The sequence below is a fragment of the Salvelinus fontinalis genome, chromosome 3 (assembly GCF_029448725.1).
Source record: "Salvelinus fontinalis isolate EN_2023a chromosome 3, ASM2944872v1, whole genome shotgun sequence".
In the NCBI taxonomy this organism is placed as follows: domain Eukaryota; kingdom Metazoa; phylum Chordata; class Actinopteri; order Salmoniformes; family Salmonidae; genus Salvelinus; species Salvelinus fontinalis.
In genome coordinates, this window is record NC_074667.1 from 54,359,963 (window position 1) to 54,482,788 (window position 122,826).

The 122,826-nt window shown below is 42.1% G+C and overlaps 1 protein-coding gene and 1 pseudogene across 2 annotated transcripts; both read right to left on the reverse strand.

The window, feature by feature from the left end:
• Positions 1 to 11,100: 11,100 nt before the first annotated feature.
• LOC129851131 (RING1 and YY1-binding protein-like) lies at positions 11,101 to 42,494 on the reverse strand. 2 transcript variants are annotated; one of them, XM_055917433.1, is made up of 5 exons: positions 42,312 to 42,490; positions 41,544 to 41,669; positions 14,958 to 15,623; positions 14,749 to 14,844; positions 11,101 to 14,412 (listed from the first exon to the last, which is right to left on the reverse strand). In XM_055917433.1, exons 1-5 carry the CDS (start codon positions 42,452 to 42,454, stop codon positions 14,163 to 14,165), a joined length of 1,281 nt encoding a protein of 426 aa, XP_055773408.1. In that variant the 5' UTR covers positions 42,455 to 42,490; the 3' UTR covers positions 11,101 to 14,162. The 2 variants fall into 2 exon arrangements, with proteins under 2 accessions (XP_055773408.1, XP_055773409.1); XM_055917434.1 differs by lacking the exon at positions 14,749 to 14,844 and having other exon boundaries at positions 42,312 to 42,494.
• Positions 42,495 to 44,526: 2,032 nt separating this feature from the next.
• On the reverse strand, positions 44,527 to 112,155 carry LOC129851562 (protein SHQ1 homolog; annotated as a pseudogene).
• Between the last annotated feature and the right edge of the window lie 10,671 nt (positions 112,156 to 122,826).

The window sequence follows — 122,826 nt, forward strand, 5'->3', positions numbered from 1 at the left end:
GCGCACCTCTCTCTTAGGCTCCACTCCCACATTTGCCCGGTACGAGCGAAGCGTAGGCATAGGACGCACTGCACCCTCCCAGCGCCCCGGAGACACAGCACGCAGAGCCGGCGCAGGATACCCTGGACCGAAACTGTGTACCGGAGACCAGACACGCTGAGCAGGCACAATACGCTCCGGCTGGATGCCCACACTCACACGACACTTTCGGGGGGCTGCCCTATAGCGCACCGGGCTATGGGCACGCACTGGCGACACCGTGCGCTTAACCGCATAACACGCGTTGCTTATAATAAGCACGAGGAGTGCGCTCAGGTCTGCTACCTGGCTTAGCCACACTCCTCTCTAGCCCCCTCCCCCCAAAAAAATTATGGGGCTGCCTCTCGTACCTGTCGCGCTGCCTTGCTGCCTCCTCATATCGCCGCCGCTCAGCTTTCGCTTCCTCCAGCTCAGCTTTGGGGCGGCGATACTCCCCAGCCTGTGCCCAGGGTCCTTCTCCGTTCAAGATCTCCTCCCATGTCCAGGAGTCCTGGGATTTCTGCTGTTGCTGTCGCTGCTCTTTTCCCCGCTGCTTGATCCTTGTTTGGTGGGTGGTTCTGTAACGGTCGTCGTAATCCTCCTCCTCGGACGAGGAGGAGAGGCGAGAAGGATCAGACCAATATGCGGAGTGGTTTGTGTCCATGATTATTTATTAACAAAATAAACGGAACACGCACGAAACAAAATGACCAAAGAGAAACGAACCGACAAACAGTCCCGTGTGGCACGAATACAGACACGAGATACAACCACCCACAAACACACACGTGAACCCCGACTGCCTAAGTATGATTCTCAATCAGGGACAACGATTTACAGCTGCCTCTGATTGAGAATCATACCCGGCCGAACACAAACAACCCGACATAGAAAAATAACACATGGACAACCTACCCCAACTCACGCCCTGACCAACCAAATAAATACAAGAAAAAGGAAAAACAGGTCAGGAACGTGACACTACCTCATAGGTAGTACCTAAGGTTCAATTTGTAAAGGGTTTGTAATTACCTTATTAACAGTTATTTAATCATTTGTAAATGTATTATAAATCATTCATAAATGGGTTATAACAAATTGGTCCAAATAGTGCGATAGCCAGTCAGTCCTTGCCGAATAGTGAGCCACTATTTACCTATTTCCTACATATTGCAGCTTTAAAAGTATCTTTTCAGCAGTTAAAAATGTTGATAACCCATTTATTAATGGTCAGTGTATTGCCACTTTAAAATAAGGTATCATTTTAGCAGTTATAAATGTTTATAGGTCTGTCACTTTAAAATCAGGAATACTTTTAAAAGTTATTCATGTGGGTAATCATTTCTAGGTGATTTGAGAGTTCACTCAGAGCTTATACTTACAGGTAGTATTGGGTACTCATCACTTCATACATGAGAGAAGATTCAACACTTCACTCAATGAATGGTTCACTCAATGAACACTTCACTCAAAACATTCAATGTTGTGAGAGGATACCTCCTCCTCACCAACGTGATTATGGTTACCATTTCACAACAGAGCGTTCACCATACTTAGACTATCACAGAGAAGTGGTAAGTGTGTGTTGATATAATCTGGTAAGGAGAAATGATGATTGAATAATGTTCTGGATGTAAATTTGTCCAGAGCATCAGGGTTTCAAAGAGACATCATGAAAACCAACCTCTTCTGTTCCTGGGACAGAGCAACAATGCATCACACCCAAAAGTGAGAAAATAACTATTGTGTAACTGTGCAACTATTGCAAACAAGGTTGCATTATGATACATAAGGGTTCGTCTTATAAGTGTTTGTAAGTGCATTTATAAATGGTTAATAACTGGAGGTAAATATTGTCTCATAGACCAATAATTTCACTATTTTGACCAATGCGATATAACCGTTTATGAATGGTTGGTTTATAATGCATTTTCAAATTATTAAATAACCATTAATAACGTAATTATAACTCCTTTATAAACCCTTTACAAATGGAACCTTATTGTAAAGTGCTACATAAGCAGACACTTATGTACCAAATGGCAACCAGAGTAAAAATAAAGGTAAAAGGAAACTCATCCTTATCTGTACATTACTGAGCTTTTAACATCATCACCATCATGTCAACAGCTGCAGCTGATGCAGCATTATCACTGTCATCATGATTATCATCATCCATCCTCATCTCTATAAAAATCAAACACATTATCAAATGTAAAAAGTGGATAAATAATCATACTACTCAGGGTGTCATATTGAAAGCTTTTATAAACAATCTCCCAGGCAGGAAGACAAAGAAACACTCATAAATCCCTATGGAAACAGAGGAGTCCATTATCAGTGAGTTGATAAAACAGCACTTCAGTAGCAGCGTTGCCATACGGCGGAGACGTGGAGTAGACAGCTCATCACCATCACAGAGCCCTCACTCTGCCTCTCTCTTGCTCTCTCTCTCTTGCTCTCTCTCTCTTGCTCTCTCTCTCTCTCTCTCTCTTTCTGCCTCGCTCTCTCCTCCATCTTTGCCTCTCTCCTCCATCTATGTTTCTCTCTCTGTCTCCTCTCTCTCTGCCTCCTCTTTCTCTCTGCCTCCTCTCTTTCTCTCTGCCTATCTCTCTCTCTTTTTCTTTCATTGTATCAGTTGGCATGCTGATGAAATAGAAACTCTCCTCTCTTGAGAGATAATGTGTACGGTCTCTTTCATAATTCAGTCTTGGTGAATGAATAAGGGGTCTACAGTAGAAATTAATCACATCAGTGACTCGTCACCAAACATTTGTCAACGTGCAGAGAATACTATTTAATCGGTGGAGGAAAACACTGAGGCTGCATTGTCGAGAGCTATTGAGAGGTGGAAAATATATGTTGTCTAGTCCTCAGTGGGGATGAGAGGATCATTTGACAACCAAATAGAACAGCAATACAGATTAGGTTGCGTGTGTGCACTAGCCATGCAACCTCTTGTGTAACTAAATACGGGCAAAATATCATTGATTGGAAAACTTAATCGATTATTTTGAATACTTTTAAAACCAGCCTTCAAAGTCTTCTACATTCTTGTAGATCTGAAGAATATGTAAATAACACAAAAGTACCCTCGCTACCCTGGCCTTTTGCCTTTCCTCTGCTGTGATGTGTTGATTCCAGAGGGAATTCTCTTAAGCCTTTGCCCCCCCCCTCTCCTCATCCCCCCTCCTCCCCCTCCTCATCCCCCCTCTTTCTCCTCATACTCCCCTCCCCCTCTCCCTCCCACTTCTCCTCCTCCTCCTCCTCCTCCCCTCCCTAGATCGCTCATTAGGATTGCTTGGCCGAGCACTCAGAGTTTTGTTTGGATGGCTCCCAAATGGAAACACACATTTGGAGTAGTGCCAGGCTTTCAGCTTCTTACATGATTTGCAGTGTGAATAATGGCTGATTGTTGGCGAGAGAGGCCCGACATACAGTACAGGGCTGTCACTGGAACCCATCAAAATCCTCCAACAGTGTAACAGAGAAAGTTCTGAGTCAACTCAGGCAGAGTTTAAACATTTTCCTGGTGATGAATACTGTGAAGAAGAATTCCTGATTCTAAGACAAGGCTTTAAAACAGACAATTCATCGCCACCTCCCTAAATGTACACTATCATACATCCAGTAAGAGCGCATTAGCAGTAATACTGAAAAACACCCTGATCACACATGAAGCATGACCTAGTCCATCCAGCAGTAAGGCAGCTTGGAGAACACAACACAAATCCAAGGCCTGCACAGACGCTTTCTCTCCAGAATGAACCAAGCTTTGTGTGACTACAGTGATTAAGGCTTAAGACTAAATGGATGGTGCATCCACTGCAATTAAGTCCTATTAATTACTAAGTCGGCGATGTTGAGTATTATGCAGGTCACATACATGTATAAGTGAGGTTCAGTGAGTAGGTCAACAATGATTATACACTGCATCAAACAGGCGCTGAGCAGTCATTTGTTCAGTAGTAATTAGCCCCAATGATAGAGCAATGCACTACATTAAGCGAAAGAGGATATAACATGTTCAACCACTTTAACACTGTGAAATTAAGACGATAATAGACAATAAAGGCAAGACAATCTGAATGAAGACAACACAATCTTTTACTCCCTCTGATCACGGTAAGACAACAGCAGTTTTCAGAGAATTGCACTGGGTAATCATTAATCCAGATTTGGTTCGTAACGAATTAATTTCCACATGACATCAATCAAAAAGGATTCTGTTAAAAAGAGACTGTGTGTAGTAAAGCCTTTAGGCTAGCGTTGTGTGAGACTGCTTAGACAGTGACAGAGCCAGGTATCAGGTTGTCGGGCTGTGTAAATGGTCCCAGAGAGCAGGCGAAGCCGAAGCCATGCCCTGAGGTGCAGACAGATGGAGAAGTGACTACTATCAGAGGCTGGCTTTCTGACTTCCAGCTACGTCTGCTTTACAAGCCTCTCAAGGCGCCAGAGCTCATCAATAATTTACCGCACGGCCGCTCGTGTTAACACTATCCTTAAACACAGTCATTATGTATAAGAAACACACAGACGCACACATGAGCATGGACGGACACGCACACACACACACACAGAGATAATGTGAATGCTATGAAATTATCCTCATTATCTCATGTCATCATGATAAGATAGGTATAATAGGACAATAATGGCAGGCAAAGACGATACAATATGGCCAGTGTACAAATGAGGGCAAAAGAGGATTCAAGGCAGAGTCCAGTATCCTAGAAAGTATGGATTGTCTGAAATAAACTCTATACTCCATATCAGTTCAGTTCCTGGCACAAATATGAAGAAAACACAGACATGTTCTTGAACAGAGATTCACAGTCACAGTTTTGCTCAATAAATGCTTTATCATTGGGCTTTTAATGGGTGTTTTGATCTCAGCAGACAGATGGGAGACAGCGTTAAAATCGTTCTGACTTAACCAATCCATGGAGACGGGCACTATAAGACAATAGCAAAAACTGCAATATAGTTAGTAGTTACGCATCTATCACAAATCAGGTCTGCTCTTAATGTGCTACTTGTGTTTTTGTCAACTCATGAGGAACGGGTTGCAATCCATTTTTTCTCACCAGCTCAGCTGTTGCTGCTGGCAAAATAAGGGAAAAGTGTTGAAAAGATAATTGGCAACAGTTATTAGCATCGTTCATCATCATCAACATTCATACGCCTAATGTAAGCTGCAGAGACTTTCTGTCTGGAAATAAGACCACGAAACAAACCACCATCCCTGCCAGTCATGATTAGTCTTGGTCATTAGAGGGGAATTCCTGTCCTCAGACTAGAGATCAGTGTCATATTGACTCCAACCCATCAAACTAAATGGCTATCTTTGCTGATTGCAGTAGATGAATGAGATTTGTGTGTGGTGTGTGTGGCGTGTATTCATAATAAGAAATGCAAAGCTTTTCAGCTGAATATCTCAGTAACTACATTAGGGCCAGCAGAATGTAGCATGTTTGCTGGAGTCTTCTGTTGGATGGAGAAAACCTAATAATGTTCAAGGAAGCAGTGGAGCAAAATTTACTTTGTAAGCATGCGCTCAGTTCAATTTTCTTAAGTGATTTGTCTGTGCACCAAACAACAACATGTATCAAATGGACTATAATCATCTTTTCTGTCAGCTGTTAGAGTTCGAAGGGCATGTCCCACTGGTTGAATCAACTGGTTGAATCAACATTGTTTCCATGTCATTTCAACCAAACAATTCAATGTGATGACGTTGAATCAACATGGAAAACTGATTGGATTTGAAAAAAAGTCATCAACGTCAGGAAATTGCGGCCTTTTTTCACCCAACTTTTTACTTAAATCCAAGGACATGGTGACATGTTTTGTTGATTTCACATTGAATTCACGTTAGTTGACAACTCAACCAAATGTAAATCAAAACTAGACGTTGATCAGTGCCCAGTGGGGTGGGGCTTGTAGAGCTGGGCAGAGTCAACAACCTCTAATGCACTCCAAGCCACTGCAGTTATGAAGGTGTTAACACTCTGCGGTAAAAATAATCCACCAGGAACTGAAAGAAATGCAGCAGAGATTGCACTCAAGAGATTCCGAGGCATGAAGAAACTGTTTATCTCAGCGGGGGTGCTTAACAAGAAGAGTGCTTTGATTTCAGCTCCTGGCTGGTATACGGAGAGGCTCTCAGAGGGGTCTGACTTGTGAGGAGGGAGGGAGTGTGTTGAGTGGGTTGAGAGCTGCAGCTCAGTACAGGGCCTGGCTGTCTGAGGAGATGCAGGTGGCTGTCAGTCATACCCCCGGACCTCCAGGTGGTCCCCTCTCCTGCTACATTACCTGCTTAATACACACTGGTAACCATACTTCCAACCTGCCATACATACACATAGATAACACATGCATTCTGCAAAATGTCAACATCTAGTGGATGAGAATGCTAGAATCATGGGGCAACCTGGGAAACAAACATGAGAAAAATCGCTTCACATTTTCGCTGAACTAATTGCCTTGAGACAAATGCAATCTTGAAGTAAGATCTGCATAGAGAGTGACAAAGAGGATGGCCTTGCTCAGGGGCAGACTAGGTCAGAAATTCAGCCCAGGCATTTCAGCCACACCAGCCCACATCACCGCTACTTACACGCACAGGCAGTAATGCTACTGACAATGCCTTATAAATGGTTTATTACCTTTAAAATAAAGTGTTACCCTGTTTTATTCTATTTAATTATATGTAGCCTAATATTTAAACACTTATCAAATCAAAGTTTATTTGTCACATGCGCCGAATTAAACAGGTGTAGTAGACCTTACAGTGAAATGCTTACTTACAGGCTCTAACCAATAGTGCAAAAAGGTATTAGGTGAGCAAAAGGTAAGTAAAGACATAAAAACAACAGTAAAAAGACAGTGAAAAAAAAACAGTAGCGAGGCTATAAAAGTAGCGAGGCTATATACAGTAGAGAGGCTATAAAAGTAGCGAGGCTATATACAGCAGAGAGGCTATAAAAGTAGCGAGGCTATATACAGTAGAGAGGCTATAAAAGTAGCGAGGCTATATACAGTAGAGAGGCTATAAAAGTAGCGAGGCTATATACAGTAGAGAGCCTATAAAAGTAGCGAGGCTACATACAGTAGAGAGGCTATAAAAGTAGCGAGGCTATATACAGTATAGAGGCTATAAAAGTAGCGAGGCTATATACAGTAGAGAGGCTATAAAAGTAGCGAGGCTACATACAGACACCATTTAGTCAGGCTGATTGAGGTAGTATGTACATGTAGGTATGGTTAAAGTGACTATGCATATATGATGAACAGAGAGTTGCAGTAGCGTAAAAGAGGGGTTGGCGGGTAGTGGGTGGCGGGACACAATATAGGGTGGCGGGACACAATATAGCCCGGTTAGCTAATGTGCAGGGGCAGTGGTTGGTCGGGCCAATTGAGGTAGTATGTACATGAATGTATAGTTAAAGTGACTATGCATATATGATAAACACAGAGTAGCAGCAGTGTAAAAGAGGGGTTGGGGGGGGCACACAGTGCAAATAGTCTGGGTAGCCATTTGATTACCTGTTCAGGAGTCTTATGGCTTGGGGGTGAAAACAATTGAGATGCCCTTTTGTCCTAGACTTGGCACTCTGTTACCGCTTGTCATGCGGTAGTAGAGAGAACAGTCTATGACTGGGGTGGCTGGGGTCTTTGACAATTTTTAGGGCCTTCCTCCGACACCGCCTGGTGTAGAGGTCCTGGATGGCAGGCAGCTTAGCCCCAGTGATGTACTGGGCCGTACACACTACCCTCTGTAGTGCCTTGCGGTCGGAGGCCGAGCAATTGTCGTACTAGGCAGTGATGCAATCAGTCAGGATGCTCTCGAAGTTGCAGCTGTAGAACCTTCTGAGGATCTCAGGACTCATGCCAAATCTTTTTAGTTTCCTGAGATGGAATTGGCTTTGTCGTGCCCTCTTCACGATTGTCTTGGTGTGTTTGGACCATTCTAGTTTGTTGTTGATGTGGACACCAAGGAACTTGAAGCTCTCAACCTGCTCCACTACAGCCCCGTCGATGAGAATGGCGGCGTGCTCGGTCCTCCTTTTCCTTTTCCTGTAGTCCACAATCATCTCCTTAGTCTTGGTTACGTTGAGGGATCAAAGTGGGCAGGAGGTAACACTTGAAATGCACTATTTGAAATAGGTAGTTAGGCTGTTATAAGGTATTATATACAGTAAGCCATAGGTCATCTATAAGGCATTTATTCCGTGACTTTCTTCTTTTGCGTAATATATGTGTTTATTCATTCACCACAGCTACATTAAGGAATCGGCCATTTCTCTCTTTCCCTCTCTCTCTGTTTTCTTCTATTGAATTCAATATACAACGTTCTATGTTGGTCAAAAAAACAGTGACGGGCCTTTCAGCGAATGAAATAAGCGGAAGATAGGCGGGACTTTCCAGCCTTCAGTTTAGTGGCTATGTAATGTAATTCGACACTAGAGTTACTACAGCTCATAAACTCACTTGCTGGGCTGAAGAGACTGAGATACAAAAGCTAATAAATATTGATAAAACAATGAAAATACACAGTCCCCAAATGGACTTTTATTGTAATCAGTGGTGGGAAAAGTACCCAAACATCTTACTTGATTAAAAAAACTAGATACCTTAATAGAAAATGACTCCAAGAAAAATGAAAGTCACCCAGTAAAATACTATTTGAGTAAAAGTCTAAAAGTATTTGGTTTTAAATATACTGAAGTATCAAAAGTAAATGTAATTGCTAAAATATACTTCAGATTTAAAAGTATAAATAATTTCACATTCCTTATATTATGGAATGATTTTCTTGTCCTACTAAGCATTTGAAATGTAACAGGTACTTTTGGGTGTCAGGGAAAATGTATGGAGTAAAAAGTACATTATTTCCTTTAGGAATACAGTGGAGTAAAATGAAAAGTTGTCAAAAATATAAATAGTAAAGTACAGATACTTAAGTAGTTCTTTAAAGTATTTTTACTTAAGTACTTTCATCACTGATTGTAATACATGATGACTTGTGTTTAGTAAAAAGCACTGTATAGATGTCTAGTAGATACTATTGTCTTACCTATGTGTAATAAAAGCCAATCTAAAGACTTGTTAAGCTGTATTGCAATGTTCCCCTGAATGCCACTTCCCTAATTAGCATATTCAGCCAAAATATTAGGCCTAACAGGCAGTAGTACGCTACATGATCTGTGTCAGTGTGTGTGAGTATGTCTTTCTCTGTTTTATTCCTACTTTGACTGCATCACAGCAGATGATCTATCATTTCTCACAGACACAGACACAGTACTCGGACCAACAGAATCAGAACTTTTAGCAAATAAGTTGGTTAATTTCACACATTTAGCAGCGTCGGCCTCAAGAGAACCTTTTTGGTATCTCCAACTTTTTCGGCAACACTCAATTTTTGGGGGGGACTGAGCGACTGACAATCAGAGCGGGTTTCACTCTCTTTGATGATATGCGTTTGACTTTGAATGTGAATTTGCACCACCTTATCTCAGCCAATCAGAATACTGGGGCAGGCGATCTTGGCGGGGGGCCGGCCGTTGCCAACTGGTCAGCCATGTACTTAATATAGATTATTGTGACAATAGAGAAATAGCACAAAAGTTGTTTTTTTAAACAGGCTCATGGGCCGCCAGCCGTGTCAATTATCCTTTTCTACATCTAATTTTTGGGGTACATTTTGACCAGCCCACCCTACTAAAAGATGGTCCAGCCATTCTAGCATTTGCCAGAATTGCCAGACAGCCAATCCGCCCATGGCCTTGCTTTAAGACTAGGCTACCATTGATTATGTTTGGAAGCAGATTAGTGTTTCCACATTTTGCAGATCATGTACAATACTTTGTCTCATATCCACTTAATCAAACTGGTGTTCTACCAATGCTCTGGATTCCCCGTTTAGCTAACACGCTAAACAGACTACACTTTATGTCTTGAGAATCATTAAAATACAATATATTTTCTGCCTAATCTCTACATGTTAAATTAGCCATTACCGTACCATCAAAATATTTGGGATTGGAGAACCACCCTGTCACTGGATAGCCCAAAGACTTTACAAGGACTGTACTGAACCACAATAACTACTGCACAATCTGAGACTAGAGCCACAACAGGTGGAATAGGAGAAAGGGCAGCAAGGTTTTATGATTTATGTGTAAAATTCTACTTAGTTGCTCTTTATATTTAGTTGAGAAGCCTGGTCTCAGAGTAGACATAACATAGTAAACTTGAACACGGGACACTCAAATTAGTATGATATGTTATGGTTGGTATGGTTACATAATACAGATGGTTACTTAAGGCAAAAACTAAAGTAGGTTGGTTGGTCGGAGTGGATGGTTGGGTGTATAACATGAACGTCTAGCAACCAAAAGGTTGCACGTTTGATTCTCGTCAAGGACAACTTTAGCATTTCAGCTAATGAGCAACTTTTCAACTGCTTACTTACTTATTTTTAGCTATTTTGCAACTACTTAGCATGTTAACTAAACCTAATCCTAACCCTTGCCTAAACTTAACCCTTTTAGCTAACCCTTCCCCTAACCTTAACCCTTTAACCTAACTCCAAAACGTAACCCTAACCACTAGCCTAGCAAACGTTAACCAGGTAGCTAACGTTAGTCATCTAGCTAGAATTCCTAACACGTTTTGCAAATTCGTAACATATTGTCATCCAGGTTATGAGACAGCAGAGGGCTGCTGCTTCTGCTCTGAGCTCAGCCTCATCCCACTGTCTGAAAGAGCTCCACTGACCTGCTGCTCTGCGAAACAGCCTCTAGGGAGGAAGGTGCTCCCTAGCAGACTTGCCTGGGAGCGTCTACGTGTAAGGATCCCCGTGTCTCGTGTCACTGCACTGTCCCCCTCAAACAGCCCCACTCTCACCTCCCTCCCTCATACACTTAGACATCTCAATCAGTGACAGTGTGGGAGACGGTCGTGATGGCTGATCTGTGAATGCAGCCAGATATGACTGATAAAAAATGGAAGCTACAGCTCAGGTCACCTTGCTCAATCTGAGGAAGAAACATTTTACAAAAACACCCAAGGAATAGATAACTTTAACAATTTTATTTGTGAAAAACTACACTTAAAATGCATAAATAGACATTTCTATTTGAAGCAGAGGAAATTATAAGATAGCCAATAAGCGTAAAGTCGTGCACATGCCAGGTAACATGTATTATTCAACATTGTATAAGCTAGTAGACAAGAAGCGGTGATCCTGTGAAATTCGCTCCATACATATCCACATTATGGAAGTAATGGCACCATCTCACAGGGTGACCAATGACACATCAGCTAGTAGTAAGGAAACAGAAAGCAAAAAAAGGTATAAATATACTGACCCTACATACTTTTACTGAGCATTACCTTTAAAAGCATTGTACAAGACATTGTAATAGAGGAAAATGAAAAGAGCTTGTATAATACATTTAAATTGGAAATTCACGAGATTAATGTTATAGTCAGTAAACAAGCATTCTATATTTGGGTCTCTGACAAACAAAGCTAAAAAATGTAACCATCTTTACACAGTAAATTAAGGTTACTGGTCGCACACAAGAACATAACTGCTTGCGCGTAAAAGAAACAAAGAAAACTGTTCAGCTTCAATGCCATTATTCTCACGATGGCTCTTGCACAATTATAAATTATACATACAAGCAAAGTTTACAAAATGCCCATTTTTCAATAATTTAACATACAATTAATCAATTATATAATAATGTCACAGAAGTCAGTCAAGTGAATATGGTTGCGGGTAAGGCATGTGAAAGATAGCTTTTTAGGCCAATTTCTTCTAGATTGCATTACAAAGCAAAGAGTTAATATTCTCATTAAAAATGATTGATAACATAATTTTCTTTATATCTCAGCCAGACACCTCAATAATCCTGTTCACATTGCATTTTGCATATCTTCCCTCGTTCAGTCTAGACTCCATATCTTTGCAAAAAATGTAAGTTTAAATACATATTACATATAATCATACGGCTGAACAGCAAAATGAAACTCATGGAGGAGTCTGAAGTTACAACGTATGCTTATTGGACAACAAACATTGCTTATTCACACTACACAAATATGATTATATTCTCTACAACTGAAAATAGACAGTAAAGCCTTTACCTCAACACTTGCCCTATAGACTCATGGTCATAGTAAATTGGAAGGGCATGCCCAACTTGCCTGACCTGCTTTAGAGGTCTGTAGGGAGAGATTAAACTAGCCTGCTCAGGCCAATTGGGTCTCTGCAGGGGCAGATACTATACTGAGGACAGTGGAGCGGAGCAGAGGCTCAGATCACAGGGTTTTCCATGTCTGGAAACACTGCAGAGTTCAATACAGCTCACTGCTTAATGACTGGTTCTCATTGCCTCTAGTCTAGTGTTCACTGAGCAACTAACTTGTGTTCTCCGAGTAGACACTTGTGATTGAAATAATGGTTAGGTGTTCAATATAGCTCAGAAAACATGTCAAGTTTTGCTGATCCTCAGGTTTATGAAAAAGTTGAGTTGGTAAAAAAGTGGAAAATAATTACACCATTAAAATGGATTATATTAGTCTTTATTTAAAATGTATTTCATTTCACACATTTTATAATTGCATCTCAAATTGTTATTCATTTGTCTATGTATCATGTCATTATGAAATTCCTTTGGTCCTTCAATAAATAAAACTAAGATATCATATACACATTTATTCTTTATACAATTTATTACAGTTAAGAGGAAATTGTTTGTCTATATTTGTCTAAAGGAGAATTAGAACCATTTAATTGGTTATTTAGGTAAGCTGTAACTGCTTTGAAAATTCAAAACAAAATGCAATATTCTATTATATCATCTACTTGCAATGTTTCTGCCTTCATTTGCCTACATATTGGAGTCTTAAATATATCTTATCAGAATAAGTCACTCAAATCAATTCTCAATCTGTCCAGGCATTTGCACAAAATGGACTGGAAAATGACAACTTTGTAAACAGAATTCGAAAAGAAGATTAGTAGGCTAAACGTTAGCTAGGACTTATTACAAGCTGAAGTCCCTTAGCGTCAGCTGGATATTAGAAACGGTACAGGGAATCACTATATTACAGTTCAAACTCTGGTCTTAACAGGTGGATCTAAACTTTACCTTTCCTTCAGTCATTACAGAAACAAACCTGTCTCAAAGCAGAGGGTACCAATCAATCCCTTAAATGGCTAACCAATATTGAAGCGACGGAATGCAAAAAACATCAACAACAGTAGTGTTTTTCACAATAGCCTACACTATACAGTTAAGGACAGGAGACACTGACTGTATAAAGATCAATTCTATATCAAACTAAATCATAGACAAAGAAAGCTAGAAGAAAAGGTTTTGGGTGTGTTGAGTTTACATCGTAGGATTTTCAAATCAAACAGGTTACCTTTTTATGCTGCACATTGACCTCTACATATCAACCTGAAAGACCAGACAACACAGAGGTCCACACTCTCACTGTAGGAGAGTGATAGTGTGAGAAAGAGTGGACGAGAGAAAGAGCGAGAGAATTTCCGGGTTATTAGTACTTTGTTGTATTGTGTGAACGACAGTCCCACGTTGGAAACTGTTTCACAGTCTGTCTCTATCTAGCACCATTGTGTGGGTGTATCAAGCCTTGTCCTATCCTACCAGTACAACCATCAAAACTAGTGTCAAAGGGAGCGATAGGTAGCACTACAAAGCGAAGCCTCAACAAAAGAAGTCTAAAAGTATACAGGTGAAACAAGTAATAAATAAGGGTAATAATATTTCAGAGTTGTTAAAATGGTGGTTATTGTGCAGATATTCTTTATACAAAAACAAAAATGTTGAATCAGCCGCACATCCACATACAGATATAAAACAATACATTATTCCTGTCAGCCCCACTCTCCCGCATGGGCCATGCACAACGTGTACCCATGGTTAGACGTTAACCATCAGGCACACGCTGGGGCTGCTCCAATCAGCGAGCTCTCTCAGCATCCAGGGATGGTGATGGAATGGAGGTGGATGCAGGGGGTAGGGCAGCAGTAGGATGGTGAAATATCTCCCCCTAAGGGATCCCATCCACAGAGTCCTCTCAGAGCACCTGGACTGGAGGGCTCAGAAGGACTCATCGTGCCCCACAGAAAGCTCTCCTTTGGGAGTGGAGGTGCGAGTCGAGCTTTTGTCCATGCTCTCGGAGCCGGAACTCTGATGCTGCTGCTCAGAGCCTGCGCTGGATGTCACGGTGGACGAGGATGTGGAGGAGGAGCGGGTCTTCTCCTTAAAGTCTGTTATGATGACCGTCACGTTCCCCACCGTTATCGCTAGCTGCTGGGCAGTGCTCCGGTCAATATTCTTCAGTTTGGGCCTAGTCAGCAGGGGGAAACACAGGGTTAGAATTACATTGATAAAACTGCCTTACTAAGATACAACAATAGACGTGGCCAGCCCAGTGTGAGTGATTAGACCCAACTGCTCATTCCAACAACAACGTGAGCAATAACAAGATCAACCAGAAGTAAGAGGCAGAAAGTGAGAGTGGGTGTAGAACATACAAATATAATTTATGAATAACTAGATTTTTCCCAAAATTGGCATTTAAGAATAGCTTGTACGAGTGGCAATTTAAATGCCATGACAGATTTTCACAATGTCCAATGGCAAGATACTCTCAGTACTAGTAGCAGAGAGAAGTATGACCCACCTGGAGATGTGCGAGTTGTTGGTCTTGGTTGTTGACTTTCCAGATTGTACACTGTGTTTATCACTAGGTGGACTCTGGTGAATATCTGTCTTGGGTCTGCACAGGCAAGCACAGGAGTTACATTAGTAAAGTTCATGTCTATAGAGAGATGATGCTTAAACAAACACTGACTCTGTACAGACATGTTATTTCTTTAACTACACACTGACCTGATCTTTTTGATGTTGGGTTTCTTGGTGATGGGCCTGGCTAGGCTGATCTCTTTGTTGGGTTTCTTGGTGATGGGCCTGGCTAGGCTGATCTCTTTGATGTTGGGTTTCTTGGTGATGGGCCTGGTTGGGCTGATCTCCTTGAGGCTGGGTTTCTTGGTGATGGGCCTGGTTGGGCTGATCTCCTTGAGGCTCGGTTTCTTGGTGATGGGCCTGGTTGGGCTGATCTCCTTGAGGCTGTGTTTCTTGGTGATGGGCCTGGTTGGGCTGATCTCCTTGAGGCTGGGTTTCTTGGTGATGGGCCTGGTTGGGCTGATCTCCTTGAGGTTGAGTTTCTTGGTGATGGGCCTGGTTGGGCTGATCTCTTTCTCCTCTTTCACTTTCTCCTCCTCTTTCTCCTCCTCTGCTTTCACCTCTTTCACTTTCTCTGCTTTGTCATTGTCCGGTGTCTCCTTCCTGCCCTTATCCAGAGGAGGTTCTCCTTCATCTGGCCTCACTCTCTCCGGACGCACTCCCTCATGGTGCTCCCCCTCCCCATCCACCAGATCCCCGTCTGGGTCGTGCTCCCTCTCAGGCCTCTCCTTCCTCTCCTTCTTGGGTGGGGGAGGCGTGGCGTACTGCTGAGCCACCTGCTGGGCCACCAGCTGTGAGTTGATCCTGGGTTTCCTGTAGAAAACAGGGAACAAACAGGGATTAGCAGGCAGCAGCGTCTCTAGGCTGGGCTCACTCAGGGCCAGTCAGGGGCTGACATGACGACAGCCCCTGACTGACCGCATAGCAACACACACACACACACACACACACACACACACACACACACACACAATCATCTTATAAGGAGTTGGTGGATTGAGCCACAGGCTGGCTGGCTGGCTGTAAGTGACAGCTCTTGGTCGGCTGGTCTGGTTGAAGGGTAATCTCATTAGCTCAGTGCTGTAATAAAATGAATGTGGGGGATCACAAGGTGGGACATTTGCAGCCCGTCATTTACGTCCTCTAATCTGATTACTGCAGCGTTGGCCCCATTTGTTAGACTGGGATCCACAGGGACGTGCAGCCGCTCACTCAAGCTGACTGAAGGACCTCGGCGTTACTCTTGACCCTGATCTCTCTTTTGACGAACATATCAAGACTGTTTCAAGGACAGCTTTTTTCCATCTACATAACATTGCAAAAATCTGAAATTTTCTGTCCAAAAATGATGCAGAAAAATTAATCCATGCATTTGTTACTTCTAGGTTAGACTACTGCAATGCTCTACTTTCCGGCTACCCGGATAAAGCACTAAATAAACTTCAGTTAGTGCTAAATACGGCTGCTAGAATCCTGACTAGAACCAAGAAATTTGATCATATTACTCCAGTGCTAGCTTCCCTACACTGGCTTCCCGTTAAGGCAAGGGCTGATTTCAAGGTTTTACTGTTAACCTATAAAGCGTTACATGGGCTTGCTCCTACCTATCTTTCCGAGTTGGTCCTGCCGTACATACCAATACGTAGGCTACGGTCACAAGACGCAGGCCTCCTAATTGTCCCTAGAATTTCTAAGCAAACAGCGGGAGGCAGGGCTTTCTCCTATAGATCTCCATTTTTATGGAACAGTCTGCCTACCCATGTGAGAGACGCAGACTCGGTCTCAACCTTTAAGTCTTTACTGAAGACTTATCTCTTCAGTAGGTCATATGATTGAGTGTAGTCTGGCCCAGGAGTGTGAAGGTGAACGGAAAGGCTCTGGAGCAACGAACCGCCCTTGCTGTCTCTGCCTGGCCGGTTCCCCTCTCTCCACTGGGATTCTCTGCCTCTAACCCTGTTCAGGGTCTGAGTCACTGGCTTACTGGTGCTCTTTCATGCCGTCCCTGGGAGGGGTGCGTCACTTGAGTGGGTTGAGTTACTGACGTGATCTTCCTGTCTGGGTTGGCGCCCCCCCTTGGTTTGTGCTGTGGTGGAGATCTTTGTTGGCTATACTCAGCCTTGTCTCAGGATTATAAGTTGGTGGTTGAAGATATCCCTCCAGTGGTGCGGGGGCTGTGCTTTGGCAAAGTGGGTGGGGTTATATCCTTCCTATTTGGCCCTGTCCGGGGGTATCATCAGATGGGGCCACAGTGTCTCCTGACCGCTCCTGTCTCAGCCTCCAGTATTTATGCTGCAGTAGTTTGTGTCGGGGGGCTAGGGTCAGTTGGTTATACCTGGAGTACTTCTCCTGTCTTATCCAGTGTCCTGTGTGAATTTAAGTATGCTCTCTCTAATTCTCTCTTTCTCTCTTTCTTTCTTTCTCTCTCTCGGAGGACCTGAGCCCTAGGACCATACGTCAGGACTACCGGGCATGACGACTCCCTGCTGCCCCCAGTCCGCCTGGCCTTGCTGCTATTCCAGTTTCAACGGTTCTGCCTGCGGTTACGGAACCCCTACCTGTCCCAGACCTGCTGTTTTCAACTCTTAATGATCGGCTATGAAAAGCCAACAGATTTATTCCTGATTATTATTTGACCATGCTTGTCATTTATGAACATTTTGAAAATCTTGGCTCTCTGTAATTTTCTCCTTCTCTCTTTCTTTCTCTCGGAGGACCTGAGCCCTGGGACCATACGTCGGGACTGCCGGGCGTGGTGGCTCCTTGCTGTCCCCAGTCCACCTGGCCTTGCTGCTGTTCTGCCTGCGGTTATGGTACCGCCACCTGTCCCAGACATGTTGTTTTTCAACTCTTAAATCGGCTATGAAAAGCCAACTGAATATTATTCATGATTATTATTTGACCATGCTTGTCACTTATGAACATTTTTGAACATCTTGGCATAGTTCTGTTATAATCTCCACCCGGCACAGCCAGAAGAGGACTGGCCACCCCTCATAGCCTGGTTCCTCTCTAGGTTTCGGCCTTTCTAGGGAGTTTTTCCTAGCCACCGTGCTTCTACACCTGCATTCTAGCTGTTTGGGGTTTTAGGCTGGGTCTCTGTACAGCACTTCGAGACATTAGCTGATGTACGAAGGGCTATATAAAATAAACTTGATTGATTGACTAGCTGGTGCACCAACCAGAGCAAGCAGAATGAAGTCACTGTTGCTCTCTGTGGTCTCTCTCACACCCACACCTATCCTATTCTTTTTGAGCCAAACCATTCACATTCAGCAGGCAAATGCGTCGTAAATCAGAGGGAGACAATTAGTGTCTCCGTGGATGAATACAAAGCTCTAGGATGAAAGGCTCAGTGGAAGCTCATCACTCTTCCACCTGAGAGGTTACAACGGGTGTTATGAAAAACAGTTTATTCTCCTAAAACACGAGTCAACTGTAAGGACAGCATATTTTAAGTCCGTACTTAAAATCAGAGCAGGGTCTCAGGGGGCAGAGACAGAAGACCAGAGAGTGAGACACAGGCTCAAAGACCTGACTCTCGACAGGCCAGAGAATCACAGCTCCGTGAGAAATACCAGCGTAAACCAGACACGTACGCACCGACCCACCCACCCCAGAATGGTGCATGGTTTGCCAGTTACTCGGGAGGCACATCCACCCATGGCAAAGATGGTATTGCCTCCCCCATCGCATCTACTGCATTGGCAGGAAGTCCTCTTTATTGCCTAGCTGTTCAGGGAGTCACGATTAAAGGAACTCTGAAGGTCTGAGGACAGATGGGGACTTCCATAATTTCTGATGCTCCTCTCTAAGCCTCAGACTGAACTGATAAACAAGCTTTGTCTGGCTCATAGAAAATTTAGCCTACCTGTTGACTGCAATACAGATGAGGTACTGACTGAGGCTCTCTCTCAGAGTCTTATCTTTAAGTTAGGTCAGTACCTAGTCACAGAAAAACACAGCCATTTTTCCAGTCAAAGAGAGGAGTCACAAAAAGCAGAAAGAGATTAAATTAATCACTAATCTTTGATGATCTTAATCAGATGACACTCATAGGACTTCATGTTGCACAATACATGTATGTTTTGTTCGATAAAGTTCATATTTATATCCAAAAATCATAGTTTACATTGGTGCGTTATGTTCAGTAATGTTTTGCCTCCAAAACATCCGGGGATTTTGCAGAGAGCCACATCAATTTACAGAAATACTAATAATATACATTGATAGAAGATACAATTGTTATGCATGGAACTTTAGATAAACTTCTCCTTAATGCAACCGCTGTGTCAAATAAAAAATAAAAAATAACTTTAAACAGGAAGTGGAAATTCTGAGACTGGTCGAGTTTCAACCAAGATCCCATTGAAATCACAGAGAGATATGAATGAGTTCACTTCCTACGGCTTCCACTAGATGTCAACAATCGGTAGAACTTTGTCTGATCACTCTACCGTGAAGGGGGGCCGAAGGAGACAGGAATGAGTCACCACTGCCATGAGGTGAACATTCTTTCACCATGCGCCTTCACATAAAAGGCAGCTCCGTTCCGTCGCTCATCTGAAGTCAATGTAATTCTCCGGTTGGAACATTATTCAAGATTTATTTGAACAACATTCTAAAGATTGATTCAATACATCGTTTGACATGTTTCTGACTGTTACTGAACTTTTGGACATTTCGTCACGTTTTAGTGAACGCGCTTTGTGACTTTGGAATTGTTTACCAAACGCGCTAACTGGACATAAATAACGGACATTATCGGGGGAAAAGAAATCAAGCATTTATTGTGGACCTGGGATTCCTGGGAGTGCATTCTGATGAAGATCATCGAAGGGAATATTTATCATGTCATTTCTGGTTTCTGTTGGCTAATTTGACTCTTGTTCTGACCTCCGTCTCAGATTATTGCATGGTTTGCTTTTTCCGTAAAGTTTTTTTTATTTTTTATCTGACAGCGGTTGCATTAAGGAGAGGTATATCTATATTTCCATGTTTATAACTTGTATTATCATCTACATTTATGATGAGTATTTCTGTTGAAACGATGTGGCTACGCAAAATCACTTGGTGGTTTTGGAACTAGTGAATGTAACGCGCCAATGTAAACGCCGATTTTTTTTATATAAATATGAACTTTATCAAACAAAACATGCATGTATTGTGTAACATGAAGTCCTATGAGTGTCATCTGATGAAGATCAAAGGTTAGTGATTCATTTTAGCTATATTTCGGCTTTTTGAGACTGCTATCTTTCGCTGGAAAAATGGCTGTGCTTATTGTGGTTTGGTGTGACCTAACAATCGTTTGTAGTGCTTTCGCTGAAAAGCATATTTGAAATCAGACACTTTGGTGGGATTAACCTCTCTGGGGTAGGTGGGACGCAATCGTCCCACCTGGCCAATAGCCAGGGAAAATACAGAGCGCCATATTCAAATAAAATGATATAAAAATCAAACTTCCATTAAATCACACATGTAAGATACCAAATTAAAGCTACACTTGTTGTGAATCCAGCCTACATGTCAGATTTAAAAAAGGCTTTTCGCTGAAAGCATAAGATGTTATTGTCTGATGATAGCACAACAGTAAACAAAGAGTGTAGCATATTTCACCACTGCAGGCACAACACAAAACGCAGAAATAAAAATATAATTCATGCCTTACCTTTGACGAAATTATTTTGTTGGCACTCCAATATGTCCCATAAACATCACAAATGGTCCTTTTGTTCGATTAATTCCGTCGATATATATCCAAAATTTTAATTTATTTGGCGCGTTTCATCCAGAAAAACCTGCGCAGTCACTACAAAATATATCAATTTACATGTAAACTTGACCAAAACATTTCAAACTACTTTTGTAATACAACGTTAGGTATTTTTAAACGTTAATAATCGATCAATTTGAAGACGGGGTGATCTGTGTTCAATACAAAAAGAAAACAAACTGACGCAACTTTTTTGGTAATGTGCCTCTCTCAAACAATTTACTTTAAGTGACCCTCCTTTACCATGGCCGTACTTCTTCATTACACAAAGGAATAACCTCAACCAATTTCCAAAGACTGGTGACATCCAGTGGAAGCGGTAGGAACTGCAAACAAGTCCCTTAGAAATCTGGTGTCCCAATGAAAACTCATTGAAAGACAGTGACCTCAAAAATAAAAATTCTGAATGGTTTGTCCTCTGGGTTTTGCCTGCTACATAAGTTCTGTTATGCTCACAGACATGATTCAAACAGTTTTAGAAACTTCAGTGTTTTCTATCCAAATCTACTAATAATATGCATATCTTATATTCTGGGGATGAGTAGAAGGAAGTTGAAATTGGGCACGCTATTTATCCAAAAGTGAAAATGCTGCCCCCTACCCCGAAGAAGTTAACAAGATTACCTTTAAAATGGTATAAGAAACATGTATGTCTGAGGAATTTTAATTATGAGATTTGTTGTTTTGCATTTGGCGCCCTGCACTTTCACTGGCTGTTGTCATATCATCCCGTTACCGGGATTGTAGCCATAAGAAGATAATCTGAGTACAGCGCTCAGAGCCCAAACAAGCCATACAGATATCCGCCATGTTGCGGAGTCAACAGAAGTCAGAATAGCATTATAAATATTCACTTACCTTTGATGATCTTCATCAGAATGCACTCCCAGGAATCCCATTTCCACAATAAATGTTTGATTTGTTCCATAAAGTCCATCATTTATGTCCAAATAACTCCTTTTTGTTCGCTCATTCAGTACACAATCCAAACTCACGACGCGCGGGCAAGTCCATGCGAAAGTTCAGACGAAAAGTCATATTACAGTTCGTAGAAACATGTCAAATGAAGTATAGAATCAATTTTTAGGATGTTTAACATAAATCTTTAATAATGTTCCAACCGGAGAATTCCTTTGTCTGTAGAAATGCGATGGTACACAGGTCTAACTCTCACGTGAACGCGCGTGGTCAGCTCATGGCACTCTGCCAGACCCATGGCTCAAAGAGCCCTCATTCCCCCGCCTTCACAGTAGAAGCATCAAACAAGGTCCTAAAGACTGTTGACATCTAGTGGAAGCCTTGGGAAGTGCAATATGACCAATATCCCACTGTATATTCGATAGGCGATGAGTTGAAAAACTACAAACCTCAGATTTCCCACTTCCTGGTTGGATTTTCTCTCAGGTTTTCGCCTGCCATATGAGTTCTGTTATACTCACAGACATCATTCAAACAGTTTTAGAAACTTCAGAGTGTTTTCTATCCAAATATACCAATAATATGCATATATTAGCTTCTGGGCCTGAGTAGCAGGCAGTTTACTCTGGGCACCTTATTCATCCAAGCTACTCAATACTGCCCCCAGCCATAAGAAGTTAAGTGGATCAGGTTCAGGGGCGGCAGGTAGCCTAGTGGTTAGAGTATTGGGCCAGTAACCGAAAGGTTGCTAGATCGAATCCCCAAGCTGACAAAGTAAAAATCTGTCCTTCTGCCCCTAACCCACTGTTCCTAGGCCCTCATTGTAAATAAGAATTTGTTCTTAACCGACTTGCCTAGTTTAAGGTTCAATTAAAAAAAGTAAAACATGAGCAGAAACTTGATAACTGAGTGAGGCTGTTCCAGCTGGCGCTGGCCAAGACATATTTTAGACAACATGGCCCTCAGGTTTGAGATGGTTCATTTTCTGTCTAATTTGGTTGGGTACATTGTTAATGATGCATGGCTGAAGAGGTCTGTCTGTGGAAAGGAGAGTGGTTTTCACAAGGCTGCTGGAGTGGTTTAACCTGTTTGGGCTGCAGGGGCAGTATTGCGTAGCCGGATAAAAGGTGCCCATTTCAAACGGCCTCGTACTCAATTCTTGCTCGTACAATATGCATATTATTATTACTATTGGATAGAAAACACTCTAGTTTCTAAAACCGTTTGAATTATATCTGAGTAAAACAGAACTCCTTTTGCAGCAAACTTCCTGACAGGAAGTGGAAAATCTGAATTCGATGCTCTGTTCTAGGGCCTGCCTATAAAGGTCCTTGATATTTATTAGAATACATGCACTTTATACGTCTTCCACTAGATGTCGACAAGCAGTGAGAGAAGAAATGGAGTGTGTAACTTGATCTGGGCTCGAATAAATGCTCTTTGTATGACGTGTCACCAGTTTCCTGTTTTCTGGAGAGTGCGTGAAGGGACCTGGATTTGCCTTCTGATAAGCTGTCGTTATGGACGACTAATATCTCCAGCTTTGATTTTATTTGATACATGTGACAATATCATTGTAAAGTATGTTTTTTCAATATAGTTTTATTAGATTATTGAAATTTTTTCGGGACGTCAGGCGTGTTGCGTTGTGTGCCTTTGTTCAGGAAGGAGAGCTTCGAGCCACTTTGCTAGCTTTCCGTGCTAATTGACTGGAGAAGAGGACATTCTAAATCCAAACAACGATTGTTCCCGACAAAGGACCCCTTGTACAACATTCTGATGAAAGATCGTCAAAAGTAGGACCCATTTTATGATGCTATTTCATATATCTGTCGAACATGTGAAATAGTCGTTTGCGCCCAGATTTTGGGAACTCTTGCTATACCTAAGCTGCATGTCGTAATGAAGTTATTTTTAGAATTCTAACACGGCGATTGCATTAAGAACTAGTGTATCTATCATTTCCTATACAACATGTATTTTTTAGTAACGTTTATGTATTTGGTCAGAATAGTTTCTGGTGTCATAAAAATATCCACACATTCTGGGAAAAAGATGCTACGTTAGCACAATGTATAACCACTGATTTCAGCTCTAAATATGCAAATTTTCTAACAAAACATAAGTGTATGTATAACCTGATGTTATAGGACTGTCATCTGATGAAGCTTATCAAGGTTAGTCAAAAATTATATATCTTTTGCTGGTTTATTCGCTATCGCTAACGTGCCTATTGCTATCGCTAACGTGCCTTGATGAATGAATGCGGTAGTGTGGTAGGCTATTGTAGTAAGCTAATATAATGCTATATTGTGTTTTCGCTGTAAAACACTTTAAAAAAAATCGGAAATATTGGCTGGATTCACAAGATGTTTGTCTTTAATTTGCTATACACCATCGATTTTTCAGAAATGTTTTATGATGAGTATTTAGGTATTTGACGTTGGTGTCTGTAATTACTCTGGCTGCTTCGGTCCTATTTGTGACGGTAGCTGTGATGGTAGCTGCAATGTAAAACTGATTTATACCTCAAATATGCACATTTTTCGAACAAAACAGATTTATTGTATAACATGTTATAAGACTGTCATCTGATGAAGTTGTTTCTTGGTTAGTTTGGTTGGTTCTTGGTTAGTTAGGTTGGCTTTGTGCATGCTACCTGTGCTGTGAAAAATGTCTGTCCTTTTTTGTATTTGGTGGTGAGCTAACATAAATATGTGGTGTTTTCGCTGTAAAACATTTTAAAAATCGGACATATTGGCTGGATTCACAAGATGTTTATCTTTCATATGCTGTATTGGACTTGTTAATGTGTGAAAGTTAAATATTTCAAAAAAATATATTTTGAATTTCGCGCCCTGCACTTGAAGTGGCTGTTGTCATATTGTGCCCGGCTTCGGGCTTGCAGCCCAAAGAAGTTAACTCAGAGTTCACACGTCCCAGATATCATCTCACATCTCTCTCCACCTCTCTAATTCCCAGTGCTCCCACCATATCCCCACAAACTGTCTATCCCCGTTCTGCAACAGACAGAGAACCCACCCTCTATCCCTCATGGGGGACCAGCCAATAAAAAGGCTACCAATCGCTTATGGCGTCATGACGTAGCGCACCGACACGCTCCAATCAACATGTAGACGGTGATGAATGCTGATGAGCAGGGCCCAGTGGCACCACCCACCACAGCTGCAACGGCTCTGGAACTACAACATGTAGCTAGCCTACTCACTCCAGAGAAGAGGGGGATCGACGTCTCCCCCCCCCCCCCAAAGGTCACTTTGCAACACGCACTCAAGCACACAAAACAATGTGTCTATCTAACTGCAGTACTAACCCCATGAAGTGTCACTGATCAATCACAGGATTTGGCAGGATGCATGCAGCCCAAACACTCGTAAACATGTTCTCAGGTTCCCGTGTCCGACGGGCTCAGAAATCATTTCCTGTGGCAGGCTAAGCTGTTAGCAGAAAGCTGGAGGTAGAAAGTGAGTGTGATTGATTGATAATCTCACGCCTCCTCAGCCCGTCACCCCAGTCCCAGACCCAGAAATTTGTGTCAGAGGCAGCAGCAGAGCTCAGCTCAGAGAGAGGCAGTAGAAACAGCCCCAATAGTTAAGCTATGATTTAGTGCCAGCTGTAACTCAGCCATGGAGTTGTTGCTGGCATGATAGGAGCGCTGCTCCCAGTTGGCCTGCCACGTGGTGCTGTACAGTATATTATTTATTTACCAGCTACGTCACCGCTGCTCTGAACACCACCACTCTGTGTCCCATTAACACTGCTTGCTGGCTCCAGATCATGGGCCGGCCACACTCACCTTGCCAACAGATTTAAATACGCACTCCAGCTATATTTACTCTTCCTGTTGAAAAACAATATCCCACGTATAAATAAATCTACAGACATAAATGTTTTTTTTAAACAAGTTGAAACTTCATGGTGTAGGCCATTCAAGGATTTGATCTGATGGTTCCCTCTGATGTCATCAGCCTCCCCCCTTGCTTGCGGGAACAATAGAGCACAAAAGAGATAATATGACACAAGTGGGGGGTTTATGAGGACACCTTGAGCACCTATTAAGATGTGCCTATGTTAAGTAAAACAGGTGATAAATGAGGTGAAAAGGAGACTGGAGTGTGACTAATACATTTAAATATGCAGGACATCATAGCCAAGGAGTCTGTACCAAGCCACTTCACTGAGAAACACCAGATAAGCCTAGATCGAAAACCTTCCTCCTTTTCACACCTCCATAGATAATGATTGACATCGTCTCCTCTCTGACTGACACTTAAATTCTTCTTGATACATGGGTGTGGAGTCTAACTAACACAACACTAAATCCAGGCAGACAGAACTATGGTTACACTGCCAGCCACACCCACTATATTGTCCCAATCATAAGAGTTCTGGACTTCCCAAGAACTAGTACTGCATGTCAATATTAGCCTCCTACCTAAAGAGCACAGAGAGAGTGGAAGATAGAGACAAATAATATACGGTTGAACAGTGTGACAGATTGACAGAAACAGATGACCACAGGAAAGCCCTCATTAACACGGCTCTTTATTTCGAGTGCTGCGTGTAGGACAGGCAATAACTCCCAGCCAGCAACAGACCAGGAGCATGCAGCAGTGGCAGCTCAAAGAGGGAGGAGACAGACAAAAATGTTTCCTCTACCAAGGACAGCCAACTGCAGTCATAAGACATCAGAATCGAAAACTACTAATTTTCTTATTTAATGTCAGGCTATGTAATAGCCTTTTTCTTAGTCAAGAGTGCTCCATCTGCAAGTTGAATTCTCTTGGTATAAAAAGTCGCATTTCCTTCCTCGGTGTAGACCTAATCATGACTGGATTGTCTACTGTCAAAGCCACATTGTGCGCAGGCTTCAGATTCAACATGGTGTGATCCATTGGGCTTCTGTTTGATCAGAACACTTCCCTACACCATGGTAACAGAGCATCAACATCTTGTTCCGCACCAACGTTTACAAGCTGCTGCAGTCGGTGTCAAAAATGTGTAGCATGCCTTGATCACTATGAATAAATAACCCCTCAGCACAGAGATGGACTGGTGGAGCGGAGAGGCAAAGCTGGCTGTTCTGTAATACGTTAAACAAGCTGTGGGACCCAGCTCCCATAAGCCGGTCTATGAACTGCTTAGTGGGGTGGAGCCTGTTGGCTCCAGCCGGTGGTGAATACAGTCCAGTACTATACTGTGTACGAGCCTGCAGAGAGAACCTGGAGTGGAGAGAAGCTCCCGGCTGCAGCACTGCCTGCCTGCTAGAGACAAGGACATTAAACATTAATCCATCACCTCAAGACACAGGATACTGCTCCCCCCCAAGGGGGATGCCTCCGCTTGTCCCCCATGCCCCAGGTACTCAGTGAACAAAGTGGGCCCCAGCAGAAACCCCTCCACTACCACAGCCCTCCGTTATGTTCCCTCAGAGAAGAGCACAACACAAGGCATCTGAGCGTGACATTTTAGTTCCCACGGTGATGTGGGGAGACAACACTATTCGGGACAGCTGACGAGGGGGGGGGGGGGTCCATAAATATCATTTACTTTAGGGAAAAAATTATGCAATTTTTCAATGAAGAACGCATTCATGTGTCTAACCTCCCACTGAAAGACATTCCCTCCCATGTCTGACCTTCAGGCTACAAACTGCCTCTCATCAGGGTGATTTGACAGCCAGTCGTGAAAGCACTAAGCATGTATGAGCTCCCTTCATCAGCGGCTCCATAGCGCATTCCTGTTTATAACTCTCTCTCCCCCTCTGTGGTATCATTCTCTCTCCTTCTCTTTACCTCCATGGTATCACCCACTTCCTCTTCAATCCCATTTTTCTATATGCATCCATTTCTTCCCTGCTATACCTTTTCGGTGCGGTTTCTCTCGCTGCGTTTCACTCTTCCGTCCATTGTTATTCCTCATTCGGTTGCTCTCACCTGCAGAATCTCTCCTCTGTGTTTGTCTCTGTCTGCCAGAGTCTGCTGGACCCAGTAACCCTGCTGCTGCTGTCCTTGGTTGGCCTGATTCAAATTAGTTCAACAAGTTATCAAGCAACACTGCTCAGGAATATCTTAGTGTTTCATGTAGTAGACTAAACAACGGGACCCAAACAAAAACAATGCATGCAATTACAGAAACCTAACAGTGCTTAATACTAGTCAAACACTACGAATTCGCTTTCATGGAAATAACACTGCTCTAGTCTCCTAGTGACTAATTATTCTACACACAGATTGACATGTAACCTATTCAATGTCAATCTTGCCTGAATAAACACAATCCAATATATTTCCTAGATGACACTACTCCTGAGCTGTTCCTCTCCCCTGTCTCGTGTTAAGTGACTGACACCCACAGAGTTGTGATCCAGAGAGATAGTTGTGGTGGTAAGAAGCATGTGTGAGGGCCTGCCCAGCGCTTCCCTTCCTGGGTAATGATGTGCTCCAGTCTGTCATCCCCCAGGACTCTTGGCTGAGTGAACACATCCCCCATACCCACCCCCACCCATCACACCCAGCAGAACTCACGTCCCTCCTTCCCTTCCTACAGCCTGGACACACACATTCACTCTCTTAATGTATACAGTGCATTCGGAAAGTATTCAGACATCTTGACCTTTTCCACATTTTGTTACGTTACATCCTTATTCTACAATTTATTAAATTAAGTTGTTTCTCATCAATCCACACACAATAGCCCATAATGACAAAGCAAAAACAGGTTTAGACATTTTTGCAAATGTATTAAAAAATAAAAATGACATTTACATAAGTATTGAGACCATTTACTTAGTACTTTGTTGAAGCAACTTTGCCAGTGATTACAGCCTCGAGTCTTCTTTGGTAGCACGCTACAAAGCTTGGCACACCTATATTTGGAGAGTTTCTCCCATTCTTCTCTGCAGATCCTATCAAGCTCTGTCAGGTTGGATGGGGAGTGTTGCTGCATAGCTATGTTCAGGTCTCTGCAGAAATGTTTGATCGGGTTAAAGTCCGGGCTCTGTCTGGGCCACTCAAGGAAACTTCTGAGACGTGCCCCGATGCCACTCCTGCGTTGTCTTGGCTGTGTGGTTAGGGTCAGTGTCTTTTAGCTGCCTTTTGGCAACTCCAAGTGTGCTGTCATGTGCCTTTTACTGAGGAGTGGCTTATGTCTGGCCACTACCATAAAGGTCTGATTGGTGGAGTGCTGGAAGGTTCTCCCATCTCCACAGAGGAACTCTGTCAGAGTGACCATCGGGTTCTTGGTCAAATCCCCAACCAAGACCCTTCTCCCCCCATTGAGGAGTATGGCTTGGCAGAAGAGTCTAGGAAGAGTCTTGGTGGTTCCAAACTTCTTCAATTTAAGAATGGAGGCCACTGTGTTCTTGGGTACCTTCAATGCTGCAGAAATGTTTTGATCTCATGGCTTGGTTTTTGCTCTGACATGCACTGTTAACTGTTGAACATTATATAGACAGGTGTGTGCGCCTTAGCTCAATTTCAAGTCTCATAGCAAAGGGTCTGAATACATACGTAAATAAGATATGTTTTTATTTTAAATAAAGGTTAAATAAATAGCCAACTTATTGTCAGACATTGTGTATTAATTAACTCACATTATCTCAAAGCCCATGAAGTAATTAAGTACTTTTAAATGTGCCAATTAACACATTAAGACTAGGACCTACCCACTCATGCTTAAGGTTTAGTGCAGATGTTGATAATGCTGGATAAGCTAAAGCATTACCTCTGAGCGAGTGGGGCTGGTGGTGTGGCGGGGATTGGAGATACAAATGGAGTCCGTGCCAGCATGTCCCACTCATGTAATTCCATTATCCCTGACAATGTTTTAATGTGACAGTAGTAAAATCCAGAGATTATAATGACCTTATTGCGTCATTTTAACATACAGGCAGGCAGACAAGTGTGTACACACACAGTGTACAAAACATGAACCTTCCTAATATTGAGTTGCACACCTCTTTCGCCATCAGAACAGCCTCAATTTATCGGGACATGGACTCTACAAGGTGTCGAAAGCGTTCCACAGGGATGTTGGACCATGTTGATTCCAATGCTTCCCACAGTTGTATCAAATTGGCTGGATGTCCTCTGGTTGGTGGACCATTCTTGATACACACAGGAAACTGTTGAGTGTGAAAAACACAAACCAGTGCGCCTGGTACCTACTACCATACCCTATTCAAAAATGCACATAAATATTTTGTCTAGCCCATTTATCCTCTGAATGGCACACATACACAATCCATGTCTCAAGGCTTAAAAATCCTTCTTTAACCTGTCTCCTCCCCTTTAATTTAATAAGGGATCATAGCTGTCACCTGGATTCAACTGGTCAGTCTGCCAGGGAAAGAGCATGTGTTCTTACACTCAGTGTACAAAACAGTAGATATAGACTGTAAGCTATTATTGCTTTCAAGATGCCCCTACCAAATGGTCAAAGAGGAAAAGTATAAATATTGAAGTAGGCCTAACAGTCTTGTAATGAAATTACCATCAATTCCTTCTCCATTGTGCGGCTACACTAGTGAGTAAAACATGCATCCCATTCCCTCCACTTAGGTGAAGCCTAATCTTGCAGCGCATTTGTGAACGTGCAAGTTCAGTCTCAGTGCTACTGCAAACCTCACATTAACACTGTCACAGTAAACTTACAAAGACTCACTTACACATATGAACATCACAATGTCGATATGACACATCAACAGGTTGCACTCTGTACATATCTTACAGCTGAGTTAATACAATACCAATCATTTGGTTTGGAATAGAAGAATCACCAGCTTGATGCACAACAGCACTGAGCTAAAATTCCTACCTCCTCCTAAACATGTCTGGAATAAAGTGGCAAGCACCAAGCCACAGGGAACGTCCTATCCCCAAAACCACAGACAGCCAAACAGCACGGGTCCCTGATACCAACCATTAATCAAGTTAAAAAGGCCCTGATTGATTCTCCCTGGAGCAGCTCAACCTGCAGCATACACACAGCACAGTCATAAGGAAAACTGATCAAGCAGCAAGGTGTCAAATTCTAGCAGCAGGGTGATTGGTTTCAGGTGCTGGCTACATCTGAATATGACAGCCGGAGTATAATAAATTAGAATTTAGTCAGTGCAAATATTTTTTATATTTCGCGTGTATTAATACACACTTGTATGTGTGTGAAATAGGAAAAAATAAACACACAAATTTTTTATTATGCTGCAGTCATATTCAAATGTAGACAAATGTACACAAATGTTTTACTATTTCACACATGTAAAAATGTGTACTAATACACGTGTGAATTGGAAATGTGTATTTTCGCATATCCCAACCCCCCCTGAGACACCTTCAGAGTGGGGTCACAGCCAGTGCCTGCCATTATCAACAGCAACCCTGGAGCAATTAGGGTTAAGTGCCTTGCTCAAGGGCACCGACAGATGTTTCACCTTGTCGACTCGGGGATTCAAACAAGCAACTTTTCGGTTATTGGCCCAACACTAACAACTGTGCTACCTGACTCCTTACTGCAGTGTTCACCAACGTAAACCTTTCTCAAATTACTCAAGGTGTACCTCCTCTGGTATAAGAATGTTTGAAACACGTATTCTAACTTCATTAACTTCTTATGGCTGGGGATAGTATTGAGTAGCTTGGATGAATAAGGTGCCCAGAGTAAACTGCCTGCTACTCAGGCCCAGAAGCTAAGATATGCATATTATTAGTAGATTTGGATAGAAAACACTCTGAAGTTTCTAAAACTGTTTGAATGATGTCTGAGTATAACAGAACTCATATGGCAGGCAAAAACCTGAGAAAAAATCCAGCCAGGAAGTGGGAAATCTGAGGTTTGTAGGTTTGCCTATCCAATATACAGTGTCTATGGGGTCATATTGGAATTCCTAAGGCTTCCACTAGATGTCAACAGTCTTTAGAACCTTGTTTCAGGCTTCTACTGTGAAGGATGAGGGAATGAGAGCCGTGTCTGGCAGAGTGCCATGAGCTCACTCAGGCGCGCCCCCGTGAGAGGTAGCTTTCTAAAGACAAAGGAATTCCCCGGTTGAAACATTATTGAAGATTTGTTAAAAACATCCTAAAGATTGATTCTATACGTCGCTTGAAATTTTTCTACGAGCCGTACTGGATTTTTTTTACTTCGTCTGGCCTGCGCGTCGTGAGTTTGGATTTTTTAACTAAACGCGCAAACAAAAGGGAGGTATTTGGACATAAATGATGGACATTATCGAACAAAACAAACATTTATTGTGGAACTGGGATTCCTGGGAGTGCATTCTGATGAAGTTCAACGGTAAGTGAATATTTATAATGCTATTTCTGACTTCTGTTGACTCCACAACATGCGGGTACCTGTATGGCTTGTTTTCGTGTCAGCGCCGTACTCAGATTATTGCATGGTGTGCTTTTTCCGTAAAGTTTTATTTTATTTTTTATTTGACACAGCGGTTGCATTAAGGAGAAGTTTATCTAAAGTTCCATGCATAACAATTGTATCCTCTATCAATGTATATTATTAGTATTTCTGTAAATTGATGTGGCTCTCTGCAAAATCACCGGATGTTTTGGAGGCAAAACATTACTGAACATAACGCACCAATGTAAACTAAGGTTTTTGGATATAAATATGAACTTTATCGAACAAAACATACATGTATTGCGTAACATGAAGCCCTATGAGTGTCATCTGATTAAGATCAAAGGTTAGTGATTAATTTAATCTCTATTTCTGCTTTTTGTGACTCCTCTCTTTGGCTGGAAAAATTGCTGTGTTTTTCTGTGACTAGGTACTGACATAACATAATCAGATGGTGTGCTTTCGTCGTAAAGCCTTTTTGAAATCGGACACTGTGGTGGGATTAACAACAACTTTATCTTTAAAATGGTGTAAAATACTTGTATGTTTGAGGAATTTTACTTATGAGATTTCTGTTGTTTGAATTTGGCGCCCTGCACTTTCACTGGCTGTTGTCAAGTCGATCCCGTTAACGGGATCTCAGCCGTAAGAAGTTAGTCAAATCTCAGGTCAAGTCAAACACACACTGGCTTCTTGCTGGAGAATCAAAGTGAATATGGTGGCAGTGCACAGCTAGATTTAGCCTAGTCGGGCATTATGTCACATTACCATGTGGGATTGGGTCCACAAGTTCAATAGGTTGCTTCCAGCTGCTCAGCTGGTGAGAGTTGAGCCTCTCCGTGCATGCAGGTATTGCAAGCATTTTGTTGCTGTTAGAACACACAGCCACAGGACCCAGGGATACCTCACTGGCATCTGGACAAACCCAAGGTGACAGGGGTCCGGATTATAGGCTGCTGCATGGTCTACATACACAGCACACACTGCAGTGTAACTTATCACTCCTGATGTGATCAAAGTCTCACTGGGCTTTAACCCACTATCAGCAGCCATTAAAATTAATACGTCGACCTACATAATAGTATAGCTGTTACAGGTTGGAGTACATAGAAATAGACGCATGGAATGCAGATCTGTCAAAAGAGTGACAAGTAGGTGAGCAACAGTGTTGTGTTTGAGACTACCTAAAGCGAGAACGATTCAGGACCAAGGCCGAAGCAAATCGAGACCAAGTCATGGCCGAGACCAGAAAAATACAAGTCCAATTCAAGACTATGATTGTAATTTTCAAATCACCACCATAATGAGTTCAAAATGTCAAGTATTTCTGTGTTCATATTTTCAAACATAGATTTTTGTTGACATTCATAATTGGGAAAAAAATGCATGCTGAGGGAAAATAGATCCACTCTACAAATTATTACTAACCCAAGCACAGCGGAGAACAATAGGCCTAGCTAGCTAATGTTAGGCTCTGTGTTTTTAACTTGCCACATAAATAGATACGCTAGCCTATTAGCAATGTTATGACTGACTTGTGATCATTGCCCTTGCTAGTTTGATTGAATTAATATTCCCAGCGTTAGTTACCTTTGTCCGTTTTTGTCCAGAAGAGTGTCATTGAAACTGAAACAGTGCATCCAGAATAGAAGCAGCAAACAATGTACCAGGCCAGCTGTGATTTACAATTTGATTGCAATATTTTTTGGACTACTAAGAAAGGTATTGGTGAATTATATTAATCATGCATTGAAGTGCATCCATCTATTCCGCCAACAATGCCTCAGTGATGCCTCAGTGAAAGTCATGGAACATTGAGTCAAATATAACCTATTTTTAAAACCTCTTATAAAGTTGGTTTTGTAGCATAAACTGGGATTTATATATATTTGACTGAAATGACTTTCATATTTGCAAAGTAGTTAAAAACGCTGTCAGTTCCACTTTAAAAACTTTAGGCAACTTTGCTAAACATGAAATGCTTTTTCCAATGGGAAGTAATAGTTGTACATTTCGATTGGGAAATACTTAATGGTTGTGCTCCTGCATTGCTTGCCGTTTTAGAATGAGTTTCTGTATAAGCACTAACATCTGCTGATGTAAAATGGGCTTTATAAATACATTTGATTGATTTGAGTTTTTGTATTCTTATGATTGGGACCTACTGGCTTATTATGATAGAGTTTATGGATTGTTATTCTTTAACATCATGCTGTATGTGACTGTGGTCTTCCCATCAGGCTCTATGCAGTGGTGTAGTGGTGCATACTCTAACTTTGCCTAAAAGTTCCCAAACGTCCCACCCAGCAAAGGAAAGGCACCCTGTGTGAAAAACTCATAAGCCATAGGAAAACATGATTTATCTAACTCTTTAAAAAAAAAAAAAAAAGAGGTGCTTTTTAAGGCAAATTGATAGTCTAAGTCCACAACAATGCTTAAACCACGTCAATCTGATTGGTTGGGCTTGTCAGGTCCTGGCTTCCTAGTGTTTGTTTACTTTAAATTTAACTAGGCAAGTCAGTTAAGAACAAATTCTTATTTACAATGACGGCCACCCAGGCCCATCCATGTTTACGCCCCTGAAGCAAACAGCGCATGATGACAATTGCGCATCACAAATAACCTACTAACAAACACTTCAGACTAAACTATTTCAATACCTGGTTTGCATACACATTGTTTCCTTAGCATTTACTGGTAGATATGAGATGAAACATCTTTCCTACCGGCTACTGATGCCATTCTGTGAGCCATTCTGTGAGCTGCTCCATGCCAAAACCATTTGAGAGCTGCACACTCTTGCGGCGTGCAGATGGTATTCCGCTGAAACTAGGCTGTATGTGCTGCGCGCCTGTGAACACATTTCACTTGCTTTACAATTGTGTGGGCTACTTTGTGCATAATTTCTAGCTACATCAGTGGTCCCCAAACCTTATAGTCCCGTACCCCTTCAAACACTCAACCTCCAGCTGCGTACACCCTCTAGCACCAGGGTCAGCGCACTCTCAAATGTTTTTTGCCATCATTGTAAGCCTGCCACACACACACACACACACACTATACAATACATTTATTAAAACATAAGAATGAGTTTAAATGAGAAGGGTGTGCTTGAAAGGATGCACATAACTCTAATGTTGGGATGTATTGGAGTCTTAGCCTTAAATCCTTTTCCACACACAGTCTGTGCCTGTATTTAGTTTCATGCTAGTGAGGGCCGAGAATCCACTCTCACATAGGTACGTGGTTGCAAAGGGCATCAGTGTCTTAACAGCGCGATTTGCCAAGGCAAGAAACTCTGAGTGCAGCCCTATCCAGAAATCTGGTAGTGGCTTCTGATTAAAATAAAAATTTCACAGAACCACTTGTTGCAATTTCGACGAGGCTCTCTTGTTCAGATATCGGTAAAAGGACTGGAGGCAGGGCATGAAAGGGATAACAAATCCAGTTGCTTGTGTCATCCGTTTCGGGAAAGTACCTATGTAATTGCGCACCCAACTCAGGTGCTTTGCTATATCATATTTGACATTGTCCAAAAGCTTGAGTTCATTTGCACACAAAAAAATAATCATACAATGATGGAAAGACCTGTGTTGTCCTTGTTAATGCAGACAGAGGAAACTCCAACTTCTTAATCATAGCCTCAATTTTGTCCCGCACATTGAATATAGTTGCTGAGAGTCCCTGTAATCCTAGAATCAGATCATTAATGCGAGAAAAAAACATCACCCAGTCGTGTGAGAAACTCGTCATCATGCAAGCGGTCAGACAAGTGAACATTATGGTCAGTAAAGAAAACTAAGCTCATCTCTCAATTCAAATAAACGTGTTAATACTTTGCCCCTTGATAACCAGCGCACTTCTGTATGTTTTAAAAGCGTTACATGGTCGCTGCCCATTTCATTGCATAATGCAGAAAATACACAAGAGTTCAAGGGCCTTGCTTTAACAAAGTTAACCATTTTCACTGTAGTGTCCAAAACATATTTCAATCTGTCAGACATTCCCCTTGGCAGCAAGAGCCTCTCGGTGGATGCTACAGTGTACCCAAGTGGCGTCGGGAGCAACGGCTTGCATGCGCGTTTACCACTCCACTATGTCTCCCAGTCATGGTTTTTGTGCCATCAGTACAGATACCAACACATCTTGACAACCAAAGTCCATTTGATGTCACAAAGCTGTCCAGTAAATATCCTCTCATGTTGTCCTGGTTTCCAAAAGAGGGCTTCCTTAATTTACCCCCCATAAACGTAAAACGGACATATACCAGGAGCTGTGCCAGGCCCGCCACGTCTGTTGACTCATCCAGCTGTAACGCATAGAATTCACTGGCTTGTATGCGAAGCAGTAATTGTTTCTAAACATCTCCTGCCATGTCACTGATGCGTCATGAAACAGTGTTGTTTGATAAAGGCATTGTCTGTATAGTTTTGGGGCCTTTCCCCCAGCATTGTCCCAGCTATATCCGCGGTAGCCTGCCCTAGCCACTCGGTAGCACACCAATAAGACGCTTCTAGCCCCTTCTCATTAAAATGGTATCTGTTGCTTATATATATATATATATATATATAAGCATTTGAAAGTCATTAATTCTAGCAAAATACATTTCCCAGACTTATTTTTCAAACTGGCATGTTTTGTTTCTAAATGTCTACACAAGAGTGAAGGTTTCATTGAGTTGTGAGATAGTACTTTTGCACATATAACACACTGGCTGAGGAAAGGCACTACTCCCAATTTAAGTGAACCCCAAATCAATGTATCAATCATATTTGCGCCTCTTCGATGGTCCAACGTCCCTGTCTGTTGTTCAGTGCTTTCCCGGGTAAGGGGGCAGTAGCTCTTCGGCTGCATCAGATTCACAACTGTCAGTGTCCATGCTAGCTGGTCTAACAAACATAGAATTACTGATGCTAGCATTGGATGTGCTCATGGAAGCAGAACAACTTGTGTCGTCGACAGGTGCAGGCGTAGTAGCAGTACTACCAGTAGAGCTGGTATGTGTCTCTGGACGCGAGCCTTACTTTTTTAAATGAGACCTCACTGTCCGAGACAAGACCCAAGTACAAATGTATCTGACACCGAGACACTCAATATGTGATCTCGAGTACTACTACACCGGTAGGCAATGAAGATCTAAACCACGTGCTGTTTGAGCAGAAGGAGCTGCCATCAGCCTATGAGTTATCATTTGATCTGGTACCAGATTCATTGTTAATAGCGATGGGGGGGGGGGGAAATGTAATATCTATACAGTTAAATCAAGATAATGACAACATATGGTATAATTTTGACAATATCACAATATTATTTGTGCTAGTTGGCTGTACCTGCACCAACTCCAGTATTTTTCTTTCATAGCTTGTTCATCTTATTAAATAGGGAGACAATTTGTTTTCAGCACTTTTCCTTTCCATGACTGATCAAAACAAGTTTTTTTAATGGCTCTCTGTTGTCCCTCTGCAGCAGACATGGTGAGCAACGTGTTTGGACCATCACAATATATATATAGAATTGTGAGAATAACAATACATAATGTATCGGCACATAAGTCTCGTGATATCGTATCGTGAGGTCCCTGGCAATTCCCAGCCCTAATTGTTAACACATCAATGGAGAAAATATATAAGGTAAATGGGCGGGATGCAGTCAGAGGAGTTCTCATTAGAAACCCCATGTCTAGATGTTCAAGTGTTCTTAATAAACCATCTTCTATTGCGGCTGAAAAAGATGGCTTATACTCCCAGTATCAAACTCTAAGAAATGGATGGTTGAGAAACATTTGCGTCTCCATTGAAATGCATTTGTGAATATCCTTTAGAGCCTCAACTACCTAGAGGCGGCTTCACTTCAACCTCTCTGCTGAGTGTGCCAAGTCTATATAACAAGATACAAAAATCAATACACCTTAAAGCTAGAATCCTAAATTTAAAACAATAAGTTCTCCCCCGCCACTTTCAATAAAAGGGCTAAGAGATGGGGCAGGAGAAACCACTCAAATTCATAGAGCTATAGATTCAAGGACTGACCATCCATGATTTCAAATGTATAGTTTTAACCATGTTGAGGCTATACAGTATTTGTGTACATTTACGTTGTTAACAAACATTGGAGTAAAACAAGCTTATACAGTGCCTTCAGAAAGTATTCACACCCCTCAACTTTCCCCAAATTTTGTTGCATTACAGCCTGAATTTAATTTTTTTTTCATTTTTGTTTTTTGTTTTACTGGCCTACAACAATACCCCATGAATGTCAAAGTGGAAATATATTTTTCTAAATGTTTACAAAATAATTAAAAATGAAAAGTTGAAACGTCTTAAGTCAATAAATATTCAACCCCTTCGTTATGGCAAGCCTAAATAAGTTCAGTAGTACAAATTTGCTTAACAGGTCACATGGCCTGACTGTGTGCAATAGAATTTATCATAATTTTTTGGAATGGCTACCTCATCTCTGTACCCCACACATACAGATAATTGTAAGGTCCTTCGTGTCGAGCAGTGAATTTCAAACACAGATTCAACTACAAAGACCAGGGAGGTTTTTCAATCCTTCGCAGAAAATGGCAACTATTCGTAGATGTGTAAAGAAAAAAGCAGACATTCAATATCCCTTTGAGCATGGTGAAGTTATTAATTACACGTTGGATGGTGTATCAATACACACAGTCACTACAAAGATAAAGGCATCCTTCCTACTTCAGTTGCCGGAGAGGAAGAAAACCGCTCAGGGATTTCACCATGAGGCCAATGGTGACTTTAAAACATTTACCGAATTCAATGGCTGTGAGAACACTGAGGATGGATCAACAACATAGTTACTCCACAATACTAACCTAATTGACAGAGTGCATAGTAGTAAAGAATAAATTATTCTAAAACATGCATACTGTTTGCAACAAGGCACTAAAGTAATACTGCAAAATAATAACACATTGTATTCAGGATAAAAAGTTGTGTTTGTGGCAAATTCAATAAAACATATGTACAACTCCATATTTTCAAGCATAGGGGTGGCTGCATAATGTTATGGGTATGCTTGTAATCGTATAGAACTGGGGAGTCTTCCAGGATAATAAATAAATAAATAAATGGAATGGAGCTAAGCACAGACAAAATCCTAGAGGAAAACCTGCTTCAGTCTGCTTTCCACCAGACAATGGGAGATGAAGTCACCTTTCAGCAGGACAATAACCTAAAACAAGGCCAAATCTACACTGGAGTTGCTTACCAAGAAGACAGGGAATGTTCCTGAGTGGCCAAGTTACAGTTTTGACTTAAATAAATTTGAACATGTATGGCAAGACCTGAAAATGGGTTGTCTAGCAAAGATAAAAAAATCAATGACAAAGAATTTTGAAAAGAATAAATGGGCAAATGTTGCAAAATCCAGGTGTGGAAAGTTCTTAGCCAGAAAGACTCACAGGTGCCAAATGTGCTTCTACAAAGTATTGACTCAGGGGTGTAAATACTTATGTAAATGAGATATTTACGTATTTACAAGCATTTATAAAAACATGTATTCACTTGGTCATTATGGTGTATTGTGTGTAGATCGAAAAAAAAAAAAATTGTAATCCATTTTGAATTCAGGCTGTAACAAAATGTGGCATAAGTCAAGGGGTATGAATACTTTCTGAAGGCACTGTATTTTGGGTTCTTATGGAATACGACAGCTGAACTAAGCTCAAGGCATTTATAAGTTATATTCTTCAAGAATCAATGGCTATTTATAAGTTAAAGACGAAGGATTCTAGCTTTAAAACAAACAAAATAATGACAATCTGAATGAGTGTGCGCATCCAAGCAAATAAGTCTGCATGCTTTCTTTGAACTCTCGACACCAGCAAAGAAATAGTGTAATTAGTGAGCAGATTATTACGTCATCTTCACACAAAGGCCCCTTCAGGCAAAAGAACTAGCTAGATAAAAGGAGTAAAGACAAACCACCACCACACCCACTCCTAAAGTGTGGATGACTTGGCTGAGAGCAAGCTGCTCTCCCCATGCTCCACTGGATTACATCAAATAGAGAAAAGATGCCCAATTAGTGCTCATTATAAACAAGAGACAGAGTTACAAATAGCAAACAATTGCATCAAAGGTGAACAATTGAGAACAAATGGGGATGTGACAAACCACTTCAGTGATGTCATGCGATTCCATTTAACAAATAAGAGGCAATTGGGCTGCTGCCAAACGCTCAATAGTAAGGGTTTTTGACATGCTTCTCATCATTTCCTGCCATTAACAACAAAGCATGCTAACCCACATTGTGATATATTACCAGTATCAGCTACAGGCAACAATTTAGTTAGAATAAATAAAACAAAGGAGACAAAACATTTAAAAAATGTAAATACAGTACCCACAACTTTCGATTAGTGGTAAAACCAGTCAGCGTTTTACCAGTGGCAGACTAATGCTGTCATCAGAGCACTCATTCTAACACAGCTGGAAAGGTGGGGGGACTCTTCTGCAGGCTCACAAATGAGTCATCAATCTCTAGATCTCATCAGGCAGCTGATTAGAAGTGACTGAACTCACACTCTGACACAGACAACTTATCGGCAGTATCATTCCCCAGAACACAGGTGGGAGTGGTAAACATGAAATCATGTCAAATTCAGAATGCATATCTTGGTTACATCATCTCAGTTTCCCATAACAGAGGGCCTTCTGACAGCCATGAAATAGGTTTCTAACTTTGACTCCTCAGAGGGGCTCTTTTTGACTCAAACATTGGTTTTGTCTGGGGGGGGGGGGGGGGGGCGACAACAACAACCATCAGGGGTTTGTACAGCTGTGGTATGCATATGACTGATCAGAAGTATGACAACTAAAGCAAAGGAAAGGACTTCAAATAAGTAATTAACATGTTGTCAATCATATATTATGTATTGCCTTACCTCATGCCATTTGCACTAACTGTATATAGACTTTCTTTTTTTCCTATTGTGTTATTGACTGTACGCTTGTTTAGTCCATGTGTAACTCTGTTGTTGTTTCTGTCGCACTGCTTTGCTTTGTCTTGGCCAGGTCACAGTTGTAAATGAGAACTTGTTCTCAACTAGCCTACCTGGTTAAATAAAGGTACTCATAACACCAATATCCAGCCAAGAAAATACTAATCAAGACATTTACTGCAGTGATATGGTAGATCTATGATAGGTCTCAAGTAGGCAATGTAGTAGTTAGTAACACTAATTGGTTGACAAGAGAAATGCATTAATTTCACAGATCAATCAGAGTACCAACAACGTAACAGTTTCCATGGTATGGTATTCAATTCTACTGGTAGGTGATACATTCTAACAGATATTTAAAGCAGCAGAATTCTTATTTCAATTCGTTGATTGAAGTCAAATTCAGAGCTTTCCTTGGGAGATGCTCTATTGTAGCAGCTCTACAGCCATTATAAAGTAAGGTCCCTCATCTCCCCCCCCTGTGCTACCGAGTCAACCGGCAGCACACCTAGCCGACTATATTCAGTCACTAGTATCCATACAATAATGAATTGCATGGCCACCCTGGAACATGTCTACAACAGCATCAATCAAAAAGTCCAAACATTAATACAAAAATTGGTAAACGATTAAAGTCGATTTCAATAAATTGCGATGCTTTACAGCAGGAGTAAACAAAATAACCTTACAGACGTACCTTGTCGAGGTGCCCTTCCTCACATCGCAGATGCTGCATTTAAAAGCCTCTGCACTGTTCTTGAAGGTGCAGACGCTACAGTCCCAATATCCGTCGTCGGCACTTGGTTTAGCTTGTCTTTTCGGCCTTAGAAAAAGAGACATGTCAAGTGAGTTTATTACATATCATTTATATGATTAGTTATGACTGTTAGTGGTGATGACATGCAGTACCCCCACCTTTAAATTAGCAAACTTAAACTAATACATAAAAATATTGATTGGTTGTCAGATTATCCATTCGAATTCCTAATAATAGTTAACCAGCGCGAGCTTCTTGAATAAATCCATCACTGGCTAAAATCAAGCGACCTAGATGATTTTGGTTAGCTAGTTAGCTAGATACAACATTTGGTTGCATCGCTAGTCTGGCTAGCAAGCAGACTAGCTACATATTTTAGCTCGGGGCTAAGCATGTTAGCTAGCAAAACGAATGTCAAATAATGTCCATTCGACATTTAGCTTCGAACGAGTTCTGTTGACACTGAATATCATTTCCTGGAATACCAGGCGTATCCACAGAAATTTTCCCTTTGTCTGAGAGTGTCTGGTAGAGTAGGGAGCGAGAAGCCGCCATAGTGCCTGTGCACTATTCTAGCTCTGGCATACAAACTGAAAAAGGAGAAACACTCCTTGAGAAAGCATCCGAATATCAAACCCAAACGGCACGGAATTCTCGCAAAACAAGTCTAAATCAACACAAAACGGACTGGGGTACACGGTTAAATACCTGGTAGGGCTCTTCTTGTCGCCCATGGTGAGAACGGTCTTCCAAAAGAAGAAAAGGTCTTCAGTAATTATCAGTAATTGTCGTAGGTTGTGAACGGAGGATCCAGATAGAACCGCTGCTAAAGCTGGCAGACAAGATCGCATTCAGCGACTGCTCGAGGTAGGGCAGAGCGACTGAACACCGCGTGACTCCATGACGCCCAATCACCGCATGCCTCGGTTTAAAAGTCTGTTTGGAAATAAGAAAAATGGGTAGTTTGCTAGAATATCCCCATAATATCCTATTTTGCAATTAGATTATGTGGTTTACATAGTCGAAATGTAGAATAATGCCAGCCCAGTGCATTCTCAAGATTCATGAGTGTCATACATTCCTGTGCTACAGCATGAGCTGGGTCGTATGTCATTGTATTTTATGCAGACTCGTACTGAAGATGGTTGTATTTTATGCAGACTCGTACTGAAGATGGTGGTGGAGTTTATATTGGGACACTGCTGCATAGAAAGTTATTCATCACCATCCCCTTTCAATCTAACTGCTGTCTGTGTACTAACCAAATGCAAAAGTAATTGTTGAGTGAAACCGAGCTACTAGGTATTCTTTACCATTCGGCCATCAGATTTGACACCAATTCTCCTTATAGGACACATCACATCACTGCACTCTATACTCTTCTGTAAACTGGTCATCTCTGTATACCCGTTGCAAAACACACTGGTTGTTGCTTATTTATAAAACCCTCTTAGGCCTTGTGCTATTGTCTGTGCCCAACAATGTCTGTCCCATGTTTTGTGCTGCTATCATGTTGTGTCGCTACAATGTTTTTGTCATGTTGTGTTACTACCATGCTGTGTTGTCATGTGCAGCTGCCATGCTATGTTGTTGTCTTAGGTCTCCCTTTATGTATTGTTGTGTTGTCTCTCTTGTCATGATGTATGTTTAGTCCTATATTTTTATTTAAAAATAAATACATTTTAATTCCAGCCCCCATCCCCGCATGCCTTTTACCTTTTGGTAGGCCATCATTGTAAATAAGAATTTGTTCTTAACTGACTTTGACTAGTTAAATAAAATATCAGATGTAACACACTGTGTAGTGCAGTCCAGTCAATGTAGGTGTGTAGGGCTGCATGGGACAAACACCTGTTCCAATGATTTGCCTACTGTCATTGCATTTAGACGGAAATGTTTCAGTTGTTTCATTCTCTGTGATTGTAGTGTGTCCACTTGACAACATTTGAAAGGACTCAAGATACTAGTGATTGCCTAATGTTTCAGAGATGGAAGGGAGGAATGCTAAGGAATCTCAGATACTCAGTGCTTGACTTGGGCAGGAGCTCACCGGAGCTGAGCACCGGCACCTCACATTTTCTACTGCTTGAGCTCCTGTTTCTCTTATATAATATTAGCTCAAAAGTATTATGGAGCTCCTGCACCTAAATATAAACAGTACCGGCACCCAAAATGAATACTGGAAACTATTTCAGTCCGAGTCAAGCACTGCAGATACTAAACATTGACCTTGAATTAACATTTGTATTCAGTTACAAGTGTTTGTCTTGCTCTTAATTTCCATCAAAATTCCAGACATCTTGGAGGACCCACTATATAATCTGCCCCTGCTCCTGGCTTTAGTGGGCTACTTCATCATGGAATGTGTTGGGGCAAACGTTGCACTCTTTGGAAGCCTCCCTCCCTCCTACCCAGGACAAGGCTCTCTCTGTGGGGGAGATGAAGCGTGAATCATGTAGCCTCATTAGCCTCTCGCTACGGCTCCAGGACCTATTGTGAACCCCTCCCTTCTTCTGTTCACCAAGAGGAGAGAAGAGGAGAGTATATGTACTGCTGCTGCTTCACTCCTGTCACACTGTCACACTGGCTTTGCCGTCTACCCAGTGATTGTGTCCGCTTAGCTCATAGCATGCCGCTGTAATAGAGGGTCATCATGGTACTGATAACCTGAATTCAATCAAAACAGCATTAAGTGTTGCCTGGTTGATTCTGTCATCAATTCAAGTGAAAATGTGGCTTTTTGACCATATGGTAACAATAATAATGTGGGTGCTTATATTTGTACTATTTCAAATGTGTTTTTTGCATATCCCAACTCCCCCTGAGAGTGGAGTCATGGCCTTCCATTATCAACGGAGACCCTGAAGCAATTAGGGCTAATAGCCTTCCTCAAGGGCAGGCACATCGACAGATCTTTCACCTTGTGAACTAGCAACCTGTTGGTTACCAACCCAACGTGCTAACCGCTAGGCTACCTGCCACCCCAATAAGGGAGACATTATAAAGAAACAGTGAAAAGAGAATTGAGGGGAGGGGAGGATGAGAAATAGTACCGTGTATTAGGCAATAGTGTGACTCAAAAGTGTGACTGAAACAGCTCTACCCACATCAGTGTTTCAATTCCTTTCACCGAATCTTGTTATTGTTCAGAAAAATCATCTGTTATTTGGCATGTTACTAAACTGTCAACAAACAAAAATGCACCATAGCTCTGACATACATTTCCTTTGACTGAATCTCACATGGTGGCAAATAGACACGGTGGTGAAGTTTTTAAACATTTATTTTTGTATTTCACCTTTATTTAACCAGGTAGGCCAGTTGAGAACAAGTTCTCATTTACAACTGCGACCTGGCCAAGATAAAGCAAAGCAGTGCGACACAAATAACAACACAGAGTTACACATGAAATAAACAAACGTACAGTCAATAACACAATAGGGGGAAAAATCTATATACAGTGTGTGCAAATTAGGGAGGTAAGGCAATAAATAGGCCGTAGTGGCGAAGTAATTACAATTTAGCAATTAAACACTGGAGTTCGGGTGTGATCAGTAAAATGTGTTTAAAAAAAAAAAAAATGTGTAACTCTGAGTGTACTGTAGTGTGATGAGAGACTATTTAGTTTAGTTTATTCATTTGACCGTTTTAAAAAACAAGCACACATAACTTTAAAAAGCCAAACATGCACATGAGTAAAATCATGGACGATAACACACAAAGTCTGGGACATATTTCCATTGTGGTCCTCTTGAAACAAGATGGCTAGGCAAGATCGAATACGGTATGACAGTATAAAAACAAAGAAGAACATCTGTCTCATCATTGCAGTTACATCACAGGGGTCATTCATATGGGCACAGAAGACATCAAACAGTTTTTTTACTTCATTTACTATACGGATATGTAGGGATTACAGAGGGCTCAATTACATAAAAAGCAGGTGTTCTGCCATGACCACTCACTCATATATTAAACTATACTCACTGAGATTATAGCACCTCAGTAAAACTTTTTATTTAGTTTCTTACATGGTAATTAAGAAAATGATTGGCCTATTGAAAATAAACCACCCTTCTATGAAATCAGGCTTCACCACGTGAACTGGTCGGTTGTTCCAGAGAAATGGTTATCTTAATGAAAAAGCCCTGCCACCAGTTTATTTTTGTCTATTCTTGAAAAAGATGGAAAAAGACAACATCTTGAAGTGGAAACGTATTGCACTTCACACTGCTTCTCTGGTAACAAGTTCCTTCCCTGTGTACTTGTTTTTGGAAAACATTCATTGGACTGAAAATCTGTGGAAAAGAAAAGGGGATAGTTAACTATAGTCACAACTGAATGCATCTTCCGCATTTAACCCAACCCCTCTGAATCAGAGAGGTGCAGGGGGCTGCCTTAATCAATGTCATTGGTACCTGGGGTGCAGTTGTTGTTGAACTGCCTTGCTCAACAGCTGATTTTTCCACCTTGCCAGCTCAGGGATTCAAACCAGCAATCTTTCAGTTACTAACCCAACGCTCTTATCCACTAGGCTACCTGTGGATGTAATAGAGACTGAGGAGGGCAGGTTAAGGTTGAGCCAGGGTGAAAAGACGCACTGGAGCAGACAGAGGACAATAGGCCGTTAAGAGGCAGGTAAGATGGCAGACGAGGACACATCCTCCAGGAACTGGAATAACACAGGAGAGGAAAAAAGCTCATGATTAATCGAGGTTTCTCACAAAGTTCCCTGATGACATTCCAGGAAAAATAAAAGTCTCACATCAGGGAAGAAACGAAACTAAAACAATTCTTTAAAGCTTCCTCTTTGCCACTGCTGATTGCTTTGAAATACACCCGAGATGCTCTTTAAATGACTCTTCCCTCCAATTAGTCCATCATGTCATTTGTTCCTCATGCTACTGCCTAATTAATTACACAATTATTCATCCTCATCAAAACATCCTCCTCATCATTATCATCTCATTGTGAAGGACAAGTCAGGATGCATTATGTCATAAAATGTAGGTTTCCCATGCAGGAGACCAGGCCTTCTTGGGTTTGACTGTTCTGCAACTGGTAATGATTGAAAGTAGTTTACTCTACTTGACCTTTCATCCTGTGATTACACCCAATGGTGTTTACCTCCAGTGTTGTTTACTGTGGCTTGTCTCACCATGTGTTTGCTTGAGACATACACTACCGTTCAAAAGTTTGGGGTCACTTAGAAATGTCCTTGTTTTTGAAAGAAAAGCAATTTTTTTGTCCATTAAAATAACATCAAATTTATCAGAAATACAGTGTAGACATTGTTAATGTTGTAAATGACTATTGTAGCTGGAAACGGCAGATTTTTTATGGAATATCTACATAGGAGTACAGAGGCCCATTATCAGCAAGCATCACTCCTGTGTTCCAATGGCACGTTGTGTTAGCTAATCCAAGTTTATCATTTTAAAAGGCTAATTGATCATTAGAAAACCCTTTTGCAATTATGTTAGCACAGCTGAAAACTGTTGTGCTAATTAAAGGGGCGGCAGGTAGCCTAGTGGTTAGTGTGTTGGATACATTCATGTACATACTACCTCAATTGGGCCGACCAACCAGTGCTCCTGCACATTGGCTAACCGGGCTATCTGCATTGTGTCCCACCCACCACCCGCAAACCCCGCTTTTACGCTACTGCTACTCTCTGTTCATCATATATGCATAGTCACTTTAACCATATCTACATGTACATACTACCTCAATCAGCCTGACTAACCGGTGTCTGTATGTAGCCTCGCTACTTTTATAGCCTCGCTACTGTATATAGCCTGTCTTTTTACTGTTGTTTAATTTATTTACCAACCTGTTGTTCACCTAATACTTTTTTTCGCACTATTGGTTAGAGCCTGTAAGTAAGCATTTCACTGTAAGGTCTACACCTGTTGTGTTCGGCGCACGTGACAAATAAACGTTGATTTGATTTGATTTGACTAGTAACCGGAAGGTTGCAAGATCAAATCCCCGAGCTGACAAGGTAAAAATCTGTCGTTCTGCTCCTGTTCAAGGCAGTTAACCCACTGTTCCTAGGCCGTCATTGAAAATAAGAATTTGTTCTTAACTGACTTGTCTAGGTAAATATATTATTTTTTTTATTAAAAAAGAAGCAATAAAACTGGCCTTCTTTAGACTAGTTGTGTATCTGGAGCATCAGCATTTGTGGGTTTAATAACAGGCTCCAAATGGCCAGAAACAAAGAACTTTCTTCTGAAACTCATCAGTCTATTCTTGTTCTGAGAAATTAAGCCTTTTCCATGCGAGAAATTGTTCTTTAATCAGAACAACATTTTTCAGCTGCGCTAACATAATTGCAAAAGGGTTTTCTAATGATCAATTAGCCATTTCAAATGATAAACTTGGATTAGGTAACATAACATGCCATTGGAATACATGCCATTGGAAAGGGTTTTCTATCAAAAACAAGGACATTTCCTAGTGACCCCAAACATGACTTATTTATGGCTGTCACACAAAATGGAGACCAGACCCACCGACCGACAGACAGACAAATTACTTCTCCATTTACATCTCCATGCTCGGACAGTGTGGGTGTGGGGAGATTGTAGTGTGATCAGGACCCTGAGGAGTTGAGGATTGTGTTGAGAGTTGTGTGCGATGTGTTCAAGTGTCATGGGAGGGGGTTAGGGGGTTAGGGGGTGGTGGCTGAGAACAGTTTCCTCCTCCAACAGAGGAATGTCTCCATGCATGTTCCTGTTTGGAGAGGCAGCTTACAGACCAATATGTTGGCAGGAAACCACATGCTGCTCACACTACACCGATAAGGAGCAGGGGGAGGCTTTGCCAAACCTTCAGGAAGGTAGATTATCCCATGAAATGCTGGCAGCGCTTCAGTCTTTGTGTGTGTGTGTGTGAGAGTGAGAGAGAGTGAGAGAGAGAGAGAGAGAGAGAGAATGTGAAAAAAGGATTCTTCAGCTCACTCAGCAGTAGAGAGTTTCAGTGAATTTTGGGAAGACTCCACAAAAGGCAGCAGTACAAAAGGCCTGCAAGCTGAGAATGTGCAACGCAGAGGCACGGCCCAATCTCACGGTTTGTTAACCCAGAAATGGTGAATAAAGAATAAAACAATCATGCATCACTTGTCAATTACCTCCCTGATGATAAAGAATAAGATGGTGATTTCATTTGTGGGTGGTTTGCGTTTCCCAAATTCCCTTATATCAAAGAGATTAAATATTACATCTACTCCATTATCTCAAATTCACTATTTGAGGGAAACATGTGTCCCAAGAGGGACACATATTTTAGATAGAATAGTCAACCATAGTCAAATGTCAAAACATGAAAATATGTCCAATGCATCTCCGGAGTACAGTATGTACATCAGGTCGTCGCTGGCTAAGCAGTGGGAGAGAGATTGCAAGGGTTTTCTGCAATGTTCTTATATAGTAATTCCCAGAAGTACACACAATCCACTGGACTATAAATCACCGGCCCTAGGGCGAGGTTTCAGCCAAGTATGGATAGTGTTTATAGTGTTTAGACTGGATCCAGCTGTTTGGTCATACACAATGCTGCAGAGATACAATCAATTTGGCAGATTAGTGCATTGACAGACAGAGCAACATCCAACCAGCAATCAATACATACTTGTTAAGTGTTTACTTAAAGCACTGATACAGTAACCCAGGAACGATTCCCTCCATGGGCTCTCATGTGTTGTATCTTTCACCCCCCTGGGAATGGCTATCTGGCTGTCCTCTGAAACTAAACACTCTCCCCTTCTCACCAACTGCTAAGGGATGTGCCTACCCCAAGTAGGACAGCCAAATCAAGCAATCAGACAAGACATCCATCACTATCTAGCAGGGTGGAGTAAATGACCTTGATGCAGTCTTCACACTCAATTTCAGATACCCTTGGGCTCCATTATGGAGAGATTTAAGCAGGGGGAGAGTGGCCAGCCTTCACATTAGATTCCTATGATACTGGACAGAGAGGCTTGACAGTAAGAGGAGGCGAGGGAAAGAGAAAGGGTAAGGAAGGAAGGGTGCTAGGAAAGAAAGATGGAGATGGAAAGTGGTTATGGGGAGAGATAGAGTTAGAGCTTGGCAGTAATAGGAGGTAGGAATAGGAGAAGGAATGGGGAGATGAGGATGAGGTTCAGAGGATGGACCTCTACCTCTCCTTTAATAGGCTCTATGGATAGAGTGTGAGGAGATCTTTATTCAGCAGAAAAATATTTGATGTGTATGGTTGACTTTGCATGTAGCTTTAACGGGTTGTGAGCTCTAATTGAAAATAATCTCAAGAGTGATTCATCACAAAAGCAGCACAGAAGACTTTGTGTTCTCCAGTAAGTGGCATGCAGTAATTGAAAAAGCATTGAGTCTCCTCTTAACTTCAAAAACTCTTCGCACAGATGACTGTTCACAAACAATAAGACAACAGCATGCTACAGGGTTAAGAATAATTAGGTCGTTTCGGTACTTCTGTATGAATAAAAATGTTGGAAATCTTAATAGTTGAGCACCTCACAAGCAACCTGCTAGAAATAGTTTTAATCCAGATATAACCATCTGGATCTTTTCATTTTGATCTCCTAAAGATTGAATCCATGTTCCTGCGTGTTACTCTGTTTTACACAATGAAAGGTGAGTCCCTGTAGCGTTGCAGTGTGTTGAAGTGCATTGTGGTCTCCTGGGACTTAATTTAGCAGTCAGTGAAACACCACCTACAGCTTTGAGTGGCATCATTGACAAAGGTCACATGTGCTCACTGTGAAATTATCCACGCATGAATTTCTCATTGACTTCTTAATACACCTGCATTTACTTGCCTGAGGTGATAGTTTGCCCTTTCCTGTGTGAGAGGAAATTATTCTTGCCTCTGTGTGTGTGTGGCTGATACATGATACAATTGACCAGTTGTTGTTCTTACCACTGACTCCTGAGTTTGGAGTCTAGGATTAGACAATGAATACACACTGAAAAAAGTAATTGTCAAATACACCAAACTATGGAGAAGGATAGTGGATATTCAACAGTATATGGATACTGGACCTACTTATGCAATGTCAACCTTTCTTCTAAGGAAAATAAAGCAAGGGCCCAAATCATTCTCCACCCATTTTCATTCCATATATGCACACAATAGCATTACAATGTGAACAGTAAATCTCATTTTGAACAGCGTACCATCACCATTTGGACAGGAGTCAGAAAAGTTTTTTTTACACAGCCCAGTGGTCAGAGGAGTCAGGGAGGGTTGTGGCATGTCCAATGGAGTGGGTGTTTTCACAGTAAAACATGTGCCTAGGGCAGGTCATGTGTAATGCATTGATCCATGTGCTGTAAGTGCAGTTGGAAAATCTCATAAACTGATACAATGGCTGCTGCCAAGTGCCTAACCAGATTCATCCAATGAAATCTATGAGCATCAATCAGCTACATGACAGAGCTCGTCCTTGACTTGATTCATGTCTAATAGATGTTTAATAGATATATGGGACAGTCAGAGAGCCAGGCCTACAGCAACTTCTGGCACTAAACCCTCTGACAGAGTATCTATCACAGACAAAGACAATCATCCTCTCATGGATTGACTCACTGCAGCCTGCCAAGAGTTGCAATTGTAGCTGTCAGTTGTATTTTAAAATCTTGAACCATTGACAAAAGTAAACCTACATAATGTTAATGCTCTTAACTAAGATCATCTGTTCAGCAGACACACAACTCAGATAGATTGTTACACAGACAACAATGTAACAACAGCAGGTGACATTTGAGTACCAGTCAAAATTCTTTATACCTGTTTTGTATGCTGCACATTTCCACAAGCTCCATAATGTCTGTACTGCGTATAGTAGAAAGTGTCCCTGCGTTACCCCATGCAGCTGGCCTGGGGGGAAGGGAAGGTGTGTCCGTGTTCGGTTGTGGTTCTAATAAATCTGGGAGCGCTGCTAACACTGCACAGATGTGAGGAGGCTGGAGTTTTCCCTGACTTTAAACTGGGAGCCCACAGTCTACCACCACAGGAGATGAATGGTGTGTGGGTGGGCACCTAATTGATTAGTGCATATTAAGATTACACACTCAGGGATGGGATATATTAGTGTGGAACATACCCCTCAGCCACAGTACAAATTCCTCCCATTTCCAGCTCAGAGGTTGGACTGGTCTGGTCCCATACAACAAGGACTTGTAGGACTTGTGTCTGTGGTTAAGCTGCAAGGATACAGAGAAGATTCCTCTGCAGAGATCGCAGAGCTGTGGGCTGTGTTGCCTGCCACCATCACAGCTCTACCTAGTGCTTACTGTTTAGTCACCACCTCTACCTCTGCCATTGGATCTCAAGCACTGCATACTCTTCTAACAACACAATCACACCACAATCAGCTGTGCTCAGCTAGACAATGCTGACTGGTGAAAACAGAACAGCTTTTGACCCATATTTCACCCTGATAAAAACAGCTTAAAACATTCAATAGTCCAAGTGAGGAATGCAATCCTCAGACTACCCCCATAAACAAAAAAGAGAATCACCCACAGGCCCATTTAATTATCAACAAGCACTATTGAGTGGCCCATCTAAAGGTCAGTCCCAGCTGGCAATTAGGTTATTGTTGGATTATGTAAGAGCCTGTTCCCCCAGTGGAGCTCTTCCAGCAAACAGAGCAGTTTTATTACCCATTAGTACTCTTTATCTCATCTGACACACTTTCCAGGGCGTGACACAATGTAGGCTTAAACACCATTAGCATACTACATGGGTGTTCCATTGCTGTGATGTAAGGAACATTTCATGAACTGCCAATCACACCACAGTAGACGTACAGTACTGTACTCAGATGAACAGAGGTCTGTGCTTTACCACCCAGACTACTTAAAGAGCTGACGTCCCAATCTTTTTTGTCGTTCCTGTCTTTCTTCTAACATGATTATTTGAGAGTTTTATTTTGCCTCAGGTCTAATCCTTTGATGAGCATCAGCAGGCCCCAGACAGTCATGTGACATGCTGTAATGACATGCCACGCTGATGGGAATATGCTGCTCCCTCACACATTTCCTCCCCCCGTCTAAACCTATTTCCCCTCTCTCTCTCTCTCTCTCTCTCTGTCTGAACCTTTTCCCACTCTCCCCCTCTCCGCGGCTACTGTGTGTCAGCTGGGAGGCTCTCTCTGCATGCCATGCAGATGTAATCTACACCTCTTAGTGCTGTGAGCAGCAATGAATCGCAGAGGGTGGCCTCCTCGGTGACAGGCAGGCTTGGCGTAGCGACACGTAAGGAGATCTGCTTTCATACAAGCGGAACACTGCAGGCATGTGACAGCCAGACTCATGGCATGGTGCAGAGACAGAGAGGGAGTGAGAGACAGAGGTAGAGACAGTGTGAGATGTCGAGAATTACAGTGAGAGAGGCCAGCAGACAGGGAATGAAAGAGAGAGAGAGAGAGAATGAGCACTCTGAGCACCCCCCCTGTCAGCCACCCTGATTGCCCTCCTGACATCCCCCCCACACCCACTGAGGACAAACACAAGACACAGATTGTTCTCCTTATGGACTCAAATGGGAAATATATAGAAGAAAAAAAACTTTTTCCCAAACACAGTGTGTCTAAACTCTGGTGTCTAAACACCCAGCGCGCCCTAGACCTTCTGTCTGAGGACAAACTAGGCTCACCTAGCCACATAATAATACACACAGGCACAAACGACCTGAGAGCACAGCAGGAAAGGGTGGCCACAGCACTGAAGGGAGTGATTGAAAAAGCTTCTTCTACTTTCCCCAACGCACAAGTGGTTATCTCCACCCTGCTACCACGAAAAGACTTCCACCCTGCTACAATACAGCGGGTAAACGCAAGCATTTCCCGTGACTGTGCCTCACAACCAAATGTTTTCCTGGCCCACCACTCCACCCTGGACTTGAACAGCCTCTATGACCAGATCCACCTCTACAAGGCAGCAGTGCCCACCTTTGCCCGGACTCTAAAGGACATCGCTCTCAAACGCAGCCCCAACACTTCACACAGGAGCAACAGATCAATAGACACCCCACCCAGACCAGCGAGACACCCTCCAAGACCTGCAGGACCCCCCCCCCCTGGACTTACATCCAGACCACAGCACCCCCAGACACATCCACACCCCCACCCCAATCAATCAACACCACCCCACATCAACCATGCCCACACCCCATTTAGGCCCCCTCAGATCAGACCTATGCCACTCCTTCCCACCCCATGCACCCCACCCCCGCAAAGAGGGCATCAACATGGAAGTCACACATACACCCAGGTAGTGAGTGGGCAAACAGGCCCAACCCCCACTCTTACACTCGCCCAAGCCAACGGCATGTACCAGATGCTCAGCAGGCTCTGCTCACACTTACTGGCCTGAGGCCAAACCACGACCAACAACATTGGACACTTTATGGAACAAAAAGCCTTCACTATATCATCCTGGAATATCCAAGGCCTGAGGTCATCTGCCTTCAGCCTAAAGAGCAGGAACCCAGACTTCACCAAAGAAATCGGTAATACAGACATTGTCATCCTGCAAGAAACATGGTATAGAGGAGACGGACTCACTGGTTGCCCTCTAGGTTACAGAGAACTGGTAGTCCCATCCACCAAACTACCAGGTGTGAAACAGGGAAGAGACTCAGGGGGTATGCTAATTTGGTATAGAGCAGACCTAACTCACTCCATTAAATTAATCAAAACAGGAACATTTTACATTTGGCTACAAATTCAAAAGGAAATTTTCTTAACAGAGAAAAATTTCCTCCTGTGTGCTACCTATATCCCCCACTAGAATCCCCATACTTTAATGAAGACAGCTTTTCCATCCTGGAGAGGGAAATCAATCATTTCCAGGCCCAGGGACATGTGTTAGTCTGTGGCAACCTAAATGTCAGAACTGGACAAGAACCTGACGCCCTCAGCACACAGGGGGACAAACACCTGCCTGCAGGTGACAGCATTCCCTCCCCCATATGCCCCCCATGGCGCAACTATGACAACATAACCAACAAAAACGGGTCACAACTCCTGCAGCTCTGTCGCACGCTGGGTATGTACATAGTCAATGGTAAGCTTCGAGGGGACTCATATGGTAGGTACACCTATAGCTCATCTCTTGGCAGTAGCACTGTAGACTACTTTATCACTGACCTCAACCCAGAGTCTCTCAGAGCGTTCACAGTCAGCCCACTGACACCCCTATCAGACCACAGCAAAATCACAGTCTACTTGAACAGAGCAATACTCAATCATGAGGCATCAAAGCCAAAGGAACTGAGTAACATTAAGAAATGCTATAGATGGAAGGAATGCAGTTTGGAAACGTACCAAAAAACAATTAGGCAACAACAAATCCAATCCCCTTTAGACAATTTCCTGGGTAAAACGTTCCACTGCAATAGTGAAGGTGTAAACTTGGCAGTAGAAAATCTTAACAGTATATTTGACCTCTCAGCTTCCCTATCAAATCTAAAAATCTCAAATTGAAAACCGAAGAAAATAAACAACAATGACAAATGGTTTGATGAAGAATGCAAAAATCTAAAAAAGAAATTGAGAAACCTGTCCAACCAAAAACATAGAGACTGTCACGCCCTGGCCTTAGTTATTTTTGTTTTCTTTATTATTTTAGTTAGGTCAGGGTGTGACATGGAATGTATGTGTTTTTGTAGTGTCTAGGGCTGTTGTATGTGTATGGGGCAGTGTCTAGTGTAGTTGTCTAGGTAAGTCTATGGTTGCCTGAAGGGTTCTCAATCAGAGACAGCTGTCATTCATTGTCTCTGATTGGGAGCCATATTTAAGGCAGCCATAGGCATTAGGTTAATGTGGGTAATTGTCTATGTTGAACGATTGTTGCTTGTCATTGCACTTACGTCATTTAGCTTCACGGTCGTTTGTTGTTTTGTTTAGTTTGTATTCAGTGTTCGTTTCGTGTTTTTCCTTTCTCTAAATAAAAGAGAATGTATTTTGCACACGCTGCGCCTTGGTCCTCTCTCTCACCCATAGACGTACGTGACAGAGACCCGGAAAACCTGAGTCTACGCCTTCACTATGGTGAATCACTAAAACAATACAGAAATACACTACGGAAAAAGAAGGAACAGCACATCAGAAATCAGCTCAATGTAATTGAAGAATCCATAGACTATAACCAATTCTGGGAAAATTGGAAAACACTAAACAAACAACAACACGAAGAATTATCTATCCAAAATGGAGATGTATGGGTAAACCACTTTTCCAATCTTTTTGGCTCTATAACAAAGAATAAAGAGCAAAAACATATACATGATCAAATACAAATCTTAGAATCAACTATTAAAGACTACCAGAACCCACTGGATTCTCCAATTACCTTGAATGAATTACATGACAAAATAAAAACCCTCCAACCCAAAAAGGCCGGTGGTGTTGATGGTATCCTTAATGAAATGATCAAATATACAGACAACAAATTCCAATTGGCTATACTAAAACTCTTTAACATCGTCCTTGGCTCTGGCATCTTCCCCAATATTTGGAACCAAGGAGTGATCACCCCAATCCTCAAAAGTGGAGACAAATTTGACAACAATAACTACCGTGGAATATGCGTCAACAGCAACCTTGGGAAAATACTCTGCATTATCATTAACAGCAGACTCGTACATTTCCTCAATGAAAACAATGTACTGAGCAAATGTCGAATTGGCTTTTTACCAAAACACCGTACAACAGACCACGTACTCACCCTACACACCCTAATTGACAACCAAACAAACCAAAACAAAACAAAGTCTTCTCATGCTTTGATGATTTCAAAGGATGCCTTCGACTCAATTTGGCATGAGGGTCTGCTTTTCAAATTGATGGAAAGTGGTGTTGGGGGTAAAACATATGACATTATAAAATCCATGTACACAAATAACAAGTGTGCGGTTAAAATTGGCAAAAAACACACACATTTCTTCACACAGGGTCGTGGGGTGAGACAGGGATGCAGCTTAAGCCCCACCCTCTTCAACATATATATCAACGAATTGGCGCGGGCACTAGAACAGTCTGCAGCACCCGGCCTCACCCTACTAGGGTGAGGCCGGGTCAAATGTATACTGTTTGCTGATGATCTGGTGCTTCTGTCCCCAACCAAGGAGGGCCTACAGCAGCACCTAGATCTTCTGCACAGATTCTGTCGGACCTGGGCCCTGACAGTAAATCTCAGTAAGACCAAAATAATGGTGTTCCAAAAAAGGTCCAGTCGCCAGGACCACAAATTCCATCTAGACACTGTTGCGCTAGAGCACACAAAAAACTATACATACCTCGGCCTAAACACCTGCGCCACAGGTAACTTCCACAAAGTTGTGAACGATCTGAGAGACAAGGCAAGAAGGGCATTCTATGCCATCAAAAGGAACATAAATTTCAACATACCAATTAGGATCTGGCTAAAAATACTTGAATCAGTCATAGAGCCCATTGCCCTTTATGGTTGTGAGGTCTGGGGTCCGCTCACCAACCAAGACTTCACAAAATGGGACAAACACCAAATTGAGACTCTGCATGCAGAATTCTGCAAAAATATCCTCCGTGTACAACGTAGAACACCAAATAATGCATGCAGAGCAGAATTGGGCCGATACCCACTAATTATCAAAATCCAGAAAAGAGCCGTTCAATTCTACAACCACCTAAAAGGAAGCGATTGCCAAACCTTCCATAACAAAGCCATCACCTACAGAGAGATGAACCTGGAGAAGAGTTCCCTAAGCAAGCTGGTCCTAGGGCTCTGTTCACAAACACAAACACACCCCACAGAGCCCCAGGACAACAGCACAATTAGACCCAACCAAATCATGAGAAAACAAAAAGATAATTACTTGACACATTGGAAAGAGTTAACAAAAAAACTGAGCAAACTACAATGCTATTTGGCCCTAAACAGAGTACACAGTGGCAGAATACCTGACCACTGTGACTGACCCAAACTTAAGGAAAGCTTTGACTATGTACAGACTCAGTGAGCATAGCCTTGCTATTGAGAAAGGCCGCCGTAGGCAGACATGGCTCTCAAGAGAAGACAGGCTATGTGCTCACTGCCCACAAAATGAGGTGGAAACTGAGCTGCACTTCCTAACCTCCTGCCCAATGTATGACCATATTAGAGAGACATATTTCCCTCAGATCACACAGATCCACAAAGAATTCGAAAACAAATCCAATTTTGATAAACTCCCATATCTACTGGGTGAAATTCCACAGTGTGCCATCCACAGCAGCAAGATTTGTGACCTGTTGCCACAAGAAAAGGGCAACCAGTGAAGAACAAACACCATTGTAAATACAACCCATATTTATGCTTATTTATTTTCCCTTGTGTACTTTAACCATTTGTACATTGTTACAACACTGTATATATATATATATATATATGAGATTTGTAATGTCTTTATTGTTTTGAAACTTCTGTATGTGTAATGTTTACTGTTAATTTTTATTGTTTATTTCACTTTTGTATATTATCTACCTCACTTGCTTTGGCAATGTTAACACATGTTTCCCATGCCAATAAAGCCCCTTGAATTGAATTAAATTGAGAGAGAGAGAGAGAGGGGTGAGAGAAAGTGAGAGACATTGAGAAAGAGCGAGCATGAGAGAAAGAGAGACAGCTCATGGGCTCTTGAGTTCTTCTGCAAAAAAATATTGAATTAGAGTTGGATAAATGTAGATAAACTTGATTTTTTTCGTAAGGACTTGTACAGGATACTAACCTCAACATTAAAACCTTCAATCGAAATCAAAATTCCATACCTAAAACTTTGGTTTTGGACTAAATTACTTGAATGGACTATTACTACTAAGAACTATCAAGAGAAAACTTCTAACAAACCAACACTTTTGCAGAAGAAACACAGCGGAACCTGGAAATACCATCCAACACAAAACTGAGTGAGTAATATTCAGTCTGATGCTACTTCTGAAGCCAAAAAGTAAAAGACAATATCTAGGTAATTTTGTTATATAAAGCTAAGTAAATAAGCATACTAAGCTACCCAGCTGCTATTACAGAACCGACCTGGAGGCACCTTCAATTAGCACCGAAGTGTGAAGTCAGATGTGTGAAAACTCTTGAGCCCAACAATGGCAGGAGAGTTTCACAGGGTAGAAACTCAGAATACTAGACATTGAGGAAATTGAAACAAGTCTGGGACAGTAATGGTGCAGGGCATCCTCACGCAGTTTCAGAAGGACTTTTACCAGATCAAAGAGCAAGAACAGCAGGAAAAGAGCTCTCTCTGTGACAACTCCCCCATCCTGAGTCAGTCAGATCACACCTCTTCAAACTGTTCCGCAGACGAGGATAGTCACCCCCAGCACTGAACACACACAGGCACCACAACTGCACTGCTCCTCCATAACTGAGGGATACATTCACAGAGCTGGAGAGAGACATTGTGGAGCTCAGAGAGCTAGTCCACACAATCCAGACAGAACATACCCACAAAACAGACCAGCACAACAACACCCCAACCCCCCCCCCCCCAACAAGACCCGGGGGGCAGAAGGTGGCAATGGACGACAGTCTGAAAGAGCCGGCTGCTCTACGGACTGAGGTGAGAGAACCTAAAGAGGCACTCATGGCACTGAAGGACGAGGTCAGTAAGCTGAGGTGTGACAGAGATCAGGACACCCCCAGACATGCCAGAAGAACAGCCCACCTCAGACCCGGACCACAACGGGACAGACAACAAAGGACCCACCAACCCAACAGACCCCACCCACTCCTACCAGCTCTCCTGACAACCCCCCCCCCCCCCCTGAGGACACACAAAAGCCAGAGATTGTGCTCCTCATTGACTCAAATGGCCAATACCACGCCAGAACCCACGCCAAGAGGACCTACACCCAGAACACAGCATCACCAGCCACACCCCAAGCAAACCCTGGCCACACCTTATATAGACCCCCCCCCCCCCATATCAGACTTATGTCCCTTCTGCCCACACCATGCCCCCCGCCCCTGCGGCAAAGACCTCAACACGACAGCAGGATATATGCCCAGGGTGTGAGCAGAACAACAGGCCCAACCCCCGCTATTACACCCACCCAAGCCCCATCCTGCAACCTAAGAGGTATGTATCAGATGCTCAACATGCTCTGCTCACACCTACTGTGATTGTCCTGTACCACAAAAAAACACTAGACACTAAGGAACACAAAGATTTTACTATCTCATCCTGCAATTTACAAGATCTGAGGTCATCTGCCTTTGGCCTAAAGAGCAGAAACCCAGACTTTATAAAATAAATTGGAAATACAGACATTGTAATCTTACAAGAAACATGGTATAAAGGAGACGGACCCACTGGTTGCCCTCTAGGTTACAGAGAGCTGGTAGTCCCATCCACCAAACTACCAGGTGTGAAACAGGGAAGAGACTCAAGGGGTATGCTAATTTGGTATAGAGCAGACCTTACCCACTCTATTAAATTAGTCAAAACAGGTACATTTTACATCTGTGTATCCCCCCAATAGAATCCCAATACTTTAACGATGACCTCAACCCAGAGTCTCTTAGAGCGTTCACAGTCAGTCCACTGACACCCCTATCAGATCACTGCAAAATCACACTCTACTTGAACAGAGTTATGCTCAATCTTTAGGCAGCAAAGCCAAAATAACTGAATAATATTAAGAAATCCTATAGATGGAAGGAACATAGTGTGGAAATCTACCAAAAAACAATTAGGCAACAACAAATTCAATCCCTTCTAAACAATTTCCTGGACAAAAGGTTTCACTCTAATAAGGAAAGTGTAAACCTGGCAGTAGAAAACCTAAACAGTTTATTTAACCTCAGCTCAAAAAATTTCAAGTTGACAACCTAAGAAAATGAACAACAATGACAAATGGTTTGATGAAGAATGCAAAACCCTAGAAAGAAATTTAGAAACCTATCCAACCAAAAACATAGAGACCCAGAAAACCTGAGCCTACGCCTTCACTATGGGGAAAACACTAAAACAATATAGGAGTACACTAAGAAAAAATAAGGAACTCAATGTAATTAAAGAATCCATAGAACCTAATTATTTCTGGGAAAATTGGAAAACTCTAAACAAACAACAACAAAGAGTTGTCTATCCAAAACAGAGATGTGTGGATAAACCACTTCTCCAATCTTTTTCTCTCTATAACAAAGCACAGCAAAAACATATACATGATCAAAGACAAATCTTAGAATCAACAATTAAAGACTACCAGAACCCACTGGATTCTCCAATTACAATGAATGAACTACAGGACAAAATACAAACCCTCCAACCCAAAAAAGGCCTGTGGGGTTGATGGTATCCTAAATTAAATGATTAAATATACAGACCACAAATTCCAATTGACTATACTAAAACTCTTTAACATCATCCTCAGCTCTGGCATCTTTCCCAATATTTGGAACCAAGGACTGATCACCCCAATCCACAAAATTGGAGACAAATTTGACCCCAGTAACTACAGCAATCTTGGGGAAATCATATGCATTATCATTAACAGCAGACTTGTACATTTCCTCAGCGAAAACAATGTACTGAGCAAATGTCAAATTGGCTTACCAAATTACCGTACGACAGACCACGTATTCACCCTGCCCACCCTAATTGACAAACAAACAAACCAAAATAAAGGCAAAGTCTTCTCATGTTTTGTTGATTTCAAAAAAGCTTTTGACTCAATTTGGCATGTGGGTCTGCTATACAAATTGATGGAAAGTGGTTGGGGGAAAAACATGACATCTTCCCCGCGGGCGCTCGAGGGCCGGGCTCCCCAGCATTACGCACTCCTGCCACCATCACTACGCACAACTGCCTTCCCACGTCACGTGCATCAGCGATTTATTGGACTCCCCTGGACTCAATCACCTGTTTATTACCTCCCCTATATTTGTCAGTTCTCCAGCTCTGTTCCCTGCTGCTGCATTGATTGTCATGTGTCATTGTGTACCGACGCTGTTCCTGTCTTGTTACATGTCTGTTCTTAACTAAATGTTGACTCCCCGTACCTGCTTCTCGACTCCAGCGTCGGTCCTTACATTACATTATAAAATCCATGTACAAAAACAAGTGTGCGGTTAAAATTGGCAAAAACCACACACATTTCTTTCTACAGGGCCGGGGGTGAGACAGGTATGCAGCTTAAACTCCACCCTCTTCAACATATATATCAACGAATTTGCGAGGGCACTAGAACAGTCTACAGCACCCTACTAGAATCTGAAGTCAAATGTATACTGTTTGCTGATGATCTGGTGCGTCTGTCCCCAACCAAGGAGGGCCTACAGCAGCACCTAGATCTTCTGCACAGATTCTGTCGGACCTGGGCCCTGACAGTAAATCTCAGTAAGACAAAAATAATGGTGTTCCAAAAAAGGTCTAGTTGCCAGGACCACGAATACAAATTCCACACTATTGCCCTAGACCACACAAAAAAACGATACATACCTCGGCCTAAACATCAGCGCCACAGGTAACTTCCACAAAGCTGTGAACGATCTGAGAGACAAGGCAAGGGCCTTTCTATGCCATCAAAAGGAACATCAAATTCGACACAGGAATTAGGATCTGGCAAAAAAATACTTGAATCAGTTATAGAACCCATTGCCCTTTATGGTTGTGAGGTCTGGGGTCCGCTCACCAACCAAGAATTCACAAAATGGGACAAACACCAAATTGGGACTCTGCATGCAGAATTCTGCAAAAATATCTTCTGTGTACTGTACAATGTAAAATACCAAATAATGCATGCAGAGCATGAATTAGGCCGATACCCGCTGATTATCAAAATCCAGAAAAGAGCCGTTCAATTCTACAACCACCTAAAAGGAAGCGATTCCCAAACCTTCCATAACAAAGCCATCACCTACAGAGAAATTAATCTGGAGAAGAGCACCCTAAGCCAGCTGGTCCTGGGGCTCTGTTCACAAACACAAACAGACCCCACAGAGCCCCAGGACAGCAACACAATTACACCCAACCAAATCATGAGAAAACAAAAAGATAACTACTTGAATTTACAAAAAAAGAGGAAACTACAATGCTATTTGGCCTAAACAGAAAGTACACATTAGCAGAATACCTGACCACTATGACTGACCCAAAATGAAGGAAATCTTTGACTATGTACAGACTCAGTGAGCATAGCCATACTATTGAGAAAGGCTGCCGAAGGCAGACCTGGCTCTCAAGAGAAGACAGGCTATGTGCACACTGCCCACAAAATTAAGTGGAAACCGTGCTGTACTTCCTAACCTCCTGTCAAATATTAGAGACACATATTTCCCTCAGATTATACAGACCCACAAAGAATTCGAAAACAAATCCAATTTTGATAAAGTCCCATATCTATTGTGTGAAATACCGCAGTGTGCCATCACAGCAGCAACATGTGTGATCTGTTGCCCCAAGAAAAGGGCAACCAGTGAAGAACAAACACCTTTGTAAATACAACCTATATTTATGTTTATTTATCTTCCCTTTTGTACTTTAAGTATTTGCACATCATTACAACACTGTATATAGACATAATGACATTTCTTTATTCTTTTGGAACTTTTGTGAGTGTAATGTTTACTGTTACTTTTTTATTGTTTATTTCACTTTTGTTTATCTATTACACTTGCTTTGGCAATGTAAACATGTTTCCCATGCCAAAAAAGCCCCTTAAATTGAAATTGAGAGACAGAGAGGCTAATAAACGGGAGAGACTGGGAGAGCGAGAGACAGCCTGAGTTTAGAGAGTGAGGGACTAGAGACACAGAACTCATGTTATACTGAATGTGGATTATTATCAGAGTGAGATAAGCTCTTAGAGACTTACACAGAAAAACTCACAGCTGTAATCGCTGCCAAAAGGTGATTCTAACATGTATTGACTCAGGGTGTGAATAATTATGCAAATTAGATATTTCTGTATTTAATTTTCAGTAAATTAGCAAAAATGTCTAAAAACATGTTTTCACTTTGTCATTATGGGGTATTGTATGTATGTGGGTGTTAATCCTTTTTTAATTCAGGCTGTAACACTTTCTGAAGGCACCATATATTTTTTGATACATATTTCACCACTTTTATAGGTACTAAACTACTTCCATATATACAAAACATTGTGTTCGAGAGAGTCTCATCTGTCCATAGAGGGGTCATATTAGTTTGTTCGGACACTACAGACGTTCGGATGCTAGACATTTTTGTGAGAAGACTGATTTTCGGGATTTTTTAGACATGGACTCTACTGTAGAGCTGATTTACAGAGTGTGCATGTGTGTAGAATCCGCTATCAACGCCAAAAGCCTGTGTTTAGAGTGTCAAGGGATCTCGTTTGCAGAACGCGTAGGGATACATGTGTGTGTGGAGAGCCTTTGTTCCTGGTCTGTTAGCTACATGCTCACGTCCGTGAGGCATCATTAGAGTGCAGGCTGGTCTGTGCTGAGCGCAGAGTGTAGGGGAGAACAGACACAGGCACTTCAGAGAGTGGTCAGAGGTCACACCAGCCACAGAACAAACACAGCTCCTGCTATGCTGGCTGCCTCTGAAGCTGACATGTGACATGACCGCCGCTCTTGCTCAGTGCTACAGCACATAGTTTTTGCTTTGAGGGAGAAATATGTGTTGAAACATGTAAGCACCTTTATGATGATTGTAAATCTGGCGCTCGGCTTAAAATTAAGTGATACATCAAGAGCTCTTTAAAAAAAAATATATATATATATATACGGCGCTAGTTCATTTCAGGACTCATAAAAGAAGCACTCTGTTCAATGAAAAATCAGAGAGGAGAAGAGAGAGAACATCGGAACAGCTTTGGTTTGTTGTTTCCACCTCAACACTTACTGGCTCCCCCCAGCAGTATCTCATGCTAAAATATGACAGCTGTTTAAAACTATAAAAACAAATAAAGGATTGTAGTATTTCAGATAAAACACACAGTGTCATCACCATTTATAGACTGGCTAAGATAAGGACTGGGAATATCAAAAATAGAAACAAGAGGGATATTATATTCAGTGGGGCAATATTTAAAACACTCCAGGTAGAATGTTAATGACCTATGACCTATCCTGGAGAAAAATAACTTAGCTTGCACCTCCATCTCATGTCTGTTTCTCTGGAACAGCCAGACAAAACATGGTGTTAAAGGAGACTGACAGTGTTGAAGGGGTATAATGATGAGAGAGGAGTGAGATGCTGTGCAAGTGCAAACCCGACGCAAGGCAGAGGTAATTTGCTGCATTAAGCGGTGAATCACTCCCCACTCTCAATGGAAGAGTGCAAACAGACATTGCTCACACAAATTAGGGTGAATCAGTGAGGCAACGCTGCGGAAGACGAGTGTATGCAGGCCCTGTCAAAACACACACACAAACACACACACACACAGGATAGGGGTATCCTTTTTCCAAAATTCCATATTAATCAAAATAAGTGCAATAAACATTACTTGTAGAAAGCCAACAGTTCAGTGCTATATCATGGCCTATACTGTATATCAACATTGAAGTATAGCATATTGGTATCACAGTGAAAACCTTGTGAAAGGCTACAGAATGGCTGAGGGACAGACACCTCACTTTCCTGAGGTCACATATGCTCATGTCAGTCATGTCTTGTGGGAATACAAAGCATGACAGAACGAGGTAGTTGACTGGACACCTGACTCCTTTCCTGTGCTCTGAAGCTGGAGCTGCACTTAGTTTCAGCGCCATGCAGCCTGGGGAAACATAATACAGTAGGCCAGGGTCACAAAGGGAGAACGGAGCCGCATGCCTGCCTGCCCACGCCACATAGCACCAAGTGAGCACAAAATAAATTATATTTGCACACCCATTGGAGGAGTCAAGCCCTGGAGACCACCTGATTCATTTCTTCTTGAGGGCTATTCATCTTTTCAAGCACCAGAATCACTTTGCCTCTCAGGAAGGGGAGACAAGATTGAGTTTTATATTAGTATGAACCAAGAGCCGCTGCTCTGTGTGTGGGAGAGAAGGACTGTGACTATGCTGTCCTTGCCCCCCTGCCCTCCCATTGAAAAAAAGTGCTTTCTGTCAGGATAATACTTATAAGGTCGATTTCATGTAGTAATTTCCACCTTTGCAGTGTGCTTAGTACTGAGGAGCAACAAGGTCTCAGCAAATAAGCTTTAGCAGTGACAGTAAGATGCTTCATCTGTAAGTATCCACCATTGGCAAAACATGTCTTCAGAGACATTTGACCCAAGACATCCATGATACTGTAGATCCTCTGTTCAAGCCCTGTTGACCACATACTCACACAAAGCCAACTCAGTGACCTTGTGGTTAGAGTGTCCGCCCTGAGGTTGGAGTTCAAATCCTCGGCCGTGTCATACCAAAGACATAAAATTGGACCCAATATGTCTCTGCTTGGCACTTAGCATTAAGTAGATAGATTGGGGGTAAGGCCCTGCGATAGACTAGCGTCCTGTCCTGGGGATGTAGGCTACTTGTACATTAAGCTGCCTCACACTACAGAAACAGGAGATAGACTCCTGCTCCGATGTGCCATTCTGGTTCGCCCAAGGCTTGTGTAAGGCTACTTACTCGCCAACTACATTCGGGTCTAATCCTATCCATCTTCAGCAGTGATGGATAAGTGGCAGGCAGCTACAGAGGGAAATCTCTGTCATTACCCCAGAGAAGAGAGTAATTACTGGGGTGTGTTGACCTCTGGGGTCAAAGGGCAAGCACACTGCCACAGAAGGGGAAAGGGGACACCTAGTCAGTCGCACAACTGAATGCATTCAACAAAAATGTATCTTCTGCATTTAACCCCACGGCTGGCTGCCTTAATCGATGTCCAGGTCATCGGCACCTGGGGAGAAGTTGTTGTTGGGTGTTAACTGCCTTGCTCAAGGGCAGAACAGCAGATCTTAACAGCTCAGGGATTCGAACCAGAGATCTTTTGATTACCGAGAAGTAGGCCTAGTAATTAAATCTCTGTCAAAACACAGCATACACATTCAATTAATTAATGCCTTGTATAATTTATAAGACACATGACTTATACTGCCGGGGTAGTCCTTTGAAAAACTCCTGGGTGAACAGTATGAATTTCAGAATAACAATTCCTCGAGCTCTGAGAAGGCTGCGGTTATGGGGGACACGCAAGCCACTTTAAGATGAAAAACAGCTATTGTCACTTAATCAATGTGTCACTTAATCAATGTGAAGCCCCAGTGGGGAGAAGCAGCCCGCAGGTCCCCACAGTCCCCAGAATGGAGGTGTCTTTAAAAATGGGCCGTAGTCTCATCTCAGTCACTGTGCATCGGTATGTATGGAGTGGTGGTTTGGCTCTGCCTGCTCTCTGCTCTCCGGCCCTCTGCTTCTCCATCTGTGCGCTGGCTCGGGGAGCGCTTTTCTCTCAAACTAACAGCTACCGTGCTCCGCTCCACATAGAGCCCTCATCCATCTGCCTGACATGTGCTTCCTTGTTTGTTTTCGCTCCACGCCCTCGAGACGCAGGCAGCTGATGGTATTGAGCTGTGTTGACGGCACTCCTCCATTCATGCCAGATGAATCAATCACTCCTCCTGCACGCTGCGGTGAGTCCCTCGTTTAGCCACCAATCTCCTCTTCTCCAATCAATATGGAGTTTCTGCAGGGGCTTACTGTACTGCTGCCTCTACGAGCAAAAATATAAAATCTCTTCCCTGCAAGTCACCCCAGCAGCTAAACGGTACACATGAATGAACAATGACAAGTACTCAATAAGTGCCTTAAAAAGCAAATAAGATCTAACTTTGGACATTTGATTTCAGACAGTAACAATGTGTGAACATATCTGAGTTGAACCCAAAGGTTTCTTAGTGTTGACAGGGTACTAACTTTTTTGGGCGGGAAAGACACTGCATACATGAAAACTCAATGTCTCAAGATACATTTTAAAGCAGCAGCTGATATTTCCTGTTGGCGTCTGTTCAGTTTTGTTATCTCCCAACAACCACCACTATCTCTTTCCTTGAGAGGAAATGGCTGTGTGAATTGCATGTGCTAATCTAACAGCCTGCAAACAAAGTGCAACGCAATGACCGCGTCACCTTGAAGACACTTGAGTGATCTGCATAATTAAACACATACGTTGTATTATCAAAATGCTTAGCTTGGTATGAAAAGCCTTCATCAAAGAAACACCTGCACAGAGGCACAAAGTACAGAAGCTTTTTGAAACTCCTCAAGTAAGCTATGACACTTAACTAAAATGCCATGTATTCAATACAAAAAATGCAACATTTCCATGTTTGATGAAATGTCTGCATGAAGATAGAAAATACAAAATTAAGAATCAAATCAAATCATCAAATCTAATGTTAATGTTCACATACACATGGTTAGCAGATGTTAATGGTCACATACACATGGTTAGCAGATGTTATTGGTCACATACACATGGTTAGCAGATGTTATTGGTCACATACACATGGTTAGCAGATGTTATTGGTCACATACACATGGTTAGCAGATGTTAATGGTCACATACACATGGTTAGCAGATGTTAATGGTCACATACACATGGTTAGCAGATGTTATTGGTCACATACACATGGTTAGCAGATGTTAATGGTCACATACACATGGTTAGCAGATGTTATTGGTCACATACACATGGTTAGCAGATGTTAATGGTCACATACACATGGTTAGCAGGTGTTAATGGTCACATACACATGGTTAGCAGGTGTTAATGGTCACATACACATGGATAGCAGATGTTATTGGTCACATACACATGGTTAGCAGATGTTAATGGTCACATACACATGGTTAGCAGATGTTATTGGTCACATACACATGGTTAGCAGATGTTAATGGTCACATACACATGGTTAGCAGATGTTAATGGTCACATACACATGGTTAGCAGATGTTAATGGTCACATACACATGGTTAGCAGATGTTATTGGTCACATACACATGGTTAGCAGATGTTAATGGTCACATACACATGGTTAGCAGATGTTAATGCGAGTGTAGTGAAATGCTTGTGCTTCTGGTTCAGACAGTGCAGTATTATCTAACAAGTAATCTAACAATTCCCCTACAACTGCCTAATACACACAACTCTAAAAAGGGGTGAATGAGGATATGTACATATAAATATATGGAGGAGCGATGGCCGAGCAGCATAGGCAAGGTGTAATAGATGGTATAATATACAGTATATACATATGATGTAAGTAATGTAAGATATGTAAACATTATTACAGTGTCATTGTTTAAAGTGACTAGTGATCCATTTGTTAAAGTTACCAGTGATTGGGTCTCCATGTAGGCAGCAGCCTCTCTGAGTTAGTGATTGCTGTTTAGCAGTTTGATGACCTTGCGATAGAAGTTGTTCTTCAGTCTCTCGGTCCCAGCTTTAGAGAAGTCATCATCATTGATTGAATGCAAACAAGCTGTCATTCATGTACAGTACATAGAGGTAATTATGGCATATTCTCCGCGACGCCCATCTAATGATCATCATCGATATCATCCTCATCAAGATCATCACCAGTATCTGGTTGGACGATCAGCAGCGGGTTTCTGCAAGGACACTGCTCTAGGAATGTCCCTGTGCGGTTAGTAGCTGTGACTGTAGCAGGCTGTGAACAGTCTCTCTCCGCCTCTCCCTGTGTTCTGCTCCTGGAATGCCTGCTGCCCATAGGCTGTGCAGAGATCCACACCCCCTCCTTTGCCCTCTCTCCCAGCTCCTGGATCAGCTTGCTGGGGCTGTCAGCAGCAGAGGGGAGGGCACTGGTCTTCCTCTCGGCTGACATGAGAGCAGCACAGGACTCCTGGGAGAGTAGGGGGGAGGCAAGCTGGAGGAGGCTGGCCTCGGCACACTCTCCTCCTCTTCCCCCCTCTGTCAGCACAGTCACGCTCTTGGGTTCTGTCAGACTCCTCTCTGCTGTGTGACTGGGGAGTTCTACTGGAGCCTTTCTCCTCTTCCTCTACCAGCACCACAGTTTCCAGAACCTTCAGCTCCAGGTCAATTTTCCTTTGGGACATTTTCTGTAGGGGATCAGCCAGAGGGGTCACCTTCCTGGACATGACAAAGAGAGAGAGGACGGGATGAGACAGTCAGGCAAGTACATCAAAGATGGATCAGTTTGTCTTATTCAAATATTTAGAAATCCCAAAACCCCAACTGAAACCATTTGAAGAGCTGCTTTTCCAACACTGATTTGTGGGTATTATGACTAATGCTGTATGTCTGACTGCATTTCCTACAAAAAACACAGCAACGAGATCTCAATCTACAAATCTAATATCCATTACCCAAATCCCAGCCTCATCTCAATGCTAAGTAGACAGCAATTCACTGAGGCCTGAGCTCAATGAAATATTGAAATAATGTTTAATAATCATGTAGGAAGATGAGTGTGTCTGATATGCAGGTTCTGCCCCCTGAGTCTCCGCCTGAAGGTCTCCCTGTGGGAGGTGATAAGAGAGCGAGGAGGATTACAGAGTTTACAGGACTCCATCCAGCACTGCCATCTCCTTCCCCCCACCCCCACACAGACAGACTGACACAATACAAAAAGCTGCTGCTGCTCGTACTGCATGGAGCTACTGCACTCTGACTTCTGGAGGGATAAGAGTAAGGCATTCTGAAGAATCTGTCAAGACCCATTCTGTATTCCGACAGTGGATTTTTCATCTAGATAGGAGCAGAATGTTTATTTTTCCGGACACCAGAAAAACTGATGAAGACATCTTGTTCTTGTGTTTCAGTAATTCCCATTCTGGTACATCAAAGAGACATTTTTAATATCTCAAAGGCCAGCAGGGATTGCTTTTAGTGATGATGTTGGTATTCTGTAAAGAATGCTGCTTGTCATGAGGAGAGACTCCCATTAGCATCTATATTATATACAGGTAACTGCCAAAATAAAGGAAACACCAACAAAGTGTCTTAATAGGGTGTTGGACCACCACAAGCCATAACGGCTTCAATGCACCATGGCATAGATATTTCAATTGTCTGGAACTCTAATGGAGGGATGCAGCACCATTCTTCCACAAGAAATTACATAATTTGGTGTTTTGTTGATGGTGGTGGAAAACACTCAGGCGCCACTCCAGAATCTCCCATAAGTGTTCATTTGGGTTGCGATCTGGTGACAGACAGCCATTGCATATGGTTTACAGCATTTTCATGCTCATCAAACCACTTAAGCCCTGTGGATGGGGGAATTGTCATCCTATGGGGGCATAGCCATGGTAGCCAAAATAATGCCCTGCCCTAAGCATTATGGGATGTTAATTGCTTAATTAAATCAGGAACCACACCTGTGTGGAAGCACCTGCTTTCAATATACTTTGTATCCCTGTGTTAGAATTATTTTGGCAGTTATATTGTATATTAAAGAGGTACTTCTAATAATAATACAATAAATAATTTATATTCTAAATGTTTTTTGCCATTTATATTCACATTCTATACCAAAGTCAACTTTCCGACTGCAGAATAAAAAGGAGACCAACAAGCTATAGAACACAGCACTAATAAATTCAAGCGTTGGATAGAGTAAACGTGTCAAGTAACCTTGAGAATGGTCAAATAGACACCTGGCACACAACCAGCATTTACTGTATCAATAAATGTTGGGTCAAAAAAGTCAAATTCAGACTCCTTTGAATAGATAGATGCAAATGTAGAGAGAATGGACTCATCAACTAGCACATTGAAGCATGTTGATATCATGCACCTTCTATCCCAAGGAGAGCATCCACATAACATTGGATTTCTATAAAAGAGTAGTTTTATCCCTAATAAAAGGTCTCCTCCAACACCCATAATGTAAAGCCACTGGGGAATTGGGAGTCCCGGGCCTTATACATTATTCTTGAAGCTAAACCAGCGCAGGATGTTGCCAAAACTCAAGTGGCAGCTATTTTTCCACAGTGCAGCCGTGGTGATTAATAGCTGACCTTCTGCGGGTCGGCCTTCTGCAGGTCGATGTCCAGCGGGTCATCCTCCCGCTCCATTCAGGGCGAGATAAAGGACGAGCCTGCAGTTCTCCACAGCCATTGAGCTCCTTACACCTCAGCCACACTGAGGCCCCTGCTGCCCTCCTCAGCCCAATTAACCCACCGCTGAGAGCCAAGACAGCTCCTTATAACCGCAAAAGCTTAATGATCTCCCACTCCGGGGAGGAAACCATTTACACAGCAAACATGGAGGGATGTGTACTCATTTAGGACCTCGGAAGAGACTGTGTTAACAGATCTTATAGCTAGTGGTGGTGCTATATCAAATTAAACAAAATGTCCATTCAGGAAATGAGTGTAAGAGTATGAGGAAAGAAACGACAAAGAAAACATGACTGACCCATGACTCAAGTCCTACAAAAAAAACAAGGAATTGAAGGAGAACAATTACTCTGACAGTGAGTAACGGATGGTTAGGCATGCATATGACCCATAATAACACCCCCACCAGTGTGTGCAGAGTCAGACCCCACATGGAGACTGTAGACGATGGGTCTATAAAAGCCCTTCCTGGAGTAGAGCAGGCTGGCTGACTGGTTCTGGCTGGAGAGCCTCCTATAGCACTGCCACTTCAAAGCAGCACCCCCCTCTTTTACCCCCCCCCCCCTCCTGTGATCTTTTCCCCCTGTGGGAAGTCATTATTGAGTTAACATTGTAGGCTCTGTGCTTGTTTTCTCGCCTCCCTCCCTCACTCTGTGCTGCGGTGGGAAAAGCCCGGCTTGCGGTGAATACAAAGGCTGCTTTTGGAGAGAGGGAATAATGTTGTACACAGTTCAGTCATTACTAAACCACTGTTGTGGGTTGCCCTTATTAACTGAGGAGGGGTGGCTTTTTAAGGTTGGAAAACTTCTGTAGAGAAAAACATTCTTCCATCTGTCAGACACAAAAGTTCTTGGATGAGGACGGGAACAGGGTGGTAGGGAGAAGGACAGCTAGACTGAGGCAATTACAGACATGCATTTCTTTCATCGGCCTCATGTTCAATGACGTCATAAAACATTCAACACATGTCCCTACTCAGTCTCCTTAGGCTTGGATTTCCTGACTTCCTGAGTTTGATGGAGTGTGTGAAGGAGAGTGTGAGTAACACTGAAAATCTGTGTCAGAGGCATTATGCTGTATAACGAGGTGTTTGGAGTCCTATCAGGTGGGTTACACAGTCAGTCACTTCCCTCCAGCCATGTGTTGGTACCCTGCTATGCTGCCCACCTTTACCTCCACACTGATCTCATAACATCCCTCTCACAGGACTGTTGACAGTCACTGATCTCTCAACACCCCTCTCACAGGACTGTTGACAGTCACTGATCTCTCAACACCCCTCTCACAGGACTGTTGACAGTCACTGATCTCACAACACCCCTCTCACAGGACTGTTGACAGTCACTGATCTCACAACACCCCTCTCACAGGACTGTTGACAGTCACTGATCTCACAACACCCCTCTCACAGGACTGTTGACAGTCACTGATCTCACAACACCCCTCTCACAGGACTGTTGACAGTCACTGATCTCACAACACCCCTCTCACAGGACTGTTGACAGTCACTGATCTCACAACACCCCTCTCACAGGACTGTTGACAGTCACTGATCTCACAACACCCCTCTCACAGGACTGTTGACAGTCACTGATCTCACAACACCCCTCTCACAGGACAGTCATCACATTCATAGTAGGGATTGTAATCTTAGAGTGCTGTATAGTAAGGAACTGTATAGAGAGTCAATTAGTTGATGTGCAACATGAAGAGAGTTGGTAGAAGCTAGTTGTAGAGTTTGTTGTTTACCTAACTCCTATTCAAAACGAGGACTCAAGGAGAGGAAGTTCCCTCATACATTATTAGTATACCATTGATGCAACAGCACCGTCAGTGTTTCTCTCTCCCTCTGTGTGTCGGGCTTCCTGTGTAAGTACACAAAAGCTGGACGTCATGCAGAGAGGAAATCTGAAGTACTTATCCCTGTTAGCTGTGAGACAGTCTTGGCTTTGTTTAGCCCAGCGGGACACAGAGAGGATCTGCTGTCTCTGTGGTGGGGAGGGCTCAAATCAGACAGACTAGATACAATATCTATCTACTACCTCACAGACAAGGCCCAGGACAGGACAAGCTCCTGACAGAGACATGTCTGTAGTGTAGTTACAGTACATACCCAGAGAGGGACTGTCACACTAGCTGCATCATGGAAAGTAGTACAACCAAAAATCTGCAAAGAGAAAATAAAGCTCACCTGTATTCCATTTCTAACATTTCTACCATTTCATGAAAATAATTGTCAATGCGGCCAAAGCCCTCCAATTTGCTAGCTTCCGAATTTAACAAGAGACACATTTCTAGGAATTACTCAAGAGCAATTTAACATTTCTAAACTAACCTCCCACTGGGCAGCACAGTGTAAATTCTTGCCACTGCTGCACATTTTAAAACTGACCCAATTATGTACAGTACCAGTCAAAAGGAAAGTTTCTTTCCTTCTTAATGCATTTGAGCCAATCAGTTGTGTTGTGACAAGGTAAGGGTGGTATACAGAAAATAGCCCTATTTGGTAAAAGACCAAGTCCATATTATGGCGAGAACAGCTCAAATAAGCAAAGAGAAATGACAGTCCATCATTACTTTAAGACATGAAAGTCAGTCAATACGGAAAATTTCAAGAACTTTGAACGTTTCTTCAAGTGCAGTCTCAAAAACCATCAAATGCTATGATGAAACTGGCTCTCATGACCGCCACAGGAAAGGAAGACCCAAAGTTACCTCTGCTGCAAAGGATAAGTTCATTAGAGTTACCAGCCTCAGAAATTGCAGCCCAAATAAACGCTTCATAGTTCAAGTAACAGATACATCTCAACATCAAATCAAACTTTGTCACATGCGCCGAATACAACAACTAGTTTTTACCGTGAAATGCTTACTTACAAGCCCTTAACCAACAGTGCAGTTCAAGAAGAGTTAACTAAATATTTTCCAAATAGACTTAAGTAAAAAATTATAATAAAAAGTAACACAATAAGAATAACGAGGCCATATACAGGGGGTACAGGTACCGAGTCAGTGTGCGGGGGTACAGGTTAGTTGAGGTAATTTGTACATGTAGGTAGGGGTGAAGCGACTATGCATAGATAATAAACGAGTAGCAGCAGTCTACAAAAGGGAGGGGAGGGGGGGGGGGGGGGCAATGTAAATAGTGATGTACTGGGCCATACGCACTACCCTCTGTAGCGCCTTATGGTCAGATGCCGAGCAGTTGCCATACCAGGCGTTGATGGTGCAGTTGTAGAACCTTTTGAGGATCTGGGGACCCATGCCAAATCTTTTCAGTCTCCTGATGGGGAAAGGGGTTTGTCATGCTTTCTTCACGACTGTCTTGGTGTGTTTGGACCATGATAGTTCATTGGTGATGTGGACACCAAGGAACTTGAAACTCTCAACCCGCTCCACTACAGCCCCGTTGATGTTAATGGGGGACTGTTCGGCCCGCCTTTTCCTGTAGTCCACGATCAGGTCCTTTGTCTTGCTCACATCCTTTGTCTTGCTCATCACACTGCCTGGAAGTCCAGGATCCAGTTGCAGAGGGAGGTGTTAGTTCCAGAGTCCTTAGCTTAGTGATGAGCTTTGCGGGCACTATGGTTTTGAACGCTGATCTGTTGTCAATGAACAGCATTCTCATAGAGGTGTTCCTTTTGTCCACATGGGAAAGGGCAGTGTGGAGCGAGATTGAGATTGCATCCTCTGTGGATCTGTTGGGGCGGTATGTGAATTGGAGTGGATCTAGGGTGTCAGGGAGGATGCTGTTGATGTGACCCATGACCAGCCTTTCAAAGCACTTCATGGCTACCGACGTGAGTGCTATGGGACAGTAATCATTTAGGCAGGTTATCTTCTCTTCCTTGGGCACAGGGACTATGGTGGTCTGCTTGAAACATGTAGGTATTACAGACTCGGTCGGGGAGGGGTTGAACATGTCAGTGAAGACACTTGACAGTTGGTCCGCACATGCTTTGAGTACACGTCCTGGTAATCCGTCTGGCCCAAAAGCTTTGTGAAAGTTGACCTGTTTAAAGGTTTTGTTCACATCGGCTACCGAGAGTGTGATCACAGAGTTATCCAGAACAGCTGGTGCTCTCGTGCATGCCTCAGTGTTGCTTGCCTCGATGCGAGCATAAAAAGCATTTAGCTCGTCTGGTAGGCTTGAGTCACTGGGCAGCTTGAGTCTGGGTTTCCCTTTGTAGTTCGTAATAGTTTTCAAGCCCTACCACATCCGACGAGTATCAGAGCTGGTGTAGCAGGATTCAATCTTAATCCTGTATTGACGCTTTGCTTGTTTGATGGTTTGTCTGAGGGCATAGCGGGATTTCTTATAAGCGTCTAGATTAGTCTCGCACTCCTTGAAAGAGGCAGCTCTAGCCTTTAGCTCAATATGGATGTTGCCTGTAATCCATGGCTTCTGGTTGGGATATGTACGTAAGGTCACTGTGGGGACGACGTTGTCGATGCACTTATTGATGAACCCGAAGTCTGAGGTGGTGTACTCCTCAATGCCATTGGATGAATCCCGGAACATATTCCAGTCTGTGCTAGCAAAACAGTCCTGTAGTGTAGCATCCGCGTCATCTGACCACTTCCTTTTTGAGCGAGTCACTGGTACTTCCTGCTTTAGTTTTTGCTTGTAAGCAGGAATCAAGGGGATATAATTATGGTCAGATTTGCCAAATGGAGGGCGGAGGAGAGCTTTGTATGCATCTCTGTGTGTGGAGAAAAGGTGGTCTTGGATTTTTTTCCCTCTGGTTGCACGTGACATGCTGGTAAAAATTTGGTAAAACGGATTTAAGTTTGCCTGCATTAAAATCTCCGGCCACTGCTTCTGGGTGAGCATTTTCTTCTTTGCTTATGGTCTTATAGAGTTGGTTGAGAGCGTTCTTGGTGCCAGCTTCGTTCTGTGGTGGTAAATAGATGGCTACGAATAATATGGTCTACAGCTCATCATAAGGTACTCTACCTCAGGGAAGCAATACCTTGAAACTTCTTTAATATTAGACATCGTGCACCAGCTGTTATTGACAAATAGACACACCCACACCCCTCGTCTTACCAGACGTAGCTTCTCTGTCCTGCCGCTGCATGGAAAATCCTGCCAGCTCTATATTATCCATATCGTTGTTCAGCCACGTCTCGGTGAAGCATAAGATATTACAGTTTTTAATGTCCCGTTGGTAGGATAATCTTAATCGTAGGTCATCAATGAAATTTTCCAATGATTGCACATTAGCAAGAACAATGGATGACAGTGGGAGTTTACTCGCTCGCCTACGGATTCTCAGAAGGCAGCCCGATCTGTGGCCCCTTTTCCTGCGTCGTCAAGCAATTTACAGAGATCTGGGCCTGTTCCAGTGAAGGCATGATATATCCTTTTCGTCTGACTCGTTTAAGGAAAAAGTTTCTTCCAGTCCGCGGTGAGTAATCGCTGTTCTAAAGTCATTTTTGGTCAAAAGAGACAATAGCAGCAACATTATGTACAAAATAAGTGTTAAAAAAGAAGTTACACAAAACGCCAAAAAACAAAATAGCACCATTCGTTGGGAGACTGTAAAACGTCAGCCATGTTCTTAGGCACCATCTTGTACAGAGGAGACTACGTGAATCAGGCCTTCATGGTCGAATTGCTGCAAAGAAACCACTACTAAAGGACACCAATAAGAAGAAGAGACTTGCTTGGGCCAAGAAACACGAGTAATGGACATTAGACCGGTGGAAATCTGTCCTTTGGTCTGATGAGATCATATTTGAGATTTTTGGTTCCAACAGCCATTTCTTTGTGAGACGCAGAGTAGGTGAACGGATGATCTCCGCATGTGTGGTTCCCACCGTGAATCATGGAGGAGGAAGTGTGATGGTGTGGGGATGCTATGCTGGTGACACTGTCATTGATTTACTTAGAATTCAAGGCATACTTAACCAGCATGGCTACCACAGCATTCTGCAGCGAAACGCCATCCCATCTGGTCTGGACTGTCATTTGTTTTTCAACAGGACAATGACCCAACAGTGTAAGGCTGTGTAAGGTCTATTTGACCAAGAAGGAGAGTGATGGAGTGATGCATCAGATGACCTGGCCTCCACAATCACCCGACCTCAACCCAATTGAGATGGTTTGGGACGAGTTGGACCGCAGAGTGAAGGAAAAGCAGCCATCAAGTGCTCACATATGTGGGAACTTTTTCAAGACTGTTGGAAAAGCATTCCTCATGAAGCTGTTTGAGAGAATGCCAAGAGTGTGCAAAGCTGTCAAGGAAAAGGGTGGCTACTTTGAAGAATCTCAAATCTCAAATATATTTTGATTTGTTTAACACTTTTTTGGTTACTACATGATTCCATATGTGTTATTTCATAGTTTTGATGTCTTCACTATTATCCTACAATGTAGAAAATAGTAAAAATAAAGAAAAACCCTTGAATAAGTAGGTGTCCAAACTTTTGACTGGTACTATACATATATATTTCTGTAGAGACTCGCTGAAAAAAATCATAGAGAAACCACTGCTGACAACATACAATTACATTCCCCAGGCGTCTGGCCGTGGCTTGACTGGCCCACTGAACCCCCCTTAACCCAGTGGCCTGGGGTGGTCAGTCTGGTTCTAGCAGCAGCTGGTTGTCCCCCAAGGGCCTCCTGGGGCTGTGGAGAAGAGAGCTCTCCTCTGGGCATTGTCATACACACAATGTGTGTAGAGGCTGAATGGACGGCAGCGAGAGAGAGACAAAGACAGAGAGAGAGACTAAAGGGAGAAAGATCCTCACTTTCTCTTCCTAGACTAGCGAGCCCTTGAGCTAGACACCCACAGGTTGCCATGGTTTTTGCTCTAGGATTTAATTGACCCAATTAATTGATTGTGCGGCAGACAGTGGGTAAAGAGGGGGAGGAATGTGCGAATGCTGAAAGAGCAAGGGGAAGTTAGAGCCCTGCTGATTTAACTGAGGTACAGTAGCACAACACTGATCCTATGGGCTTTGGTAGACTGGCCTCAGTCAATCTACATTGGAATCCTTCCAAGCCTTTTGATGAGAGAACAGATACATAAAATGAGGACTAGGTTTTCATTTCAGTCTAACAACACTGCAGGAGTTGGGCATCAGAGGATCATCAAAACAAACCAGTGAAACAAATGGTAAAGAGGTGCTTTAATTTGTTAGTGGCAGATCATTGGAGGAAATGTTCAATGTATCTGACAATTCAAAGATATGTGAATAAAAGAATGTCCCTCTGTAATATAGAATATGTTGTAAGCAACATTAATAATCCACTTTAAACACCTTTTATCAGGACAAATACGAAATGGTGTTAGAATGATTTTCTCCATCCTGATACTACTGATCTGAGAGTGGATTGCCCACTTGTTTGTCTATGTGTGAGTTTGTGGAACGAGAGTTTCACTGGTCTAAATCACTGAAGTTTTTACGATACTGTAAATTTGAGGCCGATGTTTCTGCTGTCGGAGGGACTTTAAGAGCATGAACGCATGTGGGACAGCCCAGAGAGACAGACAGTATGAATCAACCCACGGAGCAACGCATTCATTAATCACTATGTCCATCATGAACGGCTGATCGTGTCTGGGAGTCGACTGTGGGGAGGACTGACAAGATACAGGGGATTACAGCTCATCTCATCTTACCACCGGAATCACAGAGAAAGAAAGACAACTCACTTAGCAGGAATGACAAATCCTTCACGGGGGAATATCTAACCGTGAGGAGTAGAACAATGCTTATACAATCTGTCATCAAACCTGCCACTGGGACAAAGGGCTGTCACAACTAACCATATGTGATAACAGAGCGCTGTCTATGGCATGCAAACCACAGCTGGTTGCTGCTCGAGGCCTGCCTGCCTGCCTAAAGAACAGCCAGTACTCCTCTCGCTGCTGCTTTGCATGGCAAGTGGACTGCGCTATTTAATTCCACATTCAGAAAGGAATGAAATGCAGTCTGAGGCACAACAATGTAGAACAGTTATGAAATGTCTACCTGGGAATAGATTGGCAGCAAGACAATGGAATGGAATGCCTGGGCTATGGAGATTCGAGCCAGGTGCCCTGAGGCAACCGCTACAACAGGAGGGTTAATACCTCAGTCTGGACTCAGCCACTCTCTTGCTGTCTCTACTCTCACTGTGTCAGTCTCTGCTGACACCACAGCTGAAATGAGCCAGGTCTCAGGGCAGAAAGACAAAAAAGCTTTGCTTTGTTAATTACCTGAAAAAAATTTCCGGAAAAGGGAAATGTAACAATTCAATCACAGGTCAATGCGGGAAGCACGAGGACTAATCCATTTAATGATCGATGCAGGGTTGCAACGTGTTGTTAGGTCAAGCTGACATTTAGCGCCGATGCACAGCGGGGGAGAGGAGGAGAGGGAGGCGGATGGGAAAGCACTCAAACGCCTTTCTGTCGTTTCATCTCCTTGACTCTGACTGAGGTGAGACTGATTGAGTTTTCCAGTGGCTTGACAGAGCTGCTCCACGCATACGCTCTGAGAGCTAGCGAGAGCGAGAGAGAGAGAGAGCGAGTGCAAGAGAGAGAGTGCGAGAGAGCTCAGGACAAAAACTCTCTCTGTACTCTCTTTTCCCTGTCTGCTGCAGTGTAACAGACAGATCAAAACGGACTCCAACTCTAATCTCCACCATTGATTTATTATTAATTGGCCGTCGAGGTATTTCCTTTTCCAGAGAGAATGGGACTTCGTTGGCAAAATTTGAACCAGAGAAAGCTCCAGTAAACTCCCGGCTGTCTGCATCTGGACGAGGGGCCTACAACGTCAGGAGCACATTTCACTGTTATTTTACAGACGAGCGCACCACTTGGCTAAACCCTCGCCAAGAGTAAAACAGAGCTCATTATGGAATGATGTGCTTGTAAAATATGTACAAGGGTGAGGAGAGAGCCGTGCATTCTACATCAATTAAGGAAGAAACTACAAAGATCTTTCTTGAGTTAACATACAAGCACAGATCTTGTACTACACAGTGCACTGTCAATCTTCTTCTTCTCATCCTAGTACTGTCACAGAGAGGCCTCAGTCTCAGTATGATCTACTGAGACTCCACTGCAGCACGGAGGGAGACTGTACAGACCACACACTCGCCAACAGACACACCTACTCATTCAAAGGTTTTTGTTTGTTTTTACTATTTTCTACATTGAAGGATAATAGTGAAGACATCAAAACTAAGAAAGAACACATGGAATCATGTAGTAAGCAAGAAATTTAACAAATCAAAATATATTTTATATTTGAGATTCTTCAAAGTAGCCACCCTTTGCCTTGATGACAGCTTTGCACACTCTTGGCATTCTCTCAACCTGCTTCATGCGGTAGTCACATGGAATTCATTTCAATTAACAGGTGTGCCTTGTTAAAAGTACATTTTTGGAATTTATTTTTCTTAATGCGTTTAAGCCAATCAATTGTGTTGTGACAAGGTAAGGGTGGTATACAGAAGATAGCCCTATTTGGTAAAAGACCAAGTCCATATTATGGCAAGAACAGCTCAAATAAGCAAAGAGAAACAAAAGTCCATCATTACATTAGGGTCAGTCAATCCAGAAAATTTCAAGAACATTGAAAGTTTCTTTAAGTGCAGTCGCAAAAACCATCAAGCGCTATGATGAAACTGGCTCTCATGAGGACCACCACAGGAAAGGAAGACCCAGAGTTGTCTCTGCTGCAGAGGATAAATTAATTAGAGTTAACTGCACCTCAGATTGCAGCCCAAATAAAATGCTTCAGAGTTCAAGTAACAGACACATCTTAACATCAACTGTTCAGAGGAGACTGTGTGAATCATGGTCAAATTGCTACAAAGAAACCACTACTAAAGGACACCAATAAGAACAAGAGACTTGCTTGGGCCAAGAAACATGAGCAACGGACATCAGACTGGTGGAAATCTGTCCTTTGGTCTGATGAGTGTGGTGGAAATTCTACCCTTAATCAATAATGAGGAAAGGCTAAATGAATAATCAATCAAGGTATTACTTTTATTAAAAATCTTGTTACAACAAGGAGGCTCGTCGCCCCACTCCGCAGGTGGTGAAGTGAGAGTCCACTGAGTGGATTTAACTTCTGGGTTACATACTATGTCAGGATAGGTGCAACTTCAGATATGACGTACAATGGTTCCAAACACTAACCCCACACATCCTGTGCCAGACCTTGGGCCCCAAATACAAATAACTTATTTTGTTCAGTACCTAGAACTTAGGACATTTGTTGTTACTTTGTTCTCTCCCCTAGTTCAAGGTGGAAACCGTCTCCCCCTAGGAGGTGACTGACACACAGACACTGAGGAGACAAGTGATTGGTTCCCCATTACTCACATCCCTTCACATGGTTTGCAATAAAGACACACAGTTCACATATGGAAACAATGTTTCCTTCTGACCTCCTTTTCCATACTCCTTGCTGATATTCTGCATAGCAACAGGGACATGTGAAAGATAAGACTGACTTCTCCCCTCTCTGGACCCAAGGTTACTGGGGCCCATTTGAGGGAGGAAGCGCAGCTGCCAACACCAGAGTCCGAAAGGAGACATTCTAATAACAGAGTTTCAACAGTTCAATCATATAAGCATATTCTGTAGATAAGACATCTTAATTATATTTGTTACTTAGCTTATATGAGTTAGTTTCTTTAACTATCTCAAGCCCAATGCCTAGGCTTAAAGAAGGATATTTTAGTACACAAACATTAGTAGGGTTAATCTCAGATAATCTCTGCATGTGTGGTTGCCACAGTGAAGCATAGAGAAGGTGTGATAGTATTTGCTGGTGACACTGTCGGTAATTTATTTAGAATTCAAGGCACACTTAACCAGCATGGCTACCACAGCATTCTGCAGTGATACACCATCCCATCTGGTTTGCACTTAATGGAACTATCATTTGTTTTTCAACAGGACAATGACCCAACACACCTCCAGGCTGTGTAAGGGCTATTTGACCAAGAAGGAGAGTGATGGAGTGCTGCATCAGATGACCTGGCCTCCACAATCACCCGACCTCAACCCAATTGAGATGGTTTGGGATGAGTTGGACCAAGGAAAAGAAGCCAACAAGTGCTCAGCATATGTGGGAACTCCTTCAAAACTGTTGGAAAAGCATTCCAGGTGAAGCTGGTTGAGAGAATGCCAAGAGTGTGCAAAGCTGTCATCAAGGCAAAGGGTAGCTACTTTGAAGAATAACAAATATATTCATATTTATATTCTTCACTATTATGCTACAAAATAGAAAATAGTAAAAATAAGGAAAAACCCTTGAATGAGTAGGTGTGTCCCAAACTTTTGACTGCTACTGTATATTATTACACAATAGGGGTGTTGCTGGCAGAGACTGTGGTTCCTAAAGGCTTAAAGTCTCATTGTCATTGTTCCACACATCCTTTCTTCAAATTATAGGCTAAACAGGCTACGGGAGATCATGGGAGCATTGCAAGTTCATACTATTGCAGACAACTCATGACAGAGTGAGCAATTAATCAACTTTCAGGTCCACTATATCTAGTCCAGAAAGACAACTCAAGTGGGTCTAGATAATCAAAACGGTTCATTTCATAACAGTTTAGGAACTCATTTATTTGGCATGATTTCCCGCAAAGTGTACCATTACAAAAAGACACACACCTGGAGGGAGCCAAGTTAGATCCTTTACATTCGCTGCCACAAAACTCCTTTCTCAACCCAGGCATATAAATAGCCCCTTGGTGGGACGCAATTGGCTTGTTGCAGAGCACTGAAGTCTAGATACAATCCTCCTGTCCAACATCCACCTCCAGGATTGGCTCACAGTAACCAGAGACATTCTGTTCTTTTCAAAACAAACAGAACACTCACTCTGAGGAAAACCTTACACAAACATTTTAGTTTTCATTTAGATTATGAGCTGTCTTACAGAGGGAGCAGAGAGAGAGAGCTCAGCTTCCAACTCCAGGGCCAGGACACAGAGTACAGAGACACAGCTCTACTCTCCCTGCTCCAAAACTCACGGTTTTACTTTTCTCTCCAGCCTGAAGAGCTAGCCTGGGAGGGAGAGTGCCTGGGAGGGAGAGAGCCGTGTGACACAATGAATCCTGCACTCGTCTGCTTTACACTCTGATGACAAGTTCAGCCAGTTGATCATGTTGGTGGCGAGCCCTGTGGTTGAGCCCTGGAGCGGGTCAGACAGACAGGCAGGCAGGCAGGCAGGCAGGCCCGGGAGGGAGGTGCATGGGCACAGCAACACAGCTGCCACAGGGGCACTGCCCCCTAACATCCCTCATGGCAAAGTGACAAGAGAGCATAGGCAACACACAGCTGCACATACTGTATAAGATAACTGCAGACTTATGGTTTCAACTACAAGTAGGGTCGTGTGCACTTCTACAACAGCATACATAGCCTACTATATGAGCTCATCCTCCAGTGGAGACTCCAACCTTTTCTAGTGCCATATTGAAATAGAGTGACTGCTAAATTTCAGCTAAATGTTAAAAAGCCAAGGGAAAAGGCTCAATTAAAAACATGACAGAGAAATGCGAGTTTAGCTACACTGAGGAACAGCAATTACCGAACATTTCCAGCTCAGTATAGGCTAGCGCGACAGTCAACTCCAGTGGGTCCAACTGTCAGCTACACGGCAGCAGTCGTGCTAAACCCTCGCTACCCAGCTCTCCCTGCCTGGCGGCCCATTGGTTGCAGCCACTTAGCAGGCAGCTGGATGAGTTCCTTGAGAATAAGCGTCCGTGCTGCCAGAAGGACCATCTTTTATTTGTTATTTGGGTTGGGTGGTCGAAATTGACCAAAACCATATATAAATACAAAAATAATGTACACAGCCGGCAGCCCATGGCCATGTTTTTTCTATGACCTTTGCATCTTTTCTCTGTCATAATCATCTACACTGAGTGTACAAAACATTAAGAACATCTGCTCTTTCCATTACTTAGACTTACCAGGTAAATCCAGGTGAAACTTATGATCCCTTATTGATGTCACTTGTTAAATCTACTTCAATCAGTGTAGATGAAGGGGAATATAGGGTAGGGGAGGAGGATTTTTAAGCCTTGAGACAATTGAGACCTGGATTGTGTGTGTGTGCCATTCAGAGGGTGAATGGGCAAGACTACAGATTTAAGTGCCTTTGAACGGGGTATGGTAGTAGGTGCCAGGCGCACCGGTTGTGTCAAGAACTGCAACGCTACTGGGTTTTTCATGCTCAACAGCTTACCGTGTGTATCAAGAATAGTCCACCACCCAAAGGACATCCAGCCAATTTGACACAACTGTGGGAAGTATTGGAGTCAACATGGGCCAGCATCCCTGTGGGACGCTTTCTACACCTTGTAGAGCAAAAGGGGGGTGTGGGGGTCCTTAATGTTTTGTACACTCAGTGTATTTTGAGGATTTGGCTGCCTAGTGGGCAACGGCCGGCCCCACTCCCAAGATGGGTCGGCCCAGTTTCCTGATTGGCTGAGCTGAGGTGGCGCAAATTCACATTACAATTTAAACGCGCATCATCAAAGTGTGAGAACCGCTCTGACTCTCTGCCAGTCACTCAGTCAAAACAGAAACAAGGAATGGAGACCAGAAAAGGCTTGATGTGTGAAATGAACCTACTTATTTGCAAAATGTTCTGGTTCTGCTGGTCCATGTACTTTGTCTGTGAGACATGACAGATCAGCTGCTGTGGTGCCGTCGAGACAGATAGGACTAATATTTTGGTTGTATATTGTATGAAATATAGGCTAATTAGGGAAGGGGGATTTGGGGGAACATTTACACACTAGGCTACTTGCAATATAGCCTAACAAGTAGTGAGATTGGCTTTTATAACATACAGTAGGTAAGGCAATAGCCATCTACTAGACATTTATACAGTGCTTTTTACTAAACACAAATATTTTTTACTTAACACATGTATTACAATAATGGTCAATTCGGGGACTGTCTGTGTATTATATTGTTTGATCAATGTTTAATCGCTTCTGAATCTCAGTCTCTTCAGGGTTTATGAGCTGAAGTAACAAGTGACTTTGGTGTCGGATTACATTACATAGCCACCGCCACTGAAGGCTGGAAAGTCCCGCCTATCTCCAGCTTATTTAATTTGCTGAAAGGTCCATCACTTCTTGGCAGAAAGATATGCATACACGCGCAGAACTGCCAAACTAAGCGCAAAGCTGTAAATCCATTCACATAAACTAGTCCCGGCTTCATTCTTTGGCAAACACAGAAGGTTGTATACTAAATTCAATAGAATAAAACAGAGACTGAAGGAGAGAGAGACTGACTGTTCCTTAATGTAGCCAATGACTATATTATATAGCCAAACCATTAAGGAACTGTCAGTCTCTCTTTCTCCTTCTCTCTCTATTGAATTATATGTAGCCTAATATTTAAACACTAAGTGGGCAGGAGGGAACACTTGACATACACTAATTTGAAATATGTAGTTAGGCTGTTATAAGGTATTATATACAGTAAGCCAATGGTCATCTATAAGGCATTTATTCCGTGATTTTGTTCTTTGTCAAATATGTGTGTTTATTCTTTTACAACTAGGATGGGTAACACTTTAAGAATCCGTAATAAACCATAAGGCAGTTATAAATTGTATGTTCACCATTTATTAATCATTACTCTCACATTAATAAACCATTTACTAATCATTCATAAGGTCTTTTTGCAGTCCCTAAAGTGAGTCTATTTATATTCTATAAATACTTTATAAATGCTTTGAGTGACCAGTGTAATTTCTCACAGAAGCAAACAACACAGGATATTTAAGGAAATATATATATACACAAGTGTGAATAACTAGCTTACTAACATTTACAAATGTGGGAGTAATGATTAATAAATGGTGAGCAAACGGTGTGTAATATATAATACTGAGCCAAAATATCAATCAACTCGCAGGAAGGGGGTTGCTGGGCCCAGCACAGGCAGTGTGGTTCCCTGGTCTTCTGGTCCCAGTGATGATAGGCACAGCAGCACAGACAGCTGCTGCAGTCGTCAAGTATAGTGGACGTAGGGAAAAAACAGAGACCGAGTGGGAGACACACACACATGTTTGTAACAATAATTAACCGTTAGGACAGGGGGGACATGTATGATAGCCAGGCACTTATATTTACAATATAAGTAGTTAGGCTTTCATAAGGTATTATGAGCCAATGATCATCTTTTAGGCATTTATCGAGTCATCTTTCTTCATTCACAACTAGAATGTTGCTGGGCCCAGCAGAGGTCATGTGATCCCCTGGTCTGTGGGAATGGATGCTGGGCCCAGCAGAGGTCATGTGATCCCCTGGTCTGTGGGAATGGATGCTGGGCCCAGCAGAGGTCATGTGATCCCCTGGTCTGTGGGAATGGATGCTGGGCCCAGCAGAGGTCATGTGATCCCCTGGTCTGTGGGAATGGATGCTGGGCCCAGCAGAGGTCATGTGATCCCCTGGTCTGTGGGAATGGATGCTGGGCCCACCAGAGGTAATGTGATCCCCTGGTCTGTGGGAATGGATGCTTGGCTTAGCAGAGACAGCTCAGAGGTGAGTGTAGTGGAGTTGATGTACTGCCAGTTCCTTAATATGTTGGCTCTATATATAATAGCAATTAACACTTAGGAGTGACAGACAGAGTGACTGACACAGACAGAGTACCGACAGAGGAGAACAAGGAAAAGTAGACAGACAGACAGACACCGCGCGCAGTGTGGCTGAAATGCCAGGGCTGAATTTTTATCCCAGTCTGCCCTGGCAGAGGGCAGTTCAAATATTTACCCCCAGGATAACATTTCTTTCAAGGTCTTAACCTGCCGCTCCCCCAAGACATTAATGAGTTTGTTTTCCTAATATCTACCAAAGTTTGCTTAAGTGCATCACATTAGAGCACACATTTTCATTTGCCTTATCCTGACAAATGAATTAGCTGTGCGCAGTAATGCTGGGAGGAAACGTGTGGCGCCCTCTCAGACGTACACCAGCCAGGCTGCATTACTGGAGTTTTACAGTTCATTAACGTGGGCCCTATTACCCACACTCACTCTCTCACTCGCCTGATGCTGCTGCACGGAAATAAAGACAATTACAAGCCTGAACAAAATGTTGTTGAACTTGCAGAGGGAAACTCATTCAAATGAAGAGACGCATTTGCTGTTGTTGGCCTGCTTAGACTAATATCATCAGTTAGGCTTGGTTGCATTTTCCAGCACAGAAACAACTGGGTATGTGACTGTTTATTAACTAATGTCCAGCGTCAGGAGAGAGAGTGAAACAGTCCATTATAACAGGTGAAGTTGTGTGTTTGTTTCTAGAGAATTAAGGTAGATAGTGTAGTCTAGTACAAGGAGGCTTCCTTCACGGTGACTAAGTGGGATTCTCCCAGTCATCTGATCAACTCATCTCCTTACCTAATGAGGCACGGAAAAATTCTAATCTGGAGCTTAAAATAACCTTCAATTTGCAGACATTGACGAGCGTTCAAATCATCACAAACTGGATCACCTCACCCCACAGACATCCTAAATGTGTTGACATGGCAGAGCCTTCATCTACCTACCTGCGGGGCTTTGATTTAAAGATTACTTTGTGCTGAGCAATATCAAAGTCAACAGTTTGAGTCCATATGGAACAAAAACACACTTTCTGCTTGGAGAGGTTGAATCAGACAGACAACTCTGTTGGAGAGGTTTCTTTTACACATATGCTATACTGCAGCACGAATGAGAGGCCTTTCTCTAGATACTTTATTCAGTGCATTGTTTTGAGCAGGAAATATTCTGCTTGTATGCGGGCTGCTCTGCTCTGCTTGTGGTGCTGTGGTGATGTATAAATTTTGGTGCATGTTGGCTGTAAAGCAGTCTTTCTGTCAGTCTCCAAAGCATTGAACAGAGAAGCTGCAGCCCACAGCTACCAGGCAGGCTTTGCCTTCCGACAGAAATGCATTAAACCACAAGTTCCCATCAAAACATTGGTCAGAGTAAAGAGAGTGGTAGTAAATCAATGCTTTCAAATTAAGCATAACTATGCTGTCACATTAATTGGGGAGAGACGAGGCCATATTGAGGGCTTTATTATTTGGGCACGACACTGAGGCCACCAATACTGCTCTAACCAGCATGCACAAACAGGCCACTAAGGTGTGGAGGTGCCCGGCAGCCTCAGGGCAGGGTTGAGTGGTCACAGAGCGCATCATCTAGTCTAGACTCACCTGACTGGAAGAACCGAGCTGCATCCTGCAGAGACCAGGGCAAAGTGCCTGTAAAGCAGGTAACAACACCCTCCTCCTGAAGGCCACCAAGACCTTCTGCAATGAGCTGTACGTCTGAAAGAAAACTAACAAAAAAAGACATGCTGCATTTTCATCATGGTCAGACACTAGACATTCAAAAAGGGAAACCTTACAAAAGAAGAGTAAGGGACTTCATCTTAAAAAGTTTGGCTCAGCAGCCTCTTTCTTTCCTCCTTCCCTCCAGCACTAAGCAGGCTTGCCCACTCCTAATTGCAGTCTTTGGTAAACTAACGACTTCCCTTTTATAGAGGGGGAAATAGGCAAGGAACTCTTAAACACCTTCTGCAGCCGCAGCCTTTAATTGTTGGTGGTCCTTAATCACTTTTTCAGCTCAAGGCTTTTCTCTGCATCGGTGGACAAAAGAGCTGAGAGAGAACCCTCTGCTTTCCTTCTTTATTCATCCTCTCTGGCTTGTTAAGACTGCGCTCAGAGAGAGAGACTGTCTCCTTGCATGTCATCAGGGCTCATCCCCTCTCCCTCGGGGCTGTTTAGCAGCCTGGCTGTAAATAAGACTCAGCTGCACACCAACCACCAACCTTATATGAATGGTTACGAGGCTGGTTAACAGCTACGCCACCCTGTCTGAATGGTTAGGAGGCTGGTTAACAGCTACGCCACCCTGTCTGAATGGTTAGGAGGCTTGTTAACAGCTACGCCACCCTGTCTGAATGGTTAGGAGGCTGGTTAACAGCTACGCCAACCCTGTCTGAATGGTTAGGAGGCTTGTTAACAGCTACGCCAACCCTGTCTGAATGGTAATGAGGCTTGTTAAGAGCTACGCCAACCCTGTCTGAATGGTTAGGAGGCTGGTTAACAGCTACGCCAACCCTGTCTGAATGGTAAGGAGGCTTGTTAACAGCTACGCCAACCCTGTCTGAATGGTTAGGAGGCTGGTTAACAGCTACGCCACCCTGTCTGAATGGTTAGGGGGCTGGTTAACCCTTTACGCTCGTAGGAATTGGCCTATAAGGACAGGGATAAACTGAAATGTTTATTACGGAAGAAATATGAAAAAAAAATATATATATTTTTATTTCACCTTTATTTAACCAGGTAGGCTAGTTGAGAACAAGTTCTCATTTGCAACTGCGACCTGGCCAAGATAAAGCATAGCAGTGTGAACAGACAACAACACAGAGTTACACATGGAGTAAACAATAGACAAGTCAATAACATGGTAGAAAAAAGAGAATCTATATACAATGTGTGCAAAAGGCATGAGGTAGGCAATAAATCGAATAATTACAATTTAGCAGATTAACACTGGAGTGATAAATCATCAGACGATCATGTGCAAGAAGAGATACTGGTGTGCAAAAGAACAGAAAAGTAAATAAATAAAAGCAGTATGGGGGTGAGGTAGGTAAATTGGGTGGGTAGTTTACAGATGGACTATGTACAGCTGCAGCGATCGGTTAGCTGCTCGGATAGCAGATTTTTAAAGTTGTTGAGGGAGATAAAAGTCTCCAACTTCAGAGATTTTTGCAATTCGTTCCAGTCGCAGGCAGCAGAGAACTGGAAGGAAAGGCGTCCAAATGAGGTTTTGGCTTTAGGGATGATCAGTGAGATACACCTGCTGGAGCGCGTGCTACGGGTGGGTGTAGCCATCGTGACCAGTGAACTGAGATAATGCGGCACTTTGCCTAGCATAGCCTTGTAGATGACCTGGAGCCAGCGGGTCTGACGACGAACATGTAGCGAGGGCCAGCCGACTAGGGCATACAGGTCGCAGTGGTGGGTCGTATAAGGTGCTTTAGTAACAAAACGGATGGCACTGTGATAAACTGCATCCAGTTTGCTGAGTAGAGTATTGGAAGCTATTTTGTAGATGACATCGCCGAAGTCGAGGATCGGTAGGATATTCAGTTTTACTAGGGTAAGTTTGGCGGCGTGAGTGAAGGAGGCTTTGTTGCGGAATAGAAAGCCGACTCTAGATTTGATTTTGGATTGGAGATGTTTGATATGAGTCTGGAAGGAGAGTTTGCAGTCTAGCCAGACACCTAGGTACTTATAGATGTCCACATATTCTAGGTCGGAACCGTCCAGGGTGGTGATGCTAGTCAGGCGTGCGGGTGCAGGCAGCGAACGGTTGAAAAGCATGCATTTGGTTTTACTAGCGTTTAAGAGCAGTTGGAGGCCACGGAAGGAGTGTTGTATATCATTGAAGCTCGTTTGGAGGTTAGATAGCACAGTGTCCAAGGAAGGGCCGGAAGTATACAGAATGGTGTCGTCTGCATAGAGGTGGATCAGGGAATCGCCCGCAGCAAGAGCAACATCATTGATGTATACAGAGAAAAGAGTCGGCCCGAGAATTGAACCCTGTGGTACCCCCATAGAGACTGCCAGAGGACCGGACAACATGCCCTCCGATTTGACACACTGAACTCTGTCTGCAAAGTAGTTGGTGAACCAGGCAAATGCATAACCATGGTAGCAATTGAAAGAGAACAGTTTGGAGATAAGGGGGAAATTGTGAGGACACAACAGTTCACCTGCCACAGACTGAATCCAAAAGATAACACTTGATTTTATGTGCATATGTCTTTACATTTATTGTAATTTGTCGATAACAAAATCTGAAAATACTCTGGATACATTCAGTAACATGATAAGACTATTCCTGAAGAATGTGGAGTAGGTGCAACATAAGACATAAAAAATTACAACGTTTAAGTGAGAGGTCTAACTGGTGTCTACAAGTGGCCACACACCTCTTCAAAGTGTGCACAGTTCCTAAGAAATTTCAATGTACTTTAATGACTCAAAGAAGTCTTCAACTATGAAGTACTTTTTTGAGCTCTCCTAGCCGTGTCGTTGAGGAACTAGAACAAGCACACTTTTAGTTGCTTAGTTTGGAACAAAACCCTGCATCCCCGCCATCACACGATTACTGTTGTTGTTTACACAATCCAAAAACGGTCCATTATAAATCGCAATCTGGGTCAAGTGGGCATGATTTTAAAGCTTGTTCTATTGCCAGCATGACTAGCTAAGTAATAAAATAGGATCTTACAGTGTTAAGCTTTCACAAGGCATTTCAGAAAAAGCAATAGTAATTTTGTTGCGGATAGAAAGGAGTCATGAAGTTGACGGAAATAGGCTACACCAATGGTCTGCAATCTTTTCCATTTGGAGTGTCAAGTTATCGTACAAATTTTACTGATCTGCGTGCCAGTTATTATTTTCATATGCACATTTGTGCTACAGATTAATTTCATGTATAATAAAGTCTTCATATCTACAAAATCAATGTCATGTGGTTCATCAAAATTCTATCTAAATGAAAATGTTACAAATCTAAAAGTAACTTCTATTGTCATTGGCAACATGTAAAAATAGCCTACATAGCGGCAACAAATAAAAACCTTGCAGCCCGCCAGTAGAAAATGAATTGATTCAAATAAATATCCTATAAATCACATAGCATGCATGGCCTGTCTGCAAAGAACTTGAAACATTGTATCAACTATTAACTTAGTCTGACTGAAGCTTGTGCTAGCAAACTTGCAACATTGTCCAAAATATTCTGGGCCCTCAGAGTTTCCTGTGCCAGTGAGCTCCTGACAGACAGACACAGGTGTAAGCTATTTGCGCAAGGGATAAGAAGTAATCATATAGGCCTTTTTTAATGACGTTTCCACCGGATCAGAGCATGACATTTTTTTCCAAATTCCCTGCTGAGTGGACTATTGTCACTCTCAATGGATGTAAAAATTTATTTTGTTTACTTGCCGTTTGAGGCGAACACAAAACTACTTTCAGAAGTTACACAGTGATGGAGAGTTAAGACAATCAGAAAAAGTATCCGATCCACAGATGGCCACATTTATAAGCCTACATTTGCGCAAGATTGACAGGAGCGCTCTAAACAAACGGTAATGAATAAATTGACAACTCCTAAATGGAATGAAATTAACCAAAACTTCTCACAAGTACAGGCTAGGTTGTGCGCTCTGCAAAACGTGTCCACTCGTACAACGAGAATGGTACGGTATCTTTGGTCGGTATCTTTGGTCGACCAACAGCCTAACAACCAACCAAACAAACAATCAACCAGTCGACTAAATGGGGTCAGGCCTAAAACAGTTACTAGAGGGTACAAGATACACTGAGTATACAAAACATTAAGAACATCTGCTGTTTTCAGGTGATAGCTTTCACCTGGTCAGTCTATGATTCCTTATTGATGTAACTTGTTAAATTTACTTCAAATCAGTGTAATTGAAGGGGAGGAAACAGGTTAAATAATTATAAATATTTTTAAGCCTTGAGACAATGGAGACATTGTGATTGTGTGTCATTCAGAGGGTGAATGGGCAAGACAAATGTTTTAAGTGTCTTTGAACAAGGTATGGTAGTAGGTGCCAGGAGCACCGGTTTGTGTCAAGAACAGCAACGCTGTTGGGTTTTTCATGCTCAACAGTTTCCAATGTGTATCAAGAATGGTCCACCACCCAAAGGACATCCAGCCAACTTGACACAATTGTGGGAAGCATTGGTGTCAACATGAACCAGTACCCTCTTGAACACTTTTGACACCTTGTAGAGACATTCCCCAATGAATTCAGGCTGTTCTGAGGGCAAAAGGGAGTTCAACTCAATATTAGGGAAGGTGTTCCTAATGTTTGCTATACTCAGTTTATGTTTTGAACTGGCTACCTAGTTAGTCTGTTCTCGATCATATTTTATAGGCTAAGCATACCTGCTGCTGCAATGTCTGACTGTCTCTTCTTGAGCAACAGCTGTCTCGCACACATGCAGGTGATGCGCGCAAACACAGACGTGCTAAAGTGTCATTCCAATCCTGGCTGATATGTACATTTGTATTTGATTGATCAAATACTTAAACTGTGCCTAAAGAAATTACATTAACAGAAATTATTAAATTAATTTCCATTACTTTTCAGACTATATCCTTTTCCAAAACTTTTCCAGGCCTGGAAAACACACATTTTTAAATTCCATTACTTTTGCAGGACTTTCATAACCGTAAAAACCCTACAGGAGGGATTGTTGCAACTTCTTGTTGTGCGGTACTCAATTTCAGAACGGCTGTCAGTCAAAACCCATACAGAGCTGTGAAGCACAGAGCCAGAGCTACGAGTGTAAAGGGTTAACGGCTCCACCAACCCTGTCTGTCCGGTTAAGAGGCTGGTTAACAGCTAGCAGATGGAGGGAGTGGGGAAAGAGAGAAGGTTGAGAGTTAGACAGGGGGAGGACGAGAATGAAAGGGAAAGACAAAAAAAAGGGAAACAGTGAAAAGATTGAGAGAAATGGAGAAAAGAGAGATATAGAAAGGGAGGGGATAGTTAAATACATAGAGAAACGGTAAAAAAGAGAGAGCGATACTAAGGGAGGGGATAGTTCAATAGAGAAATGGGAAAAGAGAGATCTAGAAAGGGAGGGGATAGTTAAATAGAGAGACGTGAAAAGAGACTTGGTAAAGTAGAGGGTTAGAGCGACAGAGCATGAGGATGAGAGAGAGTGAGTGAGAGTGGCTGAGAGACAGACTGGATGAGCGACAGAGCGGATGAGAGATGGGGTCCCGTCAGTCTCTCCCAGGCAGACAGCTCTACTGACGAGGGCTTTCAGGCAGCTGCAGGATGTCATTAGATTACCACTTCCTCCATTATCACCATTATGGCCAAACTGCTATCTCTCAGGCGTCCGATTACCAGCCCTCACTGTCAGGTTCACAGAGAAAGGTTTAAGATGCGCCGCACACACTCGTCCTTCTTCGTCCTCTGGTGCCTTCACACACACGCCATCGATCAGGGAGCAGACAACCACCTCGCACCCCACTCGTCTGTTTGCCAGTTGGGAAAAAACACCTGGGCTTGTTCATAGCCCCGGGGCACACCCTAATACTCCTACTGTACCTACACTCTGATGCACGCAAGCCACACATGCACACACACACACAGGTCTAAGAGGAACCAATCTGTAGTCATAGCTTTAACCTGGCCGCCTCTTCTTCTCCTAAAACAATGCGCTACCAGTGTACCAGTAGGAGATGACAATCAGTGGATATATACAGTGCCTTCGGAAAGTACTCAGACCCCTTAACTTTTTTCACATTTTGTTACGTTATAGCCTTATTCTAAAATTGATTACATTTTTAAAAACTCAGCAATCCACACACAATGCCCCATAATGACAAACTGAAAACAGGTTTTGACATTTTAGCAAATGTATTAAAAATAAAAACACTGATATACCTTATTTACATAATTCTTCAGGCTAGGGTCTATTTTTCTCCACTCCCTGTCTGACTGATGTGCCCAAAGTAAACTGACTAAACTGTTACTCAGGCCCAGAAGCCAGGATATGCATATAATTGGTACCATTGGATAGAAAACACTTTGAAGTTTGTATGAATGTTAAAATAATGTATGAGACTATAACACAATTGATATGGCAGTAGAAAATCCTAATTTTTTTTTTTTTATATATATATATGGAAAGCTATGGGGAATTTGCAATTCCATCTCCCAGATTGCAATTCCTATGGCTTCCACTAGATGTCAACAGTCTTTGTTCAAGGTTTCAGGCTTGTTTCTTCCCAAACGAGGAAGAATTTTGAGTTTTAGTACTGGAAGTCAGAGTTGGAAATCAGTCTGTGCGCGTGCGACGAAGAGGACACATACCTGCTAATTTTACTTTCCTATTGAACATACTTATTTCCGTATTAAATATTATAGTTTAATTAGATTTTAGGGTACCTGAGGATTAAATAGAAACGTATTTTGACTTGTATTAACCTCTCTTGGGTACGTGAGACGTTAGCGTCCCACCTCTTCAACAGCCAGTGAAACTGCTGGGCGCCAAATTCAAATACAGAAATCCTCATTATAAAAATTCTGAAAAGAAAACATATTTTACATAGGTTTAAAGATGAACTTCTTGTGAATCCAACCACGGTGTCAGATTTAAAAAATGCTTTACGGCGAAAGCATACCGTACGATTATTTGAGAACATAGCCCAGCAGACAAATCATTACAAACAGTAACCAGCCAAGTAGAAGAGTTACACAAGTCAGAAATAGAGATAAAATGAATCCCTTACCTTTGATGATCTTCATATGGTTGCACTCAGCAGACATTCATTTACTCAATCAATGTTCCTTTTGTTCGATAACGTCTCTTTATATCCAAAAACCTCAGTTTTGTTCGCGCGTTTTCTTCAGTAATCCACAGGCTCAAACGCAGTCAAAGCAGGCAAACAAAAAAATCTAAATTGTATCCGTAAAGTTCATAGAAACAATGTCAAACCATGTTTATATTAAATCTTCAGGTTGTTTTTAGCCTAAATAATCGATAATATTTAAACCGAACAATAACGTTGTCAATTTAAAAAGGTAAACAAGAAATTCACTCTCTCGGTCTCGCGCATGAAAAAGCTCGTGACACTTTAAGGTCCACTCATTCAGACTGCTCTTACCTCTTCATTTTTCAGGATAAAGCCTGAAACAATTTCTAAAGACTGTTGACATCTATTGGAAGGCATAGAAACTGCAATTTGAGTCATAAGTCAATGGATACTGTAATGGCATTGAATAGAAAACTACAAAACCAACAAAAACACTACTTCCTGAATGGATTTTTCTCAGGTTTTCGCCTGCCAAATCAGTTCTGTTATACTCACTGACACTATTTTAACAGTTTTGTAAACTTTAGAGTGTTTTCTATCCAAATCCAAATCAAATCCAGTTATATGCATATAATATCTTCTGGGCCCGAGAAGCAGGCAGTTTAATTTGGGCATGCATTTCATCCAAAATTCCGAATGCTGCCCCCTACCCTAGAGAAGTTAAGTTTAACGGTAGCTTTTTGGATTCCTTTCTCTGCACGTTGAACGAGTGGATTACTCAAATCGATGGCGCCAACTAAACAGACTTTCAAAAAGTAAGTGACTATTTAATCGCTATTTGTGATTTTATGAAGCCTGTGCTGGTTGAAAAATATTTTGATGTGGGGCGCCATCCTTAAACAATCGCATGGCATGCTTTCGCTGTAAAGCCTATTGTAAATCGGACAATGCAGTTAGATTAACAATAATTTAAGCTTCTTAAGACACTTGTATGTACCTAGATGTTTAATATCCATAATTTTTATGATGATTTTTTTGAATTGTGCGCCCTTCAATTTCACCAGAAGCTGTCGACAGGTGTCCCGCTGGCGGGACACGATTTGGAAAAGGCACACACCTGTCTATATAAGGTCCAACAGTTGACAGTGCATGTCAGAGCAAAAAACAAGGAATTAATTAAGGAATTGTCCGTAGAGCTCCAAGGCAGGATTGTGTCGAGGCACAGATCTGGGAAAGGGTACCAAAACATTTCTGCAGCATTCAAGTTCCCCAAGAACACAGTGGCCTACATCATTCTTAATTGGAAGAAGTTTGGAACCACCAAGACTCTTCCTAGAGCTGGCGGCCGGCCAAACTGAGCAATCGGGGGAGAAGGGCCTTGGTCAGGGAGGTGAGCAAGAACCCGATGGTCACTCTGACAGAGCTCCAGAGCTCCTCTGTGGAGATGGGAGAACCTTCCAGAAGGACAACCATCTCTGCAGCACTCCACCAATCAGGTCTTTATGGTAGAGTGGCCAGATGGAAGAGTAAAAGGCACATGACAGGCACATGACAGCTTGGAGTTTGCCAAAAGGCACCTAAAGACTCTCAGACCATGAGAAACAAGATTCTCTGGTCTGATGAAACCAAGATTGAACTCTTTGGCCTGAATGCCAAGCGTCACGTCTGGAGGAAACCTGGCACCATCCCTACGCCCTTATAGCCAATCAGAAACAAGTATTAAACAATGCTGTGGTATAATCAATGATAATTACGGACTTCCCCCCTAATACTTACCTCAAGCCAGCAGAGAGTGCCACTGAGTTTTCCAATGTTCCACTGTGATTCAACCTACAGTCATACATTGAGAGATCAATGTCAATGTCAAGGTCAATGTCTACACAGACTTCAGAGAATCAAGGTGTCAAACAAACGGCATGGATCTACAACACGCGAGGACGCTATGATACCAAGAACAAGCAGGTCCAGGTCACACACTCAGTCTCCAGTGTCCATTATAGATACTTTATTTTACATGAACACGATCTCTGGAAAAGTATACTTTGTTCCAGAATCTCTATGGAGTATCTGGCCATTACACCTCAGATGTTAATAGAACGTTCATAGATGACTTCACAGGTAGCTGTCTAAAGTATCTGTTCATGGCAGTACTAAGAATTACACCTCTGGGTCGGACCCAATTATGTACAGTACCAGTCAAAAGTTTGGACACACCTACTCATTCAAGGGTTTTTCCTTTATTTGTTTTACTATTTTCTACATTGTATAATAATAGTGAAGACATCAAAACTATGATATAACACATATGGAATCAAGTTGTAACCAAAAAAGTATTAAACAAATCAAAATATATTTTAGATTCTTCAAAGTAGCCGCCATCATATATTTTTGGAGAATCCAGCTATGACCGGTCCATTTTGTCTAATGTTTGTGACCTCATGAGAGACAATACAGCCACATTACCATAACTCTGTTTATACAAGAGTCTCCGTTATGAGATTTGCATCTAATTATTGTATAAAATGAATGAGTAAATATGAAACTATTTGTGAAATTATGTAATGTGAGAATCCAATTCCCTTTCAAATTTAACTAAGTCATTGGCCCGCCCCATGAGCACAGACATTGACCTGGCGTCATTGGACAGCCCTTTTCTGCTGTTACGAATATAAACCCCACCTGGAGAAGTCCACTCCAGACCCAGCGTACCTCGATTACCAAGAGGGCTAAGGTTTGGAGTAGAGACCATGCATTCCTCGGTTGTTGAATTCCTAACCAAACCACATGGAACATTGGCTACACTGGTGGAAATGGTTAAACTCTGAGACTATCGATACCGACAGAATAAGAGCAAATCTTCTATACTAATTACTAGTCTGCAGCTAGAATTTATGTCGACTGAATGCGAAGTCCGACAACCGCCGAAACATCTATTCTATAAGAACATTTCTGAATGGGACTCTGAAGTATCCATTCTAACAATGAAAGACTTCATGGGAGAGAGAAGTTCAGATGAACTTTCTAACAGAAAGACGGACGATTCCAACAGAGATCATGACGACACACTGAGCGTAAATATATATATATATATATATATTGATTGCAATTATTCCCGAATGAGTGAGCGTTCATGTGCAAAGGATTAGCATTTCAATTATTATAATTATCAACTGTGTAGTGTCTTTTGTCTTTCGCGCCCTTCTCAGTCCCTTTGTCTACATGCGTCATATCGGTTTAGCCCACTAGGCCACATCCCCTATCATTTCCTTGTAACCATATCTACTTTGTTTGATTGTATATACATTTGTGATTATTTAGTTAGTTAGTAAATAAATGATTAAGACAATTGATGTATGGATGATTCATAGTGAAGGCTGGGTTCGTGCAGATAACCAACAATTTACGGCGTTTGGAATGAGACTAACGTGAGGTAAAGAATAATTCATTAATTAGAAGATTAATTGATCAGATATTAAAATATCTGAAAAGTTATATTAGGAAAATTATAACTTTATAATCTGAAGATTTTCCTTGGTCCCCCGACTTCCTAGTTAATTACATTTACATGATTAGTTTAATCACGTAATAAAAATTACAGAGAATTGATTTGACTGATAACAGACTGATAACAGTCTTCACTTTAATGATGCCAAAGACACGACAGTTATTATAAACAAATATCACCTTGGAGCATGAGCAGCAGTGTGCAGAATTTCATAGTAGACCTTTACTCTCTTACATCTACCTCCATCTGTGCCGCAAAGGACTGTAGTAGGGGTTAGTGACATTAAGACAACATTGAGCTCTCAAGATCCCTACAGGATATTGGTGTAAGCCCATGTTAAAGCTTTGACATGGTGGAGGATGTAGAGATTTGCCACTCAAGTCCAACTGCAATGTGACGATCTCTTGTCGGTCGTGTGCTCTCCCTCTGTAGTGCGCACTTCGTAGCAGTATGCTAGGATGATGTCCACCAGGCTGAGCCACACCTGGACACAGGCCTTCTTGTCCAGGAAGTAGGAACAGTTGGTGAACTTCCTCAGTTGCTCTCTCTCATCATCAGTGAAGGACACTGCTGCAAAACAACAGTCCACACTTACACTCACTGGGTTTTACACAGGCCTAATCATCCTGACCTGTTTTACAAATGTATTCATTTGGAAGCCCGTGTCCTGTAGTGTAAGAGGAGAACACTACTGTGTTGTCAGTTCATTTGGAGAGAATCAAGTCCCTAATGAGTTTCTTCCTCAGTAACTGATCAAGATACCCGTCGACCAAATTATATTGGTAAAGTTTTATCTGCAACTTTCAGTGCTGAAAACCAAGCTGAAAATCTGCAAGAACAGATTCAAGTCAGCACTTTCTCTGCAGTTTATGGAACAGCTGAAAGCAATCCTTCCCGTTGCCTGTTGAGTGGGGTGCATGTGGGGAGGGGGGACAGCCCCTATGTTGAGCCCCTGATGTGAGAGGGGCGCTGGGTGTGTGGGCTAGCGCGCAGGCACGCAGAGACCCACACACCGCAGCAGCAGTTTCAAATGATCCTCTTGGCTGCACTGGGCTCTTGGCTCTGCTGGGAACTGGATTCCTGCTGCATTACGTCAGGGCTTAGATCCCTGCAGACGGTACCGGAGTCCCTCGCCAGTGCAGCTGCAGCATCCCAGCCTGGCCAAGCAGAGCACACGCACCTCCCCCCCACCACACCTCCCCTACCGCCCGGGAGATCAGCCAGGACCCTGGGGAGAAACTCAGTGCCCCACTGGCCCACATCCAGCTGTCTGCCTCAGTGTAGAAAACAAACACTGACTGGTCCATTTAAATGATCAGGGAAAAGGATAGGGCTGCTGGCAAACAGGTTCCTTTGTCTATTTATTAGAACAGCATTAATACAGTCCAGCATTTATATGCAATAAAAAGTGCATACATCGTCATTCAGTGATATCTAGCCTAAGACTTAAGAGGGCATCAGCGGCTATAATTCCTGTTTTTCCCCCACATGTAACTGAACTAAAGAGTTACGTATTTAAAGCAGGATGAATGTGGGATTACTGCTGACCATTAAACTGTCAAATCACAAGCTAACTAGGCCTGCATAATGCAGCCGCAGCGCTCCATCCAAGAGACATCATATGTCCCATTAGATCTTCCATCCAATCTCCACGGCACTCACTAATCTCAACTTTGATCCTAGCCAATCAAGTGTGAGGGAGGGTGGGGTAAGATGAATGGAGATGAATTTGTGACATAGTTCCTTCAGTCTTCTGAGCAGTCTGCCCCATAGCATGTCCCTAGCCCGAAGTCCAGATGGTGCCAGCGACAATGAGTAAATATGACTCTGCTAATTTTGCAGGAGGCTGGAAATGACCTCATATACAACTCTACATCACTGAGGAGCTTCTGACGTATGACTTTGGTAGTTCAGAATAATGTGGGGCACACAGTGTCCTCAGAAACTTTAATAAAGCTTATGTCGATTGCCTTATATTCAAACATCATGCCTTGAAATGTAACTGAAAACACAAATGTTTGAGATTTTAATTTTCTGCAGTGAACCTGCGAGTCAATGCAATGAATATAGTGATGAATCACTAAACCAGCCACAAGAAGTGCTGCAGGTCGAGACAGGGCTGTCATGTCCGATCAGCCCTGGCCACTTAGGTCATTTGGACACAGTGGACAGCTGTGGCCTGTCAGTGCTCTGGCCTCGACACAGGGAAGAGAGAGGGGGCACACAGGCCCAGGGTGGGGGTTTCTACTTCATTAGCACTAGTGTCTACACCCATCTGTCAGCTGACATATACAGGTAACTGTCTCTTTACTCAAATGAGGCATTCAAAGTATTATGAAAACAGGTGCTTCCACACAGGTGTGGTTCCTGAGTTAATTAAACAATTAGCATCCCATCATGCTTAGGGTCATGTGTAAAAAAAAAATTGGGGCATTATTTTGGCTATGCCCCAATAGGATGGCAATGCCCCCATCCACAGGGCAGGAGTGGTCACTGAATGGTTTGATGAGCATGAAAACAATGTAAACCATATGCCATGGCTGTCTCAGTCACCAGATCTCAACCCAACTGAACACTTTTGGGACAGCGTTTCCCACCACAATCAACAAAACAACAAATTATGGAATTTCTCATGGAAGAATGGTGTCACATTCTTCCAATAGAGTTCCAGACTTGTAGAATCTATGCCAAGGTGCATTGAAGCTGTTCTGGCCCAACGCCCTATTAAGACAGTATGTTGGTGCTTCCTTTATTTTGGCAGTTACCTGTATATCTTTGTCTTAGGGGAGGTAAGGGAGGGAAAAAAGCTGAATAAGGTCAACATGTGAAAGCATAAGAATTTAGCCTTCCCACATGACATGTGATCAAACATTTAAAATCATAAGCATGCTATCAAGATTTTACTGCAAACAGCAACATTTGCTGACCAACACTCTACTCGACAGGCAGGGGAAGGCTGAGTGCTCTATCTCAGAATGCAGAATGAGAAGAGGGAGTCCACAGAGTTGCAGGGAAATGTAATGTTCTTTAGAGGGCTGGATTCCTCCTGCTTGCCTGCTGCTAATGGGCTGTGTATCAGTGCTGCGTAGCATTGACTGATGGCTGTTGGTCATTATGTGATCTCTCCAGAGCTAGGCAGACAGGGATCCTGGCACTCTCAACCCAACGCACCCCCTGTCATAATGCTATCTGTTTTTTATCTAAAACCTTTCCCGAGTGTACCGTACGACATCCTGCACTAACATAAGCTGTGGCTACTGGCCATGTGTTTGTTGAGGCGATGGGAGTAGAGGAATTAGTAGGCTGTTAGGAGAGCTGGATGGCACAACTGAATTGTCTCACAGTGGAGCAGTGAGGCTCCATACACCCTTATCGCTCTCATCTGAGAAAGAAGAGAAAACAAACAAACCTGGGGGCCTAGCCAGCCAGCCAGACCTGGATCACACCTTTTAAATGACTCATAGATTTCATATCTCATGGACTGACAGAGAAAGAATAAAGAGAAAGAGGATTTGTGGGGGAGTGAGGCAATGGCGATATATACTATTTGCCAGATTCCCACTCGACCTATGTCACAACTCTCCTTCCCTGGCAATATATACGAGTCTGGATAGAGGGATGGCTGGGAAGAAAAGGGCAATTTTGTTGAAATATAAATTTTAAGGAAAACAGTTGAGTACTGAAATGAGGATCTATTCTAGACAGAATATATTCTATAAACAAAGGCAACCAAATGAACCAATACAACAGGGACACATGTCCAAATTACCTTTAAAGAACCAACTCTGTAGTCTTAATGTCAATCTCATCATCAATCCAGTGAAATGTTATCACCTACTGTGAAACCACAACCTCACAACTGACAGTACCCAGAAAAACTATTTAGAATACTGCATATACAATGTTTAGTACTAACAGTACTAAATAAGTATGGTACATTAACATACTTTATCAAGTTAAGTTCCTTCTTTGTTGTCTGTATTTTTACACCACCTGCTGGTGGGAATCTTACTTTGTCTGAGCTGAGCTACAACTATAGGTTACTACATTAATTACAGCATACCACAGATATAAGACCAAATTAATGTAAAGTGTTAGCACCTGATTTGGGGATGAACTATCCCTTTACATGTAGTGCTTTTTGAGGAGAGAGAAAGGATGAGCTCACCTGCCTCTCCCTGCAGGGTGGAGTCTGGGCTCAGACCAGACCACCACGGGCAGAACTTTAGCTGACCCTGGATCATTTCGTCTTCAAACAGGTCAGCACTACAGAGACAAACAGGTCGGTGTCATGACAGATTCTAATGTAATAAAACATATATAATCCGTGCAGTAGTTAAATGTCATAGAATTACTAAATAGTGGGGTACTATTCTTTGGATAACTCACAGGTAGGTAATGGTCATGGCAGAATATGGATGTCTCGGCGTCTAGCCTTTCCCGTCTCCTCTCTGATGCTGTGGTCCTATCTGGGTTTCAGACACTGATGACATCACTCAACTCCTCCTGATTGGACAATCCTCCATCAGATTTTCACATGCTGTACTTGATGTAATGTTTTCCTGCTTATATGATCAGGAAGAACTTCTGGCCTTTCTTATGTGAACTATAACAATCACATTCTAAACCTACTAGCAGTGATTCCAAAAGAAACCATTCCACTACTCATTTCTAGTCATTGTCTTCAATAATAAAAAAGTATTATTAAAAAAAATATATAATAATTATTGGTCCATCCACGTCTTCAGAGGACAAAGGTAACTTTCTTTTACATTTTTGTTTTTTTACAGCTATTTTGTTACATATACGTTATTCATACAAGCCAATGACCTTACCTGCAGTCCAGTGAACACTCCGGACCTCTGATTCCCACAGCCATACTTCTGCAGTTCTATCAGCTACTCCTTCGAGGTCTCCATGTCCACCTGCTGCTCAACCTGCCAGTCAAACCCATCTTCATCATCCTCTTCCTCACCTTTCATACTCCCACTGCACGCCTCTGTAATGTAAAGCATCAATGTCTTCCTGAGAAACCAAAACCATTCAGCCAAATTGTATTACTAAAATCACCAATGACTAAATCAGTGGGGTTTTCTGTTCTCAGTCCTTACTCAAGCAGTTTCATTGGGCTTAATTTAAACATCAATAAGGCTTCCAACCACATACTGCTAAATTAATCTAATCTAACAGTATCATCAACCAGGGCACAGTTTTTAGAAAGTTATCTATTGGGATTTCTCCTATTGCATAAGATTAAATGCATAACATTAGAATTAATAAAACAGGGGTCCCCATTCAAGTCAATGATTCGTCCATTCAATCTATTTCTATGCATTTAATCCTATCCGATAGAAGAAATTCAGATAGATACCATATGAAAAACTGGGGGCAGGATACTCTTCAACATACCCAGGTCTTCCAACAGAGGCTTGGGTGAGTGGGAGCCATTGGGACCCAGGAGACTGGTCAGCATCTGGAGCCCTTCAAAGTGCTCCCCTGCAGTCTCCTTGGGGAGCACCTGAGACATATCACAGAGAGAACATCAGGGAGCAGGTGAAACAAGTGGCACCAATAGAATGTTTAGCTGTACAAGGTGTATAGATTTAGACAATGTGGAAGCAAATGGGATCGAATTGTCTTCCTCCAAACTGTCCTGAAGTGTCAGATAATATGGCTCTTACATGTACTGTAGTACAATAAATGTTAATGATAAATGCATGATTGAATCTCTGCAGAACAGACACCTAACCAGTCTAAAGCAGAGGTTTAGTTCTCTAAAAAGTGCAATTAAAAAAAGAGAGACACTACACAATCTTTAAATATGAGACCATTCCTTCACGTCTAGCCAAGGAGATCATTTTTAACATTTTAAATAACTCATAAAACTTTCAACACGGAGTATTTATCTTAAAATTGCTTTACACTAGTTGGCTAATTGCCTTGGCTGTGTGCCCCTAAAGAGGCATCTTAATGATTTCTAATTGCGAGTGCAATCGGGGATACCCATTAGAGAAGGTTTATTAGCAGCAGTTAGTGGCTTATTTAGACAGTTTGTCAAACAGGGCATCGCTGATCGAGGGCCAATGAGGTGTAAGTGTACAAAAGGCTAACACTCCACCAACCCAACATAATTAAGAGATCATTGGAAATGAAACTCATTAAAGAGAGACAGAAGTGTTCCATTCCTAACTGATAAAATTGCTTTGCCACTTACACTAGTAACAAATAGTTAGAATCAAAGTAGCCTCACGAGCTGGTAAATAAAATAAATACATGAAGAATAATAATAAAAATTTAAAAAAGTCTCACTAAGTAGACATTCATTATTACATCACTGACAGCTCAAATTGCCCTTCACATCTAATAGCATAGCCAGCGATTAAGCCTGGGTGACTGACTGACTTTAGTAATACTTAAAGAGCACCAGGGATCAATCCCACTGACTGCTATCAGCCCCATGACTCCGGGTCCTGCTAGAGTATCTCTGACTAGCTGTAGTATTCACCGCACACTGTGAAGTCTAGTGAGAAAAGAGAACATCCTCCTAATCACCAGTAAAGCAGATCTGATTACTAGGAGGTCAAACGCACTGACAGGGATAGGGTCACATCGCTTTTGAATGATTGTTAGTTTTCCCCCTATATTCAATTAGCAGCTAAATTGTTTCCAATACTCGGAAACAATTTAGCTGGATCGAGGCAAAGATGAATGGTGCAAAGTACAGAGAGATCCTTGATGAAAACCTGCTCCAGAGCGCTCAGGACCTCAGACTGGGGCGAAGGTTCACCTTCCAACAGGACAACGACCCTAAGCACACAGCCAAGACAACGCAGGAGTGTCTACGGAACAAGTCTCTGAATGTCCTTGAGTGGCCCAGCCAGAGCCCGGACTTGAACCCGATCGAAGTCTCTGGAGAGACCTGAAAATAGCTGTGCAGTGACACCCCCCATCCAATCTGACAAAGCTTGAGAGGATCTGCAGAGAAGAATGGGAAGAACTCCCCGAATACAGATGTGCCAAGCTTGTAGAGTCATACCCAAGAAGATTTGAGGCAGTAATCGCTGCCAAAGGTGCTTCAACAAAGTACTGAGTAAAGGGTCTGAATACCTATGTAAATGTGTTATGACCGTTTTTGTTGTTGTAGAAAAGACAATGGAGCTAAATATTTTTATAAGATCATCTTTGAGAACTAACAATCACCAAAATCTAAAATTCCAGAAATGTCATTGGGCCCTCATTTATTTTGTTAAAAATGTTTGAGTCACTCAGATTCCATAAGATCACGGCTTAAGCCATGGCAAAACGTGTAAAATTGCAGGAAATTCACTTTAAAACTGCCCTTTTTTTTTATTTTTTTTATCTCAGCCCTATGGCAATATGTGTATAATTTTGGGATGTGCAGATTTCCCTAGCAAGAAGATTCGATATGTATCTAACTATATACATGGGCTCCGATAAGACTCAGGAACAACACGTTTTAGTTTGAAACGATTCGGTGCGATACGATTTGATGCACTAACATTTGTTGCATAAACACACTCATTTTCCATTATAAATTCAAATCTGCTGCCGATTGAGCTCATAAACTGTGCCTCTGTGTGTGTTTCGAAAAACATAATTCCACTTTGACATTATTGGGTATGCGTGTAGGCCAGTGACACAAAATCTTAATTTAATCCATTTTGAAATGAAGGCTATAACACAACAAAAATGGGAGTGGAAATCAAGGGGCGTGAATACTTTCTGAAGACATGTACACTCACCAGCCAGTTTATTAGGTACACCCATCTTAGTGTACCCCTGAATTCCTTCGGGGTATGGATTCTACAAGGTGTCGGAAATGTTCCACAGGGATGTTGGGCCATGCTGCTGTGATGGCATCATGCAGTTCCTGTGGATTGGATAGCGGTACATTAATGCTTTGAACAGCCCATTCCATCACATCGCAAAAATTCTATATTGGGTTTGGTCAGCAACAATGTAGCCTAGTGGTTAAGAGCATTGGGCCAGTAACCAAAAGGTCGCAAGTTCGAATCCCTGAGCTGACTAGGTGAAAGATCGGTCGATGTTCCCTTGAGATAGGCAGTTAACCCTAATTGCTCCTAGAAGTCACTCTGGATAACAGCGTCTGCTAAATTACTAAAATGTCAATGTAAAATGATACGCTGTGGCATTCATGTTGCTCAATTGGTATCAAGAGACCTAACGTGTGCCAGGAAAACATTCCCCACACCATTCCACCACAAGCCTGTACAGTTGACAGCAGGCAGGATGGGTCCATGGACTCATGCTGCTTAAACCAAATCAACAGGAACTTGGATTCGTCAGACCAGGCAATGTTTTTCCACTCCTCAATTGTCCAGTGTTGGTGATCGCGTTCCCACTGGAGCCACTTCTTGTTTTTAGCTGACAGGAGTAGAACCCGGTGGATCGCTAATTTATGCGTTCTGAGATGCCGATCTGCACACCACTGTCGTACTGTGCCGTTATTTGTCAGTTTGTGGCCCGCCTGCTAGCTTGCACGAACCTTGCAATTCTCCTTCAACATCTCTCATCAACGAGCTGTTTTCACCCACAGGACTTGTTTGTCACACCATTCTCGTTAAACCCTAGACAATGTTGTGCGTAAAAAGCCCAGGAGGGCGGACGTTTCTGAGATATTGGATCCGTCATGCCTGGCACCAACGATCATACCACGCGCAAAGTTGCTTAGGTCACTTGTTTTTCCCATTCTAACATTTAATCAAACAGTAACTGGAAGCATCTATGCCCGTCTGCCTACTTTATATAGCAAGCCACATGACTCACTGTCTGTAGGAGTAATCCATTTTTGTGAACGGGGTGGTGTACCTAATAAAATGTCCGGTAAGTGTATCAGCATCAGATAAGGTGGGCAATGTTTGCTTTTTGATCTGAAATCATCACACACAAATAAATGTCATTTTTTGCAGATTCAAAGTGTTAGGGTTGCTATGGGGGAGAGAGAAAAATTTGCCGTTTTATAGCTAATCTCATGCTTTTCTACAAGTTTTGCCATGAGGCGGAGATTTTTTTTTAGCTGTTTTAGAGCTCAGGGATTCTTGAAAGATGGGACAATCTCAAATATTTATCTTAATATTAACAACATTTGAAATATATTTTGATTGACCAAAAGAATCAGCTAATACACATGTAATAAAGGGTCCCGTGTAGCTCAGATGGTAGAGCATGGCGCTTGCAACACCAGTGTTGTGGGTTTGATTTCTACGGGAAATATATGACTCACTACTGTAAGTCGCTCTGGAAAAGAGCGCACACTAAACGACTAAAATAGTAAAGGATCAACCTCTTAATTTGTTACATTTTTTTCATTAAATGCAACTAACTGGATTTATGTAAACTCCGTCAGACACAATAGAAGGCATTTCATTTTTACAATTATTGTCCAACAAGTGTTTAAAGGCCTTGATTGTTTAATTCTAACAGATTATTCAAATATGTAATACAAATCTAAAAATATATTTTTGTTTTATTTTAGCCTATAGCACTATAATCCAGGGCTAATTTCGTTAGCATTTCGGCATGTTAAAACAACATTTATAAAGCAAACTTAAGTCTAGCACCGCAAATACTTCAATTGTTTGAGGATATGTTGCAGAACAGTGAAATAAATAAAAAAATCTTGAATATATATATATATTTTAAATTGAAAGGATTTTAAGGGGGTTAGCCATCAGTGACATTTTTGCCTCTAAAATATGGAAAATTATTAATTTGAAAATCCCCAATAAAAACAGAACAATTCTATCAGGTCTTTCACCACTCTGACGGAGACATAAATGTGACAGTGTTTATGTTTTACCGAGTTGACAAATTTCTTTTTTTTTCTTCATCCATGTGGTATACAGTAGCAATTTAGTTTTTCCTCAGTTGCTTTATGACTCTAAAACCATATTAAATGTAACATATTTTAACCAAAATTCGTATTCTATTTTAATCTATCAAGCAGATGGAGTTGACAAGTTTATTGGTTGTGACCATGCTGATTCCAATATTGTTTGTTTAAATCAAAAGCAGAGAACTTCTCAGAATATGAGTGGTCGTTGCACTACAGTACAAATGACCCTCCTCATTAATTTAGGATTTTAGACAAATCTGACGCATTAAACCAAAACTCCAGACACATCTTTTCAAAGTTTTGAGAAAAATATTATTTAAAATTCACAGAGGGCTATTGCAAGAAACTACATAATGTACTTTTTCAGTTAATATGATTTTTTGGGAGAGTTTGAAATTGGGATCCTTTGCTCTGGACAAGGGCATTTCCAGGCATAGAGTAGACATGGAAATTAATAAAATAGAAAATATTAAGAAAATTCCAAAAACAAACTTTCCCTCATTAAAATTCCCCTAAATGTAAATTTTAAGCTCAAATAAAAAATAAAAATAAAAAAAAAATACTACTTTAAAAATCAAGTTTCTCTGTCGGACAAGGACTGTCCCGACTTTCAAGAATCCCTGAGCTAATTTCCTGCTATTCTACACTATTTTCCTCAACTCTGAGATAACGTTTAGCAGTTTTAAAGCTAAGTTCCTGTAATTCAAAACAGTTTTTTCATGGCTTGTGATTTTTAAAAATATGTTTTTATGGCTTTTAGGAAAATTTACAGAGCTTCCAGAAATCCATGAACAAAACAAATATATTTTAGAAACATTACCTTTATCAATGTCAAAGGAGGCTTTTTCCCTCCCATCCTCCACTATTGTCTCCAGGTAAGGTCAGTCTTGATAAGAGATTAAAATGTTAGAAATCTGATATTAGAACTAAACATGAACGTATCCTATCAGCATTTTGACACACTTTTACAGCATATCATGGTGCATTTAATTACTATATACAGTGGACCTAATACTTTTTTAAAAATCCTTGAATTAAGTGACTTCAATACTGGCAGCACATAACTTTAACTGATGGTCAGTCACTCACCTGAGAAAGTAAGGCTCGGCGTAGAATTTGAAATAATCTCCATCGATGTAGAGATCGAACTCTGATGTTCTACTGCAGGGCACATGGAGGTTAGGATAAGGAAAGCTGGGTCCTGGCTTAACTCAAACGCTGAAGTCATCATAATGAGCAGAACACACGTACAGAAGTCTCAGAGAGCTGTAGAAACAGTAGGGGAGTTAAATTAGCACACAAGATATTATACACATTTCACAATGTTTAGCACTGCTTGACATCATACTACTCTTGTCCTGTGGCCACTTATTTCTTCTTATATCCTGGAATTGGGACTCACAGAGCTTCAATACTTTTGTACCAGCAACCAGTAACACACGCCAGGGTCTGGTTATCCTTATCATTTATTTTAAAATGTTCACGGCTTTAGCCACAGGTTGCGCACCTCTCTGTATCTGGTTCTCCCTCTTAGTGGGTGTTGTCATTGTTTATTGGAAATGTTCATGTTTATAGCCTATTGTGTTGTGTGTTAAGTATTAATCATTATGTGAAATGTGAATTAGTGCCATTGCTAATGAACAATTTACCTGTTTAAAAGGTGTGAATAGTTTATGCCAGGTTAGGGCAGGTCTATTTGGATGCCCGTGCTCCTCATTCTAGGTCTTGGAGTCTGACAGCTGCTTGTCAAAGTAACATACGAGTTACTAGCTCTTTTTATTCTATTGACACTGGCTGCTTTTACACAGGCAGCTCAATTCACGGCTGTTTTTTGTTATGCCTTTTTTTACTCTAGTAATTTTGGCTAAGTAGCTAAGATTATTATTTTGTCATCAACTTTGTCAAGTATCATCATCTGTATATTCCGTAAATAATCTTTGGCTCCAGTCATCACCTGAACTATCATACATATTTTTGCACCTGATCTATTGATTCACCTGAGCCTCCTAAATAGGCTGCCGGGTCCTCTTTAAGTCACTACTGATCTGGAACAAAACCTGTGCTCCAGGCCTATGAATCCACAAGACCACGTTTGAAAAGTGTCAAACACCTCCACCATGTGGTCGGTTTTGTAGCAGAGTGTGATGTTTACGTTCCACGTGCCAATGAGCCCGTCAGTTGCCTACAATGACCGTAGGTTAAATTACCTAACGTTACAAAGATCAAGTTGAACTGTTACAGTAGCACCCTGCTAAATATTTCAAATACATTTCAAATGAATGGCCAAAGACTGATTTAAATTGTGTAGAGGTAAGGTTACAAGTATATTTGCGACTGGGTAAGCTAGCTGCCTAGCCTAACGTTATGTTTATTAAAACTGATGCTAGCTAACGTTAGTAGCTAACTAAGTTAGCTAATTCAGCTAATTGAATTTCTGTCCAGATAAAATTAAAGCCTGTAGCTTTTAACAGTAACGTTAAAGTTACTCAAACGATAGCGATGTAGGCGGTTTACATGTATTAACAATTAAGTCACTTGCGGTAATTTCGTGTTCTTTTTTTAATGAGCCTCATAAGAAATTAAGCCTATGTCAGAATCCGAGAGTGAAATACTACACTAGTCTCTATTTAACATGTAGGCTCAACATTCCGGTGTTGTGCCGAAAAGCTCACCCCTGCCAGAATCCGCCCGCCCTTAACGTGAACGCGCACGCACTCAAATCTTCGTTGATGCGACTTGCTTGAACGCGCACGCACTCAATTCTTCACTGCTGCGACTTGCTTGCTAATTGAGAGTTCTGATCATGTTCGGCTGCGTTTCATTTTATTTTTATGTCGGTTTGATAGCGGGGGAGGCACGAGCAATGTCTGAAGTTTTCGGTTTGGCTATTTGTTTCATGTGTATTAGTTTATAAATAAATATCTTTGCCAAAATGCGTCATCTCTCCCATGTCTTATTCGACTAGTAGTTGTTCTGAAATGTTTATTGCCTGCCTACATTTGACTCCCTCCATGTTTAATATAACACACATGAATTAATCATTTCGGTTGCCTATCCTGACGTGAAGTATGTTCTATATAAAGTATTTGGGGGGGTTATTTTCTTGCCTGCCAAAATTCACAGGTGCGCGTAATGATGAGTGCCAGGTGTGCGAAATTATGAATCCCAGGACCGGTGGTTAGTACTCTAGCGACGTCGTACACCGGAGGGAGGAGCAGGAGCAGACTTGACACAATAGGACACCTCCATCAACATTAAAAGACAATAATGATAATAATAATAATAGAAATTAAAATAAAATAAATCATATATATACACACACATACATAGTACATATACATAAACATATTCACAGGACACTCAACATATCTCTTTTCCTACATCAGATATGCAGGTGACATTTCCACCTGGATGACAGCACATAATCAGCAAGACGGAGATGCTCTTCTTCCGAGGGAATGCCTGCCCATTCTCAGATATTAGATAATCCGAGATGATCAAGTCATTTACATTCCAGCCCTTGTCAGCTCCAGATTTGACTACTTCAACTCACACCCTGCTGGAATCCCTGCATTCTCAGATTCCCCTCTGTTATTAATCTCTATATTGTAATCAAAGGGTTTCAAAATGCTGTACTTTTATTAACATATGTTCTGATCATTCCTGAGAGAGAAGGGGTGTAATATCTCCAGATGGGTGTGTGGTACCCTTCCTCACCCATGCCAAAAAGATGTTACTTCTTGTGGGGTCTTTGCCTTGAAAGTAAGTATGAGAGTATAAGTAATGTACAATTAAACTACTGAAAGTATACTGACTAAAAGGAAAAACAACTGTCAAATTATATTATAGCTGTGTCGTTGTATACTTGCTAATTAGAATCTTAAGTGTAACAATTTTGTTGGGGAAAACTGAAATGCACATCAAATTTATTACCCCAGTTTGCTGAATGTGTTCTGAAGGAGGAATTGATTGTCTTTTCAAATACGGACAAAGATGTTAACATCATGAGAGAAGAAATAGCAGTCACTCTCCTCCAAAACAGTGGCATGTTCAATTTCTAATTTAATATAATTGTAGATAAAATGTATATGGCTCTTTCAAGGTTATCTTTGATCCACATTCTGACTAGATGGCCACTAAAATACATGTATTTAAGTAAAATAATGTATTTAAATAATTCTGTTACAAGAAACCTATACTGTTCCCTGTTCGCTCAGAAAAATACATGTAAAGATGTATAGACTACTTGACATTATGTTTTGCTAGATAACCTGAGCCAACTGTGCCACTTCTGTGGGGAGATGGACAATACTGAGGAAGACACTGAGTAATTGCTTGTTCACTTCAAAAAGCACATTTTTACAAATTTGTATAAGCAGTAATATTTCCAGAGGTAGTATCACCCGCTTTGTCAGATAATGAAATAATTGTAATTCAAGAATATGTATTTTAAAGTTAAATATATTAACATTTCATCATAAATTTCAGATTGGTTGTCTGCTGCCCACGATGGTTCCACCAATCCTGTATGAAAACCATCCCATCATTGGAGGATTATGTCTGCGCTGCTTGTTAGGACTAGGTTAGGCTTGAGTTCCAGGTGAAGGTGTTACCTAGAAAACTTTCCATAAAAAGTGGACTAAATGTTAATGTCATACCCTGATCTGTTTCACCTGTCTTTGTGATTATCTCCACCCACCTCCAGGTGTCACCCGTTTTCCCCATTAGTCCCTGGGTATTTATTCCGGTGTTCCTGGTGTCTCTGTTGCCAGTTCGTCTTGTCAAGTCAACATGGGTTTTTTTCCCTTATCTCTCTTTTGCTAGTCCTCCCGGTTTTGACTCTGAACCTGCCCTGACTCTGAACCTGCCCTGACTCTGAACCTGCCCTGACTCTGAACCTGCCCTGACTCTGAACCTGCCCTGACTCTGAACCTGCCCTGACTCTGAACCTGCCCTGACCACGAGCCTGCCTGCCATTCTGTACCTCCTGGACTATGACACCTTTTTAATGATATTTTGCCTGTCCACGACCATTCTCTTGCCTGCCCCTTGGATTATAATAAATATCAGAGACCCGAACCGTCTGCATCTGGGTCTCGCCCTGTGCCCTTATAGTTCAGTCGAGCTGTTGCAGCTTTCCAATACTTGTTTATTTCTCTTTTTATCTTTGATTTGTCATTTCATGTCTTATTATGCAAAGATTGAAATTTGTATTTTAATGTTTGTTAACTAACTTAACTTCTGTGTTTTTGTTACTGTCTTATTTGTGTAATTAAACATTACAAAATGTTTCTAAAAATCAATGTTTCTCTATATTCTAATTTTGCTTTCTGTGGCACACTACTGGTTAACATGAGCTAAAAAAAATATTCTGAAGTGTGTCAGGCCTTGCAGTCCCAAGATACTTTCTGTGGCACACATCAGTCAAATACTTTCTATAGAACAAATTTCACATCAGGATAGGCCACCCAAATTAATAACTAATATATGTGTGAGTAAAATGTAGGCAAGCAATACACATTTCAGAACTACTAGTCGAGTAAGACAATGGAGAGGTGACGAATTTTGGCAAATAGATTTATTTAGAGACTAATACACTTGAAACAAATAGCCAAACCGAAAACTGGAGACATTACTAGTGCCTCCCCCGCGATCAAACCGACATAAAAATGTTTATTAAACGCAGCCTATTGTGATCAGAAATCTCAACTAGCAATCAAGTCGCAGCAATGAAGAATTGAGTGCGTGGGCGTTCCCGTGAAAGGCGGGGGGAGAATTCTGTCACAACACCGGAACAGTCCCATTACAAGTCAGAATGTCGAACACACTTAATTTCAATGTACTTTACCTGTTGACCGCCGATTTTTTTCCGGATGTAGGGGGTAATCTGATACAACATATTAACAGGGAAGCATTATCAACCCGACATTCGGTTTGTATTTCTGACAAATTAGAAATAATAATGACAAACTTGTGTACGAACCACTCCACGGGAATGCAGTTGTGATGCTTTTTTTTTAATTGTTGGAAAAATATTTAATTTTTGCAGATTCCTCAATGAAAGGGAACATTTGTAGTTTGAATATATTTTTATGTAGTCATAGAATATATTGTTTGTTCGGGGTTTTAGTGACGCCTGGGAGACTGCAGGGCTTATCCAACAGTTGCCACCAGTGTAGCAATTGAGAGGGTGCAGCTGAATCTGGGTTTGAACCATATTAATAGTGTGCCATATGGTCCAAACTACTTTGCAGAGGTATTTTTAGACCAATCACACTCATGGAGGCTACAGTCACAGTATTCCCATGGGGTTGCACTGTTCCAGGAAACACAGTGACGTGTGAACATTTGAAGTGTTATTCATCTTCAACGACCCAACCAAATTCACATGGAAATGTGAGTTATAGATCTGTCATTCTCATTGAAAGCAGGTCGTCACTAGTTACCACAGCAACAGAGTCATAACCCCCGCCTATTTCTTCCCTTTCTCTTCTTAAAATGTGATTGTAAAGCTAACCCTAACCCCACTGCTAACCTAATATTAAGACCAAAGATATATTTTTTGTTTTCATGAATTTTTACGACATAGACAATTTTGACTTTCTGGCTATAGTTACTAGTTGAAACTGTTCGGGTCGACATGGGTGGATTTTTTCCGCCTAACTTTCTTTATTGTGACAAATGATGATTGAACCAGTGTTTTACGAATAAATGATGATTGCCGAATAATTTTCAAGGTATGTGGGTCACTAGTCTCTGTTTCTTTTTGCACACTTTGTACAAAATAATAAAATGCAGTACTACCGGATATTTCTTAACGTAGTTCTTTATTAGCTAGCTATAACTGGCATGTTCACGTATCGCCAACCAGGATCAAACTGACCATGACCTAACCACTTGGGGGGTCTTAACCAATCATAGCACAGTATGATATGGCGGTAAAATGCATCCAATTATAATTCAGTATGTTTACACATATGAATATTACAGTCTCTTTTATAATCCAAGAGTGAAATACTTACACTCTCTTCAATAACATTTACATTTACATTACATTTAAGTCATTTAGCAGACGCTCTTATCCAGAGCGACTTACAAATTGGTGCATTCACCTTATGATATCCAGTGGAACAACCACTTTACAATAGTGCATCTAACTCTTTTAAGGGGGGGGGGGGGGGGTTAGAAGGATTACTTTATCCTATTCTAGGTATTCCTTAAAGAGGTGGGGTTTCAGGTGTCTCCGGAAGGTGGTGATTGACTCCGCTGACCTGGCGTCGTAAGGGAGTTTGTTCCACCATTGGGGTGCCAGAGCAGCGAACAGTTTTGACTGGGCTGAGCGGGAACTGTACTTCCTCAGAGGTAGGGAGGCGAGCAGGCCAGAGGTGGATGAACGCAGTGCCCTTGTTTGGGTGTAGGGCCTGATCAGAGCCTGAAGGTACGGAGGTGCCGTTCCCCTCACAGCTCCGTAGGCAAGCACCATGGTCTTGTAGCGGATGCGAGCTTCAACTGGAAGCCAGTGGAGAGAGCGGAGGAGCGGGGTGACGTGAGAGAACTTGGGAAAGTTGAACACCAGACGGGCTGCGGCGTTCTGGATGAGTTGTAGGGGTTTAATGGCACAGGCAGGGAGCCCAGCCAACAGTTTAACAACATTTAGCATTATCAACTCGACCTAAAGTATGCTGTTCTGTATATTGTTTGTATTTCCGGTTTTCAATTTTCAGTGTTGACAATTCCCATTAGACAAACACTTGAATATGGCTGAGCCTAACCGAATCACAGATCGAACATTGTCGCACACAATCAGATGCCAAATAATTAAACAAGTTAACTGATTGAGAGGAAACGCGCTTTGACCGACTACGTTCGATTACATTTGGCTATTGTTTAAATATTGTGCATCACGTGCAATGTGTAAGGAGATAATAAATAGACCGGTGCGCCAAAAGTCGCACAACAAAAAAATGGAAAAACACTTTCCTGTGGGTACCCTATCTCCACCTCCTATCGCCAAAAGGACCTACAGCACGGACAAATCAAATGTATTTATATAGCCCTTCTTACATCAGCTGATATATCAAAGTGCTGTACAGAAACCCAGCCTAAAACCCCAAACAGCAAGCAATGCAGGTGTAGAAGCACGGTGGCTAGGAAAAACTCTCTAGAAAGGCCAAAACCTAGGAAGAAACCTAGAGAGGAACCAGGCTATGAGGGGTCCTCTTCTGGCTGTGCCTGGTGGAGATTATAACAGAACATGGCCAAGGTGTTCAAATGTTCATAAATGACCAGCATGGTCAAATAATAATAATCACAGTAGTTGTCGAGGGTGCAACAAGTCAGCACCTCAGGAGTAAATGTTCGTTGGCTTTTCATAGCCAATCATTGAGAGTATCTCTACCGCTCCTGCTGTCTCTAGGGAGTTGAAAACAGCAGGTCTGGGACAGGTAGCACATCCGGTGAACAGGTCAGGGTTCCATAGCCGCAACCGGTAAAGTAAGTGTAAATATAATTTTATTCAACATTCCGGCTTGTAGAGACTCTTGCGTCCTTTGTAGTCAGACTTCTTTCAAAATGAATAGCCAGCCATGGGATAACCATGGTAACAGCCTGGTGTTTAGGTAAGTGGGGAATGTGAGGTCAACACTTAACTATGAAGCTCCACTCCACATTTAATGCTACAGTGCCTTCAGAAAGTATTCACACCCCTTGACTTTTTCCACATTTTGTTACAGCCTGAATTTAAAATATATTAAATGTAGATTTTGTGTCACTGGTCTGTGTCATGTAAAACATCTTCCCAGCGTGAAATAGTTCCCAATCGTTCTGATTATGTTTTGTTTGTGACGTCATGTTGTATATTTTCTCCCAGCTTGAAAACGTCCCCGTTTCAATAATTGCACGCGCATCTCTTTATGTGGAAGGCTGAGCTTGTGTAACTGTTTCAGCATATAAACACCCGACTCGCGCGTCAAGATGCTGAGGATTGATGTGAGGAGAGATTTTTGCGATTGCAAAAACATTGGCGCTACGTGAGGGTGTGAGAGACGCACGTGCATTTATTTAACTGGGAACATTTTCACGCTGTGAGAAATTTTACAACACACGTCATAATCAGAACACAATCAGAACGATTGGGAACTACTCAACGCTGGGAATATTTTTTTACATGAGAGCCTGCACACAATACCCCATAATTCCAGTGAAATTATGTTTAGAGAAATGTTTACAAATTAAATCAAATCTAATTATTTATCTTGAGCCAAAAAGTATTCAACTCCCTTGTTATGGCAAGCCTAAATAAGTTCAGCAGTAAATATTTGCTTATCAGTCACAAATTGAATGAACTCACTCTGTGTGCTATAATAGTGTAACATTTTTTTTTAATTATGTCATCTCTGTACCTCACACATAATTATCTGGAAGGTCCTTCAGTTCAGCAGTGAATTTCAAACAGAAACTGAACCACAAAGACCAGGGATGTTTTCCAATGCCTTGCAAAAATGGCACCTATTGGTAGATGGGTTTATAAAAAAAGCAGACATTGAATATCTCTTTGTGCATGGTGAAGTTATTAATTACACGTTGGATGGTGTATCAATACACCCAGTCATTACAAAGATACAGGCCTAACTCAAATGCCAGAGAGGAAGGAAACCACTCAGAGATTTCACAATGAGGCCAATGGTGACTTTAAAACAATTACAGAGTTTACGGCAGTCATGCATGAAGTGTAAAACTTATAATGACTCAATAATCTACGCTTTCTGGGAATGCCATGAAGTCCACAAATTTTGGGCGGAGCTAGAAAGTTGTCTGTCAGAAGTACTATGATGTAAACTTACTTTTAATTTGTCTGTTTGTATATTTCAAGACATGGCATATTGGGGTGTAGTGGGCTGGACGATTCTCTTCACATCACTCATCTTGAAAAAACAAATACTAAAAACTTGGAAATCAATCAATCCACCATCATGAACGCAATGGAAAAATCTAATAATTTATTATTTAAATATTGAAAGAGCATGGGCGACCAAGTAAAAACAAATTGGTACAATTTATGGTAAAGTGGCAAACAATAATACAGGCACTAGGGATGGGGGTGTGAGCTTGCGGGTCTGAGCAGATGAGGTGTAGTCATTGTTTGTGTGAATCTGTAAGATGTGTTTGGAGTAAAACATTTTTTTTACAAACAGTTAGAGTTTAATGGCTGTGATAGGAGAAAACTGAGGATGGATCAACAACATTGTAGCTACTCCACAATACTAACCTAAATGACAGGAAAAAGAGGGAAGCCTGTACAGAATACAAATATTCCAAAACATGCATCCTGTTTGCAATAAGGCACAAAAGTAAAACAGCAAAAAATGTGTCAAAGTAATTAACTTCATGTCCTGAATACAAAGCATTGTGTTTGGGGAAAATCCAACACATCACTGAGTACCACTCTTCATATTTTCAAGCATGGTGGTGGCTGCATCATGTTATGGGTATGCTTGTCATCGGCAAGGACCAGGGAGTTTATTATAAAAATAAAGGTCCCGTGTGGCTCAGTTGGTAGAGCATGGCGCTTGCAACGCCAGGGTTGTGGGTTCAATTCCCACGGGGGACCAGGGTTCAATTCCCATGGGGGGACCAGGATGAATATGTATGAACTTTCCAATTTGTAAGTCGCTCTGGATAAGAGCGTCTGCTAAATGACTTAAATGTAAAATGTAAAAATGTAAATGGAATAGAGCTAAGCATAGGCCAAAGCCTAGAGGAAAACCTGTTTTAGTCTGCTTTCCACCAGACACTGGGAGACAAATTCACCTTTCAGCAGGACAATTACCTAAAGCACAAGGCCAAATATACACTGGAGTACCAAGATGACATTGAATGTTCCCGAGTGGCCTAGTTACAGTATTGCTTTAAAATCGTCTTGAAAATCCATGGTAAGACTTGAAAATTGATGTCTAGTTATGATCAAAAACCACTTCAGAGCTTAAATATATTTTTTTAAAGAATCATGTGCAAATATTGTACAATCCAGGTGTGCAACGCTCTTAGAGACGTACCCAGAAAGACTCTCAGCTGTAATCGTTGCCAAAGCTGATTCTACTATTTAATATTTAATCCATTTTGAATTCAGGCTTTAACACAACAAAATGTGAAATAAGTCAAGGGGTAAAAAACAAATACTAAACTTGGAAACTTTCTAAAGGCAATGTAAATGCCTACTGCCTCAAATATAAATAATGTACCTTTGGAGGATTCTTTTCAGTCCTGACTTTCAAGATTGTCTGAATTGCTTCGAATCGCTTTTCTGATAGGCTGAATGCAAGTTTCGCCATTCAATTATTTCAGTCTACAGGAGTGCAAGTTTCACTATGGCACAGATCATGGCGATACGTTGGCACATGATAATTATTAGAATATGGCAAATAGAAGTTAATTCTTGCATTCTATCCATGTTGGCTTTCACGAGCAACCTGAGACAAGGAAGCATGGTGGTGGCAGCATCATGCTGTGGAGACGTTTTTCCGGACTTGAACCCGATCAAACATCTCTGCAAAGACCTGAAAATAGCTGTGCAGCAACGCTCCCCATCCAACCTGACAGAGCTTGAGGGGATCTGCAGAGAAGCATGGGAGAAACTCTCCAAATACAGGTGTGCCAAGCTTGTAGCGTCATACCCAAGAAGACGCTATGCTGTAATCGCATAGCGTATTTTTAAGTAAATTAGCAAAAATGAGAAAAAAATACTGTTTTTGCTTTGTCATTATGGGGTATTGTGTGTATATTGAGGGGGAAAAAACTTGAAATCAATTTTAGAATTAGGCTGTAACGTAACCAAATGTGGAAAAAGTCAAGGGGTCTGAATACTTTCCGAAGGCACTCTATATTAACATGTCTAGTTAGACACTTTGCTTTGAAGTAGCCTACCTTATCCATTCAATCCCTGAGTCATTGAATGAGGGAATCATTTTATAAAGACAAAGATTGTTACGCACGCCTCTAAGAAGAGGGATTGCAACACCCTGCTACAACTCAACTCCCCGTGAAGTGAAAGAGGTATGGGACTGTAGGTGCGAGTAAGGATGACAAAATGCAGAGAATTTACCGTTTACTAGGAATTTATTCAATCACACGGTAATATGGGGAAAAGGGGCTGGACAGAACAAAAGCAACGAAAGTAAATATAAAGCCCCCTCTCCTACCTTACCTGCCTACCCACTACTTACCTAACTTAGCACCACCTGGTGCGCTAACCAAAATACAGGAGGTGGTCCGCCCAGGTCTTACCTAGTGTGCCTAGACAGTGAATATACTACGGGTATATGTATGCCCGCTGGCCTCTTGCCTAAGCACTCCCTAGGTGCTTTCCCCTTCCCCCCTGGGAACAAACAAAACAGAATTTTACAAACAATTTCACAATGACCAAAACACTGCGTCCTATTGACACACAACAGACATAACCAATCAGCTCTCTCACTCAACCAATACACGACACACTAATAATTTCCCTCTGAGAACAACCAACACAGTATATCACCCTCAGCCATCAGCCTCTACCTCAGCCATCAGCCTCCTCCCTCAGTCATCATGTTGACAATATGTGACTAACCGTGCAGTTCTACTTTGTGGGGGGTTAAGTGCCTGTATCAAGGACACAACAGCCCAACAGTAGCCCTACATGGGATCAGACACATCAGCCTTCCAGCCTTCCATGTTGTTAAAAGTCACGGAGATGTCATGGAAAATATGTATGAACCCTTAACAGTGAATAATCAGAGGTCTCTCTATAGCATAATGTAATTTGTCAATTTCAGTGGACATAGTCTAACGGACCGACTTGGAAAAAGACAGCTCCTACACTTCTTTCATTCCAAGTCAAGCACTGGGTAAAAAGTTATATAAACAGCTAACCAACATTTAAGTAATTTAGCAGACACTCTTATCCAGAGTAACTAGGGTTAAGTGCCTTGCTCAAGAGCACATCATCAGATGTTTCACCTAGTTGGCTCTGGGATTCAAACCAGCAACCATTCGGTTACCTGCTCAATGCTCTTAACCGCTAGGTTACCTGCCACCCAATGACCTGACAGTATTCATAAAACATAAAGGAAAGTTATATTTACAGCTTGTGCCAGCATAAGGGCTATGAAAGGAATGACAAAAACAGTAGCTAGCTAAAAACAAGGAAAGGGACACTCTACTTCCTGTTTTGCATTTTTCTGCGGTCACAAAAAGCCTGTGTCATCTGGCTGTAGTGTTGTGATACATATTTACTACCAACATCAAATGGTAAAAATCTCTACCTGATTACAACTGGAAACACTACTGTTTTCCTACTGAACAATACAAAACTCTACTTGTGTATATTGAGTAACACTTCAACCACTACATTTTTACAAGT

Coding starts and splice junctions, on each gene's coding strand:
- LOC129851131 (XM_055917433.1), bottom strand. CDS start 42,454: ATGCGATCTTGTCTGCCAGCTTTAGCAGCGGTTCTATCTGGATCCTCC. Junction 41,670..42,311: donor GACAAGAAGAGCCCTACCAG/GTATTTAACCGT, acceptor TCTTTTTCTAAG/GCCGAAAAGACAAGCTAAAC. Junction 14,845..14,957: donor CCCAACATCAAAAAGATCAG/GTCAGTGTGTAG, acceptor TTGCCTGTGCAG/ACCCAAGACAGATATTCACC.